Below are 105,710 nucleotides of genomic sequence, written 5' to 3'. Positions count from 1 at the left end.
GCAAGCCCAAGAGGCTCAGTGGTTTAGACCACAGCTTCAAATTCATCATCACCCATATTGTGCTTCAATCAGCACCCACAAGAATACCATTTTGTATCTCAGCGTTGGACATAGATTGTGTCAGCACAATATAATTTTTAATGTAAGTCATTAACAACCAAAAAAAAAGCTGAATTATAGTCAGCATAAAAGATTCAGGGAGACCTCTACTGGCTGACATTGTTCATCACTGATATATTTTAGGCTGCAATTGTAGGCACACAGATCTTGAACTTAGTCCCACTGAACACAGTGGAACTGGAACCATGCAGAGGATTTTGCTGTTTGAACACGTTTAATGGTACAGGGCTGCCTTTCTTGGAATCTTGGAAGAAAGCAAGAAGCATAGTTTATACTTGGCTTTTCATCAGACATAGGAAGCTGCCTTACGCAGAGTCAAACCATTAGTCTATCTAGCTCAGTATTGTCAGCACTGACTGGCAGAAGCTTTCCGGGATGTCAGGCAGGGGTCTCTTCCAGCCCTGCTTCAAAATGCTGGGGATTGAATCTGGGATGTTCTGCATGCTCAACTAAAGTCCAGTATTGGCTCCTAAGGCAGCTTACTATTGAAATCCATCATACAACATGAATCCAATATAAATACATGTATGCATGTCAGAGGAAGAGGGGATTTTATCATCTCACTGTTGTAGCTTCATAGTCTGTCCACCCACACCCTGTTTACATGAGTCTTGAGTTGCTCTTGCCAGTGCCTATTATATTCCTTCTGTGCATTTTTAATTGAAGCCCATTGCTAGACCCTTATTGGTTTGAAGAAGAAGACGAGGAGGAGGAGAATGAAGAGGAAGAGGAAGAGTTTGGACTTGATAGCCCACCTTTCACTCCCCTTGAGGAGTCTCAAAGCGGCTAACATTCTCCTTTCCCTTCCTCCCCCACAACTAACACTCTGTGAGGTGAGTGGGGCTGAGAAACTTCAGAGAAGTGTGACTGGCCCAAGGTCACCCAGCAGCTGCATGTGGAGAGCGAAGACGCGAACCTGGTTCACCAGATTATGACTCCACTGCTCTTAACCACTACACTACACTGACAATGAGCAGAAGCATAGTAGAAAACAAACCATTGTCTCACCCACTTACCCAAGCAGTGAGTAGGGACAATGATACAGGATTTACGTAGTTTTTCATTAGATTCCAGATCATTTGACTTGACCAGAAACCATGAATCTTCTGCCCTTACCCCCAATGGCTGGGTTTATGAGCCAGTAAGATGGAAATCAAGCCCTTTGGTTGTATATAACCCAGTGCAATGCATATATTCTGAGAATTAAGCTCCATGAATTCGGTGGGATTTTATTCCCAATTAAGCATTATTGGATTGTACCTTAAAAGCCTTACAAAGCATTTTGTTCAGAAGGGATGAACTGTGAGGAGTAGATTCCACTCAAGGGAATGATAACAAATATATTGATTGGATAAGCAGGGTAAGATTTCTCTTGAGGGGCATTTGCGTTTTTACAAATTATTCTCAATTGCCTATGTACATTGACTAACTGTGTAGTTCTCGTGGCAACATATCACCCATATTTCCCTGGCAAAAGGGATGTGCCTGACCAGACATGTCCAACCCCACCCCAGCTTACAATAGTATCAAAAACTCCTACATTTAGGAAAAATAGCATATTATTTGTAGGTAGCTGCTTTCTTGAAAGAAAATACTGTTGTGATAGTTTCTAGAAGGCTTTTTTTTTTTGTTCCTTCCCTATAACGACATTAGTCTAGCGCATGGCTGGTAGGAAGATTTTAGGATTCCCCCAGATTACTGTTTATGCAGCATTTAACCGCAAAACTGACACCAAGGTCAGACTACGTCCAGGGTTAGTGAATTTGTTCATGGGGGAGGTTGTACGACAATGAGCATTCATCTTGATTTGCTTCCACAGTGTTTACATGTCTTCCTGCTAATCATTTCTTCATCCCATACTTTCCCCATCACATTCCTTTCTGCAAAAGGCAGTTGTTTTAAACTGTGGGTTTGCTGTAGCCGGGTGACAAATGGCGCAAATTTAAATTTCCAGTATGCACTTGAAACCTTCCCGCAAAGTACTGATAGTCTGGAGGTGACCTCATCTTAAGCACACCAAAGGAGAGCTTATATGGAAGCGGGAAGTTGATAATATTCTCCAGATCGCACTAAACACCAGTCAAAGTGAACATCAAAGCGCTTCTGGAGATACAAAATGAGTGGGCATTTAGTCAGACTGCCCTGCATAAATGATGTATTCCATCTTGTGTATTGATTTTCCCTGCTATTGGAGCCACCTGTCAGATGTTGTTTCCCCCCTTCCTGCTATATAACAGAAGACAACTAACATAACAGATGTAGTGGTATGAAAATGACAGAAGTAAAGGGAAGCCAGATTCCTCACCAATCTACAAAATAATGAGAATATATGCAGTATGACTGAACCAGATTGCTTTGTGGCCCTGGATATTCGGTTCATACATAGCTTGCACAGGGCAAGACATTGTTCCGTGAAGAAGAGCTTGTTAATGAGGTGGATGGGAGGATCAGAGATATAAGGTCAAGATGCCCTTTTGTGCCATTATGCATCTTGAGATGGAGTAAAATTTACCAGTAGTAATGTGTTGTTAGTTTGAGATGACATTATTCAGAGCAGTTTCCCTTGGATTTACCATATTTTTTGCTCTATAAGACTCACTTTTCCCCTCCTAAAAAGTAAGGGGAAATGTGTGTGCATCTTATGGAGCGAATGCAGGCTGCGCAGCTATCCCAGAAGCCAGAACAGCAAGAGGGATTGCTGCTTTCACTGCGCAGCGATCCCTCTTGTTCTAGCTTCTGAGATTCAGAATGTGTTTTTTTCTTGTTTTCCTCCTCCAAAAACTAGGTGCGTCTTGTGGTCTGGTGCGTCTTAAAGAGCGAAAAATATGGTAGACAATGTAAAAGGATGTTTCATTTTAAAAATAAATAAAGAGAGTGCTCCTGGTGCTTTGAACGATAACGAATTGCAACCCTTTGTTTGCTGAATTGGAATGTAGCTATTTAAACGTAAAGCTAAAGGGATCCCTGATCGTTAGGTCCAGTCGCAGATGACTCTGGGGTTGTGGCGCTCATCTTGCTTTACTGGCCGAGGGACCCGGCGTACAGCTTCCGGGTCATGTGGCCAGCATGACTAAGCTGCTTCTGGTGAACCAGAGCAGCGCATGGAAACGCCGTTTACCTTCCCACCGGAGTGGTACCTATTTATCTACTTGCACTGTGTGCTTTTGAACTGCTAGGTTGGCAGGAGCTGGGACCGAACAACAGGAGCTCAAACCTCCAACCTTCTGATCGGCAGGCCCTAGGCTCTGTGGTTTAACCCACAGCACCACCCGTGTCATGTAGCTATTTAAAGGTGACCCCAAAATCTACAATTATTTATTTCACGGGTGGAGTACTTGTAGCCATCTAGATTTTGAACTCCCCAACTCCCCGTCAGCCCTAGGCAGCATGGTCAGTGGTTAGAAATGACATCCCAACTACACCGACTGAAGGGGCACAGATTTCCCATTCCAGGTTTATGAAAAGTTGCGAGCAAGCTTTCAAGTTCTCCATAACCCTTTGACGTTAAGCAAAGCAACATGTTAAGATGGAATACGGGAGGTATTTTGCAGGTGTTAAATGTGCAATCCTATACAGCCAGGGGTGGACAACCTTTGGTGCTCCAGATGTTGTTGAACTACAGCTCCCATCATCTCTGACCATTGGCTCTGCTGGCTAGGACTGATGGAAGTCTTACTGCATTTGGAGGGCCAAAGGTTCCCTACCCCAACCATACAAGTGGCCTAAGTAAGTCCCATTGAGGTTAATGGTGTGAGTGTGCATGGCATGGTGATGTTCATTAGATTAGAAAGTGCTAGATGCTAAACATATTTCAGATTGCACTCAGGATGTGGGGTGGCTGTTCTCCCATGTTTTTGAAGATGTAAACACTATCAGTGACTCAGGTTTGTCACCAGCCCTAAGCTGGACAAATAGATCTTTTGGGAAGCATGCAGAAGAAGTAAAGATAAACAAGAGAATTAAATTTTAGATGGTAAAGAGTCAACAGAAGACAATTTGGGCAGTAATGCCCAGTGGTTGAAGCTATACCCCCCACGAATATCTTCAGGTGATATAGGTTCTTCCTTCTGTGTGAAGATTTGTCTCCTGGATTGCAAAATTTGGTAAAGTTATTAAAAGGTATGTGGCAAACTCATTTGTTGTTCCAAACATCAGATATCCAGACATTAAAACTGAATTAATATTGAGAGCATTAATTAATGCCCGCATACTGCAGGCACAACAATTTTTTGAGAATTTTTATCAAAGCTTCCCTAAAACCCATTAGAATGCCCCCCCTTTCTAAATCAGTTCTGATTATTTGCTTTCCAATACATATAAGGATATCAAAATCTGAAACTAAACAGGCAGAACCAATTGATGACATCAAGACAGTATATCAAACGACGAGTCTCGAAAATGACTAGCCAATAAATCCGTTTGACAATTTAATTGGTATAATTGATAAAATCCATGTAGTTTTACCAGGGAGGAAATTAAATTACCCTATACAAATCAGATTGGAATTTAGATTAGAATTTTCTGGGTCAACTCGGTTTCATGCAAATTGTGTTACTGGTAAAACCCCTTGATTTACAATACATTTGGGAAACTCTCTCATCAGAAGTATATTTGCTTCACTTATCATCTCATAAGCTTCTATACTGATTACTGGCTCGGATTTCTTATGCACCAGCACAGTACCAACACTTTTAATCACAAAAAAAATGCAAGAATGGTTCTGTTTTTGTATATGAAGGACTATGACCAGACTTCAACCCTGAAGTAGCAAATTAATTTGCAGCAAATGGCTCAATCTTTAATTGCCTTTGTCCTCACAATAACCCTGTGCCACTATTATTCCCATGTTAGAGGTGGGAAACGAAAGTTGATAGTGAGTAGAATCTGAAGTGGCAAATCCTACACGCACGCACACACACACACACACTTAAGTCTCACTGAATTTAGCAGAGCTTCTGAGAAAAAAATTCACAGGATTTTGTTCCACTGCTGAGCAGGTGGAACCAGTCAAGATTTTTCTATGCATGGTTCTGCACTGATCTTTGGATCTTCTGCTGTATTTATCTGTATGAATGTAGGAAGTTGATGGTGAAAGGCTGCCTCTCAATGGTAGATACAAACAGGCCCAGGTGCAATTCCTGGCATCTCCAGGCAGGTCTGGGACAGACTCCTTCCTGAACTCCTGGAAGGATGCTGCCAGCCAGTGTAGACAATACTGAACTAGATGGATAAACTCGGTCTAAAGCAGTTTCCTATGATTACTAAAACCACTATAATTCTAAGCTGCTGGGCTTTCTCATAATGCTTCCATGTAGTCACACCATGTATTTGTATTGATCTATTGCATCTATATCCAAACTTTCATGCAAGTAGCTGAAGGCATATGTGATTTCCTTTCCTTGCAACAACCCTGTATGGGTAGGTTAGGCTCAGAAATTGTGACTGGCCTAAGGCTGAGTGGGGATTTGAACACAGATCTCTCTTGTCCTAGTCTGACACCATACCCTCCTTCCGATGAAAATAGGGACATCCTATTCCATAATATTAATAATAATATTTTTTATTATTTATACCTTGCCCATCTGACTGGGATGTCCCAGCCACTCTGAGTGTCTTCTAACATATATATATATAAAAGAACATTTAAAAAACCTCCTACGCAGGGCTTCCTTCAGATGCCTTCTAAAGGTTGTATATAGTGGTACCTTGGGTTAAGAACTTAATTCGTTCTGGAGGTCCATTCTTAACCTGAAACTGTTCTTAACCTGAGGTACCGCTTTAGCTAATGGGGCCTCCCGCTGCCGCCCCGCCGCTGCCGTTTGATTTCTGTTCTCATCCTGAAGCAAAGTTCTTAACCCGAGGTACTATTTCTGGCTTAGCGGAGTCTGTAACCTGAAGCGTCTGTAACTCGAGGTACCACTGTAGTTACTTATCTCCTTGGCTCGGGGGTCACATAACTCCATACCCTCCAACATTTCTCCATTGAAAATCGGGACACCCGAAGGAAAAGCGGGACATTCCAGGATCGAATCAGAAACTGGGATGGCTTCTGCAGATCTGGGAATGTCCCTGGAAAATAGGTACACTTGGAAGGTCTGCAACACTCTGACCACTGTACTAAATGAAGGGAAACGAAGCCATGATTTTCCATGAACAAATTTCCACCTCTTGAAAAGGTTATCGATAGCAACCAAGAGAACCAGGTATGCTGCAGAAAGGAGAGAGGAAGAGGGCAGATCTTTTCCAAGTGTTCCTGTTTGGTAGAACATTGATCTGCTTTAATATCAGATCCTTTGGTAATGTGAGAGGGGAGGAGAAGAATGGGGGAAGAATGGCAAGCTGCCTATTATGAGGTCAGGCTGCCCATCTCTCCCAGTGTTTTCAAGTCTGCCTGCCAGCCGCTGTCCAGGGTCTCTGGCCTTTCACATCAGCTGCTATCTTGATCCTTAAGGTGAAGATGATAGGACTGAAGCTGGGATGCAGAGCATGTGCAGTGAGCTGTGGTCCTTTCCTGACATTTTATTGGTCAGAGAATAATAACTATTATTATTTATTACATTTAATGGATTCTTCTCCTTGCTGCAGGCAACTCGGAGCATCTTTACAGAAAGGAAACGAAAGAAAAACCCTCACACATTCAATAAAAAACGAATTTAAAACATCCTTCTCACCTCAGTTCTCTGCCTGAGGGACTTTAAGGAACCATTTTGACATACTGTAATATGTTAACGTGTTTGACTGTGGAATCACATGCATATTTACTCAGTCAGAAGTAGGTCTCACTTTGCTCTTATTCCCAGGAAAACATATGATTTCACCCCGAATTTCCATGCCCCCATGTCTGAAGATCGAGAATAGGTTGTGTGTGTGTGTTTTGACAGAGTGTGTGTTTATAAAGTGATGTGAGAGAGATTTTGCACCCCAGAGTGTTCAGATAGATGTATTTTGTCCCACTTGCTGCCTGATCAAACGGGCTTTCAGAAATGTTGAACCGATAAAGCGTCTTGCGCACATCTTGCTTAGCAGAAGCATAAGTTAATTGTGTACATGCTACGAACAGCACTCTCTCTTTCAAACCTCTGAAGAGGAATTTTAAAGAAAAGCTATCTGTAGCCAAGATAGTCACGTCGTGTTAGCAACTTATCTCATTACAGCTGCAAGATTCTCAGAGGATATGGTGAGATAACCTCGGATTTTATGATGCATGGCTACTGAAATATACTCAGAGTCGAGAGTGGATTTCATGCACTTTATTCAGCTCATAGTGGTGAGGAGGAATGAAAGTCCCCTCAAAGTATCTGCTTTATATACATTATTTACACAATGGGCTGCACGTGATTGGCTAATTCCGGAATTCTCCTGTAGGCCAATCAGGTTGTGGATTCACTTCCATCTGGAGCTGGATTGGGTGGCTCTTGCAGACCAATCATACTGCTGCATTGTTCTAGGACCAATCAGACTGCTGCATTCTGAATCCTATTGTTCTAGGATCAATTACACTGCTGCATTTTGGATCCTATTGTTCTAGGACCAATCAGACTGCTGCATTTTGGATCCTATTCAACTCAGTACATAACAGCTACCTAAACTGTAGTGTGTGGAACATAGCCAATAGCTGCATGTGCAGTGCATGTAGGAGCACTGATGTGCACACATTTCATTCATTATTGGGGCCATTTCCCACATGCACATCATCAATACATATCCATGGAGCTGGCAGGATTGCCAAATGAGCAGAATTTTCCCAGATCAATTTGTTGTAAGAAAATGGAAAATCATAGGGCCTGGGCGGGAATCCAACAAAACCATTTCCCTTCCGGAATGAAAGTTACTCTGTGTAGAGGTAAGAAGCAGAGTTTTTGAGAGCAGGAGTTGGCAAACCTAGTAGACAAGTTTCCACCATCAGTCTGGATGTCCTTGATCACAGGAAATGCAATGTATGCCTCAGAGTGCCTGCTGAATTTTGATTAGGTTAATGCATGGGTAGGCAAACTAAGGCCCAGGGGCCGGATCCGGCTCAATCACCTTCTAAATCCGGCCCGCGGACAGTCCAGGAATCAGCATGTTTTTACATGAGTAGAATGTATCCTTTTATTTAAAATGGATCTCTGGGTTATTTGTGGGGCATAGGAAGAAGAAGAAGAGTTTGGATTTGATATCCCGCCTTTCACTCCCCTTCAGGAGTCTCAAAGCGGCTAACATTCTCCTTTCCCTTCCTCCCCCACAACAAACACTCTGTGAGGTGAGTGGGGCTGAGAGACGTCAGAGAAGTGTGACTGGCCCAAGGTCACCCAGGAGCTGCAGGTGGAGGAGCGGAGACTCGAACCCGGTTCCCCAGATTACAAGACTACCGCTCTTAACCACTGCACCACACTGGCTCTCAGGAATTTGTTTATCCCCCCCCAAAATATAGTCCAGCCCCCCACAAGGTCTGAGGAACAGTGGACCGGCCCCCTGCTGAAAAAGTTTGCTGACCCCTGGGTTAACGGAAGGCCAAAAATAAAAAAAGCATAGCATATAAAGTATTTCTAAAACACCTCAGCGGATGGCTGAAATCTCAAACAAGAGCATAACAAATGCCAATAAAATGGACTATATATATGTGTATAAAGTGGTACCTCAGGTTACATACGCTTCAGGTTACAGACTCCACTTCAGGTTAAGAACTTTATTTCAGGATGAGAACAGAAATCGTGCTCCAGCGGCGCGGCGGCAGCAGGAGGCCCCATTAGTTAAATTGGTGCTTCAGGTTAAGAACAGTTTCAGGTTAAGTACGGACCTCCGGAACGAATTAAGTACTTAACCTGAGGTACCACTGTGTGTTTGTGTGTGTGTGTGTATGACCTAGAAAACTGAATGCTCAAAAATTTATATGCCAACCAGTCGCTTTAAAAGGAGAGCATAAGAAATATTTGTGTGAATAGGCTTTTAGATATCCTTGTGTATATACATTGGGAGATTCATTGCACTGGGTTTTTGAGGGTTCTGATCTAAAGCACATGGCCTCGCACTGAAGTGTAGTTATATGTAATGAAGCAAACATCAGAAATAAATTACTGTGGTTGCAAGAGAGATAGAGCAGACAAACGAAATGAATACAGATTTCATTTTATGAAGCAGGGGTGCGCCCCCCCACTTTGAACCTATTATTCTACCTTTGCTAGGGAAAGGGAATCAAAACGATCAGAGAACTTTGCATTCAACACTTATATGACTCTGCATTCCAGCTGTGCAGTCATATTGTAATAAAAATGTTTGGCTAGTCATTGTTATGCCAGTGCTGTTTAGCAGCTTGCTTCCAATATTGCATTACAAAAATTACATATTTCATATAATCAGGCCTGTCTCTTACTTAATCATCCTACACTACATATAAATCTTTAAAATGGACAGGTCCATAAATCACATGCATTTTTCATTTGGCTTTTATTTTAAGCCAGGCAGATTCTTATTTAAATTGCCCCATGAATAAATCTAATAAACCTTATTCACTTACATCATCTCAAAGTTTAAATCTTGTTCTGACTGAGGTCATAAGTGAAATCAGTATTGAGGGCAAAACTAGCAGCTGTAACAACTGTAATAGCCCACCAAATTATATTAAAGGGCTCCAATAACATTAAAAATGAGGAAGAATTGAATTACCTTATTCAGGCATGTTATGCTGAATCAAACAAATATCAGACTCTACCAGAGATCCTGAATGTGCACGCACTAAATTTATCACATGCTTCAGTTTAATTACACAGACTTAAGCCACCTGCTACTACACAATGGAATATGTTACAGAGTGTGTCAGAAATGTGCTGAGCGTTCACGCTCACATGTAAATGCTAACAATCCCTCGTGAATCCTGTGATTGCCTGAATACAGATACATATTTTTCCTACTTTTCAGGCATATTCAAGTGAATACTGACATGGGGTTGTATCCAGCATTAAACATGTTCACAGTAGACATGAATGGGTGTGATGAACTTCCTGTAGGTGCATTAAGTTCAGTGAGTCTACTGCGAGTAGGATTTAGCTGGATGCAACGCAGAAGGGTTGCATTTTTATATATTCTCAAATAACCATTTTGTGCGTGTGAAAGGGAAGTTTAGCCCCCTCCCACCCAAGCCCCCCGGTGTCAATCTTTTATAGTTATTCGTAGCCCTTCTCAAATGTTGTTCTTGCCCAATTTGTTCCCTTAACTGCATCGACTTGCTCCTGAGATTGTGATCACAGCCAATCAAGAACAATATTGTGATGTGTGATGGCGCCATGATGCCAAGGTGAGGCTACAAAGCACTGCTGTGGGGAGAGCCAAATTATTGCCATCATTGTTCACGTCAAAAGGGATGGCAGAAATCATCCCAAACAAGGATGCTTTTTGCAGGGAGGTTAAAAATGTTTGTGGAAAGGTGGTCCTCCCCCACCCTCTTCAGATTCTGCTTCACTTTTGCTGACATTCACATTTAGGTCATGATAAACGTTCCTTGGTATTTTTCTGAGTGTTAGAAACCCACAACGTTTCTCTTGTTATTGATAGAGATGAAAGAATTTGTCAGTTTTGGTTCTCTCTCCTTTGCTCATTTTTCCAACCTGAAATTAAATTCTTTGATTTTTTTGTGTCAGTTATTCCTCATTTTAGTGCAAATTTCTCCCAGTAAATACATTTCGTATGACATCTTGTACACATTTCAGCAAGCGTTTTCACCCAATTTTTAAACCTTTAGCCATACACATAGAGAGTTATTTTCCATTTCAATGCACAATTAAATAATTACACACTTAACAAGCCATAGTTCTCCCACCTCTGCTTTATTTAATTCCACCTAGCAAGGCTCCTCAACCTTGAAAACTGTCATGTTAGACATTCAACAGGTGTAACTGTTTAGAATATGGAATAATTGGAGGAAGCTTAGAGTGGAATTCAGGTTCGCATCAAGCCAACTGTTCCATCAGGGCAAGTATTTCAGCTGGGCAGACAGAATCATGATCCTTCTCCTCCTCCTGTTCAGAGGGTTCTCTTGACCTCCCCAAGCCAGTTTGGGAGGGGGGTGATACAGTCAGGAGCTCGTCCTACACTCGAGTAGGACCCTGGAAGAGACACATACCCGACTGGCAATGTTCTCTCCCTCCTGGTTGATCGTTTGGGAGCTTCAAAAGCTTTCTTCAGCCTGAACATCACAGCGACCGATGCCAACAGACATCAGCACACTTAGGGATCCGCAGAGTCTTTGCAGCTTGCGTGACAGACCTCAGCAACTCAGCATTTTGGCTAATCTACTTTATTTACATATATATGTAAATATGTTTTTTTATGTGGTTTATTTATTGTTTATGACTTTTGTAATTATGTAAATCTTGTTATGCTGTAAGCCGCCTTGAGCATTGTTGTTTTAACAGTGGAAAGGCGGCATACAAATAAAAAATGATGATGATGATAAACACACACGGAGCACTGCAGCATGGCTCCCTCTTTCTCTAGCATCAGACAGCAAAGAGAAAAAGAACAAAGGACAATAGTCCCACTTCACAGAACACAGTAACACAAACATCCTGCCTGTGTCACTTCCCACTCTGTGGAGTCAAAACATATGCTGTCATATGATAGACAAAAATCCCATGACTGCAACCATGGAGCAGGAATTCTAACAGATACATGTCAGAGGAGGAGATGAGGGAAAGCCCCATGGTGCAAGCAGAAGTTATTGAATGCCCCCTTTCCTTGTTGTAGTTCCTCATATCGTGCAGTTATTAAAGACACAGGACCCCGCAAAAAGGGTGGAGAGAAGGAGCAATATGTGTGTTTTTCTGAATTTGTCTTTCTCAATGCATGGTTCAAACACTTGATTACGAGTGGAGGGTAATTCAGGGAAATGCAGAATGCCAATTTTTCACTTTGATCATAAAAGTTCAGCTCACATTTCAAACGGATGGGTGGAAGTAGATAAAACGCTCCTTATGATCTGATGAAAAATCCTTCAAGAAGAACAAATCAAACAAACCACAATTATATCCTTTGTGTTGTGTTGTTCTGCGAGCTCTTTCACTTAAGGCTGAAATGTCCCTGGTACCTCCATCATTGTCGTTGTCACCATGATTCGAAAATAAACAATTCACATTTTAAAAACATCTTAATGTGATTTTAAAAAAATGCAGCACTGTTGGGTGTTTTTGCAGAAAATTACTGTCTCTCCCTCTGCCTCCTTCTGCCTTGTTATGTGTGCTTGCCTCCATTTGAAACCTTGGAATGGCTATATGGTAGACATGGCAAATGTACTTGAATAGACTTACTGTTTTCCACTTGCTTCCTTTGAAGTACAGCTTGGCAGGCTGTGCCTGTTTTCATTGCCAAGAGATACAGCGCTATGTGTCGTGGTTTGTGCTGTGCCGTGCCAATGGGCTATAAAATTAGTTTGGCCGCTCATGACTGGTGGACTCTCTGGGTCCAATCTGTTATAAGAAGTGATTAAAATTTTTGCATTTGGGTGATGAAAAATGTTTATTCAAAGATGGAGACGCAGGCAGATTCCAGGAATATGTGGTTTTCCTGCCTAATTCTCCGACTCTTAAGAAAGTCAGGTCAACTTTGGAAGGCTACTTTAAATACTTGGGTGTCCATATTAGCCTCACGCCCACACCATACATTTCAAGCACATGGCTTCTTCAAAAGAGTCCTGGGAATTGTAGTTAAGGGTGCTGGGAATTGTAGATCTGCCAAGGGTAAACTAGGAAAGAGACCAGGCAATAGAATGTTAGTCTGTATATCAATAGGGAAAACCAGGTGGTGCCATGAAGGCGTCTGGCTTCAGATTGGTCTGGGGTCTTTGCAATGAGAATCGGGGTCTAAAATTCCACACCTTGCCTCTGATAAGTAACACAATAATGCAGGTAATTTTAAAATCTGGATCTAAGAGTCTTATGCCCTCCACTCCATCCCTTTCAATTGCCATGCAAATTTCTTCACCCAATTCAAAATGTGGCAAGACAGCCATACTGTGTGTGTGGTTTTTTCGGGGGGGGGGGACCTCCTGGTCTTCCGCTAGAAGGGTCCCCCTGAACATTGAACCCTGAAGTCCTGGTGTCATCACTGCACAAAATGAAGGCATAGGCAGTTGTTGTTGTTTAGTCCTTTAGTCGTGTCCGACTCTTTGTGACCCCATGGACCAGAGCACGCCAGGCACTCCTGCCTTCCACTGCCTCCTGCAGTTTGGTCAAACTCATGCTGGTAGCTTCAAGAACACTATCCAACCATCTCGTCCTCTGTCGTCCCCTTCTCCTTGTGCCCTCCATCTTTCCCAACATCAGGGTCTTTTCCAGGGAGTCTTCTCTTCTCATGAGTATTGGAGCCTCAGCTTCATGATCTGTCCTTCCAGTGAGCACTCAGGGCTGATTTCCTTAAGAATGGATAGGTTTGATCTTCTTGCAGTCCATGGGACTCTCAAGAGTCTCCTCCAGCACCATAATTCAAAAGCATCAATTCTTCGGTGAAGGGGCTTGAATAACTCAGATAAGCTATGAACTATGCCATGCAGGGCACCCAAGATGAATAGGTCATAGTGGAAAGTTTTGACCAAACGTGATCCACCTGGAGGAGGAACCAGCAAGCCACTCCAGTATTCCTGCCAAGAAAACTCCATGGACAAAGACAACAGGCATAGGCAGTAGGGAGGGCTTAATTCATATTAACAAGACCACCATAGGAAGGCACTGGACATAGTAAAAGATCCATCGCATCCTGGTCACTGTCTCTTCGAGCTCCTGCCATCGGGACGGAGATACAGGACGATGAAGACAAGAATGAGCCGTCTTAAGAACAGCTTCTTCTCCAGAGCGATCTCGGCCCTGAATGGGAAGCCTGGACTTTGAAAGTCATCTAATCTTCCTTGCTGTATTATACTGTATTGTTTTAACTAGTGTTTCTATAGTTGTTTTGATTTTGTGTGGAGTGCCCTACCTGGGTGGATGGAGCAGCCAAGTAATTTCGTGGTCCCCAAGAGGGGGCAATGACAATAAAGCTGATATTATTATTATTATTATTATTATTATTATTATTATGCCCAAGAGCCAGTTATGTTCCATCGGGCTTTTACTGATTAAACTGAAGGCAATCCACCGGTCTTCAGTTTTGACTGCTTTTATTCCAGAACTCTCTGCTTTGAAACAGCACAGCTTGAAGCTTGTTCTGTGTGAATCAACATGGAGGCTTTGTGCAGCAATAGCCAAGCATCTACTGAATTCATCTACTAATAGTCTGAACGACTGCTGAATCAGATGAGGGGGAGTTTGCTCATCTCCCTTTAAAACTTTAACACACTTTGCCATAATGACATAAGGATATATCTAAAAGTGATCATTAAGAGAGAACAAAATTATTTTTATGATTATTTCGGAAATCTATGGTGTACTTTTCTTCCACTTGACAGTTAACGATAGAAAGCAGGGATCACCAACACGACATTTGTGGGCACAATGGCACCCTTGAGGGCTTCCCCTAGTGCCTACGAATCCTCTGAGCTCTCCTCTTGCCCACAACGCCATCTGACTGCCTCCGCATGAGAGCTGAGAAGCAGAGCGCCCTCCTTCTGCAGTTCTGCTAAGGCAGGCCAGCTCCACCAAGCCTCCCCTCAACTACCATCTGAGAGCAGCCATTCCATCAGGAGTGAGAGAGACAAGAAGCAGGGCTCACTTCATCTGCTTCTCAGGAGGTCCAGCTATTCCAAGCATCTCCTGCCCCTGAACCGCGCTGGTGGGTTGTTGAAATATATTCGGAGCCGAGTGTGGATTTCATGCTCTTTATTCAGCTCATAGTAGTGAGGAATGTTAGTTCCCCAGAAATGTCTGCTTTATATACCTTATGTACACAATGGGGCCCACGTGATTGGCTAATTCTGGGATTCTCCTGTAGGCAAATCAGGTTGCAGATTCACTTCCACCTGGAGTTGGATTGGGTGGCTCCTGCGGACCAATCAGACTGCTGCATTCTGAATCCTATTGTTCTAGGACCAATCAGACTGCTGCATTCTGAATCCTATTGTTCTAGGACCAATCAGACTGCTGCATTTTGGATCCTATTCAACTCAAACAAACCTGTACAAACCTGCAGGAAAGGACTGCCTTGTTTTCTTTGCATGTAACCCACTGGTTTCCGTGGGAGAGGTGCTTAATGGCCTCCCACTGAAATCAAGGGAACTTCACTTTTTCTGCATTGTGCCCAATATTTTATATCCTTTCTTTCTCTGGTTTTAATAACTAGGCCTTGCCAAATCCATTCTAGTTCAACAGGCAGAAGCAATTAGAGAGGGTAAGGTTTAAGGGGAAAATAATGAAGTTTTCCCCTCCATAAATTATTATTTTTTTCCAAAAAAACCGCACCTAAGAATTTGCAGTCTTGTAATGGTTTTGTAATCCACCGACCTGACGTACGTTGCTTTATCTTTATGAAGGTGATAAAGAAAACATTACATCGTGCACTTGATTATAAATTCTAATTTTATGAGGATCAAAAATTGCAGACTTGCAAAGCTTATGTTCATGTTTATATGCCTGCATGTTTAAGTGCCAGCAGATGTTCCCTGATCAATAAAACTCCCTTTATATACATTATGCTGAAGTGTCCTTGCTCATAAATGCAGGCTGAGAATATTTCACTACAGTTTGGCTATGAATGATGATAATCAACGATAAAGTTACAATACAGATTGCTACTCTGGCGACTTTTATTTTGGCTCAGGAAATAAAAAGTTATTGATTTTATCCACACCATTGAGACGAACCCTGTGATTTAGACTCTGCACTGCAGATTTATGGAAATAGCAAGTGGCTAAAATTAAATGTGACGGGCACGCTTGACTGCAGGGAATCTTTCTATGCAACCCAGATGCTCCTGATGGATATTCGCTTCCCCCCAGCAAAGTGTCATTGACTCATGTAGCTTGTGTTCTCTGATAACTATAATGACACAGAGACTCATCTGAAACTTGCTTGGGAAGATCAGGAGACTTGGGGATTCACTTGAGTTGTGTCTCACAGTCAATGCTGCCAAAGGCAGACACTAACCTGACAAGCTGCTTGGCAGGAACAATGTAATACCCTCCAACATTTCTCCAGTGAAAATAGGGACGTCCTAGTCAAGAAGAAGAAGAGGAAGAAGAAGAACTTGTTTATTATTTATACCCTGCCCATGTGGGTGGCTCCCAACATATATAAAGGTAAAGGTAAAGGTAAAGGGACCCCTGACTATTAGGTCCAGTCGTGACTGACTCTGGGCGTTGCGGCGCTCATCTCGCTTTATTGGCTGAGGGAGCCGGCGTACAGCTTCCAGGTCATGTGGCCAGCATGACTAAGCCGTTTCTGGCGAACCAGAGCAGCACATGGAAACGCCGTTTACCTTCCTACCGGAGCGGTACCTATTTATCTACTTGCACTTTGACGTGCTTTCAAACTGCTAGGTTGGCAGGAGCAGGGACTGAGAAATGGGAGCTCACCCTGTCACGGGGATTCGAACCGCCGACCTTCTGATCGGCAAGTCCTAGGCTCTGTGGTTTAACCCACAGCGCCGCCCGTGTCCCACCCCAACATATAAAAACAAGATAAAACATTAAGCATCATAAAACATCCCTATACAGGGCTGCCTTCAAATGTCTTTTAAAGGCTGTATAGTCACTTCTCTCCTTGGCTCAGGGGTTGCATACCCTCCAACATTTCTCTGATGAAATAGGAGCGTCCTAAGGAAAAGAGGGATATTCCAAGATCAAATCAGAAACCGGGATGGCTTCTGTAAATCCAGTTCTGTGCATCTTGAAGCCCCCCCCCCCCCTGGTTTCAATGGAGGAGAGTACTTGTTACGCTCTTGCACTAAAGTCAATGGCTGTTGGATCGTCCTTACTCACTTAAGGAGAACTCTGATGGATCAGACCAAAGATCCAGGGGTGGGGAACCTCAAGCCTAAAAGCCAAATGTGGTCTTCTGGCCCTCTCTGTCTGGGCCTCAGAACTATCCTCAGTCCATGCCCCTCACGGCTTTGCACCCCAAGTGCCTGACTGGGGAGATTGTCCTTGCACAATCTCTGCCAGCCAGCCTCAGAAGCTCTGGGTGCCACCACTGGAGAGAGACTCATAGTATCTGCAGCCACCACCCAAATCCAAGAATCACAATACACCAATATATTTAGGGGTCTCTGGATTTGGGGATGGGAATGAGAGTGGAATGAACCTTCACATTATTTAGAACGATGTGGGAGAGTTCCTTACCAATGGCGCCTGGGCAGCCTAAAGGTAAAGGTAAAGGAACCCCTGATCATTAGGTCCAGTCGTGGCCGACTCTGGGGTTGCGGCACTCATCTCGCTTTATTGGCCGAGGGAGCCAGTGTACAGCTTCCGAATCATGTGGCCAGCATGACTAAGCCGCTTCTGGCGAACCAGAGCAGCGCACAGAAACACCGTTTACCTTCCCGCCTGAGCGGTACCTATTTATCTACTTGCACTTTGACATGCTTTCGAGTCAAACTCCAGCCAAGGAGGTGAACAAAGTGAGCAGGAAAACAGGTGTGTGTGTGTGATTTAAAGCCCTAAATGTCCTCAGCCCAGTATACCTGAAGGAGCATCTCCACCCCCATCGTTCAGCCCGGACACTGAGGTCCAGCTCCAAGGGCCTTCTGGCAGTTCCCTCACTGCGAGAAGTGAAGTTACAAGGAATCAAGCAGAGGACCTTCTCGTGGTGGCACCCGCCCTGTGGAACGCCCTCCCATTAGATGTCAAGGAAATAAACAACTATCTGACTTTTAGAAGACAACTGAAGGCAGCCCTGTTTAGGGAAGTTTTTGATGTTTGATGTTTTATTGTGTTTTTAATATTTTATTGGGGGCTGCTCAGAGGAAGAGGAGGAGGAGGAGGAGGAGGAGGAGGAGGAGGAGGAGGAAGAAGTGGTGTGTAAAAGCCCTATTTTGAACAGCCAGATGAAACCAAACAATGACAAAATGCGAAGGCCATTGGTGGTGGTGTTTTCTTTTTCTTGCAGCTATTTATATTTTTTAAAAAAGCTTTCTTCAGTTGCTTGACTACTTTTGGAAAACAAACAAAGCCTACAGGGGGAACAAAACCATTTACCTTCTGTGCTCAGCTTTCCTGTTCCCCATCCCCTCATTCTCCTATATTCAATTTCTCATTTTTTAAAAACCCCAACCAGATAAAATGAGGGGTCTTGGTAACCAAAAAAATTGTGCTTGTGTTTGAGTGCATGCAAGCACACAGACATATATCCTTACTGTATTTGCAATAGTTTATAGATCACAGAAAATAAAAAAAACAATATTCTGTTTAATCCATTTCTGCTTGCTGTACTCCTAAGCCGTTATCCTCACACTTCTGTGGATTTTGCCTCAGGGATTGGCTTGCTCCATGACATGCATTGGTGGGCTGCCTTTACTATTGGTCCACATCGGAGGCAGTGGGTGTGTGGGTGTGTTCATCGATTTCCAATGTAGAGCCTGCTGAAGTTTGCAGTTAACACTTCCTTCAGTACTGCCTGATTGTCATGTGCCTAGATAAGGCTAGCAATGCTGCCATCTAATGGAAATGGAAAGTGTTTATTTATGGGCTTTCCACATGATTATTATACAATAGTAATCCACTGATTGCTCATAAACATATTAGGCACAATATTGATAAATCAGGAAATGGGATGCTTTTACAAAGCATCTTGGTGAAAAATGCCTTCATCCTAGGTTACATCCACACCACACATTTAAAGCACATGGCTTCCCCCCCCCCAAGAACCCTGGGAACTGTAGTTTGGTCTGCGTGCTGATAATTGCAGCTACGTGGGGTGAACTACAGTTCCGAGAATTCTTTGGGGGAAGCCACAACTGTGGCATAAGAGTTCTTTAAATGTATGACGTGGATGTGAGCAAAGACGCTTGAGTCCTGAACAAAATGGTTTGATGTCATGCAGGGATAGCCAATGGGGTGCCCTCCAGATGTTGTTGAACTACAACTCCCATCAGCCCCAGTCAGCAAGGTCAGGAATGACCTCTGACCGATGGCAGTGCTAAGGATAAAATCACGGATGGAGGGTCTGTTTCCCAAGGGCTCTCCAAAACCTCGAACAGGCACTCGTTTTGAAAGATCAATACATATCTACAGATTAGATTGCACAGCTACTTACCTGAAAGGTCTGGATAGCACAAGATTTCACCAATCAAAACCATGACCTTGGATTGTGCTAGAAAACAAATTAGAAAGCAGTGCAATTTCTGGAGAAGATGATTGACGGAGGGCTAACAGAAGATAATTTGTAGGTTATGGGAAGGAAGGAATAAACATTATCATGTGTGGAAAGCAAAATACCATGAGTTCTGACTATAAGCAGAGTGTATAAACTGAGGGGCAGCAGAAAAAACAAACCCAAATCAGCATCTGCAACTCTGAACCAGATTTACTACATGACTTCTAGCAATGCTGAGGTTTTCCAAAACGTTCCTGGGAATAACTAGGAACTGACTGCTACATGTGTGCCTTTCAAATGCAAAAGTATAGAAGTGCACAAAGGTCTGACTCATGCAGCCGTTCTTTACAGCAAGCTTTCTACGGAGCCTGTAGCAGAGAACTTGTTGCTGTGTTCCATTTTCTAATTGCATGGCACAGTTAATTATATACTCATCCACAATGAAGGCAGCTCTGTAAATGATAGCCTAAGGGATTTCTGTGGTTATGTTACACCGAGCCCACCTATCAATTTGTTCTGTGCAAACACATGGTGGCCATCTGTGGGCTAATGGGGTTGCCTCCTATCTGGGATGGCATCAAAGAAGAGGGAGACTTTTCCTTTCCTCTGTGCAAGTGTCATTTGGGCCTGTTGTGAGGTGCTCTTCGGCTGTTTCCCCCAAGCTTTTCCTAGGAGTAGCTGGCTGTGCATTTCAAGGAAAGACTAGAAACAACAGCAAGGCTGACTGGTTGATGCAGCAGCAAACCTGTAACCTTTTCAATGAACTAGGCTCCACGGGTCTACTTTCTAACATCTGGGCTAGAACTTAGGACTCAGCTACATTAGTCAAAAAACAACAGTTTGAATTCATTATAAACATGCAACACCAGATGGTGCCAGAGAGCAAAAAAAAAATTCGATTCAATTTTTACATAGCGTCCCCCCCTTGTTATAACAATATAATTTCTGACTTATTTATAGTGTTTTCCCCCTGTGTGGAGATCCACTCTCACACTGTCATCTCAGAGAATAGTGCGCTTCAGTTGCGCATCAACAGAAAGCTCCTGTGAACTATATTACCAATATTAACATGTCTCATCTACATCGGTCTCTACAGCTGCAGCAGATGTTGCAACCTTCCAACAACTTCACCTCACCCCAAAGGCGTACTCCTCCATCGTCTCCCGAGACAGATGGATACCAACCATTAACACTGTATGAACACTGATAGAACACATCAGTGCTTTGCATGCAGAAAGGTTTCATCCCTGACACTTCTAGTTAAAAGGATAAAGTAGCAGGTGTTTGCCAAATAATTGATGCTTTTGAATTATGGTGCTGAAGGAGACTCTTGAGAGTCCCATGGACTGCAAGAAGATCAAACCTCTCCATTCTTAAGGAAATCAGCCCTGAGTGCTCACTGGAAGGATCGACCCTGAAGCTGAGGCCCAATACTTTGGCCACCTCATGAGAAGAGAAAACTCCCTGGAAAAGACCCTGATGCTGGGAAAGATGGGGGGCACAAGGAGAAGGGGACGACAGAGGACGAGATGGTTGGATAGTCTTCTCGAAGCTACCAGCATGAGTTTGACCAAACTGCGGGAGGCAGTGGAAGACAGGAGTGCCTGGCGTGCTCTGGTCCATGGGGTCATGAAGAGTCGGACATGACTAAACAACTAAACAACAACAAAAAGCAGGTGTTAGATATAAATCATAGAATTGTAGAGTTGGAAGGGACCCTGAGGATCATGTAGTCCAACCCCCTGCAATGTAGGAATATGCAGCTGCCCAAGCAGAGCTTCAACTTGCAGCCTTGGCATCATCAAAACTTGGGTCGGAAAACTAAGGCCCATGGGCCGCATCAGGCCCAATTGCCTTCTGGATCTGGTCTGCGTACGGTCTGGGAACCGCTGTGTGGATCGCCAGCACGTGTGTTCTTTCCCTCTCCTTCACATGGTGGCAATGGCGCCTCCTCCCTCCCTCCCTCCTCCTGGTTTCTCCCCGACCTGCCTAGAGGAGGAAGGGGGATGGGCTTTGTTGGTGCCAGCAACAGCAGTGCTTGAGCAGCCGCCATTTGAAGCAGCCCCTCTCCAGAGCCCTTTCTCGCGCCGCTCATTGTCCCCCTGCTGCCACCAGCCTCTGCAGCTCACAAGAAGCAGGTAAGCAGCCACCGGGGCTTGTCCGGTGCTGTGGAGAAGGGAGGGAAGAGTCGGGGGTGGCTTATGGTCTGCCCCCCCCCCCAAGGTCTGAGGGATAGTGGACCGATTTCTGTTCTCATTCTGAAGCAACGTTCTAAACCTGAGGTACTATTTCTGGGTTAGGGGAGTCTGTAACCTGAAGCGTATGTAACCCGAGGTACCACTGTAGTTGGATGGCCCCACAAAATCTTCCAAAAGCATCCTTACCAGCCCCAGAGCTGACATGCCAAGCAAGCCTTGCCCCAAAGCAAGGCTGAGACCTTAAAAGCTCCTTTCGTGCCTGCTCAGCGCTTCAGCTCTGTGACTGGCAGAGATGTTCCCTCTCTGCCGCCTCCCACTGGCTGCCTTATAGAAGGCAGGCTAGCTAGCTAGGTGTGGAGTGTCTCAAAGGATAACACAATTTTAGCTATACTTTGCTCTACATGTTGTGGAATCCCCTCCTGAGAGAGGTTGGACTGGTTAATCTTCTGTCCGCAGACTAAGAGCTTCCTGTCCAGAGATGCCTTTGAAAACTACGGTGCAAATGGCTCTCAGTGGCGTAGCGTGGGGGGTGCAGGGGGACCCGGCCGCACCGGGCGCAACATCTGGGGGTTAGGGTTAGGGGGCGCAAATTACTTGCCTTGCCCCGGGTGCTGACAACCCACGCTATGCCACTGATGGCTCTAAATGTGTTCTGATGTACCATATTTTAATTATTGCTTTTAACTAGTTTTTATTTCTTTTAGAATGAGGTTTTTCAATGTTGTGAGCTGCCTTGCTAGGCCCATCTTCTGACTTGGTCTGAAGCAGCTTCTTCAATACATCCTCTCTTGGATAGCTCCGTCAGCAAAGCATGGGACTCTTAATCTCAGGGTGGGGGTTTGAGCCCCGCATTGGGCCAAAGATTCCTGCATTGCAAAGCCTTGAGGTCCCTTTCAACTCTACAATTATATGATTCAATGTTCCACAGAATCATATTTTGCAACCAAAACTGACGAACATTTTTTTTTTCTGAGAAAGAAACTCAAAAGTTAAAATTAGGAACAAGAGTCTCTTAATTCTTGCGTTGCATGCAACATAGGCAGCAAGAAGAAAGGTGGGGAGTAAGAGTGGAGCTTTGTAAGCATTACTTTAAATGAATCTTCATGCCTATTTCACCGGAGACACTTTATTAAAAGAACATTTTATCATAATGAAAATATTGCTCTTGGAATGATGGGAAGGTCAACGTCAATTTCAGTTACCTGCCTTCTCAATTCACTCCATAGATTGCAAGGGGAGTAGCTAATTTTGTTTTGCAAAAGGCTCTGTTTCCTTCCCAAGATAAATAGCTATTTTCTGTGTCAACTCTAATGAGTTTTCTCTTCCCTTTCCTTTTTTTTAAAATTTGGGGTGCATTGTCAGAGCCAGCCAGAGCAATGTTCAGGTGTACTGAACTGGCAAAAGGATGAGGACGTACAGTTAATGAAAATAATAACTGGATATGAGAATCCTATGTCGTCATATAAGACTTCTTATTTCCATGGGGTTGCAAGAGCCTTGTGACCACCAGTCCAATTATTTCTGGCAATCTAATAGAAAAAAACAGTGGTTTTCTTAGAACTTCTGAGGAACCCTGGGGACTCCTTGAAAGCAAATCATATGTTTCACAGAGGAAAAATCAACAATGGCATCCAAGCTTCATTAAGGAAACTCATTCTTCCTAATTAATCGTTAGTAGTGGACTTGCTGGATTTCCCTAGGGAGAGAATTCCAAAATTGAGGTGCCACAGCAGAGAAGGCCTCGTCTCGGATTCTCACCCAATGGGTTTGATACGAACCAAGAACAGGGATCAGGGCTTGAGAAGATGGTCCTGAGAACCTGTAAAGCAGCCTTTCTCAACCTGTAGGTCCCCAGATGTTGTTGAACTACAATTCCCATCACCCCTAGCTAGCAAGGCCAGAGCTCAGGGATGATGGGAGTTGTAGTCCAACAACATCTGGGGACCCACAGGTTGAGAACCACTGCAGTGTAAAGCAGAGACAGTCCTATAGGCAACCAGATCCCCCAGACAGCATAGGACTTTCCTGGTCATTACTAGCAGCTTAAATTGGAACCAGTATACCTGATGTAGGATGGGAATGCGTATCGGATTCAGTCAAAGTTCAAATCTCAAGGGAAGGTTGGGGGCCTCAGAGGGCTTTGGGGCTTGCCAGAGTTGAAGTGGGATTTGTCCAAGGCTACACAAGTTTTAGCAGGGGATCCAGTCATTTAAAAAACAAACATACAATAATCAACTAAATGCAAAACTGTGACCAATCCTACCATATTAGGAAAAGGCTAGGGGAGGGGAGAAAGAGCAGCTTGCAAAGCTGCAATTTATGTCTCTAGCTTAAGGGAAATACATGGATCAGGTGTGTGTGTGGAAGGGAAGCTCCTTCATGACTGACAGATGTAGCTTTTAGTCAGAGGGAATGATTTTACCAGTGCACTCCAATCCCATGGCGTTTCAGGGAAGGGAGAAGCTTTGAAAGAGCAAAATGTATGTTATCTGCATTAAGGAAAATGCCAGGATCAGGAAGCGGAAGGGAGAGCTTCTTCGTGACTGACAGGTGTAGTTTGTAATCAGACGGAATTATTTTCCACAGAAAACAAATCCCTTTTAGTCCTTCCCATCCCAAAATAAACTTCAAAGATGCCTAGAGCAAAAGTCCTGGGGCCTATCTGTCTGCAATTTTGCAGCTTTCTTGCCTAGAGGCAGTTCTTTCATGTCTGCAATTTTCAGACCAGAGGAGATAAAGTGACTTTTTTTTTTTACACACCAAAAAACCCTGAAATGGCTATCCTTGTATGGAAACCACTGCATCTGTCCTGAAATTTGGCAGGATTCAGGCCCTGCCTACAGATTCGGGGAAGGCAATAGTTACGGATGGGAGAGAATTTCAATTCCGTTCACACTGAGAGGCAAGCTTACTTAATCTGCACTTTATACAATATCCAAACAGAAACACAACAATCCTTTGGAATCTGCACTTCTCTGAGTTTTGCAATTTAGTTTTCCAACCAATGTGTACAAAAGGGCACAAACTGTATTCCAGGGGAATTGAAAGAGCAACCAATGGGAAGGGTTCAAACTGAGAGAACAAAAGGGGAGAGTGGAAGGCGATTGGGTAAAAATCAGGAAATGAAAGGGTAAGGTAAAGGTAAAGGGACCCCTGACCATTAGGTCCAGTCGTGACCGACTCTGGGGTTGCGGCGCTCATCTCGCTTTATTGGCCAAGGGAGCCAGCGTACAGCTTCCGGGTCATGTGGTCAGCATGACTAAGCCACTTCTGGCAAACCAGAGCAGTGCACGGAAATGCTGTTTACCTTCCTGCTGGAGCGGTACCTATTTATCTACTTGGACTTTGATGTGCTTTCGAACGGCTAGGTTGGCAGGAGCAGGGACCGAGCAACGGCAGCTCACTCCGTTGCGGCGATTCAAACCACCGACCTTCTGATCGGCAAGTCCTAGGCTCTGTGGTTTAACCCACAGCGCCACCGCGTCCCTTGAATGAAAGGGTAGACAGCATCTTAAAAAGCAGAGACATCACCTTGCCAACAAAGGTCCATATAGTTAAAGCTATGGTTTTCCCAGTAGTGATGTATGGAAGTGAGAGCTGGACCATAAAGAAGGCTGATCACCGAAGAATTGGTGCTTTTGAATTATGGTGCTGGAAGAGACTCTTGAGAGTCCCATGGACTGCAAGAAGATCAAACCTATCCATTCTTAAGGAAATCAGCCCTGAGTGCTCACTGGAAGGACAGATCCTGAAGCTGAGGCTCCAATACTTTGGCCACCTCATGAGAAAAGAAGACTCCCTGGAAAAGACCCTGACATTGGGAAAGATTGAGGGCACAAGGAGAAGGGGACAACAGAGGACGAGATGGTTGGACAGTGTTCTCGAAGCTACTAACATGAGTTTGACCAAACTGCGGGAGGCAGTGGAAGACAGGAGTGCCTGGCGTGGTCTGGTCCATGGGGTCACGAAGAGTTGGACATGACTAAATGACTAAACAACAAAACAACAAAATCTAGGAAAGTTCATTTTGAGCAAGTAGTCCATTAAGGAAGATTCATCTGGAGGTTAGCTTGGGGGAATGGCCTTCCGGAATGGATTTGCGTTTTGAGAACAATAGCTATGGCTTGAGGCTGACTCATCCTAGAAGTGCCCTCTGTTCTATGTTAGTTTGCACCTGCAATTCTTTTTTTATATATAAAAAAAGTTATTAAGATTTTTGCATTACAAAATAGAAAAAGAAAAAAGAAAAAATACAAAATAAAAGTTGTTAAAAACAATCAATCTTTTCATCACATTATTTTTCATTTACTTGTTTCTCGGACCTCCTCATACCTCCCTTTTTTGTATTCCAATTCAAATTTATTAGCTCAGCAGTTTCTTTCCCTCTTTATTCTACCCAGATCTTTAAATCTTAAATTATTATAACCTTGAGTTTTTACTTATACCATTTTTTCATATTCTTTTATACCATTACAGCTAGAAACCTGCACCTGCAATTTTATGGGATTCCCAACTGGCTGAAGCAACTTTTGGATGTTAAAAACTTGTTGATTCCCGGACCGTCTGCAGGCCAGATTGAGAAGGCGATTGGGCTGCATCCGGCCCCTGGGCCATAGGTTGCCTACCCCTGGTCTATGGGGCCAAACCATGAGAAATGAACTACAAGGGCTGGGACTCTTACGGTCATCCACCATAGCCAAATTCGTTTTTGTTTCGCTTCTGAACACAAAATGGAGTCCACTGGCAAAACCCACATAGCAGTACCAAACAAGGAAGTACCAAGGACAGGTCCTTTCCGGTAGTGTCCCCACACCTTTTTGAATAATCTTCCCCAGGAACTGCATATGCTGCCCTCCCTCTTTGCTGGCTGTTTGGAGGATATTGAAGTATTTTTTATTATTATTCCAGTCTACTCTTGGATAATATTAAGGAACTGAAGTTTTATCTACTGCTGCTATCTTATTTCAAAACTTAATGATTCGTGTACTGAACATTTTCTAATTGTTTTTATGGTTAGATTGTTTACTGGGTATTTTAAAGTATGCTGTAATCTGCCGTGTGAGGGTTTTTACCCAGAAAAAAATAAGACCAGGAACCTAGTAAAGAAGTAAATAAAAACATTTCCTAATTCCCGATAACAACATTGCTTCATCATGGTAGGGAGCGAGAGATATACTGAATCAGAACGTAAGAGCTACGGGGGGGGGGGGGGGCGGAATCCAGCCGTTTCTCACTAAAGTAATGTATTTCCATGTATGCACCACTTAGTCAAACACTAGTAATTGTGGAGAATTAACAAACGAAATGTATTTCTATGAAGCTGGCAAGGCAACCTCTGTTCCTAGAACTGTACAGAAGTAAAGTGTTTCCAAAGTGCAGCTGTGAACACAACTGAATAAAACAGCTATCAATCATTCTCTCTATCGCTGCACGTTCCACACAACTTTCTTCGCAACTGTCATGGGGATGGATATAAAACAGTAGCGTGCAGTTTTGAAAGAGACGTGGAAAAAAATCTAGAAGCAGCACCGCTATTGAGAAATGCTAGCAATGTTTATAGGGGAGGAGCCATAGCTTCGTGGGCCAGCACATACATTGCATTGGTACAGTGGTACCTCGGGTTAAGTACTTAATTCATTCTGGAGGTCAGTTCTTAACCTGAAACGGTTCTTAGTGGTACCTCGGGTTAAGTACTTAATTCATTCTGGAGGTCAGTTCTTAACCTGAAACGGTTCTTAACCTGAAGCACCACTTTAGCTAATGGGGCCTCCCGCTGCCGCCGGAGCAAGATTTCTGTTCTCATCCTGAAGCAAAGTTCTTAACCCGAGGTACTATTTCTGGGTTAGCGGAGTCTGTAACCTGAAGCGTCTGTAACCTGAAGCGTATGTAAACCTGGGTACCATTGTACATCAAAGGATGCAAATTTGTCACTGCATCTCTCTGTTTGTTTGCTTAAAAAAAGGTAGATTTCCAGGGGGCTGGGCACTGAGTAACCCCCCCCCCAAATGCGGCGGAAGGCCAAATAAGTTTGGGAACCTCTGTTCCATCCCAACAGGGTTCCTGCCTTCAAGTTCATTTCCTCCTGGTTTTTCCTTGGCTTTTAAAAGACCAGTCCCCCTTCTGTGTTGTTTCAGAATAGAAGTAGTGCAGCCTTCCGTTCTCACAGTGGCCAACTAGGGGCCTATTGAATAACCTCTGACGAAAATCAGGACACACATCTTTGGGGGTCATGCTCTTGCGGGAGCCAGTGGACTAGTGCAAAGTTCTTAACCCGAGGTACTATTTCTGGGTTAGCGGAGTCTGTAACCTGAAGCGTCTGTAACCTGAAGCGTATGTAAACCTGGGTACCTGGGTATGTAAACCTGGCATGGCAGCACTGCAGGCACCAGCGCAGGCTGCCAACACTGGCTCATCCAGTGGCATAGCAAGGTCAGGTGGTACCCGGAGTGATTATTTTTTTCTTCACTCCCTGCCCCAGAGTTGTTGACCTTCTTTTAGGGAGGGTGCCCCAAAGTTGTTGAGAGCTTTTTTAAGGAAAAGTGGCCCAGAGTTCTAGCTTTCTTAGGGGGTGCATGCAGCCGCCGCCAGACATTTTGCGCAGTCAGCTAGTGGATTTGAGCGATTGGCGGCCGGATTTCTGCAGCGACGTGCTACAGATCTTCCCACTGCAATCGTGTTTCTTTGATAAAAAAGTAATTTTTAAAATAACTTATTTCTCGGTTGTATGTCTTGGACAAAATAAGCCCCCTCCAGCTGTCTGAAAAAAACCAGACAGGCTTCTGCCATGTGTGTATGTGTGTTTAGCTGCATGCACCCCCTAAGAAAGTCAGAAAGGCATTGGTTTCCCTTGTTTTTCAGAATAGTAGCAGTGTTGGTCTGCTGTACGGAAAAGATTGCTTCTATATTTAGTTGAGAGCAACCCTATCAAACCCAGTTGGGTTTACTTCTGAGTAGACCTGCACAGGACTGGGAGTTTTAAATCTGGGGTAATCATGGTGAAGTTGAAGCAGGGTGGTCTTGATTTCAGATTCATTGATCCAGATTAGTACTTCTTCAGGGCAAAGGGAGAGATAGTTAACATTCTGCAAGGATCTTGCCTTGTTTGAAATATTAAAGATGTTTCACAAGAACAACTGCAAAATCTCCACTGTATTTCTATACATTTCCCTTCCCGCAAAACCATTCATAAGTTAAGCAACGTGTTGCATTTCTAACATCAAAGGCCCTTTTCGGGTTTTATCCAGGTTTCAAACAATGAACTGGTTTTGGTTTTTTCCAAAAGCCCAGTCAAATGGGCATTGTGTTATACCTTTAATCATAAGGCTGCTGTTTAAAAAAACCACAAAGACAATTCTCACATTCAGATTAAACAAACACTTTGAATAAAGGACAAACTTGCTAGACAGGATTTTGGAATTACATGTGCAACAATGGGCTCTTACAGAGTGTGAACTTGTGTTCGGATCCATTTATTCTGAATATACAAAAGAAAGGAGGAGTGGTGATGCGGAAAAACTTTATGATGTTCATGAGAGCCAGCAGAGTGGCTTGTGTGTTACAAATTTGGGATAGGAGATTATGTCAGTTCCGATTTCTCTCTCGATTCTCCCTTTGGCCATCTTAAATTCAGTTCTCCACATTTCCATACCAGTTTGAATTTATTTATTTTTTTAAAAAAGGAATTGTGTAAATTAATCAGCATCGTAGTACAAATTTCTCCTAATACAAACATTTCCGAAGGCAACTTTTTCCAAATATGCACATTTTTGCAAAGCAGTTTCGCCAAACGTGATGCATTTTTGTATGTTTTCTTTTCTTTTCATCCCATGCATTTTAAAGCACAGATTACACTAGAACAGGAGTCAGCAACCTTTTTCAGCCGTGGACCAGCCCACCATCCCTCAGACCATGTGGTGGGCCTGACTATATTTTGGAGGAAAGAATGAATGAATTCCTATGCCCTACAAATAACCCAGAGATCCATTTTAAATAAAAGGACACATTCCACTCATGTAGAAACACACTGACCATCTGCGGGCTGGATTGAGGAGGCGACTGGGCCGCATCCGGTCCATGGGCCTTAGGTTGCCTACCCCTGCTCTAGAATATGCATCGCTGTACATGTTACTTAGGGACGTTGGTGGCGCTCTGGGTTAAACCACAGAGCCTAGGACTTGCCGATCAGAAGGTCGGCGGTTCGAATCCCCACGACAGGGTGAGCTCCCGTTGCTCAGTCCCTGCTCCTGCCCACATAGCAGTTCGAAAGCACGTCAAAGTGCAAGTAGATAAATAGGTACCACTCCGGCGGGAAGGTAAACGGCGTTTCCGTGCACTGCTCTGGTTCGCCAGAAGCGGCTTAGTCATGCTGGCCACATGACCCAGAAGCTGTACGCCAGCTCCCTCGGCCAATAAAGCGAGATGAGCACCGCAACCCCAGAGTCGGTCACGACTGGACCTAATGGTCAGGGGTCCCTTTACCTTTACCTTTTACATGTTACTTGGCTGGGGAGCTGCATGGCAAAATTCAGGGTAGTGTGAATTTCAAAGGATGGTTCCATTTCATAGAATCATAGAGTTGGAAGGGACTACCAGGGCCATCTAGTTCAACCCCCTGCAATGCAGGAATCTTTTGCCTAATGTGGCGCTTGAACCCACAACCTTGATATGAAAAGCCTCATAATCTACCAACTAAGCTGTCCCAATTCATTCATTGTTTCAGAAGGTGTGAATTAGGTAAGCTCCCCTTTAAATGTGAATTGAATTTCTCTTTCTTTCCTGGTTCCAGAAGGACCCAGTTTCAAATCCATGCTCAAATACAAAGTTTCGTTGGTTTGAATTTGGACCAGACACCAGCTTTCAGTCTAATTACCTGTTACGGCAAAATCTGGGTGCAAGGCTGCTCTGCCACCCAGCTCATCGGACTAAGTCCGTGGGTCCCTGCGGAGGAAAAATGAGCTCAGCCGTAGACAGGAGCAAACTGCAGAAGATCCAAGTTTATTGCGCAACAGGTTCAAGGCGAGATTGAACAGTGAGAAAGGGGTGACATGAGTTTTTGAAACTCCCTCCATGTCCCAGAATACAGTGCAAAACACGTCATGAATACATTAAAGAGAGGTTTGGTTACACAGATTACATCATGAATATATTAAAGGGAGGTTGGGTTACACAGATTAACATATGGAGGAGGGAGGGGGGAATATGCAGAGCTGGAGATATGCACAGATAAACAATTCCTGGGGATGAGAAAACAATGATCTCAAATATGCATAGTCTGCCACCTGACATTGCCTGGAGGAAAGGCTGATCAGAGCGATTTGACAGGATTAGGGTCTTAACACCTTGCTTGAGGGATTATGCTGGACAGGGGAGGTGTGATGGAGTCCTAGAGAAATTGAGCAAACTGGCACGTTGATTTTCTATGAATTTTATAGATTTTAGTCCCTTTTGACATTGACAATTGGAATAAATGGATATATTGTAGCGAAGAAGAAGGTAAAGAAGACATGCCCCCCCCCTTTCCGTATCATTACCTAATTAACTTTTCCACAAGATCTCGTGGTCCTATTTGTGTGCCTCGCTCGTTTCTCTCAGATCTTGCTGCAAAACCCACCACGGACTTTGGGCCTGTAATGGCTTTACTTTACAAATGCAGTCAGCAGTCACTCCTCTGTCTTCCATGGGACAATGTGTGAACCGAAGATGTTCTCAGGATATAAATATCTTGGAGAGCACTAGAAGCAGATTGTACAGAACGATTTTAATTAGCCACAGTTCTTTGAAATCAGTTTCACAGCTAAAATTCTCTAACACATTTAAAAATATTTGTTTCTCCCCCCCAAAAAAACAGAGCGCAACCTTATACAATCCACATACAAGTGAAATAAGGTTTATTTATTTCATCTTGTTACTTATTAACAATCTTATTCTTTAAACATCTACCTATTTACATCCCATCCCCCCCTTGAGATTCACATCAGATAACAACAGGTATAAAATAAAAACAACAGGTATAAAACGTATATAAGAGAGAATTAAAATATTCAGTGTGGCAAATATATGGAAATATAAAGAGGAAGGATCTAAAAGATTTTTATGGGAACCTGTGTTATGCCAAGTCAGACCATTGGTCCAGCTAGTTTGGTATTGTCCACAATGACTGTCAACTGCTCTTCAGGGCTTAGAATTATAGTTGTTGTTGTTGTTGTTGTTTAGTTGTTTAGTCGTGTCCGACTCTTCGTGACCCCATGGACCAGAGCACGCCAGGCACTTCTGTCTTCCACTGCCTCCCGCAGTTTGGTCAAACTCATGCTGGTAGCTTCGAGAACACTGTCCAACCATCTCGTCCTCTGTCGTCCCCTTCTCCTTGTGCCCTCCATCTTTCCCAACATCAGGGTCTTTTCCAGGGAGTCTTCTCTTCTCATGAGTATTGGAGCCTCAGCTTCAGGATCTGTCCTTCCAGTGAGCACTCAGGGCGGATTTCCTTAAGAATGGAGAGGTTTGATCTTCTTGCAGTCCATGGGACTCTCAAGAGTCTCCTGCAGCACCATAACTCTACAGCCCAAAGGGCAAAAGATCTTCCTTGAGATCTTCCTCTGGGATTTCGCTCCAGCTGCCTTTGCTGCACTTTTGAAGGTTACCTGGGACAGTTCTCTTTTCTACAGTTGCATCAAAGTTGTAGAACTCCTCTGAGGAAGTTTGCTTTGCCCAGTTTCTGTTTCCATTGAGGTGGCAAGCACAGGTGTGCTGTTTCAGAGGAACTCAGGACCCTCCGAGTTTGAGGGAATTTTCTGTCAGTTCCTGCTTCTGTTTTGCATTTTGCCTGTGCCGTTTTGTTTTATTTCTTGTTGAGCTTTTTTTTTTAGTTTTACCCAAAGTTGTTGAGCTTTTCTTGCTAATAATAATAATAATTTAGGAGGTGTTTTTAATAAAAAATGCCAGAATCTAGACGTGGCCTGCCATACGTCCATATTTTCCAGGACACTTCCGCCTGGGCACTGTTTCCAGTTGCCAAATATTGGCAATCTCTGGGAAATTCCAGAGATATGGCAACCCTATTCACCCCTTCTTCCCTGACAAGGGGGTGGGAATTTTGGGATTCGCCTCAGGTGCCAAAATATCTTGGGCCAGCCCTGCTGAAGGCGCAGTCTTGAGGCATTATCAGCTAGGGCAAGGGTTGGGTCTCTTTGATAGCTGTGCCAAAAACAGAATTTCAGCAAACATAGTTTCAGCATCTTTTACCGGTACTTCTCCCCTAGCTGTCACCATGAGAGGAATCACATCTCTGCCTCTTCAGGGTTTCCTGTACTCCTTAACTCTGACAATACAGCTGCCCGTCCTCTATTGCACTAATTACTCTATTAATCTGTAATCAACAACTACAAATGACATAGCAATGCCAAATTAAACCTAAGAAATTCTCCCAATCAATATGCATAATTTTATCAACACGTATTGTCAACTTTTAGAAATCAAAAGGGCTAAAGCTAATTTTAATGTACTCTCGTATTGATTCATGTGGATAATGGAGTATTCCTTGAATGACCTATATGCCATAAAGCCTACACTTTATTAGCAAAATTAATTTCTCAGCACAAATAGCCCGGCTGTTCCTTTTCACCAGAAGCAGGTATATCTAACTTCAACATAATATGGCTTTTGCCATGCACTGCAATGCTCTCAGATTATCACATATATTAATTATTATCATTGCTGCCGCCACCTAATGATTCAAATTCAATATAGAGTTCTCTTTAGTTGGGTTGCTTATCCTGAAAGGTTTAGCTATTAATCTTAGTTGACCTGTGTGTGGTGATGACTACATTTGTATTCATAGTGTGAGATATGATGCATATATGATGAACAGGGACGCGGGTGGCACTGTGGTCTAAACCACTGAGCCTCTTAGGCTTGCCAATAGGAAGGTCAGCGGTTCAAATCCCTGTGATGGAGTTCCCGTTGCTCTGTCCCAGCTCCTGCCAACCTAGCAGTTCAAAAGCACACCAGTGCAAGTAGATAAATAGATAGCACTGCAGCGGGAAGGTAAATGGCATTTCCATGCACTCTGGTTTCTGTCCTGGTGTCCTGTTGTGCCAGAAGCTTTTTAGTCATGCTGGCCACGTGACCCGGAAAGCTCTCTGCGAACAAACGCTGGCTCCCTCGGCCTGAAAGCAAGATGAGCGCCGCATCCCAGTGTGGCCTTTGACTGGACTTAACCGTCCAGGTGTCCTTTACCTATATATGATGAGATACTATGATGCTGTACAATAATTTATCTTCTCCTTCTCCCAACAGTTTATTGCACTGATATAGTGAAGCTAAGCAGGACAACCAGAGCTTTAGATAAAATACACCTTATGGTTGCAATCCTCTGTTCATTTATGCCCAGTTGTGTCCCATTGATTTCAATCAGTAACAAGAACATGCACCACTGATCTCAGGATAGCAGCCTTGGCTTGGAGTGACGGAGGCAGACTAATCTCTGGAAAAACGAGTTCTACCATTTATTTACTTGATTGGACATTAATCCTGGAGACATTATGTGAGCCTTTACTGATACCTTCTGAGCGACCTCGTCTCACTGAACACAAGACTCAGCAACCAGATTGAATTTCCTCGGCAGCCAAGGACCCTCCCAATTTCCAGTTCAAAGAAATGGGTGACAGAAGGAAAATGGGCGCGCAGGACACTCTAAATTGCTACACTGCCTAACATAGTCTTCAGAAATTCCCTGAATCTGGCATTGCTGTGTGGTGTTTGGGGTGGGGGCAAGGAAGATGGGCTGGAGAATATCTGGGGAAACTCTTCAACCTGACCTTCTTTTTCTTAGGTGGCGGAGAAAAAGAAACATCTCAGAAATACCGCTTCCTGAGAAATGTTACCTCTGCATTGAACACAACAGGTTTCCTCCATAGGACTGCGCTGTTAGACTGAATCTGGCATTCCTATGGAGGAAAGAAAGCCTATTGTGTTCAATATGGAGCAGAAGAAAAATTTCTCAGGAAACGCATTTGCTTTTGAAATCTACAGTATATTATAGAAATATAGAGTGCGGGCAGTGCAATGTTCTGTTGAAGCAACCTGATATGTTCAATGCACTGGCCCTTATACTAACTCTGAAGTCGACAAAATAAGAAAACACATTTCCATTTAGTGACTGACCTCAATCTCTGAATGAGGACCCCTGTGTGTTGCATTAGCAGGCTGGGCTCCATTACACCAGCCCCCCCACACACTGGAGTCTACTGAAATATTGATTTTGGGGCTGCACACACACAGAGTGTAAAATCAATATCCAGTACACATAGCAGAGTGGTTACAGTGTAAAGGCCAACTCTGTGGCATTTGCATATACGGGCCTTTGCCCCAATATTGGGGCGTGATCAGAAAAAAATTGGGGGAACGAAATGTAGGCAAGAAACGGCAACATCTCAGATGCAAAAGAAGCACAAAGAAAGGCAGGAAAATATAGAAGGCAAAAAGAATCACATAAAAAAAAAACAAAGTGAAGGGGAGTCTATATGAAGACAAAGGGATGGAAGGAGAGGAAATCAAGAAGGTGAGAAATGCTTTCTCCAAAATTTACCTTCACATAACTATTGGTATGTAAGGCTGTAATTTAGATCCTGTATTCATAGGCTGATTCACTTATATTATTGTGATGTATGTCCACGTTGGGAGTAGCAACTAGAAAAGATGATAACTATGACACTGAAATACTTTGAAAAGTCAATACATGCAGATTTCTCTGGAAAGGTCTTTTGTCGTTTAGATAAATGCTTCCACCTGCGTTTAAGGTTATGCACATGAACTGTCACAAGCGCATGAAACGAAAACATTGCGGCAATGCTCCCTGATTATGCACTTGCTACTTCCTAATAGGTGTAAGGAAAGTGATTTAGCTCCAGGGTCAACTTCGGCATTTAGCCTTTGTTCATTCGTGTGATCCCAGTTTTTAAACATATTCAGTACTTGCTGAGATGATGATCACTTTATATTCTACATGTTTTTTTTAATACTTTTTAATACTAGGCTCATAAAACGGTAGTGCTGAGTACCATATATACTACTCTGAGCTGCTTGGATGCAAGGTGGGGGAAATGAATAAAGATATAGGATAAAAAAATAACAATATTTAAGTTATATAATGTACATTAACTAATGTATTAAGGATGAGAGAAACCATGTAGAAAGCCATGGTGATTGCAACTGACTTGCTCATTTTTTACAAAGCAACAGACAAATACTGGTAAGTAGAGGATAGCTTTTGTCAATGACTTTTAACTATAGCAGCTAAATAGGAAACCTCGCCAAATGCTGGTTAGATGCATCTTGCTGTCCACTGCTGGGAGACAAATGGACTGGGCTAGATGGACGTTTCCTTTGATCCAGCACTGCAATTCTCATGGCCTTATACTCAGCAATCGCTTACTTATTTTAATTTGGAAAGTTATCACCCAAGAGGGGGCCTGTGAACAGAGCTGGCTCAATACATTTTGCCACCTGAGGCAAACCACAAAACGGTCCCGCCCCAGGGAAGAAGGGGTGAATGAAGATCTACATCAGGAACAAGGATGGAGGGAATCAAACCAGCTTTGCCCAATGGTTGAACTGGGAATCCAAGGCTGTCTTGGGGGGCACTCTGAATCATGCCAGACAAGACACCCTAGAGGGCAGTCCCTGCCATTTCCTTCCTAGGGTTGGGAGGAGACAAAAAGTGCCTCGTATTCAGCAGGAGGCCATTGTGGAGGCAGCATTACTCAGTGGCCTCTCGGCAAATGTGGTCCCCCACCCGGGGGACTGTGGCAGCAGTGGCGGGCAATGCATTCCTTGGGGGCTGGATCTGCTGCCTTGTGGATCCTGCCACCCGAGGCAGTTGTTTCACCTTGCCCTGTGGGTGCGCCAGCCCTGCCTGTGAACATTTCCCAGATGTACATCTTCCCTAGATTTTGTTGGTGTTCAGGGAGAGCTACCCCTTGACAATGGCAAAAAGCTTTGATGGTATGGAGAACAACACTAGGCTCCATGGTGTGTGCCCTGTGGCATTTGTGCTTTCACAACTGAAAGGACCTTTGGCAGCATGGGATAAGAAAACTGAACTCCGAGGGTGTGCATCCCTTGGCGTACGTTCTTGGGTCCCAAATCCCAAAAAGTGTCATTGTGGGCTGGGGGTAAGGAACTGGGTTCCACTTCCCTCTCTAACTCAGGATCCTTTTGGTTATGAAGGGGCAAGCTGATGACATTAATTCACCCTAGCTCAGATCTTTCTAGGACTTGGAGCATGCATGGAATTGTAGCACCTCCTGTAGGAAAAGGAGACTCTCTTCAATTTGACCAGCTCTCAGTAATGGTAAAGGTAAAGGTAAAGGTACCCCTGCCCGTACGGGCCAGTCTTGACAGACTCTGGGGTTGTGCGCCCATCTCACTTAAGAGGCCAGGGGCCAGCGCTGTCCGGAGACACTTCCGGGTCACGTGGCCAGCGTGACATCGCTGCTCTGGCGAGCCAGAGCCGCGCACGGAAACGCCGTTTACCTTCCCGCTGGTAAGCGGTCCCTATTTATCTACTTGCACCCGGAGGTGCTTTCGAACTGCTAGGTTGGCAGGCGCTGGGACCGAGCAACGGGAGCGCACCCCGCCGCAGGGATTCGAACCGCCGACCTTTCGATCGGCAAGTCCTAGGCGCTGAGGCTTTAACCCACAGCGCCACCTGCGTCCCGGCTCAGTAATGGTAGGGGCTGCTAAAATACACAGGCCCTCTTTGTTCCAGCTGGTGCTTGCGATGGGAACTGGGGACTGCAATGCACTCTCTGGCCTGTCAATATTTCACAGGGGGGGATTCAACCACATATTGCAAACTGAGGTTGTGCACAGTTAAAGTGGATGAAAGCATCTGTCATCCTAATCCAGTTTTTTTGCAGTTAGGAACACGACAGGGGGAAGTATGGGATGAACCAATGAATGATGGGAAGATGCAAAACCACCGTGCAAACGTACAATGATGAATGCTTATTGTCAGATAAACTACCCACCAACAGATCACAATGAACACTCAATAAATAAAGGCTGTGCATATTCTCAGCTCCATGTAAGCTTTGTGCAACAAAGCTCAATGAAGAGGTCACCTGCAGGAGACCAGCAACTGCTAAGAGGAAAGGCCAGGATCTCAATCAGCTTGCTGTCAATCAGCCTGATTGTACACACTAATACTGATGCTAACGTCTTGACCAAAACATTAAAAATTTTCTTTCAGTTCCTAAAGCGGAACATTCTGTTTGCTCCTTAAGAAGTTAAAAGCTGATGTTTGAGAAGGGACTAAGCATGACAAGGGGTTGAATAACACAACCCAATACTGGCAAAGGGGCAAGCACTGCTTGCAGATGAAAACAGGAGGCTTTCGCAAGAGCTACCCAAGTGTCTTATGCCCTGTTTGGAAGCTGAAAGAAGCCTCTTGGGTCCAAATCACATCTATTGACAGACAGGGCAACATTCCTGGTCAATTCTCCTCAATCCTTCAGCGGTGTTTTACTTGTCTTTTGGTTATTCTGCTCCTACTTGCAGGGTTGGTACCAGAGAATATTGTTGGGGGACTCATGCCCTTTCCCTTTGTGCTTGGGGTTCGAGTCTGTCCCCACATTCTGTTCAACCTCTGTATGAAGCCCCTGGGAGCTGGGCTGCAGCTCTCTTGCTTGCTCTTCATTTCACCCGAACCAGAAGAGTCTGTGCAGGTGCTGGACAGATGCCTGGATGCCATGGTGGACTGGGTGAAGGTCAATAAACGGAGCTTGAACTCTGACAAGACAGAGATACGGTGAGTAGGTGGTTCTCAACTTTAGGAATTAGGGAGATGGGTTATTATGGATGTGGCTGCACTCCCCTTGAAAGAACGGATGTGGCTTGTGGGTTTCTCCTCGATTCAAAGCTGTTGCAGGTGGCCTCAGTGGTAAGGAGTCCCTCTGCCCAACTCTGGCTGTTCTGCAAACTCTGGCCATTCCTGGACCAGGATGGCCTAGCCTCAGTTATCCATGCTCTGATAATTGGATCTCTCACAACTGGACGGATGCAACATCCTGTACATGGGCTACACATGAAGATGGTTCTGAAGATACAGCTGATACATAATATGACTGCTCAGCTGTTAAATGAGGGGCAGTTAGAGGAGGTCTTTAAAACACCACTGGTTGCCTGTGAGCTACTGGGGTCAATTCAAGGGGTTGGTACTAGTACAGCAGTTCCCAAACTTGTGTCTGCAGCTGTTTTTGGACTACAACTCTCATCACCCCTAGTTAGCAGGACCAGTGGTCCAGGATGATGGGATCTGGAGTCCAAAAACAGCTGGAGACCTAAGTTAGGGAAACCCTGTACTAGTATAACTACCCATAACCTAAGTTCTTAAATGAGTGTCTCCCACAATAACAAGCGGCCCATGCTTTGAGATAATCCACCCATAGCCCAAGGTGCAGTGACGATGGCTGGAAGTGGCTCTCCAGGATTTTGTGCAGGATTCTTGCTCAGCCCTAGCTGCTGATTTAAGCGGGGACTTTTTGCATGCAAGAGCACTGAGCTATAGCCATTCCCATCATCAGCTGATCCATGTAATCCAGAGAGCAAGAGATCTGCTGTCGAACACCCACAGAAGCAGGTTTTCAGACAGCTTCTATAGAAGGGGAAAAGAAAAGCACCGAGTCAGTAGCAGCTAACTTGACCCGAGGGAAATTCCTTTCTGACCCAAAATGTGATGATCAAACAGACCTTGAATGTCAGCAAAACCTATTAACCAGACATCTTCAAAGGAAATTATACTGGTGCTTAAGTCTGTAAGGGTAAACATTTCCATTTATCACGTAGGGCAAATCAGGATAATTTTTCTCTCTCCACTGGTGACCACAGGGAGATATATCAGGTTCATAAGGCTAAAGTGATCTTGCACAAGGCATTGCTAATAATTTTCATGAACCTCGTTCCCCAAGCCTTTGTTCATTTATATCTTTAAATCCTAATTTGGGAATTGTCAGCTCTTCATTTTTCTTGATTCCTTTTATATCCAACTCTTCCTCCAAGCAGCAGAAATGTGTATGTTGTTCTTCACAGCAGCAGGCTAAGATGAGAGCTCTAAGTTACTGAGAGAAGGCTCCAATCTATATAGTCAGAAGGCTCCTCAGAAGAGATGGAGATAATGTTAGACGCTGAGAGGGAAAATGGCATACTCCAGAGACCCAGGTATTCTTCATCCACTTTTCATAACTTTGAAGGGATTCCATTCACACCTCCAAGATGCTCCTATGAAGCCCTAAAGTTGTACCTAAGAGTATAACCGCACCATACATTTAAAGGACGTTTATACTATACTACTGAAGAATCCTGGAAGCTGAAGTTTACACCTAGCAGAGCTACAATTCTCAAAACCCTTAACAAACTACAGTTCCCAGGGTTCTTTGGGGGAAGCCATGTGCTTTAAATGTACAGTGGTACCTCAGGTTACAAACACCTTGGGTTACAAACACTTCAGGTTACAGACTCCACTAACCCAGAAGTAGTACCTCGGGTTAAGAACTTTACCTCAGGATGAGAACAGAAATTGTGCGCCGGCGCTGCGGTGGCAGCAGGAGGTCCCATTAGCTAAAGGGGTACCTTAGGTTAAGAATGGTTTCAGGTTAAGAACGGATCTCTGGAACGAATTAAGTTCGTAACCAGAGGTACCACTGTATAGTGTGGATGTGACTTTTTGATCTAGTGTTTGAATTAGGGACGAATAACTTCAAGTTCCTCCAGTATTTTGTGGAAGAGATTCAAGCATCTACCGGAACTTTAGGTTTGTGCAATGTCAGGGAACTGCCATCGGAAAGGCAGGCGGTGGAAGGGCTCTCGGACGCTAAGAGAGACTCGGCAGCAGAGGAAGGTACCAGCAGGGGGAGGGAAAGAGCTCAGAGAGAAAGTGAGTCGGAGGGAGGGCTCCGAGAGACTGCCAGTGAAAACAGTGGAGAAGTCTCAGGACCCCCCATAGGTACACCCACTCCTCGCCGGAAACTGTCTCGCCGAGAATCCCGAAGACGCGTTTCCGTTAAGGAACTTTTATGTTGGAGCAGATTCCGCAAACGCCCACTGTCGGATTCTGCTAGCGATTGAGGGAGTCATGTTTAAGGGGGCTCCGCTTAAGGCAGAGTTTGAGAACCATGCCCAAGCTCTGAGGGACTAAGCTTTAACGCACAAGCAGCTCATCATCCCATCACATGCAATTAAAGTGGATTAAAGCACTCATTTGCCCTAACACAACAAATCCAATTTTAAAAACCAAGCGACTTTTTGGAAATGCACTGAAAAGTATGGGATGAATGAATGATTAACAGGAAGAAGTGTAAACACGCCACAAACAAATCAGGATGAAAGCTCATTGTCTAACTGCTCTGTAAACGAATCAGAACAAATGCTCAGTGAAGAATGGATATAGTCTAACCACCACAGTAAGCTTTCTGCAAACAAATCAGGATGAATGCTGGATAAACAGATTGACTGGAGGAGCCCTTCTTCTTTCTGAAGAGATATTCAATCCTTGTCTACGTTTATAATAATTTTGGTACTTCCTAAGCTTAAGGCCTATATTGCTATGGAATCCATGGACATAGCAGCTGCATTACATAGAACCCTACCCATAAATATAACATTAAGGTATAGAAAAGTTCTGTCTCGTAACTTATCCATCCCTTACTAATGTAAATATTAGAGCCAAGCAAAACTGTATCTAAAGCCAGATTCAACCTACAGGCCACCAGTTGGCCATCACAAATATGGGACTAGTTGGCCTGGTCCTACGTATCCTTGGAAGTTCTTGGTATGTTCAGTGATGCTTAGATGTGCAACATCAGAGAATGAAATAGCTACAACTGTGTAGATGCATCCTCTGTTCCCATGATAAATGTATCACAGTTCCAACCTTCTAGAAATCTTTGGTCTCTTAAGGTACCAACGTATTGGTCAGCTGCTAGTTTCAGATACTGCTGTTATTCTTTGGGCAGAATCACTATCAAGTGTATTTTATGGGTTGCTTGCAGGAAACAGGCATCTTCTAAAATACTAGAATGCAGCTGTTCTATCACCGTTAGGTTTAGAAGCCTTTCATGAAAAAGGATCTGATAAAACATTTCTTTTAGATGGTGACAGTGGCTTTATTGAGACTGCACAGTGCTTTGAAGGGGGCGGGGGAGCCTAGGTGTGCAGACCAGAAACTGCAGCAAATTTGTGCAGCAAGAAAGGGAAGGGCAGGAAAGCCTTAGAAAGATGTAGCTGTGACAACTGTAAGCCTGGTTTTGTGCTAGCATGTCTGCTCCTTAAGCTAGTTTGAAAATGAGTGCACAAAGGCAACTTCAGGGTGTGGTAACAAATCAACTTAGTCTGACTGTTTCATTGGGGCCCTTTGAGCAATGCATATTTATGAGCTAAACAACCCTAGAAAACCATTGAGAAGAATTGCTGATTGGTCATTGGAAATCTTATCCAAGCTAAGCATTGTGCTTAAACCTATCATAGCGACAGCTGCATAGACACAGTTCAGAAGGTGGCAGACTTATGTGTGTTCATGCAAGTCGAGTTAACATTGTGTTTGCTGGAAAACGCCTTACCTTGTATTAATTGTTTTGCTACTGGTTAGCTCAAGATGAGGGTGAAGATTTACACCTACTTTGGCTCCTTTTGTGTGGAATGCCATCTCCCAGCTGCTTTATATTACTGATATAATTTTACTACTTGAGGGCGGCAGTTATCGGTCTTATGCATCCTATTTATCAATGAAGACCAGTTCCCCAGCAAAAATCTGCATCGCTATCATACATTCAACACTCTGCATAAGACCCTCTTTTTCGTCACAGTGCCTAAAAGCACACTGACCAGACAATTGGGTTGTGGCAGCTGATTTGATATAAATCAGAACTGTTACGCACACCTTGCACTTACAGTATGTTCTGTAGGTACATGTTGTTTCTTACGGGACAGCAGGTTCTAACTTTGCAGCTATTTAAATATGTGCAGCCCTGGTCCACCAACCTGGAGTTGTCTTGATCTAACTGAAGATAATTCCATTAACTTTAAACTATTGCAAACCTACGCATACTTACTTGGAACAGAATACAAAAGAATGTGAGAACAGTTGGGTTGCATCAGACCAAAGGCCTATCTATTCTATCTGGTCCCACAATAGGACTACTCGGTGCAAATGGGAAACTCGCAAGCAGGACGCCAAATGCAACAGCTCACTTCAGCCCTTGTTTCCCAGCGTATTGCCTCTGGTACTAGTGGCAATGTAGAGCCACCTTTCCTAGTAGCCATTGATACGACTTATCTTCCATAAATTTGTCTAATCACCTTTGACAGCTGTCTAATTTGACAGCCACCATTACATCCTGCAGCAAATAATATAACTTATCTGTATGCCACATGAAAAAGTAATTTTTTTCCGCAGTCCTCAATCTCCCCAACATTTAGTTTCATTGGATGATCCCATGTTCCAGAAATAGGAGAGGGAGATTTTTTTCCCCCTCCCCATCCGTTTTCTCCACACTTTTACATATCTCAGCCACACACCCCTTCGTTTACTTCCCTTTTTTCTTAGCTAAAAAAGCACCAAGCATTGTAACTTTTCCTCATAGGGTAGTTATGTTCAGGCAGGACTGGACTGGGCTGAGGATCAGAGTGGAAATTTGCAACTGCTCCTTTCTTGGTTTACTCCTTGGTAAACAACAACTAGGACAAGCCTCAAAGGTAAACACATGCATAATTCCTTCCAAGCTCAGGGCCTCCAACTTTAAACTTGACGATACACCCAAGGTGCATTAAATATCTATTTACTATGTAGAGTTTCTATGTGTCTGCTTACATCAGGGTAACAGTCGCCCAGAGGTGGCAACTACATTGGGAAGTGAAGCCGGGCTGCCCCAGAGGGGTCAAGGCTGCTTATGGCCTCCTGCATTGGCCAGGGTACTGTGGCATGCTCAGATACCCTCTTGTTTTGATTAATACCTCATACAATCCAGGGACCGAGACCTGCTCTTTGAAACAAACCCTTGCTCAAACGTCACCACGTCACCTTACTTGCTTGCGTTCCCAGCCACCTCAACTCACCCCTAAGAAGCCATTCCACCACCTTAGCACACTCCCACTGGGGGTGTGTGTTACAAACTGCTTCCCATTCATGGGAGGAAGGAAGACTAAATATCTAATAAACATATCCTCTCCTAGCTTCTATAGGCACCCTACAATTCAGATAACCCCCTTCTACCTTTTCTGATGGCATTTCGCTTTGCTCGCTATCCCTTACCCCACCCATCCCGCTAAGTGACCCTAATGTAATGCCATTTCCTTCACCCCACCTAAGCTGCCCATTGCAGCTCTGCAGGGCAGGGCAACCTGGTTGCGGGGGGGTGCGGCTCCACTCCTATCTTCTTCCTCTGCCCCCCTATATCGCCCCCTCCTTCTACCGGGGTCCTTAGGTTTCCTCGAACTCCAGGCACACCCATTTCCCTCCCCTCCTTTTCTCCCCACCCCGCCCGCCTTCCCGACCCCCTCCCCGCCGAGGGCAGCGCACCGCTCGGGACGGGGCACGCGCACTCCCCCCTCCCGCCCCATTCCTTTCTCTCTCCCTCCCCCAAACTCGCTCCTCCAGGTGCTCCCTCCGCCTCTCCCCGGGGTGGGCGTGGCCGTGCTGCTGGCTGCGCCCCACCCCTTTTCTCTCTTTCTCTGCCGTTTGCCTGAGAGAGAGAGAGAGAGAGAGAGAGAGAGAGAGAGAGAGAGAGAGAGAGAGAGAGAGACTCCTTGGCGCGGAGCAGCGACAGCAGCCGTGACCTCCGACCCCGCCCTCCGCCAGCCAATAAGAGCGCAGCTCGTCTCCGAACCCAAAATTTCCACGTCGGCAAAAGTCAAGATGGAGCGGGGCTCGCGGGAGCCGGGCGCGAGCGAGCGAGCAGCAGGAGCAGGATGAAGAGGAAAGGGAGAGCGGCAGGCGGCGGCGAGGCGGAGGAGGACGGAGGGAGGCAGGCAGGCAGTCGGCGGGGTGTGGTGCGGTGCAGGCAAGCAAGCAGGAGGAGGAAGAGGCGGCGGCGGCTGCTGCTGCCACCGCCGCCGTTGCAACCCCGAAGTGGGAAGTGGGGGCGCTGCCTCCGCCAGCAGCCGCGGCCAAGATACGCCGCCGCTCGGCGCTGCACCAGCCCCTTCCCCTCTCTCCCGCGCTGGGGTTTGTGTATGGGGGGGGGAGACGACGCCCGCCCTCCCTTTTTGCACCGGGGGCCGCTGCAGCTGGCAAGGACCTGTTGCATTGGGAGCTGCTCCAGGTGCGAAGGGGGGCGAGGTGTGTGTTGGGGGGGCACACGACGGAATTGCTTGACATGTCGACGCCGCCTCCTCTGCACCTTTGGGGGGGGGGGCTCGCTTCCCTCTTGCACGGGCAGGGCTGTCTTGCCTGCAACGCCGCTTCGCCGTGCATGCTCGCAGCCGAGGTGGGTGAGTGGGTGGGTGGCAGAGGCTCCTGCCTTCGGGGGCGTCGCGCCCGGGCTCGTGCATATCCGGATCCGTTCGCGGAACGAGACAGGTGGGCTTCCCCCACTCCCTGGACCAGGCTGCAGAACCTTGCATATAAGGGGGTTGGTTTCTCTCGGGCGTCGCTTGGTGCAAAGAGGGTGTTTTAATGCTCCGGGTGGGTGTGTTGTGGGGGAGCATTGGTAAGCTTGCATGTTCAGCGTGTGCATTGTACATGGACGATATATGTAGACGTGGCCTTCTGTGATCTTCTCTAGTAGCGCTTTGCTGCCTCCACCCTTTTTTTTTTAAGGCAGTCCCTGTAATAGGTGCCTGGTGTCCTGTCTTCAGCATATGGGGAATGGGCTTTGCCCCTGCCTTGTCATCTTTTGTTTCCCAGCTGCCCCTTATTCCTCAGCTGGTGGGGGGGGGGGTAAGCTGCCAACCTGGTCTGTGCTTTAAAGGAAGCTTTCCCCCACCCCCAATTGTGCCATGTTAAGAGTACCTAAGGATAGGCCCCTGCTTGCAGCTGGGAATCCAGCTGGTGACAAATTTCTTTCCCTCTGTGGTTTTCACTTCTGTTTCTTGGGACCCCCCAAACTGGAATATGCTATCTAGGAACAGGAGCCTGTTAAATTCCAGGTTATGGCCCCGTGGGTTACCTAATTGTATATAAATGGCTTGCTTGTTGTCTTAACAGCATCTCTTAATTCCTTCATCCTCCTCTTATTTGGCAAGAAAAGGATGCCTTGCAGTTGACGAAACTCCCTTTAGTGGAGAAAAAGAAGATTTGGCCTTTGGAAGCAAAGTTCTGTGACACTCAGACTCTGATTATGATAGAAGTCAGTGCACTACAGAACTTTGTCTCCAGGGGCTGCAGCAGCCAAGGAGTTAATGCAGCACTCCTGAAACCCAGGTGGACACGTCACTACAAGCTGCTTCCAACAGGGTGGGATGGGAGGGCTTGAAAGCAAATGGGCTGGAAGAGGTGGCACTACTCAGAGTGGTTATGCAAAAGCACCAGACTGTATGCCTGTGTTTAAATAAAGCCTTTGCTCTTTTGAAGATTGTGGCCTCCTAGTTTCTGAAAGCTGAAATAGCACAACATCTGGATATTTAAATGTGCTGTTTTACTGAATGGGGAAAGGTGAATGATACGCTGAGACTAATGTCCCAATAAAGTTGGTCTTTAAGGTGCCACAATGTAAATGCTCATAACTGTGCTGGCTGCTGTGTTCTGCAAAATAACCCTTTTTTTCTAAATGGCACTGTAAAAATTGCTTTGCTAAATATACTAATATTCTAAAGGAACTAACAGTAGCCTCTCTTACCTAGTCCTTGAACTTGTCATGTAGGTAATAAAGACTACAGGCAGCGCACCACTTTGATGGGGCTTGAACAGTTTCCATAGCACTACCTAAGCTACAATCCTAGACTCACTTGGAAGTAAGTTGCATAGAACTTGGTGAAACTTAACAGTAAACTTGGTGAAACTTAGATGCATAGGTGGGATCATGCCACAAGTTCAGAATGCTTGCTATTTTTCTTGAATACTTAACATATACCAGATTTTTGCGTTCTTAACATCACACCTTAATTGTATGAAGGTTTTTAAAGAGTAACATTTAATATGAAAGCCTTTGTTCAGGGTATAGTAGTATGTTGCCACATATTAGACTGTTGGAGTAGGTATTGCTGTCTTATGGTAAAAGGGCTTTGGAAAATTGATCAGGGTCTAAATCAGATAACCTTTATTTTTTATAGACAGAAATATAGTTGAAGAGTGAAATATCTGTAAAATTCAATCCTTTTTTTGTAAACATTTTAGTAAGAACACAACTGATAGTGTGCCTGAATGGAAGCTGTACTAATACATTATTGAAAATACAATTAAGTATGTTAACCGCTAGACACTTTGGCGGAAAGATCTTTCCTCAAACTTTAGTATAACGTTAACCTAATATGTTAATTCTGAGATGAAACATGTCCTTAAGACTTAGGTTTTTCCATAATTAAGCAACCTTTCACTTCCAATGTGGAGACTTACTGAGATTTGGCAATAGCAAAAGTAGTTACTCCATCAGCCAAGCTGGGGGGAGGGTAAAGTAATTTTTAGCCATAATAGAAAACTTTACTGACCCTGACCCTTTTCCATCTGCAAGACAGTCTTTATAGCCCATTTCATGCAAACTTTGGTAGAGGGGATGTTGGAGACGTACTTTTGCTGAATATCTTTACACCACCAATTGTTTTCTGCTTTGAAACTTTTTTCAGAGGAGCAGCAATGTTTGTTTTTACTGCACCAAACAGTATCGTGTTGCCTTAAAGATTTACAAACTCATTTTGGCACAAGCTTCCCGGGGCTACAGTCCACTTCTTCAGATGATGCTGTCAGGATCTGTGCACATGGTTCAGGGATGGCGGGCTTATATACCATACCTGCAACCCAGGATGTTGCAGGTGGGTGCATGTGGACTGTAATCCAAAAAAACCCAATGCCACAGTTTATTGGTTAGTACTTAAGGTGGTGCAAGACTTTTTGTTTATGCTTAGAGTGTGGCTTATATCAAATTTTGCAACATCTTGAAACATAAGACCATGTAGAAACACTTCTTACAATTAAAGTTCCACTATTTGCCTAACATCTGCTTCAAGCTCTTCAGATTCCAAAATGGGCACCCATTTCAACTCTTGCAATGGAAGTCCTGCTCAGAACCAGCAACCCTCTATAAAACAGTGTAAGAACAAATGCAACATTTGAAGCAAGATCTCCAGCATTGGATCAGTTCCATAGATTTGATGCACTTTCAATGTTGCATTTAAGAGAACCTCCCATTTACTTTTTTGGGATAAGTGCAGGATGTGACTTTTGAACAGCGCTTAAAATCCTGACCCGGTAATTTGCTAGAAAACTCAGCTGTTTGCTTATGCCATTGCAGATGTTTATAACAATAGCTCACACTATTGAGTGTTGCTTCCACTTTTAGTGTGCATGTTGAAACCTTAAGTGTGTGTTTTACTTTCTCTAAACTGCACCTTCTAATGCATTTATTGGGTAACTTCAATAAAGCGTGTGGAACTTGTCCTCTGGCGCAAGTGGTTCGAGGAGTGCAGTTTGCATCTCTCAAGCAGAACATTTTCCAGGCGCTGATCAACTGTGCAAACATAGTTTGGCCTTGTACTGGTGCAGCAGTTGGTAAAATGCATGTCATTCATCTGCCGCTTTCCCACAATGTGTTTACCTTAGCAGGTCATGTGGTACATTTGCCAGATTTAGAAATATGCTTAAAGGGGCATTTTGATTAAATGTTAATAGCAGGAAGCTGTTTGATCTTAAGGCAGACCTGGAAAAGCCTTGAAAATCCAGCTCAAAATTTCGGTGGCATACTTTTAAAGGCATACCTTTTCTTAGAGTAATCCAAAGATCTTGATAGTTTGCTAATTCAGTCTGCATCATGCAAGAATAATTCTCTGGTAATAACCAATCTGTTTTAAAGCATTTGATTTCCCCCTGCAAACCCCCCCCCCCAATATCTGAACTAGATGCAAAGGGCCACCTTGCCTTTAAAAAAACAAATAGCATGTCAGTCCATTCTAAGGCACTTAGCAGATTTTGCATTACAGCTGCATCAAAATATTCCCCTTTCCTCGAAACGGTCCCCCCCCCCACTTTTGGTCATCTAATACCATGCTCCTTTTGGGCTTTCTCTGGTGCATTTATCCAGTGGATTTTAGCAGGACTTGCTTCGTGTAGTTATGCATGGTACCCATAAACAAAAGCAAAACAGTACACAGCAATAATACATAGCATTTGGTGAAGTGCACCAGTGTTAGATGCGTTTCACATCCCTTATTGTATTGTAATCATCACAGACAGCCCTGTAAGAAAGGCAAGTATTGTCCCCATATGGTGGGTGTAAGTGGTTTTCCTAAGACCACTATTAATTGAATGGTAGAGCGATATTTCACTTGGGGGCGATAGGATTTGTAGCTCAGTCTCTTGGCTGATATACCAGTGTGTGAAGACTTGTCTAGTTCTCTCTCCCTTTCCATGTGTGACAGCTCTGAGCTCATTTCACAGTTATACAGATTGTTACAGAACTATATAGTTTAGTGGCGCTTTGAGTTTAAAAAATAAACTGGTTTCTCTCCCAACCCCAGAATGCAATATTAAGTTGTGTTCTGAGTACATTTTAAGTCAACAGTGCTTCGAACTGTGAAGCATCTAGCAACATTTGCAAGTTCTTTTACAATGTAGAAAGAGAACGACCACTATTAAAACAGCAAGCAAATTTGGACGCCTGAGAACTTAGTACGTAAAGTTTAATTGACAGCAAGCTTTGAATAGGAGCAGACTTGCTGGTGTGGTAGTAATGAAGTGGGCAGAGACTGTAGGTTGTATATCGGGTGTGGATGACCTTTGGCTTTCCAGATGTTGCAGAACTATAGCTCAACCTCATAGGGATGCGGGTGGTGCTGTGGTCTAAACGAGTGTTTCCCAAGCTTGGGCCTCCAGCTGTTTTTGGACTACAACTCCCATCATCCCTAGCTAGCAGGACCAGTGGTCAGGGATGATGGGAATTGTAGTCTGAAAACAGCTGAAGACCAAAGGTTGGGGAACACTGGTCTAAACCACTGAGCCTCTTGGGCTTGCTGATCAGAAGGTCGGCTGTTTGAATCCCTGTGACTGGGTGAGCTCCCGCTGCTTTATCCTAGCTCCTGCCAACCTCGAAGTTCTAAAGCGTGCCAGTGGAGATAAATAGGTAGCACTGCGGTGGGAAGGTGAATGGCATTTCCATGTGCTCTGGTTTCCGTCACAGTATCCCATTGTGCCAGAAGCGGTTTAATTGTGTCTGCTAGTCCTGTACTGCAATTTTCTCCTTGTTTTTCAACCATTCTCCATCAAATAAGGAAAAAGGAAATTGCATTTGGAAACTTATCAAACAAGCGAGGGAATGCTGGTGGCGAAATTATCATGGTACTGGTGTAGGGTTCTTAACCCAAGGTACCACTGTATTGGAAATAAAAGCGCACCACCCTCGATCGCCTCACAGTAATAAGGTAAGTTTATAGTGCTGGACCCACCGAAATTCTCAAATGAGGCAGAAAAATTGAAGCGCTTCTTTGCAGCAGATTAAAACTCTTGAAAGATGGGGAAATTCTTCACAGCACTGATTTCTACAGTCGCTGTTTTATGCAGTTGAGTATTGCTCAGCAAGTGTATCTAAAAATCTTATTTTGAGTATGCAGCAACTTTTTTTTGAGTCAATTGTTAAATAGCCTTTTTTCCTTAATAAGTATTCAAAGTCAAACTGTGGTAAATAAGTGGCTGTTAAAAATTTGGAAAAGCGATTATTCAAAACTCTCTTAACACATTTTGAAATCTCTGCACTACTGTGGATTGAGTTTGTGTAGGCAATTTCTCATTCTGCGTTGAGATCACAAGCCTGAAAAATATCTCATTGTGAAATAGGGGTTGAGCAGTACTATAAATAGGAGGAGACTGTATTGGGCAAATCTGAGTGAATTTGGAAATGGCCATTGTGGTGGAAATGTGCAGAAGTTAAAAAAAATTGGGATTCCATCTACAACGAACTAAAGAAAATACTTAAATACACCTTTGTCAAAAAGCCCGAAGCCTTCCTTCTGGGAATGATTGGAGAGGAGATTAAGAAAGAAGATTATATAATGTTTCAATATGCAACTGTAGCTGCCAGGATTCTGTTAGCACAAAATTGGAAAACCCCAAATACCCCGACTGTTAAAGATTGGCAAATTAAATTATTTGAGTATATGGGTCTGGCAAAAATGACGCAGAACATTAGACAGCAAAAAGGTATAAGGTTTATCGACAATTGGTCTAAATTCATAACATATATGGAAACAAATTCTAGAGATATAAAAATCACAGTAGGTTTAATATAACCCTTGCGATGTGTTTACGTTAAAAAATGAAAAACTGCAGAATGGATTTAATATTCACATAACCCAAAACCGAGATGGAGGGAAGTCAAACGTTATTTATTGTTAATTAATGTTTGTTTTTTGGTTGGGTTAGGGTAGCATCTAAACCTAAGATTTGTTGAGAATATCTTTTGTGTACTTCTCTTTTCCATCTGCCTTTAGATCTGAACTGGTTGGAGTGCAGCATTCCTTTGATTAAACAATGTTTGCAATTTGGCACCCTGAGAATCTGCCTTCACTTTTTCAGACTTCTACTTGGTGCTTGCTCTTAATGCTTGATGCTCTTCTTTGATTTTATTCTTTTTTTGAGTCTTTGATAATGGAATGTGTTAATGAGAGGGTTGGGTGTTGTTGTTTTTTTAATGGTGTTGCATTGCCAAGTGATGTGAGGACCCAGTTTGTCCGAAATGACAGGGCTAAGGGAGAATTCTACTCAAGAATAAAGCTTAAATTACAGTGATACCTCAGGTTAAGTACTTAATTCGTTCCAGAGGTCTGTACTTAACCTGAAACTGTTCTTAACCTGAAGCACCACTTTAGCTAATGGGGCCTCCTGCTGCTGCTGCGCCCCCGAAGCACGATTTCTGTTCTTATCCTGAAGCAAAGTTCTTAACCTGAGGTACTATTTCTGGGTTAGTGGAGTCTGTAACCTGAAGCGTATGTAACCTGAGATACCACTGTATTTGGGGGGCTACCTCCTCCATAAAATGCCAGCATCTGATTCCCCCCCTCTTTAAACATTACTATCCTGTTCCTTGTCAATATTTCCTTCAAATTTTGAAGTAAATAAACTTTATACAATTTGATTCTTCATCTACAGTGAGCACAGGCTCTGTTGGCCTTTTTTATTTTATTTTGCAAAAATAACAAAGATAAGATAAAACAGCCCTGTGGCATTGACAATAAGAATATCTCATCACTCCTAACTTAAATGTATAGATTAATATTGACAGTCTACATCAGTCATCCCCAAACTCGGCCCTCCAGATGTTTTGGGACTACAATTCCCATCATCCCTGACCACTGTTAGCTAGGGATGATGGGAGTTGTAGTCCCAAAACATCTGGAAGGCCGAGTTTGGGAGTGCCTGGTCTAAATGATCTGTTAGCTTAATTTCAGCATGCTTTGGAGATACCCGAGCATAGTGTCAAAATGTTTGGGTTGGAGTGTGTATATGAGAGAGAGCAGCAATTGAATCCCCAAACCCTGTTGATGGGTGAAGGAGTAAGATGGGCAAGACCAGGGATCAGACATTCACATGTGAATGTTGTTTGCAGTGATGCATACAAACAATGATGGAGCCTGGCTAGCTACCTACTCACAGGCAGGGGCCCAGCATTTTCAGACAGCTGCTGTCCAGAGGAAAGAGCAAGATGAAGTAGTTTCATCACCCACGTCCCATTCACCTTGTTGCTACATTTTTGAGACACAGTACGGAAAGTACTTTTAATCTTAAGGCACCCACACAGCTGTGTTCTTCCTGTTAGCTATCTGAAGAACAGGTTGACCCCAGTTAGTTCGGTGTGGCCAGGTTTGGTGGAGTTGAATCTGTGCCTAAAATTCAGGTATGCTGAAAACCTGCTGGTTTGCAGAACAGGTAGCTTGCTTCCTTTTCAAAATCTGAGAGTATGCCCTGTTCAAATATCTATTTGGACATATAGACTGCTTCCTTGGGAGGGTTTTAAGCAGAGGTTGGGGGGCCATCTGTCATGGATGCTTTAGCTGAGATTCCTGCATTGCAGGGGTTGGACTGGATGATTCTCAAGGTCCCGATCCTATGATTCTAGGATATATGTCAGAATTGATGTATTATTTTATTATTAATGTGAGCTGACATTTTCCCCCTTTTTTCTATTTGTGTGTGTAATAGATGTAAACATGCCATCAAATCATGTGCTTTCCTTTCCCATGTTCATAGAACGGGAGACGTCGGGTGTAGGCACAACTAATTCTGTCTCAGGCTTAATCAGATACAAATTTAAATTTTACACTCTGAAATGCTCTTGAATGCAGATTTATTGGATCTAGGTACTTGAAAAGTAGGTTCTGCATAGGGTTGTACTTGACACTGAGCTGAATTTTGTGGGGGAGATAATGGGACTTTTCTGAAGCAGCAAGCTCATTCTGAATGCTCCCAAGGCAAATCTAGGCCTTCCCAAAGCAATTTGGAACAGGACAAAGCTGCAGATAATGTGTTGGCAAAACGTTGCATTTTTCTCCCCAGGTTTTGCATATAAGGGAAATGCTAGGGGTTGGGGAGCACTGGGGGCATATAGTTTCGTACCTGGCTTCTACAAGGAGCTCTCCAATCACAATGCTTTTGGGGGATGCAAGTTGAATGAATGCATCAGCCTTGATCTTGGTGGCTCTGTAGCCGTTGCTAATTCTGCGGCTGCTGCTCGCTTGGAAGACGTTAGATGCTCAGTTCCTTTTGCTTCCGCCACATCTGCACGTGTCCAGTCTTGTCAAATCTGCTCTGCACTTGGCTTCTGTGAGTTGGGGCTGATGGAGTAGAACACAAGTCTGAAGCTGTTTCCCTGTCCCCATTCGTCAAAAATCCCTAATATCTGCACCTATTTTTCTCAGAGTTCGCTTTGCAAATTACAGCTACTAACGAAGCACTTTTGTCATGGGTCATTTTCATACAAATGGTTCACAAAACCTCAGGGAAGGGAGCAAATCCTTTTTTCAGTCCCCTTTAAAATCAACTTGGAATGTGCCGAGCATAAACCCCTTGTGTTTATCCTTCTGAAATTTAGCAAGTGTCTTACCAAGGGGACCCTCTCCAATGTATGCTATTTTCATATAAATTGCTCACAAAACAATTGTGTGTGTGTGTGTGTGAGACAAAGTTTGGTTTTTTTACCATCTCCAAACCCCCATATGCCTTCTAAAACGTGACAATGTTCATCCTCTCAGTAGGAGCTGCTACTACTACACACAAATATGGAGTAATCTCAAACTTTAAGGGTGCCCAGAACAAACCCTGAACCTATTTATTTGGGACTTGACAGGTCTTGTCCACTTAAAAGAGGCTACTCTGCCTGCAAGTTTCATTAAGTTCCGCCAAGAAACAGTTACTGCCATTGGTTGATTTTTCACATGAGAGCCAATGAGCATTCAGAAAGGTTATGATTTGAACCAAAGGCAAAGCAGGTGTTCTCCCAAGCAGTCAAAGCTCAGCACAGGCCAATTTCTGAAGTGCCAAATCAAAGTTGGAACCAAATATCACTCATTTATTCCATAACATTCATATACTGCTTGATTGTTGAAAAAAAAACCCTCAAAGCATTTTACAGAAAGAAAGAAAGCATTGTGATCAGTGCATACCCTTATTTCTATAATTAGTCACCTGTAGAGTGGAAAGTTTAAGGGGAAACAATATAAAGAACAGTGAAACTACGTGTGAAATCTACAAGCTGAAAATAAATTGAACACACAAATCTCATGGGTGAGGAGAGAGTAAGTCATCACAGGAACTAATATATAAAAGCATCTTGCTGGTTTGGAGCAGGCCTTGTTTGCAACCTGATCAGGTCTGTTCTTCCAGCTCAAGCACCAGAGGGGATTTCAAAAGCAGAAGATCAATAGATGAGGTTCTGACTAACTTCAGCAAAGCTGTACCCAGGTGAAGGAGGATAACAAGTTTAGGCTACGTGGGCTGAAGAATATGAGAATCTCTTAAAAAGCAGAATTGTATCAACAGATGGTACCTAGCACAGATTAATGATGGGAAAGTGTCCGGTGTTTTTCCTATGGCTGTGTCCACAGGGTGAACTGCAGACCCTCCAAGTATCCCTATTTTCCAGGGACAGTCCAGGATTTACAGAAGCCGTCCCTGTTTCTTATTGATCCCAGAATGTCCCGCTTTTCCATAAGACGTCCTTGTTTTCATTGGAGAAATGTTGGAGGGTATGGAGTTGCATAACCCCTGAGCCAAGGAGATAATTCACTAGAGAACCTTTAGAAGACATCTGAAGGCAGCCCTGTATAGGGAAGTTATTATTAATATGTTGGAAGCCACCCAGAGTGGCTGGGGCAACCCAGTCAGATCAGTGGGGTATAAAAAGTACTATTAATGTTATTGAATAGGACGTCCCAATTTTCGCTGGAGAAGTGTTGGAGGGTATGAAACTTCTTTTGCAACTCAGGCAAGTGAATGGACTGCTGACATAAATCTGAGCCATGGAGAAGAAAGCTAAAAAGAGAGGAAGTAGGCTATACATCTGTCAAATTCTTCACTGGTTTTTACCAGCTTCTTGTGGTTCAGTCTATGAAACAAAGTTCCCAAGAAGCTGAGAGGCTCATTCATCTGTTCAATGCTGTTGGCATTCCTTGCCTATTTCTCTGGGAATCAAAATGGCAGCAGGTTGCACAGCTTTGCCGGGGAAGGGGCACAGATGCAGCCAGGGCCCAGGTAAGCCCTGCTGCACATAATCGCTCACAAGACATGCCAAACACACACCATTTGAATGGCAATGCCCATCAACTTTGGGGGAGATGGCTGGCCTCCTCAAATGTTTTATTCGGGCGGAAGCTGAAGGGACCTTGGCCTCTAGGAATTGGCTCCTATGGATGTAGTAAATTAGGTGCAACAGCGTTGGATTTCTTGGACACCTGCCTTGTGCACCCTCGAGTGCGTGTGCCTGTCTGATAGGATTCACCAGCTCAAAGGAGCTGCTTCAAAATGCTTGATCAGGGCTCAGGAGCCCAATGAAACGCCAGGCCTAACAGAGACTCATTCATCTAATCCTTGACTATATTACAAGACTCACTGTGTTTGTGCGAGATGGTGATTAATTGAGTTAGATGACATGGTCATTGTGTACTAGCAGAAGTAGTGTTCATCATTGTCTTGCCTAACTATAATATAATCCCCTTACGTTTAATCACGCGGAGCACAATTTGTCTTGATTGAGGAGGGCTGTTCAGCTGCACTCAGCATTGTTCACCATATAGCAAGCAGGGTGGGATTTCGTACAATGGCCAGATCCTAACTTACTCTGGCCAGAGCTCAAGTGCCTTGGGCCAAAGAGAGAGAATGGAGTTGGTGACGGTACCCACCAACTCCCCTTACCAAGCTATTAGATGTGATCTCTGACAGGGTGTTGGAGCAACCCAGGATGGTAGTTATTGGCAGCTTCATGCAGATTTCCTCTGGACCAGTCCAGAGCTTCATGGCCTTCATGATAACTGGGGCTGACACAAGTTGCTTTTGTCCAAATGCACAGTGTTCTTGGTGTGGTCTTTGCTTGACCACAGATGGCATGACTGGTGGTACAATACCACCCACGTCCCATACATACATACATACATACATGCATGCATGCATACATACATACCCTGCCCATCTGGCTGGGTTTCCCCAGCCACTCTGGGCAGTTTTGTATAGCTATGTCTACTGTACAAAGGTGAAAATCACATTCATTTTTCTGGCACTACAGTAATAGGGAGTGGTCAGCCATGCTCAGATGACTGTCTTGTGAAGTTTGGGCTTATGCTGGCATCTTGATCTTACGAGGAATAGAGAGGAATGTGTGTGTAGTGATATAATAATAATAGTAATAGTAATAGTAATTTTATACATACATACATACATAAAAGGTAAAGGGACCCCTGACCATTAGCTCCAGTTGTGACCGACTCTGGGGTTGCGGGGCTCATCTTGCTTTATTGGCCGAGGGAGCTGGCGTACAGCTTCCGGGTTATGTGGCCAGCATGACTAAGTCGCTTCTGGCGAACCAGAGCAGCTCACAGAAATGCCGTTTACCTTCCCGCCGGAGCAGTACCTATTATCTACTCGCACTTTGAGGTGCTTTCGAACTGCTAGGTTGGCAGGAGCAGGGACTGAGCAACGGGAGCTCACCCCATTGCGGGGATTCGAACCGCCGACCTTTAACCCACAGTGCCACCCGCGTCCCATACATACATACATACATACATACATACCCTGCCCATCTGGCTGGGTTTCCCCAGCCACTCTGGGCAGTTTTGTACAGCTCTGTCTACTGTACAAAGTTGAAAATCGCATTCATTTTTCTGGCACTACAGTTCATTGGTTCATTCCTAGAAAGGAATGTGGCCCTTGGGTGGAAAATGGTTCCCCATCTCTACAATAAATATCTGTTCAGCACCTCCTCCTCCTCCTCTTCCAAAAGGTGAGGGAAGCTCAGTGGGGCACGGCGCAAGCTGCCCCCTTGCCAGGTTTGCAAACTATGCCCCTTTCCCCACATCTGCAGTGCAGAGAGCTCATTTCAATCTTTGAATCTTCCGTACAAAAATCCTGAAGTGATGTACAATGGTAAATGTGGATCAAAATTATAACAGTTAAAACAATAAAGGAGAACATTAATAACCAAGGCAACCAGCAGCCAGAACTGTAAGCCCAATAAAAGAGGAGAGCGATTGCTTTAAAAACGGATATTACAATTTTAACTTGTCACTTAAATGCTGCCATTGAAGCCTTTCCTGTTTCAGGTAAGGCTGAGCAAAAATGGCCTCTCAGACAAGGGCACTATCAGGGTAGGATTTTGAGGGAAGTGTTGAGCAAAATTCCTGGAGGCACCCCATTCAGCAGGGCTGAATATACATGCTGAAGTAAATGAGGAAGGCTTTAAGTTCAGGGCTGGTCCACCCATGAAGCAAGGTGAGCTGACTGCCTCAGGCGGCAGAATCCCCAGGGGCAGCGGATCCCACTGTCACTCTCCTCTCCCCCTTTATTCCTGATGAAAAAGTGGAATATAAATGCAGTAAACAGGAGCCCTGCTCTGCCCAGCATAATCGATCAGAAGATGCGGCACAGACACACCATTTGAATGGCAATGCCCATAAACTGGGGGTGGGGCAGCCCCCTCAAATATTTTGTGGTGGTAGTGGTGAACGAATCCCAGCCCCTAGGAGTTGGCAGCTATAGCAGTAAATAAATAAAAATGAATAAATTAAGTTCAAGCATCTCAAATTGCCTAGCTGCAACCCAGCTACCAAAATTATCCACGTTATCTTCTCCAGAGGAGTATGGAAATTATGCACCATTTATTGAGGAAATTGTAAAAGGGGGGTTATTTTAAAACAACAACAACAATCTGCAAATTCTTCCACGAGAATTTCCCCCTCAGCCAAAACAAAGCACCTCTACTGGAAAGAAGGCATGGACACCCAGCAAAGGAACCCAGAAGACCATCTCAAAGGTGGGGCAGACTTTGTATGTGAGAAGGTAGTCCTTTTAGGTACAAGTTGCATAAGGCTTTAAAGGTTAGTAGGGAGGGGAGCTATTTTTATTTATTTAATTATTTTGACAGGCTTTATATACCATTTAATCATCAAAACCTCTAAGCAGTTTACATCAAATATACACTAAAATTACTGACAGAATTGGATGTGGGGGGGGAGGGGAGGAGTCAGACTAATCTTTTCCTCCCAAAATAAAATTGACAGTTTTAAAAATATACACTATAAGATAAAAAGTACAGTGGTACCTCAGGTTAAGAACTTAATTCGTTCTGGAGGTCCGTTCTTAACCTGAAGCTGTTCTTAACCTGAGGTAACACTTTAGCTAATGGGGCCTCCCGCTGCCACCGCAGGATTTCTGTTCTCATCCTGAAGCAAAGTTCCTAACCCAAGGTACTATTTCTGGGTTAGCGGAGTCTGTAATTTGGAGCTTCTGTAACCTGAAGCATCTGTAACCCGAGGTACCACTGTACATATTAAAATACATGGTGAATATACACGTCTGGTTGGGCTTGCTGTAAAGAGAAGCAGTTTTCAGCAGGCTCTGAAAACAGTACAGCAAAAGCATCAACGGGCAAGGAGTTCCAATGTGCAGGTGATGCCACACTAAAGGATCAAATTCTTGTAAGTGTGGAACAAAGGTTATGTGATGCTTGTAAAAATGCCTGCTCTGCAAAGTGACCTGCCCTAGCTAACTAAGCCCAGAGACAAATGAGTAACTCGTAAGTAGGCCTACAAGCTGCAACAAAATGTTGCCGTGTGGAGAGTTCAGGATATTCCATTCCATTTGCCTTCGCCGTTTTCCCTCATTCCCAACAGTCTGTTGCTACTGAGCCCTCTCGGAAATGATGTATGGATTAATAACTTAGGAATGAATAACTCAGATCCATTAATGTCAATGGCTCTACTCTTGAGTATAGCTTTGTTGGATACAACCCTCTATATATTTCCTACTATGTTTCAGTTGTTGTATTTTTAATGTTCATTTACTTTCCTATAAAATATGTATGAAAAACATTTTGCAAGTCTGTCTCTTTTGCTGTGATTTATGCATTTGTTGAAGCAGCGGTATGTAGTGCTGGACATTGAGGGCACAAACAGTCTTCAGAATTTCCCCAGCAACCATGAGGGCTAGAAACCTATTTTTTTTAAATAAAACACGATCTCTTCTTTACAAGTTGCTGACACACCTGGTAGAATGGACACGAGCATTTGCTTTTCTGCTGTTTCCTTGGCTGCTGCAATTCCACGTGTGTGTCACACATAGGTCAACAGACAGCTGAAATACAGGCCAAGGGAGATCATTTGCTTTGGGTTTTCCCCCCCAAACACGTAGTAATTTGATTTGAACCAGATTTCAGGCAGACAGATTTGACTTGTAAAAGACTTTCAGTTATGTTTTCGTAAAAGTGTTTCCTACCAGGATGACTACAGAAAACTGGTTTAGAGGAGCAAAGAGATAACACTGGGAATTATTAGGGAGCAAAACTTTTGCTGTGTACATTAAACAAAAGGTAAGAGGTAAAGGACCCCTGGATGGTTAAGTTCAGTTGAATTCAGCTATGGGGTACGGTGCTCATCTCTGCTTTCAGGCTGAGGGAGCCAGCATTTGTCCACAGACAGCCTTCTGGGTCATGTGGCCAAAGTGACTAAACTGCTTCTGGCACTATCCAGAGCACATAGCTGTCAACCTTCCCTTTTTTTGTGGGAAATTCCCTTATTCCAGCGCCGTTTCCCGCTGCTATCCCAGATTGTTAGATATCCTGTAGACTGTCCCCCAGAACAGGTGAGGCTGCTGATCCCTTATTTTCAAATCTGAAAGTTGACAACTATGGTTTACCTATTTATCTGTTTGCACTGCATACTTTCGAACTGCTAGGTTGGCAGAAGCTGGGACATAGCAACAGGAGCGCACCCTGTTGCATGGATTTGAACTGCTGGCCCTCTGATCAGCAAACTCAAGTTGCTCAGTGGTTTAGACCTCAGGGCCACCTGTGGCATGTTAAATACGACTGTTTGGGGAATGAAATGGAGAATGAATGAGGTTGCAGGAAATACTGAAGGGGAGCACCTGCTAACCCCCTGCCTCTGAGACCACCATAATCTGGAAATGCTCCCCCTACCTGTGAGTAGTATTTATACTTCTGAGCCGGAGATTTATTTCTGGATAGGAGCTACGTACTTATCTGTTTCTGTAACTGGAGTAGGAGATTGTTCCCCTTTTTAAGGAACAACCTGCTTTCTTGCTATATGGGAATTGTCTGTGTCATACCACTGTGAAGAAGATACGACGATTCTTCCCCATTGGACTCATGACTTAGGTGCAAAAGCTCTGTAGCCTGATGTTGCCTTCTGTGAGGGATAGGAAGAAATATTGGTATTCAATTTTAATTGGATTTATTTCTGGCACATTTGTGCTTTACCTTTCTTCTGGAATTAATGATATCTGACTTCTGTGCTATGGCAACATGGCTTTCCTATTGTTCCTCTAGCCTCATTTGCATATCAAAAATACAGCTCTTTGCCATTTGTATTCTTAGAAAGCCATCTTCGGGCCAAATTGCACATGAAGCTAAAGGTGCTTTCAGATGACCTGTTTATGGAACACTCATCCTGGGCTGGATCTATACAGCTATAAAAATGCTGTGGAACCCTATGAAAAGAAACGTTATAAAATATCACAGAAGAAACTCTCGTTGACTTGGGATTTCAGCTCTACAGCACCACCTGGTGTTACATTGTTAAAACACATTTAGAATGTCATAAGTCCAAAAAGAAAAATTCCTTACGCATGGCAAATCTAAAACAACTACATATGCACGAAAATTAGCATGGAAATATAGGTGGTTAGACAGTTCAAATATGCCCTTCTAAGTTCCTTCCAAAGTTTCCCTCTTCCCCAGCATAGAAAAAAAAGACCATGTGTTTGGTAAGTTTGGTTTACTTACAATCTTTCCAGGTCAGATTCATGTGCCTTTCCATACAGCGTTCAGAAAAAGTTGATCAGGCAGTAAAACTTGGCTTAGTTACAGTGAGGAAATAAGCCACGTTTTACTGCCTGTGCAACTTCTTCTGAATGCTGTATGGAAAGGCACATGAATCTGACCTGGAGAGTTTGTAAGTAAACTATTGGTACAGGAACTCAAGAGTGGCTTGTAAGTGGCATGCGGTCTGAGCTGCTGCAACCAGCTCAGACCTCCTTGCACATTGAGCTTCTCTGGTAGATTGAGGGGAATAAAGCCTTGATTACCTTGTCCCTCCCAAGGTGAGGTAAGCCGGGCAGAACAACCTACTCTATGGTTTTAACCCATTCATGCATTAGTTGAATTTAAGCATGTTGGTTTTATGAGGCTAATTACCCCACACTTCCCCCCTAAAGCTAAAAGCATTATGGAGAGCAAATTTTGTTGGGATTGCAGCTAGTGAGGAAAGGGTTAAGTTTCCCTTCCCCACATGCCACAGCCCTGATGAAAATTTCCCGCATGCCCCTGATCTGTTTTCCAACAATGCATTTAGCATCACATGCAGTTAGGGCCTCCATAGTAGTTCAAACAGTAGTAACGGCAAAACGATTTTATGGACCTTGACTTCCAAGGCAGACTAGAGCATTTCTCATTTTGGATATTAAGCAAAGAGTCTGGCTATGATCCAGTTTACTTACACATAGCTCCCCCCTTTTGAACAATACTATGCTTTGAGAGTACTCCCTTGAGAACCCCCTTGCCCAATGAAAAAAAATCATATGATCAATCTGTGCTGCAGAATTTAAAGACAAAGGGGCTGACATCATCAGGCAAAACTTTCAGGAAAGCACTCTGCTGCTGGGAGGATGTAGGTTTTCTATGGATTTAATTGGACATCTGGAAGCCCTTTTTTTGAGACAAGACAAATCTGATTAATATCTCTAATACTCCAAAAGAGGGAGGCTTCCAAGGCATCTTTATCTGTCATCCATCAGCTCTTGACATCCTTAGTATTGTATTTGTAGCTGTCATGGGAAAATAACTTGTGCAAACTTATTGCTCAACTCTCTCCAATAACGTTAAGCATATGTAGCTGGTTTTACCGGATATATATGACTTGGGACTTCAGCGGGGAACTATTTGGAAAATGGTAAGCTTAAAAGCCTGGCCCCTCGGTACGCTCTGCAATAAAATCATTAAATCAATAATCCATAAATGTGACTTCTTTTTAGTCTTTCTATGAAGTTAAGTAGATAATGGCCACTAATGTGAGTTCCACTGCTCTATGCGCTCTGACATACGGGGCGCAATAGCTTCAGAACTGTAGCAGAAATGTCCTTACTGCATTGGTGGAAAACCTTTTCCCTTGCTGAGAATGAAAAACACCAGTTAGGTGTTAGGATTAGGAAGGATTCGAGGAAGTCTCTTAATAATGGAAATTAATTTGGATTTTTGATTGGAAAAAATTTTATATGTTTGTTTTTCTTTTTATATGTTTTGTTTTCTGTGTTGTGCTGTATTTGTTATAAATTTGGAAAATTAATTTTAAAAATTGGAAAAAAAGAGAATGAAAAACACCAGCAAGTTTAAATTTCCAGTGCTGTGCAGCACAACCCGAGGCATGTTTGCTAGAAGTAAACCCCACCATATTAGGTGGGGCTTACTCCCAGGAAAGTGGACATAGGATAAAAGCAAAAAAAAGCAGCTGCCTTGCACCAAATCAGACCATTATTCCATCTAGCTCAGGACCGCAATACCTCAAGGACTGCCTCTTTCCGTATGAACCTACCTGGACCATGAGATCATCTTCTGAGGCCCTCCTTTGTGTGCCACCTCCTTGAGAGGTCTGGTGGGTGGCAACATGAGAAATGGCCTTCTCTGCAGTGGCTCCCTTTCTGTGGAATGCTCTCCCCAGGGAAATTTGCCTGGCGCCTTCATTACATACCTTTAGGCACCAGGCAAAAACATTCTTTTTTGACCAGGCCTTTGGTTGATCTGTTTAATATCCTATACCCTTTTATCTGTTTAACATCCTGTACCCTTTTATGGGACGTGGGTGGTGCTGTGGGTTAAACCACAGAGCTTAGGGCTTGCTGATCAGAAGGTTGGCGGTTCGAATCCCCGCAACAGGGTATGCTCCCATTGCTCGGTCCCTGCTCCTGCCAACCTAGCAGTTCAAAAGCACGGCCAAGTAGATAAATAGGTACCGCTCCAGCAGAAAGGTAAACGGCGTTTCTGTGCGCTGCTCTGGTTTGCCAGAAGTGGCTTAGTCATGTTGGCCACATGACCCGGAAGCTGTACGCCGGTTCCCTCAGCCAATAAAGCGAGATGAGCACCACAACCCCAGAGTCGGTCACAACTGGACCTAATGATCAGGGGTCCCTTTTTACCCTTTTAAAATGTGACTCTTTTCTGGGTGTGGGTGTTATTGAGTTGTTGTTTATTATTCTAATTATATATGTTGTGATCTTTTTTGTGAACCTCTGGGTATAGGGTGGTATATAAACAATAATAATAATAATAATAATAATAATAATAATAATAATAATAGCCTGTCTGTCTGTCTATATACAGTCCGGCCGGAACTCCCCAGGAGTTGAGATGTGATTCCTTCTCAGGCCCATCTAGCGATGTCAGGACTTGAACCTGGTATCTTTTGCAAGCAAAGCATATATCTGCTGCTGAGCTACAGCCAGGGGACCATCTCCCAGGGGCCAAGCTCTTTTGGACCCTCCAGTATTTTGCAGTGGGGGGGGTGCCACCCCAAAGGCGGCAGCAGGAGAAGGCCAAGTGCCAGAGAGGAGGAGCCAACAGCCATTGAAGCCATGCTTGTGCTGCATTGGGCTCTGCCCCAGCTCCTCCTGACGTTGTGAGTACAAGACTTGTATCGCTCACAACCATGGCGCCCCTGCAATCTTTGGCACAGGTTGGTTTCTCTGACTACAGCCCTTCCTGAACTCACCAATTAAGGCAGCGGGCACAATCCTGAAAATGTTAGTCACTTTTAGTTCCAGGGCTAGTCATGCTTGTAGCCGGGGGGGGGGGGGGAGGGCAGGGGGACATTTGCCCTCCCCAAAATCAAGGAAAGAAAGAAAAACATTTAATTAAAAGTAGAAATAATTAGAATACAGTGGTACCTTGGTTCCTGGACGGCTTAGTTGACAAAAACATTGGCTCCCGAACGCCGCAAACCTGGAAGTAAGTGTTCCGGTTTGTGAACGTTTTTCAGAAGCCGAACATTCGTTTTGGCTGTCGGCATTGTTTCCGGGGCCAATCAGAAGCCACGCCTTAGTTTTCGAACGTTTTGGAAGTCGAACGGTCTTCCAGAACGGATTGAGTTCGAGAACCAAGGTATTTGAGATTGAAATGTTCGCCGAGGTCTCTTGGATTATGTTGTGGTGCATTCTAGCGATACAACTGGCAGCCCGACTGAGTGATAGGCGTGGCTTCTGCAAACGGACCAATTGCATCACAGGTTCTGGAACATGACAGGTGGGTGTCCTGCCCCCACTACCATAAATTCTGGCTATGCTCACCCTGAGATCTTATGACGAATGACAGCATATAAATCTCAATAATAATAATAATAAATAGTCATAGTAATTTTTCTAATCCAAGACATCTAAGTTGGTAGCCATCGCTGGGAACAAGTTCCATAATTTAACCATGTGTTGCATGAATAAGTACATTATTTTGACTATTCTAATATTCAACTTAATTGGATGTCTATGTCTGCTTTTTTAATTTTCGCAGGTGAAGGTTAGGAACATAGAAAGTTGCCTTATGTTGGGTCAGACCATTGTTCCATCCAGCTCAATATTGTCTATACGGCAAGTTTCAGACAGCCCTATTTGGAGATGCCATGGACCAAATTTTGGACCTCCTGCATCCCAAACATCTGCTCTGCCATGGATCTAGCAGTTAATGCCAAAGTATCTGTTTTCACCTAGAACATCACCTGAAATCTAGTCTCCTGTCGCAGAATGGCCCCCTGCTATGTAATTCAGTACCCTTGTAATTCTGCATTTTCATGACTCTGGGAGCCTTTGCTGGGTGTGTGTGTTTTTTACATTTGAAACGAATTACTCAATGAATCTTTTGGGAGCAACTGGATGCATCTAAACATCAGTGCTCTGTGAACTAGAGCTGCTCACCCTTGCCTCGAAAAGAGGAGACTGTTTCAAAGGTTTGTGTGTCAGCAGCTCTGGTTGGCTGTTTCATGGGCAGCTCCCATATGAAACGTCAGACTGGGCCAATTGTGTACATCGCCGTGTTAACACAGGGACACAACCCGGGGGATTGGAAAACTCTGAATTCCTATGAGAGTTATTCAAACTTGCTTTTCTTGATAATCAAGAAGGCAAGGCAAACAATTCATGACTTCAGCCCAGTGTTCGTTTACCGCGTTTTGATGTTTACTGAGCCGTTGAAATCTTCCAATAAACCCTGGCGGCAGTGCTTCTCTTTTTATTTTGTATTTTTGCATTTGTCATAGTCACAAGTCCTGCTTTTCAAACGGAAGTCAGTCAGCTGGTTTCCCTTTTTTTTATCCCTCCCCCAAAGCCCATGTTTTTCTTTCTTTTTCCTTCCCTTTTCTAACATTGAACCATCTTACTAGACAAGCGCATACAGAGCCCACCTACAGGGTTTAGATTAGCACTGCACTAATACAAACAGGGGGTGCCGCCAGTTAGGGGTACTTTTCAGTTTTTCTCCATTTCCCCTTTTCCCAATTTTAAGTCCAGCTGCCCAAATTTTGGCATCTGTTTGTGATGTTTCTCCTTTTTTAAAATAAAGAAGCCTGCATGAAAACTCACCAACATTTTAGTGTGTCTTTTTTTCTAATATTTTTTTCTAAAGTTTAAAACATCTTTTAAAATAAAATTGCCTAACATCATGCATTTTTGGTATGTCATTTTCCACTAATATACACAGTTTTTTGCACACTTTACCCTGGTTACTTGGCTGGAGAACAGCACTGCTAAATTTGAGGATGTGGGAATTTTGAAGGAGGCCTCTGTTTTGGTGCGCATATTGTTTCAGCAAGGGAAAACTTGGTAGCTTGCCTTTGAATGTGAACAGAGTCATATTTCTTCCCCATCCCTGCTTCCAGACCACCTGCATATTGAGCTGCTTTGTTTGCACCAGATTTTCAAAGAGGTTAGATGCCGGTGTTGGCTATTTATTGATCATTCATTCTGATTTGTTTTCAGGGAGGCTATATGATGTTGCATCGAGTGATTGTCATTCCTTATCCAGTGTGTTTCCCTGCCACTTTCTTTGCTGCAAAAAGTCTGATGGGAGGGTTGTTGTGCAAGAGCAACAATGAACTTTAAGTGTGCAACCTGAATTTGCCAGTATGCGATTGAATCCTGCCCCAAAATAGTGACTGTCTGCAGGTGCCCAGAATGTCAGACAACATGGTCCAGTAGAGCAAAAGAAGCATGGGACTATGAGAGGAGGTTTCAAGTTCCCATTGCTTGGCATATAAGCTTTAGTACCCTGACTATGATGGGACGCGGGTGGCGCTGTGGGTTAAACCACAGAGCCTAGGACTTGCCGATCAGAAGGTCAGCGGTTTGAATCCCCGTGACAGGGTGAGCTCCCGTTGCTCGGTCCCAGCTTCTGCCAACCTAGCAGTTCGAAAGCACCTCAAAGTGCAAGTAGATAAATAGGTATCACTCCAGCAGGAAGGTAAACAGCGTTTCCATGCGCTGCTCTGGTTTGCCAGAAGCGGCTTAGTCATGCTGGCCGCATGACCTGTAAGCTGTACACTGGCTCCCTCGGCCAATAAAGCGAGATGAGCACCGCAACCTCAGAGTCGGCCACGACTGGACCTAATGGTCAGGGGTCCCTTTTACCTTTACCTTGACTATAAAACCAAAGTAAATTTACTGAATTCTCACATTTCTCCCCACCAAAAGTACAGAAAATGCAAATTTCCATTTCCCTAGATCAACAGTAAAGAACAGTAAAGAACAGTAAAAAAAATAACAAAAGGGTTTTAAAATAGAGAATGTGAACCAGAGCCCATTCTGTAGCATGGTTTTAATCTGTTTGTGTTTGATCACTTATTGTAATGGATTCTTCTAAAAGCTTGCCCCTGTTAACACCAGCTGCCCATCGAAAGAGACTTGAAGAGCTTGTCAGTGTGGATCATTCTGTGGGACAGCAGGCAGGAAGAATTACTGGAAGTAGGCAATCAATTTTGTCATAACTGACTCTGCTCAGCCTGAATGCTGCTGCACCTTCTGTAGGAGAATCCACATTTGGAGACCTGTTTCTGTGTAAACATCACCCATGGTTATTAGCTCATGCTATCCTGTATCCATATGGGTGGAACAAATGAGAGTTTAAAAAAAACCAGGTAGCAAGGCCTGAGGCAATGGAAGGGTCATTATTCATTGGTACAACATCTGCTTTGCATGCAGAAGGTTGCAGTTCTATCCCTGGCATGTCCAGGCCGACCTCAGTCTGAAAACCTGGAGAACTCCTGCCGTCTACATAGACAGGACTGAGCGAGGTGGGCCAGTGACCTGACTAACGCCACTTTCTATGTTCCTGCGACAAGATGGTGCCTCCCCTGCCCCAATTCCATGTGCAAAAGCCAACCAGATGGGGAGCTGAATCTTATATCAACATCCTCAACTGCACTTGATGTTGGTTGATTTGGTTAAAAGGGGAAATACTGTAAATTGGGTAAAATATAAAAGGGACAATTCCTTGGATGCCTAGATCCAGGTTTGGGGCAAGTACTCTTTCGTGTTATGGTTTTCCCAGGAGTGATGTATGGAAGTGAGAGCTGGACCATAAAGAAGGCTGATCGCCGAAGAATTGATGCTTTGAATTGTGGTGCTGGAGGAGACTCTAGAGAGTCCCATGGACTGCAAGAAGATCAAACCTCTCCATTCTGAAGGAAATCAGCCCTGAGTACTCACTGGAAGGACAGGTCGTGAAGCTGAGGCTCCAATACTTTGGCCGCCTCATGAGAAGAGAAGACTCCCTGGAAAAGACCCTGATGCTGGGAAAGATGGAGGGCACAAGGAGAAGGGGACGACAGAGGACGAGATGGTTGGACATTGTTCTCGAAGCTACCAGCATGAGCTGGACCAAACTGTGGGAGGCAGTGGAAGACAGGAGTGCCTGGCGTGCTCTGGTCCATGGGGTCACAAAGAGTCGGACATGACTAAACGACTAAACAACAACAACTCTTTCATGAGAGAGCGCCAACAGAGATTTAGAATCACAAAGCGTGCAGCAGCAAAGTAAAGCATGGAAATATAAGCTGCTAGACCTTTAAAATGTCCCCTTCTAAGTTGCTTCCTAAGTTCCCCACTTCTCTTAGTGTAGAAACAGACAATCCATTAAAAATGGTTTCCTTACAAACTCCTCAAATGTGACATTCATGTGCTTTCCCATACACCAGCAAGAAAACACAGGCAATATGACTTAGGTTCCAAAATGGTACGAGTTTCTAAATTATTTGTGTAGAATCACAAAGATGCATGGGCGTAACCAGGATTTGGGGGGGGGGGGCAGAACTGATGTGATTGGTCAATTAGTTAAGTATTTCTGTTGTTTTACTTGATCCTAGGACGGCAGCTGCCCCCCCCGCTCGCTACGCCCATGCAAAGATGGCTTACTTAAGCCATGCGGTCCACGTTTGGAGCATCCAGCTTAGACCTCCTTACTGGTAGGGTTCATACAGTGGAATGTGAGAGTGTGTGACTATAAAGCCTGGTGGGACAGTTTACTCTGTGGTCTTAACCCCTTGAAGCATTAATTAAAGTTACGTATGTAGGTTATATGAGGCTGGATATACAGTGGTACCTCGGGTTACAGGCGCTTCAGGTAACAGATGCTTCAGGTTACAGACTCTGCTAACCCAGAAATACAGTGGTACCTCAGGTTAAGTACTTAATTTGTTCCGGAGGTCCGTACTTAACCTGAAACTTTTCTTAATCTGAGGTACCACTTAAGCTAATGGGGCCTCCTGCTGCTGCCACGCCGCCACTGCACAATTTCTGTTCTCATCCTGAAGCAAAGTTCTTAACCACTGTAGTACCTCAGGTTAAAAACTTTGCTTCAGGATGAGAACAGAAATTGTACTCTGGCGGCGTGGCAGCAGCGGGAGGCCCCATTAGCTTAAGTGGTACCTCAGATTAAGAAAAGTTTCAGGTTATGAACAGACCTCCAGAACAAATTAAGTTCTTAACCCGAGGTACCACTATATCCCACACTTGAAAGCAGCGGGCTAGCTTAGGGAGCACAGGATACAGTGGTACACATACCATTGCCCACTGCCTGTACCTCAGCCTCTGCTGCCTGAGGCAACTCAGCCTAACTGTAGGGCTGCCACTAGCAGCCAGGAAGAATAACTTGATACAAGGAGAAACCTGGAAGGAGGGAGCAGAGCCCAGAAAGAGATTCTATACAGTAGCAGAAGCAAAGTTTAGGCGAGAACCACAAATAGGGCCATCAACAGTTAATAAAAAAGACTATTTCATAGTTGCAAAATGCTCACAAATCATGATGATGAGTGTTGTCCTGCGTGTGTGGCTCAGAGGAAACTGCCTTATGCCAGGTCCGACTGTTCAACCATCTAGCCTAATACTGTTTACTCTGACTGGCAGAGCCTATCCAAGGTCTCATTCAGGTGCATTTCACATTGCCTGCTATGTAAACCTTTTAACCAGACATACCAGAGTCCTGTGTAGAAACATGTCTTCTCCTGCAGCCCCAGTGCTTTTTTCCCAATAATTACAAATATTTCCCGCCACCAACACCGCACCACTTTTCTTTTCTTCTTGCTCTACTATTCTTCTCTTTCTCATTTTCTTCCTTTGCCTTCTCAGACCCTTAACTCCAAGTGTGAATCAGGCCCAGTTGGGATAATCAAACAAAGGAGAGGAAAAATGAAATGGGTACATCTGTTGTAGGGTTTTGTTTTGTTTTATTTTAATTCAACCAGAGCAGAAGAAAGACAGTTCCTCAGAATGGCAATGCTAAATCAGTCCATCAGACTTGGAACGGAGATCTAAAAATACTACTAAGTAGGAGGGAAATGATGGCAAAGTTGCTGCAAAAAAAAAAGGGGGGGGGAGAGGGGAGAGTCCAAATAAAAACGCAACTTCCATCTTCTGAAAGAAGAAGAGGCAACCCAAAAGTGTAACTTGGAAGTGTTGCAATTCAGTATGGCAAAAGATAAGCAGGTTTTGCATTTGAGAAATTGCCATAAGATACATTGCAAATATGATCAGCTGCACTTTAGTAGGGAAAGAATTTATTTTCTCCACATTACATGGTGCAAAAATCAACCCTTTTCTTTTTTGGAAAGATCACATTGTGCCTGCCTTTGGATTTGTTATTTGCCCCCTTGGGGAACATTATCTTTCGGAATAGCTGTTTGTTTTCTCCCCTCCTTCATCTACCCCCCCCCAAAAAAAAAGTAACATGTGGGGGGAGGGCACACAATTAGCAAAACTGTAGCATATGTGGTAGCATGCTGCCCCCTGGTGTATATTTAAAAGCATGGCAGGTGCTTAGACTCCAAATTGCTGCCTGTCCTGCTGATTGAATTGAACAGCTTCCCAAATCAAATTCACAGGGTGAAGTGAGTTTTTTACTGGTTGAATTCCCTCCACCGCAGAACAATCCAAAGAGGTTTCAATACAGTTGCCCACATAGGTGCCAACTCTCTGGGGCCCTGGGTGCCCGGGCACCCACAGAATTCCCCGTAAGAGGCTGGGCACCCACAAATTTCAGGGCCATGCCTGCTGCATGGCACCCATGGGCCTGGGCACCCATGGTCATGGGGCCAAGCTGGCACTCCTGATTCCCCATAAAGCTGATGCATTCAGAACAGATTCAAAGTCCTCCATCCTCTATATTTTTCAGCTGCTAACCCATTGAACCTTCTTGGTCTCTGGGGCATAGGAGCCAACTCCAAGGGGCCAAGGTCCCTTTGCCCCTCCAATAAAATACTTGAGGGGGCTGCCACCCCCCAAAGTTGATGAGCATTGGCATTCAAAAATAAGGAGGCTGCAAAGAACCACATCAAAAGCAATGTTTTTAATACACTTCCAAATTACACACGTCATTTCTATTCACCAATCAAAGGATCACAGCAGTCTTAATACAGTGGTACGTTGGTTCTTGGACTTAATCTGTTCCGGGAGTCCTTTCAACTCCTGAAATGGTTCGACAACCAAGGTGCAGCTTCTGATTGGCTGCAGGAGCTTCCTGCACTCAGTTGGAAGCCACAGAGGCCGTATCAGATGTTTGGCTTCCGAAAAACGTTCACAGACTGGAACACTCACTTCTGGATTTGCGGCATTCGGGAGCCGATTTGTTTGGGTACCACTGTAGTTGCAGCACAATGTCATCATCCTGAACCAATCAAGATCATTTGGCTCTTCAGATCAGCCCTCATCATAATATCATGTGATTATATATAACCGTTATTCAGTGTCTTTCTTTATTAAGACTTTGACTAATTTTCCTGTTTGTTAAATGCCTTCCAATGTTCCATTTCATCTGCCTACAAAACAATTCAAGATTAATCACAATTGCCATGCCTAGCTGATTCTCTTTCCATGCACACAATGGCCACCATCGAATCTGACATTTTTCTTTTCTTTTTAGTGTTCTGAAATGGACGTTCACAATGTACAGTACCTAAAAGCAGCTAGTTCTGTACTGTAAAAGACAGGTACAGGCCTTTTTAGTTTAGCTAGCCCACAGACTCAAAAGAAAATGGAATCATCAAAATACAGTTTTGTGAAATTATTATTTTCTACAATACCGCCTCATCTGTCCTCCACTTATCTGAATGGTTTCTCTTCCCCCCTCCTTAAACCAGGGCTGAGAAACCTGTTGCCCTCCAGATGTGCTGGACTACAGTTCCGACCATCCCTAACCACTGGGCATGCTGGCTGCCCAAGGCTGATGGGAACTGGAATTCAACAACATTTGGCTCTAGGATAGGTGATCCATTTCTGGATCTGGTGCCTCAGGCTGAAAAAGATTCACAACCCCTGATCTCAAGGACTACAAGTTCCCAATCTCTGCCTTAAACCTGAACCCCTGTGCCTACTCACGGTTTCCAAACAAACAAACAACAACAAAAATGCCCTCTATTCTCGTGAATTTTCTTGGGGAGGAATATTATATTATTCAATCCTCAGCAAAGGTCTCAATCTGCTATTTCGGGGTGGGGGGAAATATATTTTTTACATGTTGTGTTCCCAGTGCTGAGGGAAGAGGATGAAGATGTCATAAATGAAACAGCCCAGAGCACTTTCCGTCAAGGAGCAAAGATGTCCTTTGAAAAACAAAGAGCTCACAGAGAAATCTGGTTCCATCAGTGAAGCATCGCCTGTCATTTCAAAATCTCTTCCTGACAAACACTCACACAGTTTTAAAACAAAATAAAACTCGAGAGCTTACTTTGCCAGCTAACTTTAAAAAGATCATTAGATTTATATTCGCTTAGACGTTCTGATACATTAGCGCATTTCCAGGGGTCTGATGGCACAGGAGGGCAAATTCTTACGTTATTATCCCAATTTATCTTGCAGATGGGGGCAGACTGAGAAACAGCGCAAGGCCTCCTAATGAGTTCATTGCTCAGCAGAGAGTTGAACCAGGGAACATCTATCTCACACCTCAGCACTTACAACCACTTCGCTCCACCCGCTCTAATTGCATGCTTTTTAAAAAAGAAAGAAAACTACCCATATAATCCCAGGAACCTTAGATAGTAGAAAACTAGCTTTCTGTGGTTGGTTGATGACATATTATTGTTGTTGTTGTCTGCCTCTTTAAACACATCTATCTATATACCTTCCTGCCTACCTCCCTATCTGATTTTGAATGACTGACATATGCACCAGGACATCAAGCACTGGCTCAGCTGTTGATCTTGCCCCTCTTCCAATGTACCTCCCACTGAAAACAGTAGATGTGGGAATGGGATGTTGATGGTAACTGTGGTAGAGACAAAGGGTCAAAGCTCCCTTCCTCCATGAAACGATCCTGATCTGGCTTCCTTGTTTCCCCACTGTTGTCTGTATGTTTGGTTTGGTTTCTAACCAGGTCTGCAATGCCAAACCACACGAAAAATGTCACATCTAGTTTGGCTCCTAAGTTGCCACATTTTTACACAGACTAGGCTCCATGCACCGGAGGGGGACTTAACTGGTGAAGCCTTTGCAGTTTGCTTCATCTCCATTCTGGGAAAAGCCTCACACAGAGTTCTAGGCCCCAAAGTAACAGAGAGTCAGTGCACTGTCAGGATTATAGGTAAAGGTAAAGGGACGCCTGACCATTAGGTCCAGTTGTGGCCGACTCTGGGGTTGCGGCACTCATCTTGCTTTATTGGCCGAGGGAGCTGGCGTACAGCTTCTGGGTCATGTGGCCAGCATGACTAAGCCGCTTCTGGCAAACCAGAGCAGAGCACGGAAACACCGTTTACCTTCCCACCAGAGTGGTACCTATTTATCTACTTGCACTTTGACGTGCTTTCGAACTGCTAGGTTGGCAGGAGCAGGGACTGAGCAACAGGAGCTCACCCTGTCACGGGGATTCGAACCACTTACCTTCTGATTGGCAAGTCCTAGGCTCTGTGGTTTAACCCACAGCGCCACCTGCATGCCTAGTTTGCCAGCAAATGGAAGAGCGAGGCCATACCTACAAAAGATGATTGGCTGTGTAAACTAAGCGAGTTCATAGAAATGGCAAAGCTGACTGCCTGTATCAGAATGCAGACAAACCAAGACTTAAGACTAGAATGGCAAGGCTTTGAAGAATGCGTGGACAAATATTGCTCCATAAAGAATATGTTGATATGTTTAGATTAAAGGAATAAAGCAGAAAGAACAACATTATCTAGGAATGTTATAAAGAGATAAAAATCCAAAATCTAAAGAGTGCAATGATTAGATCTAAGTTAAGAAATAAGGAAGCCGTGGTGTGGCAGAGGGAAGTCGAGGGATGTGCTGGTGGGAAGGGATTGGGGGTGGGAAGCATTTATGTTTGTGTAAATAATAGTGTATTTTTGTGTGCTTTTGTTTGGGTAGGATGTACATTTCTTTTGCTCTTCTTTCTTTTTGTATTTTAAAAAACTCAATAAAGAGAGAGAGTGTGTCAGTGCACTGATGGAAATCATGGGAGAACTTCAATATGGCACTCGGCTGACTGTTCCATCAGTGCAAGCTTTTCAGTTTACCAGATGGGGCAATACCCCTCTCCTCCTCTGTGCACTGTTCTGTGGAGGTCTCCCACCACTCCCTGAACCAATTTCAGGGGCATGATGGTGCCACATGGATGGAGGAGTGGGGGCAATTCCCATTTACGCAAGTGGAAGACCTTGCACAGGGCTTCTGTTGATGGGAATCCCATCCCCCTATCTATACATCTATATTATAAGGGGGAAGCTAGACCTCCATAATTTCTATCTTTTAACAATAACACACCCTTATTTAACCACATCAGAAGGAAAATCATTTGCTGGATCAAGAAAATAATAATAATAATAATAATAATAATAATAATAATAATAATAATAATAATAATTTATTTATATCCCACCCATCCCCAGGCACTCTGGGATGCTTCCAACAAAATATTAAAATGCAATAGACCATCAAACATTAAAAGCTTCCCTAAACAGGGCTGCCTTCAGATGTCTTCTAAAAGTCTGGTAGTTGTTTTTCTCTTTGACATCTGGTGGGAGGGCACCACTACTGAGAAGGTCTTCTGCCTGGTTCCCTGTAACTTGGCTTCTCACAGCGAGGGAACAGCCAGAAGGCCCTTGCTGCTGGACCTCAGTGTCCAGGCAGAACGATGGGGGTATTTTGAAATCTAATTTTCCGCCTTATTTTACTTAGTTTATCTCTGGGCAAACTATGTCTCACATCTATGATGACATACATTTTCATGAACTTGAGTCTATTTCATCCAAAGCACCTTTGGAATAGCTGATACAGGATGTTTGCCAGACACATTTCTAAATGGCATTGCCCCTGATATATACATTTTGCAATCAATGATCCCTAATAGAATGCATTTTTTGAATATTACTTGCAGATATATATAAATCTGCACACACCTTCTCCTCAGTATACACAGTTTTGTACACATTATTTGGTCAAAGAACTGTGTCCCAAAATTCAGAGAAGTATGGGTTTTTAAGGCTAGCTGTGCTTCAGTTTGCATATTTCTTGGGGAAAGTGTGAATTAGTTAGGTTCATGTTAAAATCTGAGCAGAATTTCTGCCTAGGAGCACACTACAATGCAATACAGTGGTACCTCGGGTTAAGTACTTAATTCATTCTGGAGGTACATCGGGTTACATACACTTCAGGTTACAGACACACTCCGCTAACCCAGAAATAGTACCTCAGGTTAAGAACTTTGCTTCAGGATGTGAACAGAAATCATGCTCCGGCAATGCAGCGGCAGCAGGAGGCCCCATTAGCTAAAGTGGTGCTTCAGGTTAAGAACAGTTTCAGGTTAAGAACGGACCTCCGGAACGAATTAAGTACTTAATTTGGGTTAAGTACTTAATTCATTCTGGAGGTACATCGGGTTACATACACTTCAGGTTACAGACACACTCCGCTAACCCAGAAATAGTACCTCAGGTTAAGAACTTTGCTTCAGGATGAGAACAGAAATCGTGCTCCGGCAATGCAGCGGCAGCAGGAGGCCCCATTAGCTAAAGTGGTGCTTCAGGTTAAGAACAGTTTCAGGTTAAGAACGGACCTCCGGAACGAATTAAGTACTTAACCCGAGGTACCACTATATTCTGTTGCATGTCCCATTAGTCCACCTACAATAGCTTCTATACAGATTGATGATGGAAAGTTTTCATGGATTCTAGGTTCAATACAATCAGCACCCTTATGAAACATCCAACAGTGTGAATGCAGGGAAAAGAAAAGCCATAGGATTCAGTTTCTGTCCAAAGGCACAGCAGCATAACTGGGCAATGCATCATAAAAAGGTAAAGGTACCCCTGCCCGTACGGGCCAGTCTTGACAGACTCTGGGGTTGTGCGCCCATCTCACTCAAGAGGCCAGGGGCCAGCGCTGTCCGGAGACACTTCCGGGTCACGTGGCCAGTGTGACATCGCTGCTCTGGCGAGCCAGAGCCGCACACGGAAACGCCGTTTACCTTCCCGCTGGTAAGCGGTCCCTATTTATCTACTTGCACTCGGAGGTGCTTTCGAACTGCTAGGTTGGCAGGCGCTGGGACCGAGCAGCGGGAGCGCACCCCGCCGCAGGGATTCGAACCGCCGACCTTTCGATCGGCAAGTCCTAGGCGCTGAGGCTTTAACCCACAGCGCCACCTGCGTCCCCGGGCAATGCATCATACTGTAAAGTAAATAAAGACTGAAGTTCAAATTCTGGACTGAGCCTCACCTGTCCAATTGTGTTAAGGCACAACATGCCCATCAACACCAAATGTGGCCTTGAGAAGACAAAATTGTCCCCCATCAGCAATTTGCTCCCCCCACCCCACTAAACAAAAAAAACACAACCACATGTGGCGATCTTGCCATAGATAATGGTGAAGAAAGCCTCTTGGTTCTGAGCAAAGGACCACTGTGATGAGGAGAAATCTAATTCCAAGTAGAAATCTTTCTACTTGGTTACCACACAATTTAAACCTGACAGTGTACTGGCCTTGAAAAATGATACCCCATCTCTTAAGGATTGAAAGGTGGCAGAAACAGCAGCAATTCTCTGCTTTGGACTAAAGCAATTATGAGCTCTTCACAAACTCAGAGACCAAAATTGATTTTCTTTTCTAGATTATCAAGATGTGGGAGAGGGGAGGTCAAGAATCCTGACCCCGTCTTGACCCAGCAGATTGGATTGTTCTCAAACTTATTCAATATTGAAAGGAACTGTTTAGCGGAGGAAAGTCTCCTTTCTCATTCTTTGGTTCTTGAAATCTTAAAGGTATTATGTTCTTCCCCGCCACATAATGGTTCTTCATTTCCGATGATACTGACAGATGTTTGAAGAAGCTTCTTTTCAAAGGAAGACAAAATGCCATGGTGGGTTTCACTCAAATAGAGGTGTGGAGTTTAGCAGCGGAATATCAACTCTAATGGCACTTTGCATGATCCACAGGCACGATTACTGCCCAAGTGTTCATTCATTTCAATGGAACTTGCTGTGCAAATTCATTTAAAATGAACAGAAGCTAGACAAACGGCAGTTTCTATTCGCTTCTGCCTAGGACCTGTTTTTTCAGATATCGCCAGTTCAGATATCCCCATAACAGTTAACGCGTAACTGATCTATGCTATTAAAGTATATGCTATTAAACAGTTACTGCGTAGCTGATCTATGGTATTAAAACTGATCTATGCACTGTAATATTTATATACAACTTTCTCTAGAGATACCCCAAAACAACACACATCAAATTTCATGGGAACCAGATCTAAAAGAAGCATAACCAGAAACCTTCTTATAGAGTTTAAATGTTGCTATATGGAATCAAAGTTTTCCTGGGGACAATGTATTTTATCCCCAAAATCTTTTTAATGCCTTATACAAAGTTAACCTGTTTTGCCACATAATCACCAGCTTAGCAGAGCAGCAAGTACTTTAAATCTTGCAGAATATAGCCTTTGTCTTAACAGGGTTTAGTGTAGAATGAACAGCATTGGAGATGAGGACTATTACTATTATTATCTGCAGTGATATTATTTTCTGAATACCATTTGGAGTGTTTTCATCCTAGGGGCCGATTCCAGAGAATCTTGCTCCATTTTTATTTATTTTCAGAGAGAGAAAGGATGCAGAAAAAAATGGATAAACAAACATCAAAATGTTAGCCTGATGCCTAATTTTCTCTATCATCTTCAGAATAGCCACCACATGACACCTACTTGTAAGACTTTCAATTTGAAATCCTTTGTTCTCATTGTCTAGTAATTGCTGTATTTGGTTGCAATCCTGACCCTGCCTGCTGCCTGGTGGCAGTTAATGCAGTTGTGGGCCGCTGTAGCATCTATAGCAGGGGTCAGCAACCTCAGACCATGTGGTGGGCTGGACTATATTTTTTTTTTTGGAGGGGGAGAATGAATGAATTCCTATGCCCCACAAATAACCCAGAGATGCATTTTAAATAAAAGGACACATTCTACTCATGTAAAAACATGCTGATTCCTGGACTGTCCGTGGGCCGGATTGAGAAGGCGATTAGGCTGCATCTGGCCCCCGCGTCTTAGGTTGCCTACCCATGATCTATACCCCTGCAATGCAAGCCAGCCAGCAGGGAAGCTGGGGAGCAGGAAAAGCACTGCACCAGGCAATTGGACCCATCCTGATGCCATTCTGGCAAGTGAGGCTGGGTCAGGGTCCTGGCCTGGCTCAGCCACTCCCTAGCCACAACGTGATCCATTTTGGGGCTTGCTACCAGTTGCACGAGACACGGGTGGCGCTGTGGGTTAAACCACAGAGCCTAGGACTTCCCAATCAGAAGGTCGGCGGTTCGAATTCCCAAGACGGGGTGAGCTCCTGTTGCTCAGTCCCTGCTCCTACCAACCTAGTAGTTTGAAAGCATGTCAAAGTGCAAGTAGATAAATAGGTACCACTCCAGTGGGAAGTTAAACGGCGTTTCCGTGCACTGCTCTGGTTCGCCAGAAGCGGCTTAGTCATGCTGGCCACATGACCCGGAAGCTGTATGCTGGCTCCCTTGGCCATTAAAGAGAGATGAGCACCGCAACCCCAGAGTCGGCCACGACTGGACCTAATGGTCAGGGGTCCCTTTACCTTACCAGTGGCACTTTAGTCTGTTCACACATTTCCTTGAGAATGCTGGAGCTCTGCTGTGGCAGAATGTCACTGGCGTCATGTGCATAGCTGCCCTCCCCCATCAATAAAAATCAATACAGATCTGAGGTTCTGCCCCCGCCCCAGCAAAAATCCTGGCTATGTGCATGACTGACATCATTCCTCAGGCAGAAGATGGAAAGGCTGAGTGGAGGAAAACCATTGCCCAATCTACAGGCATCCCAGGCTGGATTGCCTGAGACAGCTCCCATAAAAAAAGCTATGGAATATTTTTGTGTATGGCATATATTACCTATTACATAGAACAAGAATAACTAAAGAGCCTGAACCCTCCCCCCCCCCGCCCCCACTTTCATCTCCTCCCAATTTTAATTATATGGGACTTCATCAAATTCTTCCTGCATTTTTACTTGAAATGCATCTTCGCCTCTTTGTAAAATTCTAACTGTGAAATTACAAAACCGGAGCTTTAGACTCGCCTTTGTATCATTGCTCATACCAAAGTTGTGTTCAAGAAAATTCTGCTGTAATGCGTGGAGGACTGAGATGATTACAATTACTTGATATAAGTACTGCTATAATTGCTATGATTGAGATAATTAATCTATTATTAGTCTTCGAAGCGGCAATGGGTGATGAAGTGACACAGTTCTCTGAGGAAAAGAGATGGGAACCAATGCTGAATGGTGAGGGTTATGTTAGTTAGCCGCTTCTTTCAGAAAAAGAAGAAAAGGGGATGACGACACACTATGGCAGTTTATCCACTGGAAAAGTACTGCAGAAGAGCAACTTTCTCCTCACTCACTTTTTACAAGGCATCTGCATGATATTTTGAGCAAAATCTCCTCCTCGCATGTTTGCCCTTGTTCACTTTCCCTGTTCATCTTTAAAGCTGAGGAGATCCATCTTATTTTTTAACCTGTTGGAAGAGCTGTGGATGTTATCTGGAGTCCAGGAGACTGAAAGCAGAGTCGCTATTCCACTTGCTGCTGAAAATAGAGCAGGAATTATTGGGTGCTGCTAAATCATCAAAGTGAGGAAGCACCTCCAATTTATTAGTTGCAATTAGTTACACTGTGCTGTTATTTTGCATGGCTTAGCTGGAGAAATTCTTCTTACTCATTCATATGTGTGTGTGTGTGCGTGTGTGTGTGTGTGTGCGAGCGTGCGGATAGATAGATAGATAGATAGATAGATAGATAGATAGATAGATAGATGATAGGCATCATATTTATCTTGGCACCTGTTATGGCTCTGCATTTCATCTTTCTCCAACACCACCATCCAAAGGTGTAGCATAGCATAGGTTGCCAGTGCCCAGGGCCACACAGAGGGGAGGAGGGAAATGGATTCAACTGCCTAACAGCATCCATATCACCCAGGAGATCACAGCCACAGAGATAAGAAGAGTTTTCCCGTTGTCTGGAGATGTCACTTCTTGATTCACGTGGCGAAGCTGTTTTCAATGGAGCCCAGCAATGGAAGCACCCAGCTGTATCGAGGCAGCACCAGGTGTTGAATTTTTGTGCCCCTAACAATCTTGGACCCAGAGGAACCACCCCTGTGTCCCCCCCCCATGCTACACAACTGCTCCCATCTCACAACTGGTGGTGACTGCTGCCTGTCTAAGAGCGACCAACAACCTGAACATCTGCCCCAGGTTTCTGAGCAAGCCAGGCAGACAGTTTAAGCTTCCATGAGGCTCTATTTAAGCAAACCCCACTGTGCCATTTTCTCTCCCACTTAAAAGAAAACTGTATCAACAGATGTACAAGAGTAAACTCTGTTACTCAACAATTTGATCCAGAATAAGTCCATCCAAATTCATAGGAAAGGATTGCCATATTGCCCAAAGAAAAAATCCCGACAAAGTTGTTGAGCTGGACCAAAGTTGTTGAAGGTCTTGTTGGCATCTGTCTGTCTTAGGAAATAATGAAGGAATGTGCCTTTGGTGGTGAAGTTAGATTTAAATTTCCTTTATTGATTAAAAATCATTAATGTGTGGTCCATGGTATCCTTGTTTGTTAATTATCTGGAAATGCTGAGCTGTTACCCAGAGATATATTATCCATCTGTCCAACTGGTTTGCATAGGACACAGCCTCTGTCTGTACAGAAAGTCCTGGGATTTAGACTTCTTTATTCTTTGCTGGTTCCAAAGTAGCTGCTTTCAGTTTATGGTGTGTATCTCAGACATTGCCCCCTTTCCCGCCACAGTCTTATTTATGAGGCAGAAACCAGATCACAGCAATGAGAGCTTCCTACTTCCAGGAAATCCCCTGAGCTCTATTTTCAGACAGCGACTGTGGTTAATTAATGATTTGCCAGCTGCCTGTGCTAATTCTTTAGCACTAATATGGACAGATCAATTGTGCAGCTCTCAGGTCCTGCTTTGCCTTTGAGCTTAACTTAATCCAGATCCTTGTAAATGGAAATCACATTTTAATTGGTTTAACTTCAGCCTTCCGGATGGAGTGTAAAGGCAGATCTCATTTTCCTCATCCCAAAAATGCTTGCTTTGTGTAACACCTCATCTGACAAAGAATTCTGGACAACTCAAAAGCTTGTGTAGTATCTTGCAATGTTTTTGTTAGACCTAACAAAGCTGCCAACTAATGGTGGATTTTGGAACTCTCTCCAATCACATTGGTTGGCTAAGTCATTTCAAAATAAGAATGGGTTTATTTCTTTTCTTTTTCTTGTCTTAAAAATAGTCAAGCAGTTGTGAACACGTTTAGGCCAAGATGTTCCAAATTTTATGTGGCTGATGTAGCCTCAGATAGGCACACTTGTCAGGTTTGCAAACTTGTAATATCTTATGTTGGCCAAGTCAACTGTCTTCTGTAGAAAGTACTGGGATGCAACTAGTTTGCACTGGGGGCTGATGAGTCTGCATGGGAAAGAGTAGACTGGACTTTAACCTGTGTTGACTCTGCCTCAGGTGTTAGACAGATACTCTTAAAATTGCCTCCCACATTTCCTACTGTCTTCTTCCTCAGCCTTACCTTGGAAGGGCCAAGCTAAGACATTTTAGCATCTGAAGCGAACCACAAAATGGTGCCCCACCTGCACCACTAGGTAAGAAGGAATGAGTGAACATCTACATCAGGAACAGTGGTGGGAGGAGAACAGCAGTGCCTCCTATTGGCCAAGAAGCCACTGTAGACATGGAATTGAGGCAGGGCTATTGAGCGCACTGCAGCTGCTGCCGGCCCTATGGCGGTGGCAGGAGCAAGTGATGCATTCCTTAGAGACCAGATCTGCTAACTGTAGATTCTGCCGCCTAAAACAGTCTCCTCACCTTGTTTCATGGGTGGGCCGGTCCTATCTCCTATGAGCAAAGAGAAAGCATGGCTCTTTGTATCTGTCAGGGGCTGGACTGAGGAGGAATGGTGCCCCCCTGAACCTTCCTGAGAACAGGAGGACAGTATAGATTAAGAACAGTGGTTTGCAGAAGGGCATAGTTCAGAGACTGCAGAGGGGAAAAGCTGGGAAATACTGGAAGAGGAACAGCAGGAAGAAGAAACGCCGGGGGAGAGACAACTGACAGATTTAGTGTCTTTGGAGAGCATTCCTGAGCCCGCTCCCCAGACTAGGCATGCATTAAGAGTAGTAGAACAAAAAGCTCACAGGCAGAAAGATCATATCAGCCGGTGCAGGGAGGACGTAGGATAAGAGAGATGGCGGGGGTTGGGCTTTACTCGAAGCAACACCATTGTTGAATAAGGACTACATTCCTTTGTCTCTCTCTGTGAATACTGAATAAATTATGTGGTAAGGACTCTTTGTGTAATCTGCTTCTTTGGCCGCCACCACGGAAGGGGTAGGAATCCCCGAGCCTTGACAGTATCTCCACATTAGTTTGTTAAGGATCTTTCTTATCAAGTGTGTATTTTCTTTAATAACCTTTGCTTTCTTATTGTGATGGACTCAGATGCTGAACCTGAGGGATCCCAGCCTGCACAGGATTCCCCGCCTCCAGAACCAGCCGAGCCCAAAGGGTCCTCACCTGTGCTGGATCCTCAGGTGCAGGCTCCAGCTGAGTCTGCTCTGGCTCCTGAGGTGATGGAGGACCCATTGCCTGCAGGTGCTCCACTCTCAGCCCCGTCAGAGGAAGCTGAGGTTGCCTCTGGGTCCGGTAACCCTCCAGCCTCTCCTGAGCTGCAGAGGCTTAGGGCAGAGAGGCGGAGGGAACTAAGTTCCTGCAGGAGGAGTGCTCGCCTCCAGGCCAGGAGAGGTGAGTCACCTGAGGACTGGGGCTGCCCTATGCCCTGGGACAGATAAAAGCCAGCCAGCCCCAGTCCCAAGTTGTGGGAGCAAATTTGTAGGTTGCCAGTTCCTGCCTGATCCCTGTCCTGCTTTCCTGCCTGTGCTCCTGACCTCCCCTGACTCCCTGCCCAGCACCCAGCTTCAGCTTTTACGGACTGCCTTCATATTGCACCTTCAACCTCAGACTGGACTCGGACCTCGCCTCTCGGTTAATCCACGGGACCAGCACACTTATTTTCCAAACTCAGTATGATTACATCCAGGGTAAAGTATGCTCCTCCAACAGAGATTCAGTGTTCAGTTAAGCTTTTATGGTGCATGTTAACTCCAAACACTCTCCATCTTCTTAACACAATTTCTTGGGTAGCATTCAGGTTCATAACACATACTTTTCACCCAGGCTTGCAAGTAGGATGCCCCATAAGCAGAAGTTTTTCTTGCACTGGACATCACATTTGTGCACCACCCTACTTATTTATCTATAACAAATATTTGAATACTACCATTCATAAAAAGTAGTTAAAGCAGAAAAACAGATTGCCCACACCCTCCAACATTTATCCAATGAAAATAGGGACATCCCATTCCATAATGAAAATTTTACTATTTATACCCCACACATCTTACTGGGTTTCCTCAGACACTCTAGGCAGCTTCCAACATGTATAAAAACATAATAAAACGTTAAACTTTTCTTTAAACAACAACAACAACAACAACTTCACTATACAGGATTGCCATCAGATGGCTTGGGGGTCAGATAACTCCATACCCTCCAACATTTCTCCGATGAAAATAGGGAAAGGGAAAGTGGGACATTCCAGGATCAAATAAAAAAGCGGGACAGCTTTTCTAAATCAGGGACATCCTTGGAAAATAGGTACACTTGGAAGGTCTGGGTTACAACCATACATATATACAACAAAAACATTACTTTACTGGAGGCACTAATGGAGCTGTGTAATTCTTGGGGCAATATAAAAGCCTTCTATGGTTAGAAAACAGGTTGTGGTGTGAGAGACAAATACACCAAAATACATTTCACATCATAAAATCACACAGATCAGCTTTGTTTACCAGTATGATTTGTCAGAAAAGTCTTGTTTACTTGTGTTTTTAAAAAGGAAGACATTTAGCCAAGGGTGGTTGTCCTGCCTTTTAAAAATATTATTGTCTTTCAGTTTTTTCTTTTTGTTTTATGCTGGTTTTAATGTGTGTATATGTGTGTATTTATTGTTGTGAGTCTTTTTGATTTACTTTGGTTAAAAAAAGGAAAAGACTAATAAGTTTAATAAATAATAATCTAGAGAGATAAAAGGTCGCTGGTGCTATAAGAATTAAGCAATGTCATAAATTATCTCTTCTAAGGCCCAAGGGTGTGAGGAGTGGAATACAGGTGAGTCTGTGGAGGAGGTCTGGCCAAAAGGCAGAAATGACATTCTGTATGGTAAGAGAAATCCTTTCAGGACCAGGGGTGCCAACTTGAATAAATTATTGGTGGGCCCAGGTAAGCCCCACCCCAAGGAACTGATCACATGACATGGCACATACACATCATTTGAATGGGAAATCCCCTCATGTCTCGCTAATCTCTACAGCTCAGTTATTATTATAGTTAACGAACTTAATAGACACAAAAAGTACTGTCAATGACTGTGAATGCTTTTCCACAACAAATTACACGATATTTTATTAAACAGGTTGCACAAATTGATAATGGCATTAAACAATGTGGGCGTTTCTCAAAAATTATAGTGCAAAGGGTGCATTCTCTTTTCTTCATATCCTGGAAGGCAGAATTGCCAAGTACAAAGAGGCTACAATACTATACAAACTTATCTGAGCTTAGGTCTCATTGAATTCAATGAGATGTATTTCTCAGTAGGCATGTCAAGATTTGCACTGTAAATTAACTGTAAATTACATTTACCTTGTGTAGTTTGACCAACTATCAAAATGTATTTCAATCAGATTTTAATGGGAGCTATTTACTGGAGCTTCCTCAATAGGCATTTTTACCAACTATGTATTTGTACCATACTATTCTCGAAGTAGTGTAACTTTAATCTCTATTATTAAACGTTTGCATTAACTCTTAAATTAATTAAATAAATGCAATGTGATTAGTTTTTACTTATTTTATAGAAACAATAAACGCATGTGAAATATAAAAGTAGTTATATAGAAAAGCACATTTAATATGTGTCAGTTCATTTCCATGTGACTGTATGAATCTGAACTCAAAGGCTTTTGAACAATCAGGGTCCTTTCTTCATTTTGTAAAAATGCTTGCTTAAGGAAATATATTTGCAGATTATATTAGAAATATTTCAAAGTAAGGCTGCAGTCGTTAAAAAGTAAACCCCATTGAAGACTTGTAACATGCATAGGATTGTTGCCTTTAGAATTCTACAGAACCCTACAGGTGCCTAGAAATACAGTATGTTTCTAAATGGAAAAAAATAACAAGAACCCTAGTGCTCTGTCTTTGAACAGTATTAATAACAACAAAGTGCATTAATATAAATTTGACTTTAATTTTTTTTTTACATTATCTTAAATTGTACAGTTTAAGTTTGGCTCTCTTGGCCTCTACACCCATTGCTTACTATTATCAATTTCGAAATTAAATGTGTAAAATTGCCTGATTTAAAATGAGTCAAGAAAAAGCGTGTTTGTTTGTTTTTTAAATTTTCAGTAAGATATGCACAACAGAGACGATTTATCATTGAAGCACTTTGAGCAACTAACGCACTATATGAATATCAAATCCTTATCGATACCATAATCCGTTTCAATCTGTTTAAACTGGCGTATTCCAAAATGTTATGTCGCTCGCCGTTTGTATATATTTTTGCTGGATATTTTAAGCGATAGCATTAGTTGGACAGTGATTAAAAATAATAATTAAAAAGACAGATGAATTAAACGTATTGCTTATTATTAGTATTTTAGAGGTATTTTTCACAGCTGGATGTGACAGATATCATTAGCAAGAATCTTTAAACTAATTCTGGCGTTTTCCTGAATCGCGATTGGCTGGCTCGACGAACCCTCCCACTACAGCCTTCACCAATCCGTGCTGATCTTCCTACTTGGCGAGGGAAGCAGAGGCGGCTCTTTATTTGCATAACTAAAACATCAGCCTTGTTTCAGCAGACGAAGCCCCGGATGCAAAACAGGCGTACACGTCACACCAACCAGCATCGTTCCTGCAGCAGAGCGACGGCCACACCCACCTGGGCGTGACCAGCGCCTTCTATCCGCGGGATGTTATTTGCATGCGGCTCTCCTATTGGCTACTCCTCGAGGCGAAAAGGAGCGTTTGCCAAGTGACGTTCCAGAGAGGAGATCGGATTGCTACGAGCCGGGAAAGACTCGAGGCCACCCCGATTGGGCAGCTGCGCTGCTGCGTCACGGGGAGGGCGGCGCGGTCGAGTCAAATCAAGAGTCGGGGCGGGGGAGAGAACAATCGCCGCCTTCTGTGACGATGCGCCAATCAGGGCCGTCGAGCGTCATAAAATTCTAAGCAGATAAACTCGGAGCGCCTCTTCTTCATGCATATGCAGTAATGGGCGAGGACCAGAGTTACTTATTCCCTCCCTGCGAGGCTTTCTGCTCGAAGCTGCCCTCCTTCCTCCCGCCCCCTCGTTAGAGTAGGAGACACACGCTGTAAATATATTTTCCCTGGACTTAATTGCCACCCATTTGTCCCCAAACCGTCCAGACTTTCCTCCCCCCCTCCTCCCCACACGCCTTTTCTGTCTCCGCCGGTCCCACCTTAATTGATCTGATGTGTGGTCCTGACCTTTTTAGCTCCGCTTTCTGTAACTCAACGCCTCCCCCCCCCCCCATCATTATTAATAAAGTACAAGATCTGGAACTGATGGAAACAATTAGTCATACCCACCACGCGACTTTTTTTTGGGGGGGGGAGTGTTGCTAATGTTCCTAATCTTATTAGCTTAATGAGCCACGCAAAATGCAGGAAGGTTTGTTTCCTACAGATCAAAGGGAAATCGAAACCCATTGAGGTTTTCTTCCTCCCTACTATAAAGGAATTCGTCTAATTCTTCCAGGGGTCGGTGGGAACAAGAGGAGACCGTCCAGGAAAATGTTTTGAACCCTGCCAGTTGTAATGGAGGTGTCTTTTTTGTGGCGGTGGGGGCTGCTTCCCGCGGATGCATTTATCCTACAAAACGTTTCCACCCGCAGGTCAATTGCCCTCTGCGGATGGCTAGTGAGTGCGCCTCGGCCCGCAGCGCTGTGAGCTCGTAAAACGAACCAGATGCAGCTAAAACGTTGCATATGTACAATATCCATTCGGTGTGGTGGGGGGCTCTGGACAGAAAGGGCCCCGTCTTGGCAGCAGCACTCGTCGCCCTCGGAAAAGAAAAGAAAAACCTTGAAAAAGAAAAGGTGCTCCGCTTGTGGGGTCTATTACCTTCCATTTGCAAAAGCTCTCTGATTTATCAGATGCTATCTCGGCGGATGCCTTAGACCCGCCTTCAAAAGGCTTCGCGGGCATCTCAGCTCGGTGTTGCCTTTCCATATCCTGCCTGCGCTTTAAACTAACAACAGCCACATGAAAGGGGAGAGGAAATCGAGGCAATTGTCTTCAGCTGCTGGAACCATGTCTGTGGTCTCTTGACCCGGGGGCTGCTCTGGGTTTTAGTGGCAAAACGGTTATTATTCACAGACCCGCCTCCCTCCATCTCCTTCTCCCTTCCCCACAGCAATAACTTTTCCGCGCAATAAATTAAAAGGCACATAGCCTGTGGTCCATTCCGGAGGGGCGTCGCTCACATCGCGGCCCCCACCCCGCCGCCAGAGGTTATGGCCACATCCAGGGCTTTGGAAAGAAGAGCGGTCAATATGGGGACTCATTAAACGGGGATCAATATTAAGTTCTGGAGACGCTTTGAAAGGAGTCGGTCGCGTTACCTTTCGAGATAAAATAGTGCAACACGGGACCTTGACAAATGGCCTCAGGGAAAGCGAGCGTTGTCAGCCGAGGCAATTCAAAGCTCAAAGATTGCGCGGCAGCTTAACATTTTAATTTCCGTGTTACTTTCACAGGAAATGCACGGGGATGTTAGCGTTTGATAGCTACAGTGCGTGCACGACCCAGATCGAGCCAAGGATTTTAAAATTGTTTTGAACTGGAAGGACAAACACTTGATTAAGGTTGCCACACTGAGCTCCGTGGGGTTCACTTTTACTAGATCTGTGTAGGGATATAATAATAAATAATAATAATAATAATAATAATAATAATAATAATAATAATAATAATAATAATATAGCTCAGAGGTGCTCCAGTGGCTTCGAATATATATAAAAACATACTTTCGAGTAATACTCCACACCTCTCCCAATCAAATCAATGAGCTCTGACGTGCTGGATTTGATCTTGCCTGACATGTTTAATAGTTCCTCGTAAGTAGGAATAGGGGGTCTTGCATGGTTTTCCCCAAACAATGGAAAACTAGACATTTCTTTTGAATTCACAAGCTATAAGTATTAAGTGTAGCCTAGACTGGCAAACTTTTGCATTCTTCTCGATGCGGGGAGCTTCTTCCGAGGAATGCTTTCGCAGTACTGGGGGACTTGCTGCTTTTAACCTTAAGGCTGCAATCCTACCTACAGTATTAAGCTGGAAGCGCCTTTGAACTCCAATGAGCCTTACTTTGCAGTCGATACGTATAAGGCTTGCCCTGTAATCTTCTTAACACAAATTAGGAGATCTCAACACCAGGCTTCCCCACTTTACCACCTCCTTCATCGGCTTATTCCTCAAAAGTTGTTTTTCCACATGGTGAATTTTGCGCAGGAGCTCTGCAAGAACGGAAGCTGGCGAGCTCTCGTTTGTCACTCCTGCTCCTCTTTAGCTGACGAAGAATTCTAGACAACTCGAAAGCTTGCACATTACTTTGTGTGTATGCTATCCTCGTTGACCTAATAAAAGCGTTGCCCTAATACAGTGTTCGTTTGTGTCTGTGTTAATTTTCACACGTGCTGTATTCCGAGGACAGAAGTTAGTTTCTCCAACTCAGTTCGGTGTTTGAGATACTTTGCCGTCCTAAGTCAACTCTCCTGAAGAACTTCGGTATCTTTCGTCGCTGGTGAAAATCGCGTGTCCCTTTTTCCAGCGCAAATTTTAGCCCGGCTGATAGCTGCAATTTCTTTTTTAATTCTCAGAAGGAGAATTTCAGTTACAGTAGTTGTCAGAAGGGCCGGGGAGAGAGGAGAAGACGAGCGAAAAGCATTCCGATGGATTTTTTCCCCCTTTTCATTTTAAAAATGCTTTTCGAAATCCATTATTTCCAGTGTTTTTCAATCCCGGAACGTTGCCGGATCATAAAACACTTCCAGACATAAAATACCAATTTGCTGAAATGTCAAGGCCTGGACGTCTCGCTCTCTCAAAAATAAATAAATAAAGGATCCTGGAGCTTAATTTACAGCACTTGCGGGCGGGAGCGGGGTGGAGTCGCTAGAATATACCCTACTGAAATTCGCGTAAAATTACACGCCCGAATATACACTTCCCTGCAGGTGTAAATATTATGTTGCACTGTTGTTATCCGCAACCCAATAAGGAGCTCAAAAGGAGTGACTTTTAAAATACTGTGTTTTTGTTGTTGTAACCAGCCCTGGGACTTTAGGGTGAAAGGTTAATAATAATAATAATAATAATAATAATAATAACAACAACAACAATAGCGCACTCTGCTTCAGAACATTCTCCACAATCTAGTTTAATTTATGGATTTTTGGGGTTTGCTTTTTTAAAGATTTGAGTCTATCTCGATCAAACTCAGGGTCAACCCGAGCAATGAAACGTGAGAATCGGGCTGAAGGGTTTCTCCCGCCCCTCCTCCTCGTCTTGCGTTCACCTTCAGCCCCTTTCCTCCTTTTCCCTCTCCTTCGTCTTGTCCTGCTAATAATGCCAGATGCTCACTTTATTTCAATATGCCTTTTCAGAAATCCGCCCCCTCCACTCCTCTCGACTGTTAATCCTCTCTATGAGTTTTATGGACGACAGCAGAAAATAAACGGAAATATCGTGGAAAGGTTGGGTTAATTTGGGCTTTTGCAGGGCTACTTCGCCCAACACGGGGTGCGCTGGGGACACGGGGACGCACACAAACACCACTTTCGAGCCGCATTTCTCTAAATACTGTTGGGAACACAGGCTTTATTAATACGTCCCCTGATGCCCAGGGCCAAATAAAACGACTCCTCGTCAGAAAGGAGCATGGAGCAGTCATGTGCTATATATCTCCAGATCGAATAATAATCAGATACAACGTAAGTGTACGTACACACACACACACACACACACACACACGATTACATTGTATCTGATTATTATTAGATCTGGTTGTTCTCTCGGGATTTATTGGGCTCGTCTCTCCAGCAAGGCGAGACATGATTGTGCCCATTTTGCAGCTGGAGAACTGAGGCTCAGAGATCGTTTGACTTACAGGTGCTTTTATAGGCAGCCCACGATAGATCTGAGGTTTTGAGTCAACGCTGGGATTTAGACAGGGCAAAAAGGAGGGTGCCACACACTACGGAGAATGCTTTATTAAAAGTAAAGGTGCAATCTAGGGTACAATCTAGCCCAAATTATGAATTGCCTTGCTTATCTGCTGTGCAGGGTCAAGCCCATATTTGTTTACCCAAAAGCCAGTCACTTCAGTGGGATTTACTGCCAGGCAAATGAATATAAGATTGCCGCCTAAATATTTCCTTTTTGAAATCAATAGCGCTTCAGCACTGAAATCACAGTGGCAGCAAATCCCAGAGGTGTATCCGCGGTCCTTTTCACAGCAGGCATTTAGAAAGGCGTTTCGCCCCCTTGAAGACCAACAGCCTAAGGACGGTGGCGTTTACTTTCGGGCACTAGAGAGCCCAGCTCTTCCTCGAGTGCTTTTGACACAGTCATTCACCTCCTTTTTGAATTGCACTAAAGCTCTTATTGTGCGCGTAAACAGACACACACACACGAGATGCATAAAAAAGTACATTAAGAACCTCATCAGAGTCCCAGGTTAATGTGGATCTCCGACATTGGACTCTGTATTATTATTCCAGATTTTAACTGCTGCATCGCCTCAAGTCACCAACTTTCCAGCTGCACGCCAACAGAATTATGAGAAAGCTTTCTGGACCTGGACCTGAGTGAAAACGACAGTACAACTTCACGGAGCGGCGGGGGGGGGGGGGGTATCAGGCTAGTTCGTTACAGCAAAAAGCAGTCATTTTCAAGCCTTTTAAAATTTATTTTTGAATGGCGTAAGTTTTGAGTATACTTCAATCAGATACGCGGAGTCGTATCCTTCGGTTGGTACGCGCGTGCACACGCACACAATATATCCTATATCTCTATCTCTATCTCTATCTCTATCATCTCTATCTCTATCAATCTCTATCTGGGGGATCATCAGTGAAGTCAGCTGGCCATGCAAAGCAAACAAATCCTGTTTGAGACAATTCTTTGGAAAGCTTAACTGTAGTTTAAACAACTCTTTCCTGGGCAGATATTAACACGGCAAAGCTGGGACAGGGCTAGTCCCTGCTCCCTCGATGGTCACTGTGTTTATGTTGGATGCACAGAACGATCCCAGATTGTACTTTTTTCCTTGAACTTTTTGCTCTCTGCGTGTGTGCACGCGCGCACGTTCAAAGACGCGCTCGAATACCATAGGCGCGCCTGTGCGCGTCCACACATCTATCTGGGAAGGTGAACCCCTCCAGATCTAATACTGGTTCACGAAATCCTCTCCTCCAGCAAATCTTTGAAGCCTTGAAGGTACCACCACCTGAGAAGTCTGTCGCCACACGCCTAGTATTTTCGCCCAGCACGTGGGCAGCCCAAATTTAAACGAGAGCACCTGAGTCGGACTAGGGCATGGGAATCCAGGGTTCAAATCTCTGCTCTGCTACGAAGCTCACTCGGTGTTTTGGGGTCAGTCGCTGCCTCTCGGCCTAACCTACCTCACAGGGTTGTTGTAAAATACCAAGTCCATCACCTTGAGCTCCCTGAAGGAAAGGTGGGATAGAAATGCAATAATAAAAAAGATTTGCCGCAGTTAAACTGATAAAGTGCCGACAGCCATTCTGACTTGCGCTGACTTTGCGAATGTTTAACAATGGGAGATACTGGGGTTTTAAAATTAGTGCAAGCCGCCTTGAGCTCCCTTTCTGGGAAAAAGGCGGGATATAAATATAACAACAACAACAAAGTTCGTGGAAGGTTGGTGTGTTGTTGTTTTGGGTAATTATAATAATCTTAAATCTCCACCCCTCCATAGTTTATTTTAATCTTTGGTTGCTTAATCCTAATGGGGAGAGGAGCGTTTCTAGGGCTAAACATGCACGTGTCCTGTACAGCTTGCTTCCAACTCGATGCTCCACAGAGCTCGATCAGATTTACAATTAAGCGCGCATTAGGATCGCGGCCTTCATGGGTGCGAAGCCATTGCGTCGGCATCAACTGAGCCCGTGCCAAGCGCAAATGGGCAGGTGAGCGGGTGGAAGTATAAAAATCAAACAAACATTCAGTCAACGTCTCTAGGTTTCCTTTTCTGATTTTAAATTAAACAGGAGGTTCTAGTCCTCATTGCTCAGGGGTTTTCATATTTAAAATGAGGGCCACCCATGGATGGTGGCAGAGGCGCTGAAGCCATGGTGGCGACTTGACCGCAGAATACCCTCCTGGGTGTGGAAGTACGCCTGGCACCTACTCAGTATCCTTTCTGGTACAAGGTTAATACCATCCTCTTTTTACCAGGAATAACAATAACAATAACAACAACAACAACTACAACAACAATAATAATATTATTATTTATACCCCGCCCATCTGGCTGGGCCTCCCCAGCCACTCTGGGCGGCTCCCAACAAAATATTAAAATACAATAGTCTGTTAAACATTAAAAGCCTCCCTATGATTTATTTATTTTGAATTATTTTGCTGGCTGGCATGCTTCCTTTTGATCTCACTGTGTGTACTATGATGCTTTTTATCATCTTAAATGTCTTTGTGTTCCACCCCGAAATATTTTATGGGATGAAGGGTGTGTTGCCTATGGCTGGCGAGTTGTAGCTGTGGGCTGTCGCATGGAAGATGGCGCAAGCTTGTTCCTCCTGCTCCGGAGGGTAGGATCGCAAGCGACGGATTCAAATGACAAGAGATTCCGACGGCCAGAGCTGTTCCACAGTGATGAATGGGGAGGTGGTCGACTCTCCTTCATTGGAGGTTTTTAAACAGCGGTTGTATGTCCAACTTTCAGGGATTCCTGAACTGTGGTTCTTGCATTGCAGGGGCTGGACTAAATGACCCCCGGGGTCCCTTCCAATTCTGCACTTCTATAATCCTTAGTAAACGGAATAGGATCCCAGCTCTTTTTCTCGGAAATGAAGCATACGAAATGGATCATCGCCTGCACTGGGCTATATACGTGTGTGTGGTGTTTTCAAACGGTTTTTCTACATGCAACTGCTTTCTGCTTAGTTCACAAATAAAGACCAGAATAAACAGTTCAGATCGTTGTTTACTTAACTGTTATGGATGAAAGTTTAGAGCGCGGGGGGAAATAGCAGTTTGTTTTTTCTCTCTCTCTTTTCTAAATGTATTTACCCCACAACTCCAAGGTCAGGGTAGACCGGCTGAAATCCAGCACCGTAGCAGGGATTTGTTTCTGAAGGACCGTGCCTAATTCTACACCTTTTTAAAAAGAAGCATGCGTTTATTTCCCCTCATTCATTTTGACCATCCGATCCTAGCTCCCGAGAAGCCGAATTAAATTACACACGACAGAAAGGATATATTATCTACCCCTACCCCCCCCCAAAAGGAGTCTCTAAACAGAATCCATTGCGCCACCGCCCCAATTTATGGGCTCAAAGAGCTTGCCAAGATCACAGGGGCGAAGGCATCATCAAGGGGTCTCCAAGTCATTCAATCAACCCCCTCAGCCCCCCCTCAAGCTATCCTTCATAATCTTTTACTGCTTTGCAAAAGCTTTCACACGCGGCAACCTTTTCAAGCGAGATCGCCAGACAACATTTCGGTGTTAGGTTTTCCTTAATGGCGTTTGAGTGGAAGGAAGTCCAATTTCCACGGTGCCCAGCTCAATGGCTGCACCCCCTTTTTGAGGGTGGGGGTCTCCCCTCCCGCGACTGCTGAGATTTAGTAAACCAGTTGACTGATTTATGGACATCTCACACACAACCAGGAGCGATCTGTCAAACGAGAGCAAGAACCTCAACCAGCTGCCACTAGCCCAACTTGGGATATTTTTGGGGAGCTGTTGTTGTCGCAGATTATAGGGCAAGGGGAGGAGATTTTTGATAGGCAGTGCGGTGTGTGTGTGTTTGGGGGGAAAGACTTATTTATTTATTTTCATGCTGGGTCGTTTAGGAACCGATAAAGAGCCCAGATCGCCCCTGCTCAAGTTTCATAGCTTTGAAAGTTCACGGCTTACTTTGCTGAGAAGATCGGCGATCGAAGCGCCCTCTAGTGTTGCAAAGGGTGAAATTAAAGGCCCGCCTGCCATCGAAAGCGACGGAATAAGGACAATACGATACGATAATCTTTATTGTCATTGTACTATACAGAACAACGGAATTGAAAAAATCTACATCAGACATTCAAAAACTAACAAGCCTGTTATCCCAGCCTGGTCAACCCCCTAAAAACTCTGATACCCCATAATTAAATACAATATACTACCATAGACGGGTGGCAGGGAACGGGTGGGCCATCAAACTGGGGACTGCGACATTTCCCTGTCACTCACAAAGTTTGCCAGAAGCATATTTCGGAGGCCACGGAACACAGTTATCTTCCCACTGCTTCCCCTCTTTCAACGGGCTCGTATTTCAATCCATACTGGGAGGCAGGATCTTCAGATCCAGCGAGAGAGAGACGGGGTGGGGGATAAAGAATCACTAATCTCCCACAAGCACGATCTTCCATCGTAGAATCATAGCTTAGGAAGTGTTCCTGAGGGTCATCTAGTCTGACCCCACGCTCACGGCTAGATCGGTAATAATGGATGCAGCTGCTGCGTTCCTGACAGACATCTCCAGCATAGGAGAGCCCACCATCTCCCCAGGCAGTCTGTTCCACAGCTGAGCATCTCTTAGGGGTAAGGAAGTCCTCTCCTAAAGTTTAGCCCAACTCGACTTCTCTCCAGTGACTACCTCTTCCTTTCAGTCATGCTCCCTGGAGCAACAGGGAACACATTTAAAGCGCACAGGGCTCCCACACACAAAGAATCATGGGAACTGTATGAGCTACAATTCCCAGTACCCTTTAAACTACAGTTCCCAGGATTTTTGCTTTAAATATACTACAGTCTGCGCCATCTTTTTTAGGTCCGCTATAATGTCCAGGCGAAGCACGCCCAACTTTTTCCAACTTTCTCAAAGGATCAATTGCACGATGGTAAACCTAACTATAATCAACAGGTGATCACCACAGTCATTTCTTGTCAGTAAGCTTGTCAGCACCCTATTTTGCTGAAAACTAAAAATAAGTCACCACGATCAAGGACAGGAAACAAAGCTCCCAGTGTACTTGCAGATTATACTGAATTTATGCTCGCTACATCATTTACTCGAAGTCCTAACGTGGCACCTGAATCTTTAGAAAATGTTATCCGTTATAGCCCGGAAACAATTTCCAAATGAAAGGCGTGCTTACTTGCGAGCAAGCCCCTTGAATTTGGGGCGACGGTCTTACGGCCAAGTAAACATGCCTGAGGATCGGCCAGTCCCATTTAGCTCCGAACCGCGAAGCCATATAAAACTCAAACGCCACCTTTCTTTGCCCACGGACAGAGGGCCTCCGCTAGCCAACTCAAAAGATCTACCCCAGGCGAACTCCCTTAAAAAAATTAAAATAAAGAAACTGCTAACTTCTTAAGATTAGCTTTGCTCCCGGTTCACACGACTCGAGAGGCAAAGCGAGCCTAAATTTATCTGTTTCTGCCATGCAGATATAGATCTCGACACATGGCCGTGCATTATTGACAATCGATCTTCCGCGCTCCTGGAATCAGCCACATTAGCTTTGCAGCAGCAACGCAGATCGGAGGATAGAATTTTACCCTCATAAAAAAAAAAAAAAAATAACAATGAAATACGAGCAAATGAAACCGCGAGGAAGCAAAATCCATCATGCTGGCCATAAAACTCCCAACTCGGCTGGATACAACCCGCTGTGTAATTTGGCCCAGGGAAGACTAGTAACCGCCAATGGTACCTCGGAAAAGGAAGCGATAGATCTTGCTTTTAATAACTTCCCAACGTGTTGCAAATAATGAAACACGCGCATAAATCATCGCGGGGGAGACGGGCTGCAAGTTCGCCAATGCGCTTCGACTTCCGCACACACACAAGCCCAAACTCCGCCTCTCTCCCGAGTTCCCCTGCCTGCCCGGTGATTGGTCGCCTGGACCCCGGTGACGTAGGAAGAAAGAAATGATTGACGGCTCCGAACTTGGAGGCATTTTCCGCTGAGTCAGTCGGAGCAGGGCTGACCTCCGGCGGCGCATGCGCAGTGGCGTGTATATGTGTGTAAGGCCCGGAGGGGACTGTGCAGGCAACACGAGGGTTGCACTCAAGTCTGCACTGTTACAACCAGTAAGGAACAGAGTATTGCCACGTCACACTCCATCCCTGGCCTGGTGCCCCAGTCCATCTTCACTCCTGGGTCTCAAACGCAGTGCAGTATAGGGCGCTGAACATCACACAGCCGCATAACTCGCACACATACCCGGCGATCTGGAAACCAGGACGCCGTAAGCTCCCCTAAAGTGAGCTCAGGAGATCACCAGCTCGGTATAAAAAGAGTTGCTTGTCTTGCCCAGTTAGCTGAAAATAAGTCGTCCGTGTTTAATTATCCCCCTCCCGACCAGTTTAAGATGCTTGGGGGTAAATGGTGCTCTTACAATTCCAGATTGCCGAGGAAGAAATGATGGTCAAGACAAGAGGATCAATTAGGAAGTGATGGGGGGGGGATGGTGCAGGGATTTCAAGGCAGCTATTACTCCCCGTCTCCTTTGACATAGCTGCAAGTATTTAAACACGACAGCTGCTTTCAGGGCAATCATTTATTCAAGTGGCTAAGTTTTCGAGATCCTTTTTATGCAAATGACAGGTAAAACGCTGAGGCTGCCTGGTAGAAAACTTAACAGATTGTTAAGTGAGTAAAGCCGCAATCCTGACCATATCTGCTCAAAACTCCCACTGAATTCAAGGGGGTTTATTCTCCATTGTTGGGTTAGGACTGCAGCCCAAAGGATACAGTCCCAGTACGGACTTAATCCTGTACCCAAATTTGTATTTTTTTAAAGGTGTAATTGTTTTATTTTTCTAAAATTTGGAAAGACTCTTCTGCAACTGTGTTTTATTACAACACAGCTGGTTATTTCCTATTTATCAGTATAAGGCTTTTTATCGCACAGTCATGGGTTGTTTTCACTGCAAAAATGCTTGCAAATGTTCATTTCCTTCCTCTTAAAACTCTTTCGGCAAGAACTTCGTCTACTATTTTGCTTCTCTCCGTCCTTTGCTCCCTGTTCCAGATGCAGCCACCGACTGCCGCCCGTCGCACAACCGAAGGTCCATTATGCAAATGAGAAGTGATTGACGACCGTGACGTTAACCAATCGTAGGCCTCTTGCTCAACCATTGGTGAGCACAGATACAGACGCAAACGATGACGCAAGGTACACATACTAACCAATCACGACCGGCTATTCAAATATCCGGGGGAATATTTCCTCCTCCCTCCTTTAAGCATCCGCTCTCGGGCGCCGCATAGTGGTTAGAGGACAAAAGCGCACCCGTTTCCTATAGCTGTAAATCTGTATTTTTTAATCGGAGTCATTTAGAATGTTCACCACTTGCCAGGCAAGACAACTGCGGCTGTAATAATAAGGTCACTCGGAGAATATAAATGTGTTCCTGGACGAGAATAAACTTACGGATCCCTACAGGGAGCGGTTTAAAGACCCCTGTCTTTTAAAATTCTCCGCTTAACAGCAAGCACTTATTCAGGGAGGCGATAGGCTCCGGGATCTTTAAACATAGGACTGTTTCGTTCCGGAAACCTTATAAAGTTCACGCAATAGGCAGTACTGATCTCCTAGTGATAATGGTCGTATACACACCGCCGGAGTAGTATTTATTGTCAAAGACCAGTGGCAGTGCAAACAGAAAGGTCATATATGCTGCTTTTTATGGAGGCTGTGTGCGTTTAATTAACTACATGTCGTCACTCAGAGGTAAGCCCGATTGATTTCAGTGGATCTTGCTCCCCAGGAAAGTGAGAACAGGATTGCTTCTTGTTCCTGAGCTTTGCAAAGCACCTCGGTTTTCCACCACCAGATGGCAGAACATTTCAAAGAGCCGATTTTAACGCCACTTAGAATGTTTGCGCTGTTTCAGACTTACAGTTCTGTGCCCAGCGCTATTCATACCGAATCCGATTAACGCTGAAGCCCTAAAAGTACTTAACTAGAAGCAATTTCGGATGACATCAATGCGGAATTACTTCTTTCTACAAGCAAACATCGTTAAGGCCGGGCAGATTTATCGAACAAGGCTACATTGTCTTAAATGAGGCGCTTTAGTGTAAGTGGTCAGGTTCCCGGTTGTAAATTGCCCTTTTTTGCAAGACGTTTTGACAGAACCTGGCTTACTGGTAATCCACTTGCGTATTTCTTTCGTGCGCTGCCCCACGTGGGTCTCTGTAAGTGGCACAGAGTTCTGCGGGTGAGGTGTGGTTGCCTTCTGCTATATAGTGAGAAGAGGCAAGCTTCAGAGGTCCACAGAAGGGCAGGTTCTTCAGTAGAACATCTACCAAGTTGGTCCTCTACGGATCTGGGCCTAGATTAGTGTTTCCCTTCCCTATTATGTAAGAAAGACACAACGAACTCAATGAGAGCGATCCACTTTATTTAACTTGATTTTTCCCGATGAAGCGTGCCATAAAACGCTGAAGTTCGCAGAGTCTTGCAAAATCCCTACTGTATACCTCCTACAACATGAAGGTTAACGAGCGGCTTTAGCCTTGGTTGCTCAGTCAGTAGGTCATGCGTCTCCTAAGTTCGAGGGTTCGAGTCCCATGTTGGGCAAAAGATTCCCTCATCGCAGGGGGTTGGACAAGGGGTTGACACTTGTGGTTCCTCCCTACTCTACAGTTTTATGAGTCTAATATCATTATTCATGTAGTACAGAGGGACGTCAGTCATCTCATTGAAAGGGGCCTTATATGGGATTTCGGACAAGGATCTCACCCAGCCCTACCCGAGGACTGGATCTGAGACCTTCTACCAGCAAGGCAGAGGCTCTCTTAGTGAGCTACGGCCCTTCTTTGCTGGGAGAAGCGAGTTGCTGGAAACTCCTTTTCTTCACAATTCATTGGGGATAAGTCAGATCGCGCCTGCAATGATCATATCTGTAGAGAGAGAAAATGCTTTCCTTCACCACCGAGTAATTGCTACCGCACAGCTCCAAACATCTGCTGTTTGAACCCGTGGCACCTTTAAAAACACACACGCACCATAATCCTCAGCGCTGTTTCCTCTCCACTGGCCTGACATCCGGAGTGATCTCGTGTGTGTGAACGTGTCTGTGAAGAAGACGGAGCGAGCGAGCTGGCTTTGTATCCTGTATGCGCGCGCGCGCTTCCCCTGCTTGGAGATCACAGTGATCGAGATCGCCTCCTGCGCCTCCTCCTTCACGCATTTCACATCCTAAGCTGCGGATCAGCAAGACGTTTGGAGGGCAGGCATCCTGATGCATCGTGCTGCCCTCCAGCATAGCAAAACCTGGACAAGACTACTACCTCTAGAAATGAGTCCCATAACGGGGGCTTACTCTCGAGTAAGCGTGCCCAATATTTTAGCCTGGCTTGGCAGCGCTTGGCTCTGAGGAAATCCTGGCCGAGGTTTCCCAGGGTCGAGAACATAAGGAACGTAGAAACATAAGGCGAGCTCTGCTTGATCAGGCCAAATGGCCCATCTTAGCGCGGCATCCTGTTCTCAAGGGGGCCAGTGTAAGAAAGCAGCAAATGGCACGCAGAAGCATTGCTGCCTTTTTCTTTGCTACCTTCTCCTCCTCTTTGGAAGCCATCGAAGTTGGCTCATGTCATGGGCATAGCCAGGAGCGGAGAGGGAGGCAGCTGCGCCCCACAATAAAAACCAATAAAAATATTTAACTAACTGAGGCTCTGCCCCCCCCCCCAACATAAAGCTTGCCCCTCCATAAATCCTGCCTACGCCCATGGCTCATGGATAAAACCTCTCCAACCCAAACCAGCCCATCATCCTAGACTTGCTTTACTTGGAAGGCGAAGTGCCTGTGATCTCAAATGGACGATACTTACACTAATAATAATAATAATAATAATAATAATAATAATAATAATAATCAGCCTAATGTGAGCTGGTCTTTGACCGTAATAAATTATCTATCTATCTATATCTGTTTCCTGCTTGGCAGGGGGTTGGACTCGATGGCCCTTGTGGTCTCTTCCAACTCTATGATTCTATGATATCTATCTATATCTCTATCTATCTATCATCTATCTATCTATCATCTATCTATCATCTATCTATCTATCATCTATCTATCATCTATCTATCTATATCTATCTATCTATCTATCTATCTATCTATCTATCTATCTATCTATCTATATCTATCTATCTCTATCTATCTATCTATCTATCATCTATCTATCTATCTATCTATCTATCTATCTATCTATCTATCTATCAATCTATCTATCTATCTATCATCTATCTATCTATCTATCTATCTATCTATCATCTCTATCTATCATCTATCTATCTATCTATCATCCATCATATAAAAAGCCTGATTGGAACTGTATCCTGGCTTATAAGGGGGTGCATTTTATTTTTTCATTTATGCGTGCCCGTGCATACACACATATATAACCGACATGGAAACGTTTCCCCCTCCTCAATCTGTCTCTGCAGCCTCAGATGCTCCTCCCGGAGCCGGCCTTTGTTCCCAGGCTGCTTTCTCACAGGGTCCGCGCCCCCGCTTCAAGCCCGCCCCTCCTCTTGTGGACGTTTGTTTAGCCAAGCACTGCAGGTTTTTCAGCAAATCCTTCCCCCTCTTTAAACAACTCCGAGTGGCCGAGAGGAACGCACGCGATGCGCCTCTCTGCGCGCAGATAAATAACACACCCGGCCCCCTGCGCCGGTCGCCTGGCCCTCGGGCTGCGTCTCTAGCTCTCTCTCTCCCTAATTAGGAAAGGAGCCGCGTTCGGGCTGGGGCAATAATTCCTGGGCGCCTTGAAGCCTTTTGGCAAAAACGAAGGCGGAGGGCAAGGGGAGGAGGAAGTCAGTCTGGCCCGTCCTTTGTAAAGGGAACATTCGTATTCCGGGGCTGAGCTTGGGAACAAGTTAAATCAACATATGGGGTTGGGGGGGGGGGAGAAATAGACGTTCGTTTATCATCCGATCTGCCACCCTTCAAAGCGCCGCAATGAAGCCATCTATGAAAAACACATGTCCCGTCTCTTAAGCGAGGGGAAGGGAGGCGAAAGAAGGCCTCTCCCTTCGCTCCTCTCCCAACTCCATCCTTAGCTAAGGGGACCCGTGTTGACTCCACAGAGAAAGCCCGGTTTTGTTCCATGGAGCTGGCGATCCTGTGCCTACAAAAACAAAGCACCCCACTGTCCTGCTGATTTTAATCATTAATTATTATTTTTGTAAAATAATGTCATTTTGATTGTATGGTTGTTGTTTTTTTAAAAAATAATATATTAGTTGTAAGCTGCTTAGAGGCTTTTGGAGATGAGTAACTATACAACCTTTAGAAGACATCTGAAGACAGCCCTGTAAAGGGAAGCTTTTTAAGGTTTAATGTTGTATTATGTTTTTATATATCTCAAAAGCAGCCCAGAGTGGCTGGGGCAAGCCAGTCAGAAGGGCGGGGTACAAACAATTCTTTATTATTAAAGTGGTATAGAAATCTTGTTAAATAAAATAATAGAATACAATAGAATCATAAACCACATATCCTTTTCCTCTTGGTCTGTTTTATTATTGACTCCAGGGGAGATCCACACCATATATTTACAACTCATTCAACACATATTTAAAGCACATGAGTAGTTTCCCCCTCACAAAGCTACAATTCTCAGAACCCTTAAACTGCAGTTCCCAGGATTTTGATTTTTTTTTGGGGGGGGGGGAGGGGAGTCATGTGCTATGGATCTGTCCCCAGGAAACCCCAAAGCTGCAGCCTATATTTCCTCACTGGCAATTGTGACAACTGATTGCTTTTAGGAAAGTCTTTACTTTCTTCTGCAACCTGTTGTTACTAAAATTCAATAAACTGGGATGGAGTGGGGAGGAATTAACATTTCTGTTATATTAGTTGTGCGTGAGACACATTGAGCTGTTTTTCCTTTAAAAGAAAAACCGTAAGCAGACGTACCAAGAAAAAAACCCCTACATAATAATAATAGCAATAATGGTACAGAAATTGTTTTCATTGGACGCTGAAAAGCAAAACTTCCAGAGAGCCGGGGTTATAAACCATCAGCAAAGCCTCGCAGCTGTTGGGCGGCAGGCTCCAAACCGGCCACCTTCCCCTCTCCTCCCTTTCTTGTCTGTTTTGCTCCAGCTTTCTCTCTGTTTGGAGTTTCTGTCTAAATAAAGACGGTTCCCTGGAGACGAACTGGGGATGGAATTCGTTCCCGCGAGGAAAGGCTGCGTCAGAGAGTCTGGTCAGGAGAAGGCTTGAGGAAGGAATGATGGTGAAGTCTGGGTGGGGGGAGTCCGAGGAGCTTGAGCGGGAAGAAAGCACAGCAAACTGGCTGCATTTCTAACCATTTCACACTCGCCGCTTAAGCCATCCAGGGAGGCAAAAATGGATCTATTCAGTCCCCCAGGGCCAACCACAGGAGGGCTGTGCTGGTCAGAGAGATGGTGTATCTATTCGTTTTACGTTTATACATCCAAGAGCTTAGAGTAATGGGGTGTACATGTTTCTTCCCTTCTCATTTGATCTTCACAACAACCCTGTGAGGTAGGTTAGGCTGAGAGATAGTGACTGGTCCAAGGTCATCCGGCGGGGTATCGAACCCTGGTTTCCCAGGTCCTAATCCGACACTCTAGCCATTACTCCACACTCTACCCCAGTCAGCTTTGTGGAGTCTAGACCTGCAGCATTCTAGAGGATGCCTGGGGAAAGCTAAGAAGAAGGAAGGAATTCATAAGCAGATTCTCCTACCTGGAATTTGCTGTGCAAACCCATCCAATTCATATTCCTCCAATTCAACCCCGACCACTGCTTGGTAGCATTCCCAGTTATGGATGCTGTTGTGTTTAATGGTTTTTAAGGAAGGGAGAATGCAACAGTGTTGGCAAGGGGTCCTAACTCAGTTGCTAGAACATCTTGGTTAGCATGCAGGAGCTTTCAGGTTCGATCCTGGTATCGATGTCTTTAGATGTCCCCTTATCTGAAGTCCTGGACAGCTGCTGCCAATCGGTGTTGTCAATACTGAGATCAATGAGCTACAGTATTGGTCTGACTCAGTAGAAGGCAGATGCTTATGTTTCTATGTGTCAAGTTGGGGTGGGGAGAGTGAGGTTATCTTTGTTCTCATAAAGACCATTTTCAAAGTTTTAATTTAAAAAGGTTACATTCCAAAATTGCTGGAGGTGAATAACTGGAAGACAATAATTCAAATTTAATAGATGCATATGTACGCCATATCAAACTGAAATACAAAATAGAAAGTGAACAAGAATCATGTGATGACAAACTTATTTGTTTCATTTGTAGAGAAGTCTGCCCTCCCATTATTGTTTGCATATTTACTTTTTTTAAAAAAGGTCTGAGTGCTTCCACACAGTACCAATAAGTAATTATAAATAAGGAGTAGTGGATGCCTTCAATGGTCCATATCTATCTTGTCCCTTCTTTAAATTTAAGTCCACTTGGGGAGCAATCTAGCCCAAATTAATCAACTTCAGTTCCCACTGGTTTCCATAGGAAAGTTAAACACATGCTTACATTTCTGGCTGAAATAAATGGGAGGCTGAAGTGCTTTGTTTTGGCTTCATTGCACCCGTTACCCTTTGCTGTTATTGTGATCTCCGTTTCCCTGATTGATCTAAGTGAACTCAGAGACTGTCCAGAGTTAGATCATGTTGGGCTTGTTTATATTCCTTTTCTAAAGCGCTTCTGAATATTTATGTGCCCTTGTTAATAACAGTTTTCTGCCTGCCTAAATTACAGAAACCAGGTCTGGACATCATTCCCTCTCTATCCCTTCAGCTGCCATATGCATCCCAGGCACAGAAAATTAATCCAATCAGATCCCAGAGTGGTTGGTCCACACAATAACTTTATTCCACTTGAATCTGAGTTCTGTGCACCCCTGAAGCTTGCTGTCCTACCCTATAGAGATATTCAGATAAACGCCTAGTGGGTCTAATTGAATAATTTGAGATATTCAGAGAAAAGCAGCGCCCCTTTCTGGTCTTTCAGTCTTAGTAAAAACCTGAATTCAGCCAAGGGGGTACATGCATTTTCCTCAGGCAAAGTAAGGCATAACACTATTTAAAAAGCAACCTACTCCCATTACATGGGGGAGTGAGGGATCCTGTTACCCTCCAGATTTTGAAAATAGGTTCTGGGGCTGAAGTCTGGGGTGGAGAGGACTTCGTTCAATTTAAGCTTTTCCCACACGCTGAAAAATCCAGAAGGGTCCTTTAAAACTCCTCTGAGGAATTTCTTGGTATACCTTGTATCGTTGCTGACCCATTCCTCCCAAAGTTTGTTTGTTGCTTTGGCTAGGAAATAATGATTTTGCTCTTCCTGCACAGAGCATCCTGTACTTTCTAGATCCCAGAACAAGGGGTCACGGTGACAAAGCATGGCCATATTTTGTTCTCGCTCTCGTCCTTAATGATTCTTACTTATCAGCCATTCCACAGGGAAACAATTGGTACTTTCCCCCCTTTTTTGTTTTCAGTGACGGAGTGAACTGCCGTCGTTCGGACGCTCTTTCACTAGATCTCTCCTTTCCCCCTCCCTCTCCAAATGAATTTACTGATCTGCAACGGGCGATGAGTCCCTGTTGATAAAATCGCATCTACGCAGCGCACCAGTGAGCTCCTACCCCTGTTTAATAGACTCCCATCTGAGGCAACTTCTATTCCGCAGCCGTCTCCCTTCGGCCACTAGAGGGCAACAGAAACCGAATCAGAAAGTGGCAGTGGGGAGGGGGCGGTGGGGGGCCCTGTAGGTGCCATTCATCATGGAGGCAGCAGCTAATCTTCCCCTTAATGTTGATTCATTTCTGCAGTTTTGGGAGGCTTGTAAACGGCCCGTGGAGGTATTCCTTTGAAAGAGGTTCAGTTGATTATTGGTGT

General features: G+C 44.3%; 3 long non-coding RNA genes across 3 annotated transcripts; 2 read left to right on the top strand and 1 right to left on the bottom strand.

The window, feature by feature from the left end:
• Positions 1–30,272: 30,272 nt before the first annotated feature.
• Positions 30,273–31,718, bottom strand: LOC310828728. Its single transcript, XR_014557094.1, has 3 exons — positions 31,630–31,718; positions 31,060–31,260; positions 30,273–30,398 (listed from the first exon to the last, which is right to left on the bottom strand). It is a non-coding gene; the product is annotated as an uncharacterized lncRNA (long non-coding RNA).
• Positions 31,719–37,285: 5,567 nt separating this feature from the next.
• On the top strand, positions 37,286–74,318 carry LOC310828504. Its single transcript, XR_014556979.1, has 3 exons — positions 37,286–38,333; positions 72,038–72,162; positions 72,756–74,318. It is a non-coding gene; the product is annotated as an uncharacterized lncRNA (long non-coding RNA).
• A 7,460-nt stretch (positions 74,319–81,778) lies between these two features.
• LOC310828520 lies at positions 81,779–87,278 on the top strand. The gene is made up of 3 exons (XR_014556996.1): positions 81,779–82,069; positions 84,629–84,707; positions 86,218–87,278. It is a non-coding gene; the product is annotated as an uncharacterized lncRNA (long non-coding RNA).
• Positions 87,279–105,710: the final 18,432 nt, after the last annotated feature.

This window comes from Podarcis gaigeae, assembly GCF_964106915.1.
Source record: "Podarcis gaigeae genome assembly, chromosome: 12".
Lineage (NCBI taxonomy): Eukaryota > Metazoa > Chordata > Lepidosauria > Squamata > Lacertidae > Podarcis > Podarcis gaigeae.
The sequence above is the reverse complement of the archived record's forward strand: the minus strand, read 5'-3'. Positions and strand labels throughout refer to the sequence as shown.